Here is a 142,891-nt window from a genome sequence, read left to right as displayed (position 1 = left end):
ACGTACGGCCAAATACCTTGCTGTTTTGCACAGGTACTACAACAAGAATGTTAAAGAACGGTTCTTCATGATCGGGGACTTGGTCCTAAAGTGGAAGACGAACCAGGCTGGTGTACACAAACTCGCAACTCCATGGGAGGGACCCTTCATGATCAAGGAAGTCACACGACCAACGTCTTATAGGTTAGCTCACCTGGATGGTACGGACGTACCAAACTCGTGGCACATCGACAAGCTCAAACGTTTCTATGCTTAACTACTGAGATATGTACTCCTCTTGTACTTTCGATTTAATTCAATAAAGCAATTATGATTTCTCCGAGCACTCTAATGTGTCACTTCGAGTTTTATGGTTATTCTAACTTAGCCAGTAAAAGCCGACCACCACCCCTTCTACAGTTTTTGGAGAAGGCCCTGTCTCCGGTTCCTCCTAATACATGCATGGGATCCGCTCTCTACGTTACGGGTGATCGGCAGGTCCCCCTTGGTTTAACTTGTCTGCGTCTATGTGTGCACAGGTCACCAGACCTCACACTCCGACCACATGGAAAACTAGGGCCGCACAAACTTTTCGGGATGATGTGTCGAGAACGATGGTACAACTAAACAGAACGTTAATATGTTCTTACTTAGTTACACCAACATAAAGTATCAAGCTTAAATACGCTTTCTACAAAGCAAACAAGCTTATAATAATATACAATTACGTTATTACAAGCTTGCCTGAAGAGGCTCAAGTTCACAATAACACAACTATGTCCTCCTTCTACAGCTCTAAGCTTATTACATTGGCTGGTCGGGGCGTAGGGCACTTGCTGCTCGCCGCTTCCAATACCCTACTCGAGTCCCGGGGACTCTTGTGCTAGTCGAGCTAAAGGGGATGGCCCCGCCGGTGCCTGGCTAGTCGAGACCACAGGCTTTGTTGGTTGGCTTGCAGCTGATGGCATTTCCAGCTGACTCATTGATGGCGTACCCTGTACAGGTGCTGTCCCACCTCCACACAGGTTAATATCACCAATTATCTTTGACGACAAGTCTAGCTGGGCCATCCGAAGTTCCTCTGCTGTGTCTGGGTCTACCTCCTTCGGGTACCCAGCCTCCAGGCGCTTGAGGTCGATCAGGGGGTAGTGGGCACGCACCATGCTTAGTACATGGGCACCCGTGTACTCACCAGCCTCCTTCACGAACTCTTGGAACCATCCCCACGCTTGTCTGCATCTCTCAACCAGTCTGAGCTGGGGCGTCCTCGACTCTTCCTCTATGAGTGCCGGGTCGATAAGGTCGAGGACGGGCACAATGCTAGTTGCCACTTCTTGGCACCGGTTCTTCCATGTGTCCCGCTCCTCGGTGGCCTTGAGGCATCGTGCTTTCCAGTCATCACGCTCATTGATCATGGCCTCTAGGTGCTTCTTAGCATTGACTTTCAAAACTGAACATAATACAAAACATCAAATGTGATAACACGACAAGGCAAGGTGGGCAACAGAATGAGAAAGGTGATCTGGAATACTTACTTTTTAGTTCCTCCTTCATTTTGTTGGTGTGGTCTTGGAGTTGAGACTGGCTACGTGCTAGCTTCACGTTGTCCTCCTTTAGGCGACCACACTCTGCGGTCACACGGCTATTTTCCCCTTGGAGGCGGGCCACTTCAGCTTCTAAACCTGCATTACAGCTGTTACTACCAAGAATACAACAACACAAGTCATGCACTTGCTATGATAAGATGAAACTTTACTTGTTTTCTCCAGCTCTTTGTTATTGAGCTGGCCGACCAGGTTTTGGTTCTGTGTTTCTCGATCTGTCCTCTCCTGGTCGGTGGCTTCAAGTTGGCACCGCAAGCGTTCCACTTCGGCCGCCAGTTCTTTATTGGTCGCCGTGATTCCTTCAATCTGGTCGAAGCACCTCTTTCGGTATTTTGCGGTTTTCATCAAGTCCTGCATACAGACAAGCTAAGTCAGACAGTTCGACTACATAACAGGGTCAGGGATTCAAGCCAAACATACCTGGACTTCTGTCACCAGACGCTTGGTTGCCCGTTCGACTCTTAGGGTCTCTTCGACCTCTGGGATTTCTTCGTGCATAACCCACTCGTCGTTCCGATAGCGCGACACATATACATGTTGTCGCCTATCTTGGGGATGGCCCAGGACCTCTTCTACTTCTTCCTCTTCAGCCTCCTGTTCGGGAGGCGGCGCTGGTCTGGAGTCTGCAGACTCCACGACCACTAGGGCTTTTCCACGAGCCATCGTGTCGGCAAGAATGCTCTGGGCCACTTCTGGCTGCTGCTCCTCGGCTAGATCCGGCTCCCTTGGCGCCATGGTATTCGCCTCAGCAGGGTTCATGCTCGGAGCACTTGTACTCTGCTTGGCTGTCTTCTTGACCAGCCGCTTGGGGACTGGCGTCTGGTCGTCCGCCTGCTGAGGTCCTGGCGGAGTTCCTACTACAGGCTCCTCCACGGCTGGCTGCTGGGTAGTTTGTCCCGCCATTGCTGGTGAAGTTATGCCGCACCCGGCTAGCTGGTCGGGGTTCTCGGTGGACGCTGACCTAATATATCAGAGACAAGTTAAGAAGATAATAGTATCCAATGCAAATTACAAGCTTACATCAAAGATATAGATACTTACAGCTTCGATTTGTGGAATGATGTGGCGAAGGAGCGTCTCCTCGACCGCCCCTGCTCTGCGTGCTCGGCAGGTTCCACCAGGTCTTTTTCCACCTCCGGTACAGGCGTCGAGGTTTGATGCTCGATGTTTCCCTCGCTTGTCCTCTGTGTTGCAGTGGTCGGTGATGCGACCACTGCTGGCACGGAGGAGCCACCCTGCTCCGACGACCCTATTTGTCTTCTCCTCTTTCGAGGGACGAGTCGGAAGATGTCCGCATCCTCTGTTTCGTCGTCCGACAGGGGGAAGATGGCTTGGCGTCATTTGTTGGCCGCCGGACGCTTGCCAGCGGCTCTGATCGATGCATCCTCCATAGTCTCGAGTGCTGCCTAGTGGACGTCGTCGGTCCTGGCGCTGGTCTGGGCGGCTAGGCCGGCAGCTTGCGGCCAATCTACACCGGGGGGAGGCGACACAAACACTGCTGCCCGATCACGACCATTACACTGCGACACAAAGCGGGGACAACAGTCAATTTCTTGTTACAACATGACTCTACAGTTAAAAGGAGGCATCATTTACCTTTGGGGGAGGTCGAGCCAGCTTGAAGGCGTGCTCAATGTCGTTCAACCTGACGTAATTGGGATCGGCCAGGTTGAATAGCTCCCCAATCTTGGCCTTGATATCCATCTTGTCGAGCGGCTCCTTCCTGGTCCTTGTCGGATCGGCGCTCCCCTGGTACTCGAAGCCTGGATGAACCCTCTTCTGGCAGGGCTGGATCCTTCAGCTAATGAAGTTCCCGACCACACTTGGGCCATCTAGCTTTCCCCAAGGGATCATCCCGAGCAGTTCGGCGATCTGCTCTAGGTTCTCGGGCTTCTCTGTCCAGCTATTCTTCTTCTCTGGAATCAGTCCCACGTCGCATATGGTGATGGTGTTCGGCTCTTCACGGATGTAGAACCACTTCTTGTACCACTCATCCAGCGAGGTGTTCTAGGGGCAGTGCAAGTATTGTGCTTTTATGCCATCGCGCAGATTCAGGTAGACGCCTCCGGCTATCTTCGAGCCACCGCTCCCTTTCTTCCAAAGACAGAACAGGTGGCAAAAGAGGTCAAAATGGGGCTGGAAGCCACCATAAGACTCGTAGAGATGGATGAAGGTGGAGATAAGGAGAATCGAGTTGGGATGCAGATTGCAAATCCCAATCTCGTAGTACAAGTAGAGACCCTAAAGGAAAGGGTGCACTGGAATCCCGAAACCCCGTTTGAAGAAGTCTTTGAAAACCACAATCTCACCTGGTTGTGGATCGGGGAAGCTTTCTCCTTCCAGCGCATGCCATCCCGCGAGTGCCTTGTTGTGGAGCACTCCCATGGCGACGAGGTCCTCGATGGTCTGCTCATTGCTCCGCGACTTCCACCATTCCTTCGCCATGACCCCGCCTTTCTTCTGGGCGTCTCTCTTTGCCATTGGTCTGTCCTTACTAAGGGGGTGGATGCGGTGGCGAGGGGATTGGTGATGATTTTCGGAGGAATAGGGTTCGGCAGGAGGAAGAAGAAGGTTGCGGCGGCGGATGACAATGGGGAACGGTGTGAGTAACTTCCCAGATCTACATTATATAAAACAAAGAGCTCCGTTGTTTCATTCGCCCGAGATTATTGGGAGTCGTGCGCACACGCCGCAGACGGTTGTTCACATAACCTCGAAATCTACGCCAATAAACGCGCTCCTTCATTACCAGTGTACGCGCCTCTTTGTTGATAGTGTAAGAGGGCCCACACTGACGCACCTCCATACAGGTGCCAAGCGACTGTTTGCCAGAAAAGAGTAAGAAGACAGAATGACGTACTATACCCATTTGCTTTTTTGACCAGGCGTGTCAGACTGGACTTGGCAGAGAATAGAGATAAATAAATACACCGAACAAATACATTAATGGCGTTCGAGTTTTTGATGCCTGTTTCGCGCTCAAGGATGGATTAGACTCTTACAATGCTCTGGGACTGCCCGGACCATTGCCATGCTCAGGGACTGCCCAGACCACTGCTGTGCTCGGGGACTGCCCAGACCACTGCTGTGCTCGTGGACCGCCCAGACCACTGAAGTGCTCGGGGACCGCCCAGACCACTGCTGTGCTCGGGGACTGCCCAGACCACTGCCGTGCTCGTGGACCGCCCAAACCACTAAAGTGCTCGGGGACTACTCTGACCATTAACGTGCTCGGGGACTCCTCCGACCACTATTGTGCTCGGGGACTGCTCCGACAACTGATGTGCTCGAGGGCTATCCCGACCACTGATCGGAGAATCGTTCTCCTCGGCTACATGTGATTTGTACTCACATACAGTTGAGAGATATTTATTTAGACCTTGCTACAAGGCTCATACTTCGCCTTCCAGCAAGCTCGGGGACTACATCGGTACGATGCACCTGCCGGTGCATCTCATATCGCATGTACGACGATTAGGTACTCAACTTAACTGGGAATTCTTTTTAGACCCTGGCACCACGTGCCTACTTCACCTACTACCAGGCTCGGGGACTAAGTGGGCACACTTCACCTTGCGGTGAATGTGTTTGTTTTTCGACCACTACGCCTGTGATGATCAAAGATGCTACGCTCCAAGACGCACTTACATTTCTTTTCAGAAATACAAGTGGGCACACTTCCCGGGATGGAAATCTTTTTCTTTTTTCTTAAGAGCACCATACATTCTTCGGACAACCTATTTCTCCGGTGACGACGGTGGTCGAAAGATGTCAAGGACTCGGGCATAACTTGTCGGAGAAGGTCAAAATGGTGTGTCGCAGCATAATACATGGTGCTCGGGGACTAGCTGTGGGGGTATTAACCCCTATACCCTTACGGCTAAGCTTGGGCCAGCCCAGATCGATGGGTCCAGTCCATCCGAAAGACGACGTGCGGCCCAGCCATCCTGGTTGGAGTCCCACGCAAGGAGTCAAGGCGGATTTGGCAATCAAGCAGGATCCTGGTCGGTTAGAATAGGAATCCTTATCCGGTCACATATGGCAATTGTAACTGACTAGGATTAGTTTCCAGATCTGTAACCCTGCCCCCCGGACTATATAAGGTGGGTAGGGGATCCCTCTAAAAAACATCTCTCATTGACATACATCAATACCAATCAGACGCAGGACGTAGGTATTACGCCTTCTTGGCGGCCGAACCTGGATAAAACCTCATGTTTGTCTTGCATCACTATCTTGTTTGTGGCTTGCGCATCTGTCTGCCGACAATCTACTACCTTGGGCATACCCCTAGGTAGACTACCGACCATATTTCGTTGACATATGGTAAATACATTTTTTGCCCAAATGAAAGGATAGTCCATTCCTTTAATTACCTTACGTAACTTTGCTTTAAATATTTCGACCGATCGCACCCCGCCTCTACCTACAGTTATGAGCAGTTGAGCCTTATGGGCCACGCCCGGGCTATTAAGGTTGTAGCCTATGGGACGAATGGGCAGGTGCAAAAAAGAAAGAATAAAAAACAAAGTTATGCTAAGGTAAAAATAAGGAACGAACGTGACAAGCTTCCCCGAATGAAGTAGTTCCATCACAAAAACAAAGTTGCTCTATTCACAAATACACAAAAACACTTTACATAGGGGGCTCCCCCATGACATTATCTTTTACATCTGCTAAAGTATTTCTACTCTAAAACTTCTACTACGGCTCCCCGATGGCATCGACTACCGGCGAGGGTAGGGGTTGCTCATCCTTTGACTGGGCAACGTTCAGCTCGGTCGGAGGTGGGGCGACATATGCTTTCGACCCAGGCTCCACGCCATCCATAGGCTGGGCGTTGTCCTCCTGATGTGCACCTTCGGCCGTGTCCGCACAGCGAGCATCCATCAACTACTGCGTGGAGACTTGCTCGGCCACCAACTTTGCGTGTGGCAGCAAGCTCTCCCCGGGTGACTAGATGTCCTCCGCGCTCCAGCCATTGGCATACCCGCTGAAGATGGTGATGAAGTCTAGGTCCAGGTGGTACATCGCCACTGAAGTCAATACCACCAATGTCCCATAGAACAGCCCATCGGTGATGAGGGCTCGAACCTCATCTGAAACCTCCAAAAGCTGGATGGTGGGCGCGCTGGTACTTGGTGCTGACCCAAAGACCTCTGAGACGATGAGCTGGGCAACATTGCGTATCTGGTCAAGTTCCCCCTCGAGAGTACATCGCTCTTCAAGGGACTTGGCCAGCACCTTCGCATTCCGGCCAATCGTCGCCTTGGCCATCTCCAGGTCCTGCTCCAACGACTCCACCTTTCCATCCAGCTCTGGAAGAAGGACGGCAAGCTCAGAAGCAGGCTAAAGAAAAAAACCAAGACACCAAAAGCAGAAAGGGTATGTACCAAGGTGGGTGTTCTCAAGGATGGAGAGTCCCTCCTCCTATAGAGTCACCTGCTCACGCAACCGGGAGTTCACTCCTCAGTCCCAAGCACCCACCCTTGGAGCGCAAGTACTTCCTGGTCGGCCTCCAACCGGGCCTTCCGCTCCACCTCTAGGGTCTCCAGGGTACTCTAGAGCACCACCTCGGTCTCCGCTAGGGACTTCTATAGTGCCGCCTCGCCCCTCGATCTCCACCTAAAGGACCTTTGCCGCCTCAAGCCCCCACTTAGCGGTAGTTGCCCGCTCCGTCGCGAGCAGCTCCGGCGCCCGTGCCCCGGTCACCTCTGCCGCCCGGTCTTGGGATTCACGGTAGTGGACTCTAGCTCGCGCTCGAGCTTGGTGACCTAGGCGTGCTCCATCTAGAGGAAACGGGACTTGCGGCTTGACATCTCCTCTAGTCCCTGCAAAAATGAGAAGCAAGCATACTGAGGCAACCGACGAAAGACCAAGGGGTCAAGGATGAACATAGAAAACTCACCTCTGCAACTGCGATGTGGGGCAGGTCGACTGTGACCGCCCGTTGGATGGACTTAACCCGCTCCTTTTCCTCCTCAAGCTTCATCGATAGTTGGGCGAGATCGGACTCCATGGTGAATCCTCTCCCTCCAAGCATGTCCCAAAGTTGATCCTCCTGCTCATCCCAAAGGATGAACCAAACCATCCTTGGGTCCTCGGGGCAGGGCCACACCAGGTCAGTGGCCCCTAGCCCACTGGAAGGCCTAGCTAACGATCCGACCACCGCCAGCTCCTATGATGGTGGCTCCACCTCGTCACCTGCTTCATCGTCAGAAGGGATCTCCACCACCTTGATTTCATGGGCCACCGATACGCGTTCTGGCTTTGGCCCGGCCACATCTCCCCCCGACACCTCCAGCTCTGACCGGGAGGGTGAGCCGTGCGGCCCTCCGCTAGGCAAGGCAGGGAGCCCGGTCTCCCTCTCCTCTTTCACCGTAGATGGTGGAGGAGGGGCCATAAGGGTTACCTCTGATGCGGCCTCCGCCGTCACCACCAGGATCGCCACCAACACCATCGTCACCGCTGCTGCTGCCGTACTGGCGACCGACCCCAGGGACGCTGCCCCCAGAAGGGAAGGACCCACCGCCACCACCCTGCTCTCCCCACTGCTCGCCATGATGCACTGCAAGGTGGGCCTCCAATCCTCCCACATAGGAGTTGGGGTGATGCTCAGCCCCGTCAGCATCTGGCCACTGTTGAAAAAATACAGGTCAGTCACACTCTAGAAAAACTCAAACAGCAAGATCAAAAAGAAACAAAGAAAGACATACTGGGATGTAAGCGGTAGGGCTCTGAAGCCCTGACCCGACGTCAATGGGCCCGCTGGGCAAGCACCTCTCCCGGGCCATGACCCATGCCCCCTCACTTCAACCGGGAGGAGTCAACCCAACCGACTCCTGCTCAGCCCATGAATCACCACAACCTTCGGCTCGGGGCACGCCGACCAGAGTAGCTAGCAGGGCATCCTATCGTTGTGGGTCACGCGCTAGCGCCGGCCCTGACAACGTGCGGGTGCGAGCCAGCTCCTCCGACCACCTGACCTATCCTGCCACGCCCACAGCAGGCGGGGACGAGGTCGGCGATGCCTCCGAAGGGCGCGGTGACCATGTTCACTTTGCCTCCCGTTCACCAACAACGTCTGAGCTTGCGGCACGCTTCCTCGACACGAGAACGTCGCCGCGCCTCTCCACCTCCTGCTCACCGCCCGTGGACATGGCCATAGGATCTCGATGCTCCGCTGAGGTCGCAACGACCTCCTAGCCTTCTTTCTTCTCAGAGAAGATCATGTCATCGCCCACCTCTGTGGGGTCCTCCAACTCGAGCTCTGACTTGACGTCGCTCCTATTTTCCTCGAGGCCACACATGCTGGGCGATCTCCATCTCCTTCTCATGGTTCTGCTGAGCCTCCTTGGCTTTCTTCTTCTTCCTCTCAACCATCGCCTCCTTCAGGGTGGCCTACCGGGCCACGCCCTCCGACCCCTTCGAAAGGTGCTGCTGGGACTTGTAAACTCCAAGTCCCTACGGAACGAACGACTCAAAGTCAGGGTATGAGAGAGCAAAAGGGGAAAAGAACACAAAAATAAAGAGAGGGGAGCATACCAAATTGGACTGCTTCGCAGCGTTGAGAGCTCCAGGCTTTCCATCAAGGGTCTCTCTAGGCCTCAGTTGCAGCACCCGATCAAGACAACTCTAGACCTTGTCATTCGCTAGCTCCTCCGGCGACGCATGGTCGAGGTCCATTGGGTCGCTGTACATCCACATCGGTCATGTCCTCTCTGCTAGCAGAGCAACCTAGCGGTGGAAAAAGGTGTGGAACACCCGCACCCCATCAAGGCCGCGCCGCATGAGCTTCTAGAGCTCCACCTCGATAATCTCCACCTTCTTCTTCTGTCGGTTGGCGGGGCCCCATGACCAGCTCTCTTGCCTCTCCGGCCTCCTACCGATAAAAGGCGAGAACGACGCCTCCGCTAGGTTCTTGATGTAGAACCATTCCCCATGCCACCCCCGATTAGAGTCATAGGGGGTTTCTTCTGCAGCGTGAAGCCCCCCACCGGCGCGATCATGAGCGGCTTCCCCTTCGACAAAGCTCGCCTAGAGAACATCTACCGAAAGAAGTCCACGTGCGGCTCCATCCCAAGGAAGGACTCGCACACGGTGACAAAGCTTGCGATATGCAGCACTCTAGTCGGATTGAGGTGCTGCAGCTCTAGGGCCCACTCATTGAGGAGCCCGCACAGGAACCTGTGCGTGGGGTATCCTAACTTGCGCTCATGAAAGGTGAGGAAGGAAACAACCTCGGTAGCCTGAGGTTGCAGGAAATCCTCCCCCGTAGGAGCCCTCCAGTGCACCACCTCCTTCGGTGGCAGAAACCCCTTCTTAGTGAAGGCATCCAGCACCGACTCCCTCACGACGGATGACCTCCACCTCGACATTGCGCTCCTAGTTCACGAATGGATCTATGAGTTTTCTCCTCTCCCTCGCTCTCCCCTTTTCTCTCCTAAGAACCACCGTGGCACTCAAACGCTCTTAGTGAGATGGAAGAAGGAGAAGAGGCGGTAGATGAGGAATATGCGAAGGAATGGAACGGAAGCCCTCTCCCTTCCCCTACTTAAAGAAAGAGGCACATCAGTTGGGAAAGGCACAACGATTGGGGAAAGGTGAAACAACAGGAGCGAAAACCCCTCTCCCTTCCCTATTCAATGCAGATGGGATACGATGGAATGTGCCCTGACCGATGGGATGCACCCTGCCCGATGGAGCGATGCCTGGTCAGACAAGACGTTGCCTGGGTATGGCCCACCACTACCGCACGCTGGGTGTAAGAAACAAGACGCCACTATGCACAGGTGGCCCTCCGCCTTCCCAGGCGGGACTTGGAAAGGCCCAGCGATGGGATCTCCGCCAGGAGAGACCAATGGGCTTTCTAAGTCAATTGGATGGCTCAGGCGAACATCGAGAGACAGGTAAGGAGCAGAGGGACGCCCCATGTGGTCCATGCCGAGTCCATCATGAACGACGAGCGTGGATCCCGGTCGGACATATCCGATAGGAGCTCCTCAATCCCCATCACTCGGGTCATCAAGGTAACATTACCAACCCCCACTATTTCTTTATATGAACATTCATTCATCCACGCATGCAGTCATTCATTCCATACATCCAAAAGCATCACATATGCAGTTAAATGCATCACAACGCACCGTGTTGTGTCACGAAGCGGCAGTTGCCTCATTCAACATGAGCAACGACCGACCGGGGTTCGAAGACCAACCTACGAAGGGCTCGAGGCCGCCTCGCATCAAACAGAGCCATAGGAGAAAACGTAGATGAGCCCCGAGTGGCCCTCGCCCAGTCTACCCCAAAGTAGATAGGGTCATCTCAATCTTCTTGTTCGATCCTAACATCGAGCCAAACCCACAGAATCTCCATCGAGTGGAGTTCAGCGGGCCACCCGAGTCGGTCTCTAGAATGACCCAAGCATCTGCCGGGTTGCAGGTTGAGGAGCAGTGGAATGCCACATGAGGGCTATACCGACCCCGTCATGAACGACGGACTTGGATTTCACTCGAATGTGCCCATTAGCGAGCTCACCGAGCGCGTCACTCGAGCCATCGAGGCAAGCGACGTTAGCTCAGCCCATCCGGTTGCGAGAAACCGTGAACGGGGTAATGCACAAAACTCAACCGACCTCTACCAAAGCCCAACAGGGCTCAGGGGCTCAAGATGCCCAATGCCTCGACTGTGCCTAGGTCCGTGACTCCAACTCGCCCGATCCCTCGGCGCGCCCGATGCCTGGATCCATGACTCCGATTCGCCCGATCCCTCGACGCGCCCGACGCCTAGGTCCGTGACTCTAACTCGCCCGATCCCTTGGCACGCTCGATGCCTAGATCCATGACTCCGATTTGCCCAATCCATCGGTGCGCCAGACGCCTGGGTCCGTGAGTCCATCTCGCCCGATCCCTCGACTATACATCGACTATGCCCAACGCCTCGGCTACGCTTAGGCCCATGACTTTGACTCGCCCAATCCCACGGCACGCCCAATGCCTAGATCCACGACTCTGACTCACTTGATCCCATAGTGCGCCCGATGCCTGGATCTATGAGTCTATCTCGTCCGATCCCCCGGCGTGCCTGACGCCTTGATTAGCGACTCCGACTCGCCTGATCCCTAGATCCATGACTCTGATTTGCCCGTACCCTCGGCACGCCCGACGCCCCGGTTGATGCCTACCAAAGAGCACACACTCACGCCCGCTAACAAAACCCTCAGGCAATTCTGCCCGAATCACCCGGAGGCTTGGGGGCTACACCCGCGGGTGCGCTCGCGCGCACCCGCTGACGAAACAAAAAAATTCCCCCGCTAGCAACATGAAACCCGCCCCGGACAATTCTACCTGAATCACCCGAGGGCTCGAGGGCTACACCCGCGGGTGTGCTCACGCGCACCCGCCATCAAGGCAAAAATCCCCCAGACGATTCTACCCGAATCGTCTAGGGGCTCGGGGGCTCCTATCGGGTTCATAAACCCGGGGTCCCTCATGGACCGGCTTCCCAGCAAAGACTCCACCCAGTAGACGATGTTGTGAACGACACGTAACTCCTGGGCTGGCCCAAAAACCTAACAACAGGATGGAAGGGCGAACCAGCCTCCGATCGGTAGGCCTAGCCAAGGAGGAACAGACCCCACTTCCAACTCTGGTCTCCCTCTCCGACCGGAAGGCCTCGCTTCTGACTCTGGCCCGCCTCTCTGATCAGAAGGCCTCGCTTCTAACTCTGGCCCGCCTCTCCGACCGGAAGGCCTCGCTTCCGACTCTGGCCCGCCTCTCTGACTAGAAGGCCTGGCCGAGGAGGAACAACGCTCGCTTCTGATTTTGACCAGTGTCTTCGACCGGGGATGCACCGAACTTCTGCTTACAACTCTTCTCTGACTGGCGCAGTCGGAGACGACTGGGACCAACCGACCGGGGACGTCCGCTCGGTAAGGACCCAGGGAACGGGCAGAGCAAGTAAAACAGGACACACAAAAGTCAACCGCAATACCAAGAACCATACCCTGTACACCTGCAAGGCAATACCGATAGGACATGTCAGAAGGGTGCTCTGCAACCTTCCAGGCATGTCAGAACCCAAGTAGTGTTGTGGGCGTCGACATTTGCCCTACAGTGTTGTGGGCACCCTCAAACTCCCATACCAGGCGAACGCGGTAAAACCCCCTACGTGCCTCTGGGCATCAACAGTATGGCAGGCACCGACATCTGCCATATCGGAAGAAGACGATGCAACCTCCCACATGCGTCTGACAACAACAGTGTTGTGGGCGCCTACCATCATCTTGTACCCAACGATGTGGGCAACAAGACTTAGTAGCATACGTACTCTCTCTCTCTCTTGTAAGGCCGTCCCCTTCATCTATAAAAGGGGATGCGCTCTCTCCCAACAGGGGGCCATCGATCAACTCCTGCAGAATCAGTCCACAACAACTCGAACAACACACACGATCCGAACAACCAAGGATCCCAACAAACAACAAATGTTCGAACACTTAGCACATAGCGGAGCTCCCGTCACTCTCAGCCCTTCAGACCATAGTTCGACGGACCTCTTATACCCCCATCTTTCTCCCTTTCGTTTGTAACTCCACAACAAACTTCGAGCACCTGGGCTTAGGAATAAAGTCACCGACCGATTCAAACTGGACGTAGGGCACGTTACCTGAACCAGTATAAACCCTATGTCATTGAGTGCTAGGCCACATCCGATCACAACGTACGACAAAACTACAAGTATTTACGTGTTGGTCATTTTCTGCACCGACAGAATCTAAACTGGCTAAAGAAACCAAAGGTGACACTACATATATTAATTGTTCTACCTACAATACCCTTTCATGGTACCCTTTCATTTGCTTATATGTGCAACTTGTTTGGAGATGTTCATGATTGGTGAATTGAAGTTCTTCCTCGATTTTCAAGGAACTTTCAAATGCTAAACGAAGTACACCTATGATATGCTCAAGAAGTTTGACATGGTTAATGCAAAGCCTATCAAAATTCCCATGCCAACCAATGGACATCTTGATCTCAGTGAGGAAGGAAAAGCCATAGATCAAAAGGTATACCGCTCCATGATCAACTCTCTACTCTATTTGTGCGCATCTAGACCAGATATTATGCTTAGCGCGTGCATGCGTGCAAGATTTCGAGCTAACCCAAAAGAGTGTCACTTGGTGTCCGTTAAGAGAATCTTGAGATATCTAGTGCACACGCCAAACCGAGGCCGAATATGTTGCAGCTGGTGCATGTTGTGCTCAACTACTTTTGGACGAGGCAAAACATTCGTGTCGGTTGTCGCTTTACCAAAATGTCACTCTTGTGTGACAATGAAAATGCCATAAAACTTGTCTACTTGGCTATCTGAGAGAAATTTGTTAACAAAGTTGATTGAGCGAGAATTGTTAAGAGCTCAACGAAGAATGAAGCATCATGCCGATAAACATAGATTAGAGAGAGAGAGAGAATGTCAAGTGGGAGATCTGGTCTATTTGAATCTAAGGGTTGGTGCCGAAGGTACTAGTGTTGTGGGACTAACTTGCCCCGCTCAAGACCCTCAAGACATGCAGCGTCGGTATCCCACAGCTTGGGATAAGCTGTAAAGGGGGAGGCATGTCAGGTACCCAAGCAGGAAGAGCAAGTATGGCAAATTGGCAACCATGGGCCATGGCTCAAGGCGCGTGGTTTGAATAGTTAGGCACATGAGTTCTGAGCGTGCCCCATATGTGTGTGTGTGGCTCGGCCCATCTTAGAGGCCGAGAGGTGTGGCTTATAAAGCCTTGTACTGGATATGGAGGCGTTAAGCAATAAGTATCGTGTAACAGAATAAAGATTGCAAATGTGTTGTAGTTTCAAATAAACCAGATCTCCCACTTGACATTCTCTCCCCAATCTATGTTTATCGGCATGGTGCTTCATTCTTCGTTGAACTCTTAACAGTTGTTGCCTAATCAACTTTGTTAACAAAATTCTCTAAGATAGCCAAGCAGACAGGTGAATGCGTCGGGACAAGCGTGGCCAGGCCTATGTCATACGTGCCCTCCCCTCCAATCTCCAGTCGCTAGTTCCTGATCCGAACCCTAGCCGCCGCGCCCTCTCCCTCCCCTCCAATCTCCAGTCGCGCCGCCGCCGGAGCGGTCCGCCGGCAAGGCCGCGCGGCCGGCCGGGATGGCGGCGGCGTGGCCCTCTCAGCCGGTTGTGTGGCGGCGCTGGACGACGCGGCCAGGTGGGGCGACTCGCCCGAGCCGCGTGGGGCTCGGCGAGGTCACCGACCACGACCGCGGCGGGCGCAGGGCGGTGCGGCGGTGGCGGACTTCTCCGTCATCGGTGTGCAGTCGCCGTGGCGGCGGACGGGCGGATTTGGGCCCTGCGGGCCTGGATCTGGCGTCCTCGGTCTGGGCTGGTGCTGTCCCTCTGCCGGCAGTACCCTGCTCTGTGTGGTGGTGGATCGTCGGCGGCGGCCGGCGTGCCGTTCGTCTGGCGGCGGTGGCGGCGGGTCAGGATTGGGCCCCCTGGGTCTGGATCTGATCCACGGTCAGCGCCGGGGATGCCCGCCTTCTGAGCGTCTCTGATGGTGACCTTCCGGTGAAGGCGGTCTTCCACGTTGGCCGGGCGCAGTGTCGACGGTGGCGGCGGCGGCTTGGGCGAAATCCTTGCCTGGCGTGTTACGCCGGGCCGGCGGCGGTGGAACTTCTGTGCCACGCACCTTGTTGAAGGCGCCGCTGAAGCCGTTGATCAGTCCGTCCCTTGCTGCATCCGCGGGCGTTCAATAACTGGGTGAAACCTAGCCTGGTTTCTCCGGGCCGGCGGCGATGGCGCAGGCGCGTCGTCGAAGTTCTTGATCACCAAGGCCGGGCAGTTTTCCCGTGTGGTTACCCTGTTCGGTGTTCAGCTCAAGGCGGAGGCGGCATTCGTTGGCGTAACAGCTCGGCGTTTGGTGGTTTACACCAAGTGCTTCGTGCTGTTGCCAAGGAAGAAGCATCCAGTCTTCAATGGTGGTCGGTGTCCAACGTTTTCAGTACCTTTATTAGGTCTGACAAACGTGTTTGGCGGCTTCGTCTTGACGTTGGTGATCTTATTCTGTGGAATTGACATCACGGTGGAAGTCAGAGGTCACGTAGGACTACTCGAGCTCCTTGTTGGGGATGTATTTTCTTCGGTCAATTTCTTTCTTTAATTTTTGATGCTTTAATAATTTGGTCTGATTCTACCCACGGGTAGATGAAGCCGGATAGTTTCTATCCTTTATCTAAAAAAAAAAAGCCAAGCAGACAAGTTTATGGCACTTCACACGAGAGTGGTATTTTAGTAAAGCTACATCCAAAATCACCCAGGTTTGCCTCGTCCAAATTCTGTTAACTCTACTATTATTCTTCAATTCTATCCCAGATTCCCTCTTGTTCTAGGCCTGAATCTATCCATTTCTGCTCTTTGCTTTACAAGTCAGTGACAATGGCCCATGACTCCATGAGGCTCTGGCTTACTGCCGCCGGCTTCAGAGATTTGGGGCCAAAAATGACACGGGCCTTTTCTGACGAAGCACAAAATAGAATATCGGGGAGGGCATTCGTGGTGGCGAAGCGAGCATCTGCATCGTGTGGCCGCCGTTCGTCGGGACACCACAACCCAACCCGTTCGGATAGATAGCCGCCCGCCCGCCTCCCTCCCTTCTCCCCACCACACCTCCACTGACAAGCCGCCGCCGCTCTTCCACCCCCACCCCACCTCTCCCCGGCCTCGCACCCATGGCCACGGCTATGATGGCTGCAGCCACCACCTCCTGCTCCCCGCGCCGCGCCGCGCCGCTCCTGAAGCCGGTGGCGTCCTCCTCCTCTTCCAGCAGCAGCTCGGCGCGGCCGCGGCGGCCCTTGGCGCAGCAGCTCCCGCGGCTGCTGGCGACGGCGGCGGCGGCAGTGGCAGTGGCGGCCGCGCCGCTCCCGGCGCTGGCGGAGCAGATGGAGAAGGCCCAGCTGTTCGACTTCAACCTGACGCTCCCGGCGATCGCGACCGAGTTCCTGCTGCTCATGGTGGCGCTGGATAAGCTCTACTTCACGCCGCTGGGCATGTTCATGGACGAGCGGGACGCCAAGATCCGCGGCGAGCTCGGCGACGTCAAGGACGCCTCTGAGGAGGTGAAGCAGCTGGAGGAGCAGGCGGCCGCCATCATGAAGGCGGCGCGCGCCGAGATCGCGGCGGCGCTCAACAAGATGAAGAAGGAGACCACCGCGGAGCTGGAGGCCAAGCTGCAGGAGGGCCGCAGCCGCGTGGAGGCCGAGCTCGTCGAGGCGCTCGCCAACCTCGAGGCGCAGAAGGAGGAGGCCGTCAAGGCGCTCGACGCGCAGATCGCCTCGCTCAGCGATGAGATCGTCAAGAAGGTGCTCCCATCCGCGTGAGGGAACCAAACCAGCGAGCCGGCGGGCGTTCCGTTCTTAGCTTTCTGATCAGTCTGTATACGCTTGTCGGGCTGCCGTCCATGGGCGGCCGCGGCCCTGCCTTATCTTATGACTCTAATCGCATGAACATTATAAATGAATGATAATTTTGATGAAATCTCAGACTCTGTACTCAACTACTCATGAAAGATTGCTGGATGGTGCTGTGTTGGATTGTTGCAGACTCGCAACGAGGTTAACTTGATACGCTTGTGCAACTAGTGATTTCAACCATTAAAACCATAGGATACATTTCGTCCTAGTGATTTCAACTATTAAATCTTAAGTTATATCCAATCCAAATGATTGTACATTTGGCAGTATTCTGTAACTCGGCTTACTCACTATTCGTTCTAGGCCTTGAGCCAAGTTCAAAGCTCGATCATGTTCCGGGCACTCTCGAACCATCTCAGATCTTCAACTGCAACCATCATGCCTCAATGTGTTCTTACTCATCATCATCATCTTCCTCTGAGCGTGAGATCTCATCGCTGCTACTCTCGTAACCTCTTAACACCTGTTTCAGAAGAGGAGACCAACTATGAGTTCATTTAATTTATTACGACCATGGGCGAGGAATGCTGCCATTGTTAACATAAGGAGCCTGTTCGCTGGTTAGTTTCTGGGCTAACAAGCCCGGCTGGTGCTGGTGTGTTGTGAGAGGAAAATACTGTACCATGGCTGATAAGCCCTGGCTGAAACCAACAAGCGAACAGGCTAAAGAACCACCACTCATGTTTACACTTGTCGTCGACGTAATAATAAATAACTGTGACTCTGAAGCAGGGGAAAATTAAAGGGTGCATGGGCACTGAACGCTGATGGGCAGTTTTTAGGCCGCTAATGGAAAGGCACAAGAGAAACAGAGCACAACAAGATTTTGCAGCCAAAAGTCTCTCTGAAATTGCATATACATGCATCGATAAAAAGCTCATGCCTTTGAGGGATATTGCATATAATGCATCAAAAGCTCAAAACATTCGTAATTATTACCTCTTTGCTCTGGGTAATGGCGCTGCCAGCAAGCAGTATCTTCCTAAGCTCATCGATGTATGAATAGTTCTGTCGCAGACAGCATGTGTACATAATCATCAGATGCTTAGTAACCTGCTTGGGAGAAGAGAGAAGGTTAAGTGTCTCGGCAGCTTTAAACGGAAACAAATTAACTGGATGATGCAGTCACATGCATGCAAATGAAATTAAAGTCGACTCCACACAACAATGAACAATAACCAACATCATCTTTTGGCAATTGAGGGGAAGAATGCAATATAACTCATCCAATTTATTAGTAGTCATCTACTTATATTTTCAGATGTATATTCTTCTCTATTAATATATACTTTGAGATACCTACAGGCATACATACAGCTTCTGTTGAAAACATTGCTTCAAACAGAAGATCAATTGTAACCGGGGGGAGAGGCCCCATAAAATTTTTATTTGTCAGGAAAGCAAATTAAGTTGCAATAATAAGCAAAGTCGTGCAGGGGTAGGCAAGTACTATCCTCATAACTGTGTGATGGTAACAATTATTCTTTGTTTCTGCTTGGATGTAGGTCAGAATTATTATCTGAATTCTGAAGGCAATGCCCTGTGTGTTTTTTTAAACACGTAAAACACGTCTGCTACTATTTTTTGGTCCTGTTTCGCGATACATATGTATGTCTGCACTTCATCTAGTACTGTACTGTCTCGTTGTTAAATCATCATGTGGTTCTGGTGTCATCGGGTATGATATTAATGATACCTCAAGCATCTTGGCAACACTGTTCAAATTATCCCTGAGCATATACCTTTGACTTAATAATAAAATAACCAGGATCCAAATTAAGTTTGAAAGGCAACACTGCTGCAGCTATTCTGACAACAAATTAAATTCCCCAAGTTCATTTTATGAACAACATGCTAAATTTCTCTAGTTTCCAATCGTGTTAACTACATACAGATCGATTTGATTCATGGATGAGAGATTACATTATACGATAATTTAAAGCAGGAGAAGAATAAATACCTCCTCGACGCTCCCATCCTCAATGTCGGCGTTGAAGGACTCGTCCATGGCGTCGTACAGCAATCCCTCCAGCTCGTCCTGGTCGAGTGGGCCAGTGCCTTCAGTAATTCAATCCACCGATAGCGCACAAACGAAACAAACAAAGTCAATCGTAATTCATCAAAACAGATGGAATGATTTCGATTCCAGATTAATTAAGTTTGAAAGACAACAATAATGCAATGCGGCGGCGAGGGTGAACCAGGAGACGAGAGATCGGTCGAGACCTCTGGCGGCGGCGCGGGTGAACCAGGAGAGGACGGAGGAGGCGAGCCGGTCGGCCTTGGCCTGCGAGTCGAGGCTGCCCCACCGGTTCTGCACCGCCAGCTGCAGTGCCGTCCACCTCCCGAACAGCAGGCCGATGCATTCCGCCATTGCCGCCGCCCCCTCCTCGGACAGCACCACCCTGCCGCCGGCGCCGGCGGCCGTGCCGGAAGACGAGGAAGAGGCCATGGCCCTCTTGGTTTGGCTTTGGCCTGGCGATGGATCGATGGGACCTGTCGATCGGTGGATGCTATGGGCTAGGGTTTTTACCGGAAGACGACTCACAGTCACAGGTTTGCCTTCAAACTAAAACTAGGGGCGATTTGAATTTTGGAGAGAGCTAGAAATCAGGTTTGTTCAGAGTTCATGTACTCCTAATCGTCTCGTCTCGTCTGGCCTGGTTTAGTTGGCCAAATTTTTTAGGAAATGGTACCGTAGCACTTTCGTTGTTATTTATTCCCTCTATTTAAAAATTGGGGGCGTATTACCAAATTTTTTTTTTCAAAAATTGGGGGCGTATAATGTATGGACCTCTTCCCCATGCGCCGGCGCTCATCGTACGAGACTTGGCCTCCTCATAACTTTCGCGGCATTCCTGCAGCGCCGTCTCCCGTCGCTTCAAGTGCCTCGCTCCGTTCCCTCCCGTTAGCGATCCTGGCCGCGCTGGAGTATAAGAGCAAGGCTAATAATACAACCGGTTTGCTGGCTGTAAGGTTCTTTGTAGCCTTCTCTCAGCCCACTCATATAGTAGTTGGCTCTTTACAGTTAATACATGGCCCACTTGTCTCTCTCACAGACTTTCTTGGTTCTTGTGCCCAAGCCGGCTGTAAGCTTACAGCTCGCCCCTCCCCTCTCTCCTCCCCTCTCTCCTCCACCTCAGCATTTAGTCGGCTTACAGCCTGCTATTATACTTGCTCTAAGAGTCACGCCAAAGGAAGTCGCGAGTCACGCCGCCGCCGAGTCACGTACGCGCTGAGAGCCACGCCGCCGAGTCGCGAGTTGCTCCACGCCGCCACGCCGCCGAGTCGCGAGTTGCTCCACGCCGCCACGCCGCCGCGCTGCGAGTCGCTCCACGCTGGCGTGCTGCTGCAAGACGATGGATCGCCATGACGGCGACGGCAAGGTCTCGTACGTGCGTGTTAACGGCGTTTTGGGCGGGGTTAGCGGACTGTTTGCTCGGTAATCCAACAGACGCGGGCGGAGTAAATGGAAACAGCTATTTAAGGAGCAATCCTGCATGCGCCAGCTTTCCTTGGTCATCGCGGCACACCCAAATACGCCCCCAATTTTTGAATGGAGGGAGTAGCAATTAGTATCCCATTATAGTCTAACTAAGCTTAAAAGATTTGTCTCGTGAATTTCGTCTAAACTGTGTAATTAGTTTTATTTTTTATTTATATTTAATGCTTCATGCATGCGTCCAAAGATTTGATGTGACAGAGAATTTTGAAAAAATTTGCAAAATTTTGGGAACTAAACAGACACGCGTGTTTAGTTGGTTGGATTTTGGAATTTGGGTTACTGTAGTACTTTCGTTTTTATTTGGCAAATATTGTTCAATCATGGACTAATAAGGCTCAAAACGTTCGTCTCGTAATTTCCAACCAAACTGTGTAATTAGTTTTTTTTCATCTATATTTAATGCTCCATGTATGTATCGCAAGATTCGATGTGATGGCTACTGTAGCACTTTTTTGGAATTTGGGGTGGGAAAAACAGAAGGCAATACAGAAATGCGGAAACGGGGCTGAGCAGGCCAATAGGCGGGCCGACAAGCCCAAACAGGCAAGCAGGCAGGCTCTTCTGAGCCAGAGCCAGCGTCTAGCGGAACCTTCGCCGGCGACCCAAAAGCCGAAAGCCCGAAACCAGGAGCAAGAGCGCGGGTAGGGTTCTAGCTGCCGGCGGCGGCCATGGCCGGCTCCTCCGCCGCCCCGGCCCTGCTTCGCCGCATCTTCTGCCGCTCCACCCCAGCCTCCTCCTCCGTACTGCGCGCTACCTTTTGCTCCTCCGCCGGCTTCGGCCCGTCTCCTCTGTCATCCATATTCGGCGACGGCACCGAGGTCGCCAACGTGCCACCGCTCACCACACCCAAGCTCTTCGTCAGCGGTAACGTCTCTCTGCCTCGCCCCGCCCCGCCCCGCCCCGCCCAACTCATTGCACAATTATTTATATAAAAAACTTATAAAGAGAGCCTCAGGGAACACAATTTCACAGTAAACTTTTCCTTTAAAAAAATCAGACCTGCAGCCTGCTTATGTTTATGTGAATTTGCCCAAATTAGAGCTGCGGGCACTTAGATACCTTTATGCTATGTTTGTGAGCAATCCAATATCGATGAATCACTGCATTTAAACCTGTTACAGACTTCCAGTTTACATGCCATCCTGCAGCTCTTGTGCCGTCAAATCCCGTCAAATCCTACTGCACCTGTGCGGGTTTCCTTTTTATCATTGTATAAAAAATAGCCTTGTCCCATTTCATTTAGATTGTACTCCCTCTACTCCCAATTGTAAGTTGTTTTTGATTTTCTAGATACATTGTTTTTTTTGTTATATATATAGACATAGCATATATCAAAAGCTATATTAAAAAAGCCAGAATGACTTATAATTTGGAACAGAGATAGTAGTTTGCAGCTATGCTCAGTAACAAATACTTCTCAGCAAGCAGCTGGTCCGAGTTCATTTCACATATAGGTTTCCCTATAAAAATAAGTCGCTTTGAGGCTCCTGATTTTCATTCACCTGGGCGCAGGCCTTTCAAGGTTAACAACAGATGAGAAGCTCCAGGGTGCATTTGCTCCTTTCGGGAGGCTCCTTGAAGGTACAAAGAAAGCTTTCTTGGAGTAGTAGTAAGAGGGAAAATTAAGGCCCCTGTTCATCCTGTTCCTCACTCCTAATTGTAGTGTGCTTTTATTACTTTGTGCAGCAAAAGTGGTGACGGATAGAGTTTCTGGGAGGTCAAAGGGTTTCGGTTTCGTGAGATATGCCACCATAGAAGAGGCTGAGAAAGCGCGGCAGGAGATGAACGCCAAGTTTCTGGATGGATGGGTCATCTTCGTTGACCCTGCCAAGCCAAGGCAGCCAAAGCCCGCTCCTGAGCAGGACACCCGTTCCTCGCATGCTGGCTTCACGACGAACAAGACCGTAGGATGGTGTGGCTAGGCGCATTGAACTGTCGTGATCTTTCACGGCACAAAACTGGGATGATGATGCTATCAGGGACACCCGAGAGTAGCTTTGGTTTGATTGAGGATACTATCAGAGACACCGACCCGAGTGTAGGCCTGGTAGGACATGGCCGGACAATGCAGATAGCTGGGGGTACAGGTTCTCCTATGTTTGGTCTCGTCGTTGCTCTAGCGCACGATGTTGATTAGTGTAAAATTGACTCTGCTATTTCTACCCTCTCTTTACATGGTTGCTCGTCGGTCCTGTTACCTGTTTTTTGCAATTTATTAGACACTAACCCACATATTTGGCTGATATTCCAGACTAGAGTCTAGAACACAATCGTTCGAACATTCAGTTCAGTGTAGATAAACTTGGAGTGTGATGAGTAATGACACAACGTCGAGATGATCTACTCTTCTAAAGAGCTACTCCGTAGGCTGATATACATTGATGCATATAAATGTAGAAACGTTACTAACTGCAAACTCGTACCATCGTAAACGACCAGGCATAAAAATGGATCATTATGGTGGGAGCGTGCGTATAACATGGCCGCACGGCCGCACAGCTTAAAGATATTCAGGTGTAGGACCGCTTTACATGTCATAATAAGCACGTATGAGCACTCGATTATACAGGTGAGAACACCTGCTGCAGTCACACCAAGCTGGTACCTGGAAGCATGTGTGGCAAATGACGCCCTGCACACGCGCAACTAACAACACACCGAGTACACAATACATCTAGACTGTACATGGGAGTATCTAACTTAAGAAAAAGGTACATAGACAAACTCATGTCCGTACTGTCTAGTCTCTAGAAAGGTTGTGCCCTGAATCATCTCCTAGACTAAACTACAGTATGTACAAAGGTAAATTCTCTTCCATACATCACAAACCAGGTTGTCATTTCTGAAGTAGTATAGGCAAACTTAGATTAGATTTGCTCAAGCAAGTGATTTCTGCACTAAGACTAGGTTCTTGAACATCACCAAGGGGTGCGACTCCAGCACTGACTCCTTCTGTCAATAGAACAACAGGTGAGCAGTAATACTGTTAGTAATAGCAGAACAAAGGAAACAATTTGTAATATTCAGTTAGTCTTGGTTCAAAAAATTAATCAAATAACTTCACCGTTTCATGAACCAGAAGAATATGCGACAGAGAATGCAGTTACCTCTTCAGCTGATAAAACGGTGAACCCGAGCTTCTCTGACCAGATTTGCACCATTTCAGGGTCAACAGGCGCAGCAAGAAGGCTTATATTCCAGGCTCTCAAATTTGCCTCGATTGACTTTAGGAGAAGTATGAAGGTAACCCTGCACAAAGAAACGCCAAACAATAAGACTCGATGGTAAAAATAGCTGAAATGATTTCATTCGGAATTATCAAAACGAAACGACATTATCACATGTCAGTCCTCAAAATATTGGACTCCCATACGGGTAGCTGAAGGGACCCAGGGATCAGATATAAGGATTGAAGAATTAACATATATTCCAAAATATCTGCTGATACGATATTTCCAATCATTGTGTGGCCATACCTGACATTATGTAAACATGCAAATTTTCATATAAAGGAGCTCACCTGATCCTGTTAATCTATCGACAATAAATACTTATTATTAGTATCTTACCCACAGAAATAGCAACTCTCTGTTTCGACCACTCTTTCTTGTAAAATCCGTTTCAGGGGAACAATAGGTCCACTGGTAGTAGAAGGTTGTCTGCCGAAACCTGCAATAAAAGGAACCAATTGGCACAACACAGAGGCTCTAAATTAGTTGCAAACATAAAGCTCAATGATCACTCCCTCATTGCCTAAAGGTAATACAATTAAATCTAAAACATAGCCTTCAAATAAAAATCTATATGTGACCAAAGAAACAGAAAAAAGGCCTACTGACTACTGAGGCCAAGTCAGTTCTTGTTACAGGGCAGTGTGAAATCCAAGCATAATTACTCTGCTCACTTATAAAGACATTGGAAAAATACTGTATCTGCAGAAGGTACATAAACCAAGTGGACTATACACTTTGAACACACAAGAACAGAAAATTAAGAATCATTTATACACAGTAGATTACTAGTGCATTCATGCAAGTGCGAAAAAACAAAGATGGTAAGGAACAAATCAGGGCTCATAATACAACTTAATAGATTTAGTAACAAGACTGTATCAAACCAATTAAGTAAAAAACAAAAAAACGGTTTGTGAAGCCATGATAGGAGGCACAGATGATTGCAGAGGAAAAAAGAAACTTCATTTCAACCAAAAAAACTAAACTTTAAATCTTTATACAGATAAAACGCCCTCAAGAACAAACAATATACAGCAATATTGTATCCATCTGAAGACAGTAGATGACTTTGCAAGCTCTGGGTACAGCAAGAATGGTAGTAGTAAAGCAAAACAAATGAAGGATGGTAGTAGTAAAGCCACCAAGAATATGAGAGCCCTCGCTTGAAGACCACATCGCCATCCCAAAAAGTTTCACTATTCAACAACTCCTTCACTTCAACACTATGGCCAGGTAAGATGCCGCAGGAGCACTGCTTATTCAGTAGTCACTAGTCACTACCCATCATCCTTTTCTCCCTAGAAGTATTTTCCTTAGACAAAAACGCCCTGTGAGTAAGGATATACAACCTTTCCAATCCACAGGAGGGAATCTAACAGAAAGAGACTATTCTCCTCATAAAGTGTGATTGTTCTGTAGTGTGTACCATGCCCTGACCTTTGCAGAACTTTTTGCTCACAACTTACTGTCTTGCCTTGAAAAACTTCCATGAGGGGATTACCTTATTACCCTTCCATCCTTTAGAAATGGCAAGTGCTCAGTGCAAATAGTTCAACATGACAACACCAGCAGTGCCTCCATGCTTAAAGTTCCATCTATGTAAGGTATCAAGTATCAACCTCAGTCCTAAAATAGTCCAATTCCTCAAATTAACCCAACAATCCAGGGCCACAAAACCATCGACTGGAATGGTTAGAGACATAAATATCTATCTCTTACAAAAGTTGAACAAAAACCAACAAACCGAGCTTAATACTGCAGTAATCAGACATTTGAAAGCAATTCATTATGACAACAGGCAATTATTAATATTTCCAAATGTTTGGCTGGTTCAGGCTAGTTAACAGGATGGGGCAAAGCGAAATCTGGTATGGTCTTAGCATTCACAAAGACCGCAGACAATGCCCCCCTTTTTTTTTTACTTTGTCATTAGATAGAATGTAACTTTCAAATAATTTATTCCTTAAAAACAAGGAAGGAATCTCTTAGGCTCTTAGCAGGCAGGACCTATGGCCAAGAGAACTACAGAGTCATCATCTTCCAACAAGGTGAACTGATGGTACATTATTGCAGCAGGATACCCTCTTTTAAACAGACCAACACAAAGACATCAACCAATATGTGCCTGAGCATTCACAAAGGCCGCATGCATATCTACTAATTCGAAAGAGATCACGAGCCATAATCACTCAACACGCAGCAAACTGAATAATCTGCACTGAGTAATTTAATGAAATAGACATAAACCAAAATAAGCTATTGGTTGTTACAATGAACCTCCGCGTACGCATTACACAACACCCATTAAGTTACCTGATGAAGAAGTAAGGTTAGGGTAGTCACTGAAGCTGGAAACACTAGCATTGTCAAATCCATTTGAATTCAAACGATCTTGCAGTTGCAGAGCTAGCTTATGAAGTGATAATCCTTCTGATGTATAAATGTTGTGATACCTGAAAGATAAAGTTTTCACCGCTTAGATGAACATAAACACCCAAGAACTCTTTTTTTAGGTCTAGATTATTACAACAAGTTAATTGAATGCCATTATGAACTTCTAGCTCTTCTATGAATAATAAAGTTCGCATAGGCAAAACTTCTTCCCAAAAATGGTGGTGCTTACAGATGCCGTCTTCTCCCCATGCCAGCATGTTCTTCAAAGTGTGTAGCAGTAAACTGGAGTCAAAAGAGAACAGCAAAAACATCAATTGCTCCTCATGCAGAATAATTACACCCTAAGAAACAAAATTCGCTGATTGCTTAGTTTTGTACCTCTTGATTGCAACAGTTACAGATGATACCCGTTCCCCGCTTATACCCTTGCTTTAGAGCCTAAAAAACAGTGAAGCGTGAGTCCTCTTAAGAGTGCTACAGATTCAGGTGATCGCGGAAAAAGGGGCCAATATAGTTCACATAAATATCCAGAGCACCTCTCCAGTCTTCAACTTGTAAGTCAACAAAGTATTATCTGCAAGGCCACCCTCCTTGAAAATCAGTGGATGCAAAGTGGTATCCCTGAGGAAAAGGTAGGTTATGCATCATTTCAAAATGTCATGTAAAAGAACACCTTTCACCAGCTTTTGCAGAAAGACCCCTTAAATGTTACAAAAGATTTAATCTTTTACCTTGTTTGTGATTCTTTTGACTTTGAGCCTATGCTGCAGTTTGGGAGTGGTCCTTGCGCGATTTTTACAGGACTTGATAAAGAAAGCCCTAAATTTGTGGAATCATGTTTAGGGTAGTTAGGGGTTACTGCAGTAGGTACTGGAGAATCAGACTTAACATCATCGATGCTGAGAGGATCTCCTGTGTTCTCACTGCGAGTTTCTTCAGTGGCTTTCTTCTCTGAGGTGCCAGTAGAGAGGCAGAAACCCCTTTGCCTGGGCTTCCACTAAAGGCTGGAGTTGAAGTCTCAGTGCCTCCTTGTCTAAACTGTCCCCCAAACCGCCTTTTGGATGCACTCCAGTTAGGGTTTGAGATGGTATTGCTGGCAGATTCTTTCAAGGTGAAGTTAGCATGAGGAGCATGATGATGATTTAAATGTAATTGACTGCAAATTGGCAGTACACTTCATCGAAATGGTGAAAAAGGTTTTCTAAAACAGTTAAGAGATAGAACAATAAATTAGCAAGGATAGCGATGGTCATTTCCAAGTTAAGAATCAATTCTCACAGAAAATGCGTCCCACTAGCCCAAGCCATCCTTGCAAGGTTTATGGGCTTACCGAGCATATACAGAGGCTGAAGCCCCAAAACAATAGTAGGTAAAATTATGGATGCATATATAGAATATAGGAAGATAAATAGGTCTTGAAATAACACGGCACGGAATAAACGTATTTATAAATCTGAACTTAAGTCCTATTGAAATTTTGCAATGCAACCTACCTCTGAGTCGAACAACCATCTGAAGCCACAGCATCTAAATAATCTTTCCTCTTTTGAAACGAAGCTAAATGATCAACAAGAATGAAGATGGGACGGGGGGAAAATTAGCACATTCTGAGCAACACACAAAACCAATAAATTCTTATATTAGGTGCTAAGCTAAAATACCTTTCCACTTGTTATACTCATCAAAATTAGGAGGGAAACCAAACTTTTCTTCAATGAAATCCCCAAGCATGTTAAGCTTACAAGGTTTTAGTGCTTTCACCACCCTGAATAGAGAAATCCCGGTATCCAAGAAGATTTGATCATTCTGGTTGTTAGATGACTGACCAGAATGCGCCTCAAACTCGCATGCATTCATAATCTAAAATTTATCAGGCATCATGAGGTCAGGTATCAGACAATTTACAAAGAGGCGTAGAACTTATCATTGATGCAACACAAGCAGTACCAGAAAGCTTACATTACTACTGTAATTACACTGTGGGCAGCCACCAGAATAACCCTGTCCATTTATCCGTCCAACGTTCTCCACCTAAAGATAATCAAAATGAAGCATAAATGTTGTTCTTGAGATATAAAACCCTAGGTTTCAATCAGTTTATTGAATCAACAATCCTAATGCCAGCAGGAACAACACACACCTCATCCTTCCTGTAGGTCACCCTGAAACCTTCAAGAAGTCCAGTGGACAGCAATCCTTTAACATGTCTAAGATCACTGTCTAGCTGATACTTTGTTTCTGTCACTCCCACTTTAACATCATGCATCACATGGTCACCACCTGCTTCATCTTTGATCTGTTCTGCAGCAGGCCCTTCAACGCCGCACATAGTGTCCGACTCAGTTGTGGAACTGTTTTCCCTGCTTAAAAACAGAAGCAGAAGGGACTAAGACTGGAATAATTGCATAAATACTAGTCTGATTCTGAGGTCTAACCCTTCGCTACGAAATTACAAAGAGGGTGTTTGGATCCTAGAGCTAATAATTAGCTCATGTTTTTGGATACCAATTAGAACCTAAATGTGGGTATTTTGGGCTAACAAGAGCTAATGAGGGCTAATTTGTGATTAGAGTCCATTAGCCCCTATTAGCCCATAATTAGCTCATGTTTAATCCATTGTCACAAGATGGGCTAATTTTTAGCCTGGGATCCAAACAGGCCGTCGATCAGTGGAATGGCTCACTTCGAACCAGGCAGACACAAGCTGGCCTTCTCCTCCTCGGTCAGCATCACCACGTCTCCCCGTCCAGGCGCAGGGGCTGAAGGGGGCTCCACCGTCACGCCGTCAACCTGAACCCCGTTGGGTTCCCAGCTCGCGGGCGCGCCCGCTTGCTGCCCCTGCGGCGCAGACGAGGCTTCGGCGGCGGGCACAGTCATGGGTACCCCGGCGGCCGCCCGGAACTCCTCCGCGAACGCCTCGGCGGGCACATCCCTGAGTTCGTGGAACAGGTCGTAGAGCGACTTGCCGTTGAGGAGGAGAATGTGACCGTTCTGGTTCTTCGACTCCGCCCCCTCGTGCTTCTCGAACTGCCGCGCCGATAGCACCTGCGCGGCGCGAAGAAGAAAACCCTGATAGAAGTTCCGAACAAAACCACAGAACCGGCGAAGTGTTCGAAACAGATGGGCATGTGATCGAGCTGATTGACCTTGCCGCGGTAGCCGCAGCAGGCGGAGACTGGGCAGACGCAAGCGTAGCCGCCGTCGGTGACGAATCCCTCGAGCCTGGCCTGCGCGCGGAGCGGAGGAATTAAAAGAAGCGGCGATGTTCGGGTGGCCCGTACTGTTAGTGACTCGATGTACTCACATTTTGACTCAGCGCGTGTTTAGTTGGGTGGAAGTTGGAATTTGAGTTACGGTAGTATTTTCGTTTTTATTTAGTAAATAGTGTTTAATTATGGACTAATTAGGCTTAAAACGTTTGTTTCGTAATTTCTAACCAAACTGTGCAATTAGTTTTTTATTTCATCTACATTTAATGTTCCATACACATATCGCAAGATTCGATGTGATAGGTACTGTAGTATTTTTTGAGATTTTGGAGTGGGAACTAAACACGCGCTCACATTTTGTTTCTCGAGAACGTAAGTGACCCGAACGATCGAACCAGAATGGCAGTAGATCCTTAACGCAAGTGATATTCGCGGCCGACGTAGGGGGTGTTTGGTTCTTCGTTAGCTCCTCACATCGAATATTTGATAAGGAATATTAAATATAGATTAATTATAAAACTAATAATATAGACGGAGGCTAATTTTCGAGACTGTAGCATTACATTGTTAAATTATTGATTAATTAGGCTTAAAAGATTCGTCTCGTAAATTAGTCGTAAGTTGTATAATTAGTTTCATAATTAGTTTATATTTCATACTTCATACTTATGTCTAAATATTCGATGTGATAGAAATTTTAAGAGTGCTTCTGCATTGATTGATATAAAAGAGGAGGTTGGCGGCGGCGACAGAACGGAGAACAGAAAGGTGAGCTGCTCCTGTTGAGTAGAACGAGGACGATGAGGACGGAGGTTGGGGACGGCTGGAGACCTTCACCGATCACCGTAGCAAGAAAAAGGTAAACGCCTGATACATTTCGGCTGATTTAATAGTATTCTATGAAATAGGAGAATTGTTTTTTTTTCGCTAAAGCCGGCGAATTAAAGGGTTGCGATGATCGTGTGACTAACCCCTGACGGGCTATAGGAAGCCACCTTTCAGTAGGGCCGCGTTTAGTTCCGGCCGGATTTGGGCGCCGCCTGAATTCGGTATCACCGTAGTGTAATGTAGCGTTTTGGTTTTATTTGGTAATAATTGTTCAATTGTTGACTAATTAGGCTCAAAACGTTCGTCTCGCAAAGTACAACCAAACTGTACAATTAGTTTTTAATTTCGTCAACATTTAGTACTCCATGCATGTACCGCAAGTTTGATGTGACGGAGAATCTTCTTTTTTTTATAGTGTCAAAGTTTGGATTTGGCCTAGTTTGATTGGCCGTTTGGAGTCCGAAGCTAGGCTTGAGAAAGCCACCAACGACCCTCTAGCCTGGCTCCGGAAAACGCAATGGACAGCCGTTCTTCGGAACCAGGCTTGGCTAAGCTCATTGGTGTCCCTCATCGGTCGGCACTCGCCTATGCTCCTCCACGCTCCCGACGAGGCTGGCCGTCGGAGGTCCCCTGCTCCTCTTCCACGCGGAGATCCCCTGCTCCTCCTCCACGCGGGAGATCTCCTGCTCCTCCACGCGCCCGACGAGCTTGGTCGCCGGCGCTCGGCCGCCGCCTCGGCCCCTCCTCACAGCTCGTCTCCGCCTGCCGGAGCTCGGCCGAGCATACCCCCGCCCCGGCCCCTCCTCACTGCTCGTCCTCGCCCGCCGGAGCTCGAGCAGACATGTTGGCCGCGCCATGCCTGTGCCCGTCCTCCTCACGGGGCTACTCTTCTACTCTGTTCGCACTCCCATCTCTGTGACGCCATCTCCGTTCGCGCTCCCATCTCCGCGACGCCATCTCCGTCCACGGCGCCTCTTCTACTCTAAATCCAGCGAGGCCACCGCCCTCCCGCACGAGTGTTGCCCCGATAGCAGCCGCGGCCATGGCGTAGCCGCTTGTCGTGAAGAAGGGCGACGGCCTTGACGAAGTAGCGACTTGTAACACCCCAGCCTATTAATAGCCTGGGTGAAGTTGATCCACGTGACCCAAGTGGCTCGTTTGAGGTTGTGGTTGATGTTTGCTCCTCCGTCGACTTCGACCCGTCTGCTCCGTCCTCCATAATCGCCGACAGCACCAAGGTTGCTAACATGCTACCGCTCACCACACCCAAGCTATTCATCAGCGGTAACGTCTCTCCGCCTCGCCCCGCCCCGACCCGCCCAGCCTAACTCATTGCACAATAACTATAAATAAAAAGGGAACACAATTTCACAGTGAACCTTTTCTCTTTAAAAAAATCAGGTCTGTTTATGTGAATTTGAATAAATTATTGTTGTGAGCACTTGGATACCTTTATGCTATGTTTGTGAGCAATCCAATGGCGAACTGGGATAACCAGTGAGCTTTATCAATGAATCACTGCATTTAAACCTGTTACAGATTTCCAGTTTACATCCCATCCTGCAGCTCTTGTGGTGTCAAATCCTCCTTTTTATCATAGTAAAAATGCCCTTGTTCCATTTAGATTGTAGTTTGCTGTTACGCTCAGTACTTCTTCCTTTCAGAAAAGAATACAATTCTAGCACAGTATCATATTTTAGTCTATCAAGTTTAACCAATTATAAATAAAATACTATAAATATTTATAATACTAAATAAATATCATTAGATTAATTATAAAATATATTTTTATTAGAGTTATAAATATAAATATTATTTACTAGAAACTTGGTCTATAATATAAATATTATTTACTAGAAACTTAGTGAAACAGGAAGTGCTTTTTCAGGGACGCAACCCATGGTTGCACCTTTGAAGGAGTAATAAATGCCGAGTACTTCTCTCAGCAAGCACCAAGCAGTAGCTCCCAGTTCATTCACTTGTAGGTTTTCCATAAGAATAAATCGCTTTGAGGCTCCTGATTTACATTCACTTGGGCGCAGGCCTTTCAAGGTTAACGACAGATGAGAAGCTGCAGCTGGGTGCATTTGCTCCCTTCGGGAGGCTCCTTGAAGGTACAAAGCGTTCTTCCAGTACAGGACCGAGCAAGGCTCGGTTGGCTAGCTACGCCGATGTGCGAGCAGCTCAGCTGAGTTTGATCCCTGATCAACTCGCGTGTCTCACCGTTGCCTGGGATTTCTGCCTCGCGTGATGCCATAATGGTGATCTCAAGAAAAACGTGATCTTCTGATCTGGGTGTAGTTATAGGTTTGTTTGTACACGGGTGGTATGAGTAGTGAGCGTGCGTGTGTACGAACAGATGCTACAGCTATACCCAGACGAGAGACAGTAAAAAAGCTTTCTTCCAGTAGAAATGTTTAGGCCTATGTTCATCCTTTTTCTCACCCCTAATTGTGTTGTGGATTTTACATTACTTTGTGCAGCAAAAGTAGTGGGGTTATTTGGATCCACGCCATTATAATTCTTCAACTTTGAAGATCTACCATTATAACTCACCTATTCTGAAATTTGCCATTACAATTCTTCTTCTACCCGATACTTGCCATTTTCTACGTCTTACAGGTGTCTGGACCCACTTCAGGCTGTATATGTGTACACATCTTCCGTATGGACCAAAACACCCCCTGTTGCTTCTCTCCCTCTACTCACCGGATCCCGCCGCACTGGTCCGCCGCCGCAGTGGCGCAACCCTCGCTGGTGTGCTGTCGCGCCGGGGCCACCCTCGCCCCACGCCCATGGCCACAGCGGGGGCCTGCCCGCGCGGGGGCCGCCCTCACCTGGGCCGCCGCGCCGAGGTCGCCCGCAGCCAGGGCCACCCACACCTCTGCGCCACCATGCCAGTGCGCCGCCGCGCTGAGGGGTGCCCTCGCCTAGGCCGTTAGCGCAAGACTGACGGGCCTGCCTGTGCCGGTGCACCGTCGGGCCGGGGGGCGTCGGGGCAGCCACACGAGAGGTCTCACGCTGGGACCCACCCATACCGGGGAGCCCACAATTGAGGCCGCTGTGCCGGGGGCCTTCGGCGGTGGTCCACCGTCACGTCGTGCCGGGGCCGCCCGAGCAAGGGCAGCCGCACCGGGACGCGTGAGCGGAGGGCGCGAGGGATGGGCCGGATCTACACGGCGGGCGGCGGCGGCTACTGCTGCTCGCCCGCGTGCCTGCGGGAGCATGGCAAGCAGCCAGCGGCAGCGCACGCTCGGGTTAGTAGGGCATGCTCGTGCAAGCACGGCAAGCAGCGAGCGGCTACAGCGGGCGGCGGGTTAGCGAGCAGGAGCCGCGGCCCATGGCTGCCGGCGTCGGGGAGAGGCCTGCCCGGAGCTCGCGTGCGGCCATGACCTGGACGGAGCTCCCACGCGGGAGGTCGGGCTCGAAGTGTCCGCCCGCCCCTCCCATCTCGCCGGACGCCGTCCTTCCAGGATGGTTGGAGGTTGAAGGAGAATCTGACGTGTGGGGCCCACACGTCAGTGAGTGGAGGGAGAGAAGCAGCAGGAGGTGTTTTGGTCCATACGGAAGATATATACACGTATACGGTCTGACAGTGGGCCCAGACACCCAGAAGACGTAGAAAATGGCAAGTATCAGGTAGAAGAATAATTTTAATGACAAGTTTCAGAATGGGTGAATTGTAATGGTAGATCTCCAAAGTTTAAGAATTATAATGACGTGGATCCAAATAACCCAAAGTAGTGACGGATAGAGTTTCTGGGAGGTCAAAGGGTTTCGATTTCGTGAGATATGCCACCATAGAAGAGGCTGAGAAAGCGCGGCAGGAGATGAACGCCAAGTTTCTGGATGGATGGGTCATCTTCGTTGACCCTGCCAAGCCAAGGCAGCCAAAGCCCGCTCCTGAGCAGGACACCCGTTCCTCGCATGCTGGCTTCACGACGAACAAGACCGTAGGATGGTGCGGCTAGGCGATTGATCTTTCACGGCACAAAACTTGGATGATGGACACCCGAGAGTAGCTCTGGTTTGAGGATACTATCAGAGACACCCAAAGTGTAGGCTTGGCATGGCATGGCCGGGCAATGCAGATAGCTGGGGACAGTTCTCCTATGCTTGGCCTCGTTGTTTCTGTGTTCATTCAAAGATATCCTCGTCGTTGCTCTAGCGCATGATGATGAGTGATGCAAAGTTGATTATGCTGGACAGCGGCTGCTGATCACAGCAGCGCTGGGCAGCCATTCTACAGTGTTGTCTCGCAAGAATTCCTGCGGCAGCACTACCTTATGTTAAAAAGCACGTGTCGGACCGGCTTATATTGGCATAATAAGCACGTGTGATCACTCGATTATACAGGTGAGAACACCTGCTGCAGTCACACGCACCAAGCTGTATGGCAAATGACGCCCTGCACACGCGCAACTAACAACACACCTAGTACACATCTAGACTACATAGGAGTACTAATATAAGAAAAATAAACAAACTCATGTCCGTACTGTCTCGTCTCAAGAAAGGTTATGCCCTGAATCATCTCCTAGACTAAACTACATTATGTACAAAGGCAAATTCTCTTCCATACATTACAAACTAGGCTTCCATTTCTGAAGTAGTATAAGCAAACACAGATTTGATTTGCTCAAGCAAGTGATTTCTGCACCAAGACTAGGTTCTTGAACATCACCAGGGGTTGCGACTCCAGCATTGACTCCTTCTGTCAACAGAACAACAAGTGAGCGTAATACTGTTAGCATTAGCAGAACAAAGGAAAGAATTTGTAATATTCGGTTAGTCTTGGTTCAAAAAATTAATCAAATAACTTCACCATTTAATGAACCATAAGAATATGCGACAGATAATGTGGTTACCTCTTCAGCTAACAAAATGGTGAACCCGAGCTTCTCTGACCAGATTTGCGCCATTTCAGGGTCAACAGGCGCAGTAAGAAGGCTTACATTCCAGGCTCTCAAATTTGCCTCGATTGACTTTAGGAGAAGTATGAAGTAACCCTGCACAAAGAAATGCCAAACAATAAGACTCAATAGTAAAAGTAGCTGAAATGGTTTCATTCGAAATTATCAAAACAAAACGACATTATCGCATGCCAGTCCTTAAAAAAATTGGACTCACACAAGGGTAGGTGAAGGGACCCAGGGATCAGATATAAGGATGGAGAATTAACATAAAGTGGAACAGCACCCAAAATATCTGCTGATACAATTAATTCTTGATGACTAAATATATTCCAAATCATTTTATTTTTGAAAAAAAATGTAGTCAGTGACTCATCGACATTCTCTAGTTATGCATTGCTTTATTTTTTTTTAGGAGTGGGACATGTAGAATCATATTACATGAGGTATTCGACAATATCAGCTATGGAGTGTCTGGTTCAAGTTCAATTCCACCTTTTTTCTGCACTCTCTACGAGTGGCAATAAGGACCAGTTCTGCAATTTGTTCCATGCGCACTTTCAGAATCGCAGCAGACACAACATGCGTGCTGCAATGAAATCAAAATAGGAGAAAAAAAGTAAGAATACCAGCAACAAAAAAAATTGTAAAGTTTGCACGCAGAACCATAAAAATTCAAGTATCGAAGGCATAATAGAGGCGTCACTATGAAGACCAGAAGAACAAAATGGCATAATAATGAAAGGCATGGCACGGAAAAGAACCACCTTGCGGTTAACAGTGCACAATACATTCCTCGAAAATCCTTCTCTTGGTCTCCATTTTTGCTGCAACAATGAAGTTTAGATTGTTTACATACTTCAATCTATGAAAAAAAAAGACTACAGGTAAACGCAGATCAATGAACCCACTCATACATGACTTAAGAGTTGGCAAAATAAGCAAGAACATACCAATTAACCATATCTGAGAAGATGTCACTGTGCTCATCAGTAGATTCCACAAATGCATCCTATGAAGTACAGAGATCAAGGTGAGACTATAGCAGCCAAGAAGCTACTGACAGGCAGATGCAAAATTTATAAGCGAAAGAACAACTTACTTTGAAGATATCAATGACCTGAGGCATGTAGAGTTTGACATCCCTACTTGCGTCCATTCCACTTAAAAGCCGCCAACAAATATTGGATCTTATCCGTCTAAGGAAGGAAATCTCTTCACACTTGTCCAATCCTTCTTCTAGACGGTCACGAAGCGATTAACATTCTTGGCAGCACAAGAAGCGAAAACACATGTATTCTTTCAAAATTTCCAGAGGCACCTGAAATGTTCAGTTTAATCATTCAGATGTATCATTCACAATGGCAGGCCTTCCTTTTGCCCATATAAGTGAAAAGGTCACAAACCTTCTTTTTACAACTCTATTGTTGTAACATTTCACATGGCATGGTCTCTCGCACTGCAAATAGTAACAAGGCATAATTCACAAGCCAGCAATCTATCAAAGGCAATACTTTGGGCATAAGCATTAAGCAGAACAGACCTGGTTACAGAAGATAATCGTGTCTGGATCGATATTTCCAATGGTTGTGTGGCCATACCTGACATTATGTAAAGATGCAAATTTTCATATAAAGCTCAACTGATCCTATTAATCTATTGATAAAAAATATTTATTAGTAGTATCTTACCCACAGAAATAGCAATTCTCTGTTTCGACCACTCTTTCTTGTAAAGTCCGTTTCAGGGGAACAATAGGTCCACTGGTAGTAGAAGGTTCTCTGCCACAACCTGTAATAAAAGGAACCAATTGGCACAACGCAGAGGCTCTAAATTATTTGCAAACATAAAGCTCAACGATCACTCCCTCATTGCCTAAAGGTAATACAATCAGATCTAAATAACATAGCCTTCAAATAAAAATCTATATGTGACCAAAGAAACAAAAAAGGGCTACTGACTACTGAGGCCAAGTCAGTTCTTTTCACAGGGCAGTGTGAAGTCCAAGCATAATTACTCTGCTCACTTATAAAGATATTGGGAAAATACTGTATCTGCAGAAGGTACATAAACCAAGTCGACTATACACTTTGAACACACAAGAACAGAAAATTGAAGGAATCATTTATACACAGTAGATCACCAGTGCATTCATGCAAGTGTGAAAAAACAAAGATGGTAAGGAACAAATCAGGGGTCATAAGTAGTAGACTTAGTGACAAGACTGTATCAAACCAATTAAGTAAAAAACAAAAAACGTTTTGTGAAGCCAGGATAGGAGGTACCGATGATTGCGGAGGAAAAAGAAACTTCATTTCAACCAAAAAAAAACTTTAAATCTTTATACAGATAAAACGCCCTCTAGAACAAACAATATACAGCAATATCGTATCCATCTCAAGACAGTAGTAGATGACTTTGCAAGCTCTGGGTACAGCAAGAATGGTAGTAGTAAAGCAAAACAAATGAAGGATGGTAGTAGTAAATCCACCAAGAATATGAGAGCCCTCGCTTGAAGACCACATCGCCATCCCAAAAAGTTTCACTATTCAACAACTCCTTCACTTCAACACTATGGCCAGGTAAGATGCCGCAGGAACACTGCTTAGTCAGTAGTCACTACCCATCATCCTTTTCTCTCTAGAAGTATTTTCCTTAGACAAAAGGCCCTGTGAGTAAGGATATACAACCTTTCCAATCCGCAGGAGGGAATCTAGCAGAAAGATACTATTCTCCTCGTAAAGTGTGATTGTTGTGTAGTGTGTACCATGCCCTGACCTTTGCAGAACTTTTTGCTCACAAGTTAATGTCTTGCCTTGAAAAACTTCCATGAGGGGATTACCTTATTACCCCTACCATCCTTTAGGAATGGCAAGTGCTCAGTGCAAATAGTTCAACATGAGAACACCAGCAGTGCCCCCATGCTTAAAGTTCCATCTACGTAAGGCATCAAGTATCAACCTCATAGTCCTAAAACAGTCCAATTCCTCAAATCTATATCTCTTATAAAGCTAATCCCCACTACATGTCCCATCTCAACATGCAAGCCATCAACATCATCTTCCACTAACTATCCACATCATCTCCCACTAAAAGCCATGTCCCACTAACTTCCAACCTGTTAATGCAACCAATTTTGATAAGAATGGATGTAAGAACATGTAGATGATTTAACTCATATATACAACTATTTCATTTCTAAGAGAGTCAAGCAGTAACGCGTGGGGTATCCTTCTAGTTAACCCAACGATCCAGGCCACAAAACCATCGACTGGAATGGTTAGAGACATAAATATCTACGTATCTCTAACAAAAGTTGAACAAAACCCAACAAACCGAGCTTCATACTGCAGTAATCAGACATTTGAAAGCAATTCGTTATGACAACTGGCAATCATTAACATTTCCAAAAGTTTGGCTGGTTCGGGCTAGTTAACAGGATGGGGCAAAGATAAGTCTGGTATGGTCTTAGCATTACAAAGACTGCAGGCACTTAAATGCCTCCCCCCACCCCCCCCCCCCCCCCCCCCCCCCCCCCCCCCCCCCAACTCTTTTTTTTTACTTTGTCATTTTACATAGAATGTAACTTTCAAATAATTTATTCCTTAAAAACAAGGAAGGAATCTCTTAGGCTCTTAGCAGGCAGGTCCTATGGCCAAGGGAACTACAGAGTCATCTTCCAACAAGGTGAACTGATGGTACATCATTGCAGCAGGATACCCACTTTTAAACAGACCAACACAAAGACATCAACCAATATATGCCTGAGCATTCACAAAGGGTGCAGGCATAGCTGCTAATTCAAAAGAGATCATGAGCCATAACCGCTCAACATGCAGCAAACCGAATAATCTGCACTGGGTAATTTAATGAAATAGACACAAACCTAAATAAGCTATTGGTTATTACAATGAACCTTGGAGTACGCATTACAAAATACCCATTAAGTTACCTGATGAAGAAGTAAGGTTAGGGTAGTCACTGAAGCTGGAAACACTAGCACTGTCAAATCCATTTGAATTCAGATGATCTTGCAGTTGCAGAGCTAGCTTATGAAGTGTTAATCCTTCTGATGTATAAATGTTGTGATACCTGAAACATAAAGTTTTCACCACTTAGATGAACTTAAACACCCAAGAACTCTTTTTAGGTCTAGATTATTACAAAAAGTTAATTGAATGCCATTTTGAACTTATAGCTCTTCTATGAGTAATAAAGTTCACATAGGCACAATTTCTTCCCAAAAGTGGTGGTGCTTACGGTTGCCTTCTTCTCCCCATGCCAGCATGCTCTTCAAACTGCGAAGGAGTAAACTGGAGTCGAAAGAGAACAGCAAAAACATCAATTGGTCCTCATGCAGAATAATTAGACCCTAAGAAACAAAATTCGCTGATTGCTTAGTTTTGTACCTCTTGACTGCAACAGTTACAGATGATACCTGTTCCCCGCTTATACCCTTGCTTTAGAGCCTAAAAAACAGTGAAGCATGAGTCCTCTTAAGAGTGCTACAGATTCAGGTAATTGCGGAAAAAGGAGCCAATATAGTTCACATAAATATCCAGAGCACCTCTCCACTCTTCAACTTGTAAGTCAACAAAGTATTATCTGCAAGGCCACCCTCCTTGAAAATCAGTGGATGCAGAGTGGTATCCCTGAGGAAAAGGTAGGTTATGTATCATTTCAAAATGTCATGTAAAAGAACACCTTTCACGAGCTATTGCAGAAAGATCCCTTAAATGTTACAAAAGACTTAATCTTTTACCTTGTTTTTGATTCTTTTGACTTTGAGTCTATGCTGTAGTTTGGGAGTGGCCCTTGCGCGATTGTTACTGGACTTGATAAAGAAAGCCCTAAATTTGTGGAATCATGTTTACAGTAGTTACGGCTTACTGCAGTAGGTACTGGAGAATCAGACTTAACACCATCGATGCTGAGAGGGCCTCCTGTGTTCTCACTGCGAGTTTCTTCAGTGCCTTTCTTCTCTAAGGTGCCAATAGAGAGGCCAGAAACCCGTTTGCCTGGGCTTCCCCCAAAGGTTGGAGTTGAAGTCTCAGTGCCTCCTTGTCTAAATTGTCTCCTAGACCGCCTTTTAGATGCACTCCAGTTAATGTTTGAGATGGTATTGCTGGCAGATTCTTTCAAGTAGTTTCTCAAACTATAAATCATCTCCCCCGCAGCCGACCCCCGTGAACTAGAAGTGGGGTTTCACAGCAAGGTGATGTTAGCATGAGGAGCATTATGATCATTTAAATGTAATTGACTGCAAATTGGTAGTACACTTCATCGAAATGGTGAAAAGGTTTGCTAAAACAGTTAAGAGATAGAAAAATAAATTAGCAAGGATAGGGATGGTCAGTTCAAAGTTAAGAATCAATTCTCATTGAAAATGCATCCCACTAGCCCAAGCCATCCCTTGCAAGGTTTATGAGCTTACTGAGCATATACAGAAGCTGAAGCCCCAAAACAATAGTAGGTAAAACTATGGACGCATATATAGAATATAGGAACATAAATAGGTCTTGAAATAACACGGCACGGCATATAGGTATTTATAAATCTGAACTTAAGTCTTATTGAAATTTTGCAATGCAACCTACCTCTGAGTCGAACAACCATCTGAAGCCACAGCATCTAAATAATCTTTATCTTTCTTCTTTTGAAACGAAGCTAAATGGTCAACAAGATGGAAGATAGGACAAGGGGAAAATTAGCACATGCTGAGCAACACACAAAACCAATGAATACTTAGGTGCTAGCTAAAATACCTTTCCACTTGTTATACTCATCAAAATTAGGAGGAAAACCAATCTTTTCTTCAATGAAATCCCCAAGCATGTTAAGCTTATAAGGTTTTAGTTCTTTCAACACCCTGAATAGAGAAATCCCGGTATCCAAGAAGATGTGATCATTCTGGTTGTTAGATGACTGACCAGAATGCTTCTCAAACTCTCGTGCATTCATAATCTACAATTTATCAGGCATCATGAGATCAGGTATCAGACAATTTACAAGAGGAGTAGAAGTTACCATTGATGCAACACAAACAGTACCAGAAAGCTTACATTACTACTGTAATTACACTGTGGGCAGCCACAAGAATAACCCTGTCCATTTATCCGTCCAACGTTCTCCACCTAAAGATAATCAAAATGAAGCATAAATGTTGTTCTTGAGATATAAAACCATAGGTTTCGATCAGTTTACTGAATCAACAATCCTAATGCCAGCAGGAACAACACACACCTCATCCTTCTTGTAGGTCACCCTGAAACCTTCAAGAAGTCCAGTGGACAGCAATCCTCTAACATCTCTAAGGTCACTGTCTAGCTGACACTTCGTTTCTGTCACTCGCACTTTAACATCATGCATCACAGGGTCACCAGCTGTTTCATCTTTGATCTGTTCTGCCGCAGGCCCTTCATCGCCGCACATAGTGTCTGACTCAGTCGTGGAACTGCGTTCCCTGCTCAAAAACAGAAGGGACTAAGACTGGAATAAATCTGCAACGAGTACTAATAGGGATAATTGCATAAATACTTGTCTGATTCTGCCAGTTTATGATTGAACACATGTCCCCGAGTCCCAGTGAATCGCTACGAAATTACACCATCGCATAGATAGTTGCCATAACAAATCGATCAGTGGAATCGCTCACTTCAAACCAACCACCAGACACAAGCTGGCCTTCTCCTCCTCGGTCAGCATCTCCACGTCTCCCCGTCCAGGCGCAGGGGGCGAAGGGGGCTCCGCCGTCACGCCGTCAACCTGAACCCCGTTGGGTTCCCAGCTCGCGGGCGCGCCCGCTTGCTTCCCCTGCGACGCCGACGAGGCTTCGGCGGCGGGCACAGTCATGGGTACCCCGGCGGCCGCCCGGAACTCCTCCGCGAACGCCTCGGCGGGCACGTCCCTGAGCTCGTCGAACAGGTCGTAGTCGTAGAGCAACTTGCCGTTGGGGAGCAGAATGTGACCGTTCTGGTTCTTCGACTCGACCCCGGCGTGCTTCTCGAACTGCAGCGCCGACAGCACCTGCGCGGCGCGTAGAAGAAAAGCCTGAGAATTTCCGCGCAAAAACCACAGAACCGGCGAAGTGTTCCGAAACGGATGGACATGTGAATGTGATCGAGCAGACTGACCTTGCCGCGGTAGCCGCAGCAGGCGGAGGCGGGTCAGGCGCAGGCGTAGGCGCGTAGCCGCCGTCTGTGACGAATCCCTCGAGCCTGGCCTGCGCACGGAGCGGAGCAATTAAAACAAGGGTTAATTGCATGGATGGCATTACAGTTCTCGCGATTCTGAGTTCTGACGAATACCATTATTATTAATTTTATTGTAAGCGTACCGTTACGATTCCTTTGGTTCAAAAATAACATTATGTACGTTTACCACGACTTGTGGGCCACATACAGATGTATACAACTAGTACGTATATTCATATAGACCCTTTTACCTCAGCTTCTCCATTCATGCGTCCGTTTGACTAGACCGAGTCAATCCATCCATTCTCCACCGCCTCCTCTCTCTTGCTCAAACCCTAGTTCGTGGGCGGCGGCGACGACTACTATCGATGCTAATCGGTTGAAGATCATGGTAACCGTGCTGCGGTAATTGATGACAGCATATCGAGGTACGCATCTGAAGCCATTTCTGATGAGAACATCACTACTTCATCGCATACAAGTTAAGGAGAGGAGGAGGTCCAGCATGGGCGTCCAATTCATCTTTTTCATGGTGGAAGCCCAGTCCAACTCAAGTTCGAGTCCGGCTCAGGCTCCAGAACCAGTCTGCCTTAAACTGGTCACCCAGGACGCATCCGGACTCCGTTTCCGATAATCCACATATGGATGGAAAGCTAATTGGATAAGGAAGCCAACCCAATTGGTTTCACATCAAAAGCCCTTCGGAATCAACAGCAATCATCGAAATAAGTCAGCATCTAGAATCTGTCAGGGTGCTGCGACACCGTCTTTTGGTCCGTTGGACCGTGTATCGTGTTTGGGCCCATTAGGGGACGCGTCCATGGGGGTGACGCCCAAGACTCTATAAATACCAGCCGTCGCTCTCCTTAGGGTTTGGGTTTTGTTTAGTTCTTGATTTCCTCATGAAACAGACATCGTTTTGCTGCAACTGTGCCGCCAAGGCTGCTTGCTGTGAACCAGGGCCCCAGTTCTTGATCTTGTTCGCCTGTGGCGATTAGTCCTTTCGAATAAAGACTTAAACTCCTCCTTATTTTCATAAGCCTCATATTTATTTGCAATTTCAGATTGCGTTCATCCTGTTCTTGTTTGTGTTCTCGATTCGCTTGCAGGAAAGCCTTCTCGACGAGGTCAATCGCTTTCGCGTGGTTGATAACCAACGGAGCAGTGGTGTAACGGTTGTGGGGGTTCGAATCAGTCTTGGTTCGAAGCCTAGATCGTGAACGTCGAGTCTCCACCAATCGACGCTATCATACATTTCGGAAGATCGGGCCTAGTCTACATTAATTTTGATGTAACATGACTTTCCATCGACAAATGACTTGATCTGCTTACTTCCTGCTAGGACCGAACTCTTCTCGCTAGAGATTAAAGTTGAAGGTTTCAATACAACAGATGCGTTGGGTAGGAAAGTTTACACCAAAGATTTTGTGATTAAGTGGGATGTCGAGATAGGGTCGTTTTCTTTAGACTTATTGAGGGAAAGTTTGCGGAATGAAGTTAAATGGGCCTCTAACCAGTCTGCATCTATGTGGTTCTTTGACAAAAATGTGCAAAAAGATGTCAGATTAGACACTGAGATTCAGATGATAGATTTGTTTGACATGTATAAGTCTAAAATGTGTTGCCGGGTGTTGGTAGAAGTCTTTGATAATGTTGTTTTTGATGCAGTTGAGTATGAGTTGTTAGAGCCTTTATGTGTTATTCCACTTGATGATGGAGCAGTCAACCCTACTGATTTCAATCCTGATGCAAATGCTTCTTGTCGGTGTTTCGGAACACCGGTTAGTAAATTTCTAGTTTGCGCGTCTGGCCCGGATGGCGTGCTCGGAGGACACAAGGATTATACTGGTTTAGGCAGAACGTCCCTACGTCTAGTCTGCTGCTGCTCATGTTACCGGCACTGTCTATAGTAGGGGTTACAGATAGGCGAGAGAGGGAGCGGATCCCATGTCTCTGGTGGAAGGATTGAAAAGTGCTGAGAGTTTGTTCAGCTGCTCAGCCGTGTGCTCGTGCCTATCTCCTTCCTTCCCTTGTTGTGTTGCGTTGTGTTCCCCCTTTTATAGAAGAAAGGAAAGATGCAGGTTACATTAGAAAAAGAGAAGAGAGAGAGAGAGGGAGAAAATCAGGGAGAACAAGCCCTCTGGGACCGTCATCTCCTTCTCCTTCATGTTGGTCCCGCCGACGCTGTAGATGGTGACGGGGATGGCTCCACATCGGGCTCCTATTCACCACTGGTGCCATGCCTCGACATCATCAGCTGGTCGTGGCGTTTCATCCCGTCTCGGCGGACGGTGTGGTAAACAGACATGCCTGTCAGCGGCCGTACGGGGATTAGGCAGCACAATGCCCACGACCTATCACTATTGGTGATGCGAACCCCCGAGCATGGCTTGTCGTGGCCATGGGTCACGTCAAGGCGTGCCTGCTCCCCTTCTGGTGTCAGAGGCTTGACCCAGGCCCATACGCTTGGACCCGTAATAGTTGGGGGTGGTACAGACCTCATCGAACAAGACAGAGTCCATGCCCGAGGGGTTGGGTGAGACAGAGCCCGCGCATGAGGGGTCGGGCAAGACGGAGCCCATGCCCTCAGGGTCAGGCGAGACGGCTCCTGTACCCTCGAGGTTAGGCGACACGGGGCCCATGCCCAAGGGGTCTAGCAAGGCAAAAACCATCCCTTCGGGGTCAGTCGAGACTAAAATACGTCCTTGATTACCTAGGTGAGTTGTCGTCCGCAGTGCTCAGATCCCTTCTTCGGGTATCCCTAATACTAATACCCGACAGTAACCCCCAAGCACACGGAGGAGTAGGATACTCCTTCGTAGGCTTCTTCGGATGGGGGGACTTCGAGGGCTTCAATCTTCTACTGCCTGCGGGATGCCTTGGTGGGTTATGATCCCTTTCTATTGCAACCGAACTTCTTTTGAGGGCGTGTAGCTATGGGATTTCTTTGGGGATCGGAGAGGATTTCCTTAATTTTGGCCCCTCTTAGGACCCGATCGATCCGTTCTTATCACGTGATCACGTTTTTTTGTCTCTTCATGAGTCCAATTCCCCCCGAGCCCCCATGTGTTGCGGGGGTCCAATTGAGGGGTCGTTCGACCCCGCGTGCTTCTCGAACTGCAGCGCCGACAGCACCTGCGCGGCGCGTAGAAGAAAAGCCTGAGAATTTCCGCGCAAAAACCACAGAACCGGCGAAGTGTTCCGAAACGGATGGACATGTGAATGTGATCGAGCAGACTGACCTTGCCGCGGTAGCCGCAGCAGGCGGAGCGGGTCAGGCGCAGGCGTAGGCGCGTAGCCGCCGTCTGTGACGAATCCCTCGAGCCTGGCCTGCGCACGGAGCGGAGCAATTAAAACAAGGGTTAATTGCATGGATGGCATTACAGTTCTCGCGATTCTGAGTTCTGACGAATACCATTATTATTAATTTTATTGTAAGCGTACCGTTACGATTCCTTTGGTTCAAAAATAACATTATGTACGTTTACCACGACTTGTGGGCCACATACAGATGTATACAACTAGTACGTATATTCATATAGACCCTTTACCTCAGCTTCTCCATTCATGCGTCCGTTTGACTAGACCGAGTCATCCATCCATTCTCCACACCGCCTCCTCTCTCTTGCTCAAACCCTAGTTCGTGGGGCGGCGACGACTACTATCGATGCTAATCTGTTTGAAGATCATGTAACCGTGCTGCGGTAATTGATGACAGCATATCGAGGTACGCATCTGAAGCCATTTCTGATGAGAACATCACTACTTCATCGCATACAAGTTAAGGAGAGGAGGAGGTCAGCATGGGCGTCCAATTCATCTTTTCATGGTGGAAGCCCAGTCCAACTCAAGTTCGAGTCCGGCTCAGGCTCCAGAACCAGTCTGCCTTAAACTTGGTCACCCAGGACGCATCCGGACTCCGTTTCCGTAATCCACATATGGATGGAAAGCTAATTGGATAAGGAAGCCAACCCAATTGGTTTCACATCAAAAGCCCTTCGGAATCAACAGCAATCATCGAAATAAGTCAGCATCTAGAATCCTGTCAGGGTGCTGCGACACCGTCTTTTGGTCCGTTGGACCGTGTATCGTGTTTTGGGCCCATTAGGGGACGCGTCCATGGGGGTGACGCCCAAGATCTATAAATACCAGCCGTCGCTCTCCTTAGGGTTTGGGTTTTGTTTAGTTCTTGATTTCCTCATGAAACAGACATCGTTTGCTGCAACTGTGCCGCCAAGGCTGCTTGCTGTGAACCAGGGCCCCAGTTCTTGATCTTGTTCGCCTGTGGCGATTAGTCCTTTCGAATAAAGACTTAAACTCCTCCTTATTTTCATAAGCCTCATATTTATTTGCAATTTCAGATTGCGTTCATCCTGTTCTTGTTTGTGTTCTCGATTCGCTTGCAGGAAAGCCTTCTCGACGAGGTCAATCGCTTTCGCGTGGTTGATAACCAACGGAGCAGTGGTGTAACGGTTGTGGGGGTTCGAATCAGTCTTGGTTCGAAGCCTAGATCGTGAACGTCGAGTCTCCACCAATCGACGCTATCATACATTTCGGAAGATCGGGCCTAGTCTACATTAATTTTGATGTAACATGACTTTCCATCGACAAATGACTTGATCTGCTTACTTCCTGCTAGGACCGAACTCTTCTCGCTAGAGATTAAAGTTGAAGGTTTCAATACAACAGATGCGTTGGGTAGGAAAGTTTACACCAAAGATTTTGTGATTAAGTGGGATGTCGAGATAGGGTCGTTTTCTTTAGACTTATTGAGGGAAAGTTTGCGGAATGAAGTTAAATGGGCCTCTAACCAGTCTGCATCTATGTGGTTCTTTGACAAAAATGTGCAAAAAGATGTCAGATTAGACACTGAGATTCAGATGATAGATTTGTTTGACATGTATAAGTCTAAAATGTGTTGCCGGGTGTTGGTAGAAGTCTTTGATAATGTTGTTTTTGATGCAGTTGAGTATGAGTTGTTAGAGCCTTTATGTGTTATTCCACTTGATGATGGAGCAGTCAACCCTACTGATTTCAATCCTGATGCAAATGCTTCTTGTCGGTGTTTCGGAACACCGGTTAGTAAATTTTCTAGTTTGCGCGTCTGGCCCGGATGGCGTGCTCGGATGGACACAAGGATTATACTGGTTTAGGCAGAACGTCCCTACGTCTAGTCTGCTGCTGCTCATGTTAACCCCGGCACTGTCTATAGTAGGGGTTACAGATAGGCGAGAGAGGGAGCGGATCCCATGTCTCTGGTGGAAGGATTGAAAAGTGCTGAGAGTTTGTTCAGCTGCTCAGCCGTGTGCTCGTGCCTATCTCCTTCCTTCCCTTGTTGTGTTGCGTTGTGTTCCCCCTTTTATAGAAGAAAGGAAAGATGCAGGTTACATTAGAAAAAGAGAAGAGAGAGAGAGAGGGAGAAAAATCAGGGAGAACAAGCCCTCTGGGACCGTCATCTCCTTCTCCTTCATGTTGGTCCCGCCGACGCTGTAGATGGTGACGGGGATGGCTCCACATCGGGCTTCCTATTCACCACTGGTGCCATGCCTCGACATCATCAGCTGGTCGTGGCGTTTCATCCCGTCTCGGCGGACGGTGTGGTAAACAGACATGCCTGTCAGCGGCCGTACGGGGATTAGGCAGCACAATGCCCACGACCTATCACTATTGGTGATGCGACCCCCGAGCATGGCTTGTCGTGTGCCATGGGTCACGTCAAGGCGTGCCTGCTCCCCCTTCTGGTGTCAGAGGCTTGACCCAGGCCCATACGCTTGGACCCGTAATAGTTGGGGGTGGTACAGACCTCATCGAACAAGACAGAGTCCATGCCCGAGGGGTTGGGTGAGACAGAGCCCGCGCATGAGGGGTCGGGCAAGACGGAGCCCATTGCCCTCAGGGTCAGGCGAGACGGCTCCTGTACCCCTCGAGGTTAGGCGACACGGGGCCCATGCCCAAGGGGTCTAGCAAGGCAAAAACCATCCCTTCGGGGTCAGTCGAGACTAAAATACGTCCTTGATTACCTAGGTGAGTTGTTCGTCCGCAGTGCTCAGATCCCTTCTTCGGGTATCCCTAATACTAATACCCGACAGTAACCCCCAAGCACACGGAGGAGTAGGATACTCCTTCGTAGGCTTCTTCGGATGGGGGGACTTCGAGGGCTTCAATCTTCTACTGCCTGCGGGATGCCTTGGTGGGTTATGATCCCTTTCTATTGCAACCGAACTTCTTTTGAGGGCGTGTAGCTATGGATTTCTTTGGGGATCGGAGAGGATTTCCTTAATTTTGGCCCCTCTTAGGACCCGATCGATCCGTTCTTATCACGTGATCACGTTTTTTTGTCTCTTCATGGAGTCCAATTCCCCCCGAGCCCCCATGTGTTGCGGGGGTCCAATTGAGGGGTCGTCTCGTCTTGCAATTGTTCTCCTTGAAGCATTTTTTCGACAAAACAGAGGGGTTGAGCCATGCCATGTTTTCCTCAGTGGACGAACCATGGTGCTCGATTAGCTGTTAACGGGCTAGTTCGAGTGGGGCCCCGACATCCCATTCACGGGGGTCGGGCATGGGTCAGCTGGTGATCGACTCTAGATTCCTGGCGATCAGTCCATATAGTTCTTGGATCCATTCATCCAGTCCCAAGGGCTCGCTGCCTTTCTTCGAGGAAAAATCATGGACGGCGCGTTGACTAGGACTCGAACATGGGTCGGGATGCCCGTAGCACTCGTGTGCTTGTGTATTAGCCGCTAGCAGGCCCATCCTTTTCCACCCCTCGATCTAAAGGTGCCCTAGAGCGGTTGTGAACTCGTAGATGGGCCAACCTTTGAACTCGTGGGCTGTAATGGGCTGTGGGAGCATTTTTAGCCCTATATCCCTTCCTTACCTGCGATGGTTCTCGGCCCATCTATCGGGCAAACCGCCATCTGGCGTGTCCTTCGAGGGAGCAGCCAGAGGTAGCATGCGCACGATCTTCTAGGGGCGATGTGACGCGGCACAGCGGGCGCATAAATCTAGGAGGACGGTTTGCCTCTTGCCTCACCCCGCCTTATAAATAATGGCCTCCCCCTTCATGTTTCTGCATGCTAAACTATAGCCTTGCCTTCTTTGCCTTTCTATCGCCGTTGTTCAGATCTGCTGCCTTTGCTAATCCATCACCAGCGCGCTAGATCCATAGCCTTCGCTCCTCTATCGCCACCAAAAAGTCCTTGCTCCTCCGTCTTCACTTTCCATGGAGTCATGGTACCGCTCCGACGTCACCTATGCACACATGGAGGGCCTCGTCAAGCGTGGTCTTCTTCACGGGAGGACCGATGCGATGGAGTGGCTGGTTCCTGGCCGCGAGGATGTGCCGATGCCACCCGATGGTTACATCATCTCCTTCGTGCCCTTCCATGAGCATGGGCTCACGACCCCCCCTCATCTGTTCTTCCAAGGGCTACTGCACCACTACCAGATCAAGCTGCAGCACCTCAACCCCAATGAGATCTAGCACATCACGACCTTCATCATGATGTGCGAGGGGTACTTGGGGATCAAGCCGCACTTCAAGTTGTGGAGGTACTTCTTCGCCATCTCCCTGCATAGGAAGAAAGACAGAGGCAGGGAGATCTTGGTGCCGATGGGATGCACGGGCATCCACCTTTATGGCAATGGGCGGCCGAGTGTCCAGATCCAACAAGGGGTGGCACGCACAGTGGTTCTACTTGAAGAATGACCCCGTAGTCCCATTGCCGTACTTCACCAGGCGCTTGATCGAAGAGGCGCCACCGACGTGGACGTAGGGGCCACCCAATAAGGAAAAGAAGAGGATTGTGACATCCTCGAGACCGTCGCATCCTTGAGGAGCCATGGCCTTCATGGGGCTGGCGTCATTGGAGCATACCATGCAAGGAGGGTGGCGCTGCTGATGGCACATGCCCTCCCATTGTTCAGGATGATGCTGGTTGTGGAACTTAGTGGGACGGTTCTTGCCCAAGGGGTGCTTCACAACAGTGATATTGCGTAGCGCATCAAGGAGGCGACGGATGAGTCTGACTCCGTGTTCCCAATCTTGGGACATCCCGTGATGTGGCCGGAGCTAGGCTTTATCGAGCTACCGGTGGATTTGGGCTTTCGGGCCTCTGTCGCGCCACTATCGGAGCACGCGGCTGTGAGGGCGGTGAACCATGTCATAGATGAGCGGAGGAAGAAGGATAAGGATGATAAGGAGAAGAAACGGTGGGTGAAGGAGTGGGCAAAGCTGTAGCGAGGGAATCAGCACCAAGGCTCGTCAGAGGAGGAAGAGGAGGATGAAGAGGAGGTAGAGGAGGAGGAGGACGGCTCTAGGTTGCCCATCCCATGGGATGATCTGTCCGGTAGGGATGAGGACCCTCCTTTGTCATAGGTGGGGCCCTTCCTGTGGCATCTCTTGGAGCAAGAGGGGGAGGACACAACCCCAGAGATGGTGGGAGCAAGTCGCCCTGCTCCGTCCAGGCCTTCTACAGCGCCCCCGGAGCCGAGGGGAGCTAGCGGCTCTACCTTATTCGAGCCTCCCGAGCAAAGGGAGGGCTTGAAGTGGCAACATGATGAGGAGTCACAGTCGGGGTCGGGCGGGCTGGCCCCAAAACATCAGTGCCTAGTGGCATCAAGGTAGGCTGAGAATTTTTTGTCCTTTTGTTTCTAATGAATTTTTCACCATGATCTGACTATAGCGCCTTCCATAGCATTGGAGGATGCGGTGCCCTCCTGAAGCTGGCTCCAAAAAAGACTCTTGCCCTTTGGCGGGCACGCCAAGACCCGTCTGGTGCCGCACCAGAGGCTGGTGGGAGCGTCGCCGAGGTGACCGCGGGGTCCATCGAGGAGGCACAGTCGACGACCATGTCTACGGGAGGGTAGGCGATGGAGGGCATGTCCGAGGCACCCGTGGCGGGCACGGCGTGCCCAGGCACGGCCACGACATCACAGGTGGAGACAGTGTGGCTGGAGCTATCGTTCGCGTAGGTGGGCTCATCTGTGGTGGGGCAGATGGGGGAGGTCGCACATGAGGTGTCCTCGATGGATGTGGCATGGCCAGGTGCTGCCACAATGTCATTGGTGGAGATGGCGCAACCGGGGCCATCGTTCGTGCAGATGGCCGCACCCATGGCGGGGCAGACAGAGGAGGCTACGCCCGGTGCATCCTTGGTAGGGGCGACGGTGGGACAAGTTTCCTTGTCTGCGTCACCCATCCCCTCTACTGCTGGGGGGCCGACCTAGAGGAGTTGCTGCCACGAGAGGTATCGGTGTTGCCTAGGGTCAGCACTGAGGCGTCCTGGCCTCTAGTCTAGGTCGGTGGCGACCCGCATGCCTAGGAAGGACCCTAGATCCGGTGGGCCGACCGATAGAACCTAGGGCGACGCTCTTCGCCCTCGATGCCACCATAGAGGAGAGGGAGTGGGGGCATGTTCACTTAGGGTCGGGTCACGGTCAATGCCCTAACCACCATGCTAAACTCGCTGTAGGACGTCATCAAGCCGATCGACCAGGGCATCCGACGCCTCGACGTCAGGGGCGACTCTCAGCTGGTCGTCAACCAGGTCATGAAAGAGTCGGCTGCCACGATACCAAGATGGAGGCATACTGTCAAGAGGTCCGACGTCTGGAGGACAAATTCGACGGCCTCGAACTCAATCATATCCCCAGGCGCCTCAACGAAGCGGCCGACACACTCGCAAACAGCATCCAGCCGAGAGCCGTTCCAACAGGCGTCTTTGCCAGTGACAACACAAACCCTCGGTACGCTACGCGGGGTCGGAACAAGCCGACGGGCCCTTCTAGTCCGACCCCCAAGGCCGATCCGCCAACTGTTCCTCCCGACCCCGAGGTCATGGAGCTTGAAGAAGACCCAGCAATGGAGTCCGATCCTCCCAATGACTGGAGAACGCTTTACATCGACTATCTCCTCCACGACGTACTACCAACCACAAGACAGAAGCCCGACGGCTCGCGCGACGCGCCAAATCCTTCGTTCTTGTAGAGGGCGAACTCTACAAACGAAGTCACATCGGAATTCTGCAACTTTGCATCCCTGGCGAACAGGGAAAACTCCTACTGAGCGACATCCACGGTGGGCATGCGGTCACCATGCCGCACCAAGAACCTTGGTTGGGAAGGCATTCCGACAGGGTTTCTATTGGCCCACCGCAGTAGCCGATGCCGAGCAAATTGTACGCACCTGCGAAGGGTGCCAATACTACGCTCGGCAAACACACCTCCCGGCCCAGGCTCTCCAGATGATCCCCATCACGTGGCCCTTCGCGGTCTGGGGGCTTGACCTGGTCGGGCCACTTAAAAAAGCGCCCGGAGGCTTTACCCACCTGCTTGTCACCATAGACAAGTTCACAAAATGGATTGAAGCTCGGCCAATATCCACAATCAAATCCGAGCAAGCTGTGTGTTCTTTCTCGACATCATCCATCGCTTTGGAGTACCGAACTCCATCATCACAGACAACGGCACGCAGTTCACCGGTAGGAAATTCGTTCGTTTCTGTGATGAACAACACATCCGAATCGATTGGGCAGCCGTCGCGCACCCCCGGACGAACGGACAGGTCGAGCGCGCAAACGGCATGCTTCTTCAAGGCCTCAAACCCAGAATTTTCAACCGGTTGAACAAGTTCGGCGCGCGTTGGCTCGCTGAGCTCCCGGCTGTGCTCTGGAGCCTAAGGACGACTCCTAGCCGGGCCACCGGCTACACACCCTTCTTCATGATCTACGGTTCCGAGGCCGTTCTCCCGACGGACCTCGACTATGGAGCACCAAGAATCAGAGCATATGACGAACAGGGAGCCGAGGCATCTCACCAAGACGCCATGGACCAGCTGGATGAGGCCCGCGACATCGCCCTCCTCCGTTCCAAGTACCAGCAAGCGTTACGGCGGTACCACAGCCGACGGGTGCGGGGTCGAGCCTTCAACGTCGGAGACCTCGTCCTCCGCTTGTGCAGAGCAACAAGGATCGCCACAAACTCTCCCCGCCCTGGGAAGGGCCCTACATCGTCGCGGAAATACTTCGCCCAGGCGCCTACCGGTTGAAAACCATCAAAGGCGAGGTCTTCACCAACGCCTGGAACATTGAGCAGCTACGTCGTTTCTATCCTTAAAATAAGCTTACACTTTTCCTTATCAGTTTTTGTCTTAACAGAACCCCGATCCTTAGTGACTTCCGACCCCTGCAAATCGCGAGGGGTCAGACCTCACTCGGGGGCTGGCATGTGATCGTAACATATGTCATGTGTAATACAAGTATTACGCTTGCAAAAAATCCCTGTGTTATACTTACAAACATTCTCTAAGTTTTCCATTCGCCTCGTAAACGAGTCTCGAGGGCTAAGATCTTGGGAACCAATTCTGAATACAACTGGTAGGACTGCGAGACACCCACGCCCCAGCGGCTGCAACCTCTTTGCTCACCAGTTCAATCAGAATTAGTTCGTGTTCCTAGCTTCCTATGACTTAGACCATGAGAAGAGTTGGAAAGCGTTAAAATGACTTGCCATAAGCAAAGGATGTAATTTTGTTCATTTTTTGCACAAATTCACCACTTACAAAGCGATGTCATTACAAAAAAGGAACAATATACTCTGAGGACTGTTTACTCGGGGGCTTCCCCACAACGTTATTTCATTACAGTCTCGGTTCAGCTCTACCACAAGTACTACTGCGGCCCGCCGTGCCACGCTCTCCATCGGCGACATCTTCGCTGGATCCTCGAAGGCGCCACCATCTACGACGCCTCCGCCGGAGCGTCCGGGGACTACGCCATCGTCGTCAGCCGCAACCCCGGCAGCAATGCCACGCCGGCGTCTGGGGACTACGCATCATCCCCAGCCATAACCCTGACAACGGCGTATGGGCAGGAAACACCTCCCGCCAAGGGAGGAGCGCGGCAAACGACGGCGCAGTCAACGACGTACGACGCCCACCGACGCCTTTTTTCCTTCAGCGCAGCGACTCCTCAGCAAGGGCCGCGCGCACCATCTCATCTACGTTGGATAACCTCCGGCTCGACATCACCACCAGACTCACGAGCAAGTTTGTAAGTTCTCTATCTCTCTCCGGCATTACTTCTTCCCTCACTCAGGAACCACCGCGACGCACGGACACGTTTGGCGGAAAGGAAGAAGGAGAGATAGCGGCTCGGAGGCAGAGGGGGAGGTGGGATGAGAACTCCTCTCCCCCTCCCTATTTAAAGAGGAAGCGCTGTAACTAAGGAAAGGCGAAAGGTCGGACGAAAAACCCTCTCCCTTCCCCTTTTTTTTTAATACGCAATCAATGCTGATTGATATCTGAGGGGACGCGCCAGAGGTGACGGGACGAACCCCGGTCTACGAGGCATCCCACTTTGGTCAACTGAACACTGCTTGGGTATGGCCCGCCACTGACCCGCTCCGGACGCGGCGATTAAGGTACCCACATAGGCAGACAACTTTTTCGCCTCCCATGCTAGGACCACGGACGACGCCGGCGACGGGACCTTTCAGATCTCCTGGGTCGGCCGTTCGGCCCAGAAGACGCGACGAACGAACGACCAAAGAAAGATAAGCCTCTCAGCTTTCTCACTTCATGCGTTAAAATTTGTTCGCAAGATTCCGGCCCCGTCAAATAGCAGGGACGCGAGCATCACTCGGGGGCTGTCGAGGATGACTACCAATCTAGACCTCCTCTCCACCCGACCCCTCCGTACGCTTGAAACTAAGGGCGCGACATACAGGCACAAAGCTTGAGTAAAACTGGACGAACTAGCAAACCCTACGCCCCGATTGCTACGGCGTTTCTATTAACCAGAAAAATCATGCGCAAACGTCTCTCGCGTCTCTAGTTTCGACGTCTGCCTTCCCAAAGAGGGGATCGGAGGGGTCCGCCTACAGAATCTCCCCCAAAGGAGAAGCTGTCAGGTTGCCCAAGTTAATCGAACAGCTCGGATCATCACCGGGACACGAAAGCAAAGAATAGCGATTCTTATGCAGGTTACTCCAACCTCGCCACAAACGTCAGGGCCCGAACCCATCTAATAGGAGCTTTTCCGCCACTTATACCACCAAGGTAACGTCACCGCCTTTACTTCAATTAAATCTTGCATTCAAAATATTTCATATGCAAAAAATTGCATCCCAACGATTCGTGTCGCACCCACGAACGGCTGTCGCCTCATTTCGATATAGGCAACCAAAGGCTGAGGTTCGAAGGTCGGCCCACAAAGGGCTCGAGGCCGCCTCACGCCGAACAGAGCCAGGGAGAGATAACCGAGACGAGCCCCAGCGGCCCTGCCCGATCCCGCTCGGAAGCGAACCGGGACGTCCCGACCTTCTCTCGTTCGATTCTAACCTCAAGCCAAACCCACAGAATCTCCATCGAGGAGAGGCCATCGGGCCCCCTGAGCTTATCGAACGACTCAGGCATCTGCCGGGAGGCGGGTTAAGAAGTTGTGGAGTGCCCCCAGAGGGCTCTGCCGACCCCATCAGCAAATGATGGGCCCGGATTCCACACGAACGTACCCGTTAGCGAGCTCGTTGAGCGCGGTACTCAAGCCGTCGAGGCAAGTGTCGTTCACTCAGCCCCTCCGATTGCGAAAACCGAGGACGGGGTAACACGCAAATAACGGCCGACCCCTATCAGACCCTAATAAGGCTCGGGGGCTCGGGCCAAACAATGCAGGGACAAAGGCCCCACCTTGCCGAGCCCATAGAGTCCCCAGTTGGGATTTCTGTTGGAAGACAGGGCGGGGATTATCGCGATGACATCCATTACCACCAAAACCACGATTCCGGTCTCCAGTAACACCCGACCCCAGGCAGGTGCGGGGGTCGGACCTTACTCGGGGGCTGTTAAGGTACGGCTACCTCCTCAATCCCCTTACATTATAATCAGTGGCATAATTCAGGGGAACATGTTGGTAAGACCGTAAAAAATCAAATCGCAAAAAATCAAACGAAACGAAATTAAGACGCAAAAACACGAAAGGCGTCCAGACTCGAAAAAATACCGACACTTGTCCACATATTACATATAAGCTGTTCTCAAAATTGTTCGATTAATTACTCCCGCGAAGGGAGAACCATTTTTTTCAGACTGTCTGCCAGGTTCTTCGCAAGGGGAGCGACCATCTGCTCCATTTCCTCCAGCTCTTCATCCTCGTAGGTGGACGGAAAGCCTTCGCTCATCACTTTCAGGTTTATTTCCTTCTCATAGTGGGCGTGGGCGACGGTGAAGGCCTGGGTAATCCCGGCGTGAAAGGCACTCTCCTCAAGCTGGCCCAACCCGAGCCGTGATACCTCCGACACGAGCCGCGAGAGGGCTGGTCTCCACCGGCTCCGTCACATTCAGGGCGTTAAGGACCACCCCGACCGCAGCTTGTAGAAGGTCGTGTTCATCACTCTCAGCCTGAAGGGCTCTGCGCGTATAGGCAGCCTCTTTCTCCAGCTTGGTGGCGGCGTTCTCAGCACTCGACTTTCCTTTCACCGCGTCATCAAGCTCCGCCCGGAGAGAGCGGACCACCTCGACGTCTCGTCCATCTTCTGCTGGAGGGTTGTGGCCCTACTCTCGACCTTCCGCCGGAGGTCCCGCTCCATCTCCAGCTCCTTCAGGACTTCGCCGACCTTCTCATTGGCCGCGGCATTCCTCTGCAGCAGCTCATCTCGCTCTTTTTGAGTCTGGCAATCTCCTCTCCATCCAGCTTAGACCTCGCCGACAGGTCCTCGAACATCCCATGCGCCTCCTCCGCATCCTGACGCGCCTGGGCCTCCCGCTCCTGGACAGTAGCAAGCTGGGCGGCCAAGTCTGCTCGCAGCCGGGCCTCCTCGGAAAGGCGATCCCTCTCCGCCTTCTGTTCATGGAGGAATTGGGATTTATCCCGGCTACGAGCAACAAGAATCTGAGGAGGAAGAAGACTGATATCAGGAATACGAGAACACAAAAACACATGAGAAAGAAGAAAGTCCAGAAAATACCTGAGTGGTAGGGATAACGATCTCACGGAGGGCTCCTCTGGCCTGGTCCAGGGCGTTCAGCATGGTCGAGATCCCGATGTCAAGACCCTCTCGCTCCATGCTCTCGGAATGATCATCGAGCGAGAAAAGAGCCGACGTCGGTCCTGGGCATCCATCCACTGGAGCGGCGGCTCCCCCGCGCAGGGGAGCGGCTTCCTCCCGACAAAGGGGCTGGTGGCGGCTCCCTCCTGACCCTGTGCGGCACCACCGCCGCACTCGAGGACCCTCCGGCTGGACCCTCCTCCGTCTGGGCCGCTTCGAGCACCACGGGTGGATCCACATGGGCGCCTGGCGACGCGGATTGCACCACGCCCTCGGGTGCCACCACGACCGCGTCCGGCTGATCCTGGCTTGGCGCAGTCACGACCACCGTCACCAGCGGTATGCGGTCCTCGGCCGGCTGTTCCACACCCGCCACGGAAGAGACCGCTCTTTCAGTAACCTCCGCGGGTGTGGGAGCCACCATGGACGCCGTCGGTTCGGCCAACGCGGCCTCGACATCGGCACCACTCCTGCCCGAAACAGGGGTGGCTCCAGGCGACGCCGTCTGTCCCACTTGAAGGGCGAGACTCTTCTTGGGCGCCAGCCCCAGGGGGTGACCCGTCCGCAAGAACCTGCGCAAAGGTAATAACCATTAAATCAAAATAAAAATGGAAAAAGGATGAAAACAGAGGAATCAACAGCTTACGTTGACGTCCTCGGCCGACGGAAGCGTTTTGGGGATGGATCCCCAGACCCCTGCCCTGACTCATCTGGGCAGGGACCGTTTCATGCCTGCCCCCTGCTCCGGGGCAGGGGGGTTCATCTCGTCGGGCGTGGCCCCGGAGTCGCTCCTCTCCACTGTCTCGTCAGGCGCGGCACCGGAGCCGTCCCCCTCTATCGTCTCACGGGGTGCAGCACCGGAGCTGCTCCCCACCATCGTCGCCTCGGGGATGGCGGCAATGGGTTCGCCCTCCCCCATCCACCGGTCCTCGGCCGGCACGCCATACGAAGCAGCGGACTCGTCGGCCTCCACTGACCTCATCGATCCACTTCCCTCCGCGTGGAAAGGGAAGGGCCCCTGCACGGGTGGGTGGCCACTTGTCAGCGTCTCCTCATCCTCCAGGACGCCCCAATCCACGTCGACGGCTACCTCGTCGTCGCCGTCATCATCATCATCGTCATCGTCATCCTCACTGCTCACGTCCTCTCCCCGATCCCGTGCCTCCTGCTTCAGTCGTTTCGCCTTCTTCATCTCCTCCTTTGCCTTCTTGTCCCGCTCGGCCGCGAGCCGATTCGCCGCCGCCACAGCCCTGTCCTTCGGCAGTGGAGCCGGGCTATCCTTGAAGACTAGCACCCTCGGCTAGCCCCAACATCACAAAAGCCAATATTTAAAAAGGGAGATTCAGGAGAAAGAAAAGAGTGCAGGGGAAGAGGGCTTACGAATTCGAAGAACCCAGGCTCCGGCCGCATTGGAGGATGCCCGGGCACCGGATACACGATGTCGAGGACCCTGCCGGCAGAATCCTTCGTCGGCTCCGTCGCCTCCTTGACACGCTGCGCCACTTCCGAATAAGGGAGCGCCTCGTCAACGAGCACCGTCCCCTCGAACGATATCCCTGGCATCATCCGATGCAGGGGAAGCACGCGCGCCATCAGTGGCGCCACCCTCCTCGCGTGGTAAGCACCGATAATCCCCGACCCCTTTACACCCCGACCCTTCAGGGCATGAAGGGCGGAGAGAAGGTCGGAGATGTGCTTCTTGTCTTTAGTCTGGACGCCCCAGCCCCATGACGCCGGAGCATCCACAATAAGACGTCCGGTGTATTTCGGTAGGGGGGCACTCGCATCATCCCTAACATAAAACCATTGCGAATGCCATCCCTTGTTGGATGTGGCCAGACGCATGTACGGGTAGCCCTTCGATCGGGTATGGCGCAGGTGAATGCTGGCACACCCCATCGGTGCGTCTACTTCTTTCCCCCCAATCTTCCTCCTCGACAGACTAACGCTAAAGAAATGCCGCCACAGATCAAAATGGGGATCGATCCCCAGAAAACCCTCACACAGGGCAACAAACGCTGCCATATGCTGTATCCCATTGGGAGTTAGATGCTGCAGCTCTACCTCATAGTAATCTAATAGCCCCCGAAGGAATCTATGCGCGGGTACCCCGAATCCCCGCTCATGGAAGAGGGCAAAAGAGACGACATACCCTTCAGGCGGCACTGGCTCACCCTCGTCGCCAGGAAGCAACCACTCCTGGACGGCGGATTGGGGGCGGAGAAGGCCACGGCGAACAAGGCCCTCCAGACGCCGGGAAGAGATGCTTGATCTGCCCCACAACTCCATTGAGGTAGCAGGGGGGAAGGGCAGGCACGAGCTTAACGGCGGCTGGAACACGAACGCAAGCCAGTCGACGGTGGCGATGCGGGCGTGAGGAGCTGGGAAGATTGGCGGCGGATGTCTCAGAACGCAAAGGAAGGGGAGCGAAATACGGAACCCTGGGGGCGAACCCCGCAGTTTTATAGGGGGCGACGGACACGAGAAGGGCAACCGTCCGCCTCGATCTCCGGGCCTGCCACGCGCGCCACCGCGTCACGTCGCGGGACACGCGCCCGCAATCCCTATCCTCTCACCCCGAAAATCTCGGCGGACGGTTCGCCTTCCCCAAACGAATCCGGGCTCGCTGCCCACCGGGGAAGCACAAGCCACAAAGGCCCGTTTTCTTTTCTCTTTGGCCCACCTAGGGCCCAGCAAACAGGACGCCACAACCCACTCGAAAAAACACCCAGTTGATGAAAAACTAAATCCTTTAGCCTTACCCGCGAAGGGACCGATACAACCCCCCGGGCGACTCTACTCGAGTCACCCGGGGGCTCGGGGGCTACACCCATCGGGTGCGCTCGCGCGCACCCTCCGGCAATTTAGCTTCGGCGAAATCAAAAAAAAAAAAAAAAAAAAAAAACACCCTCCAGGCGGTTCTGCCCAAATCACCTAGAGTCTCGGGGGCTACTGTCGGGGACCTAATACCGGGGTACCCCAGAAGGTGGAACCGATAACCACCAAACGTAAAAAACTTCTGGACACATGAGGGCGCCATGTCATCCTTTGTTCGAATGACAGGAGTTCGGTTCCGCCTCGCCCGACATCCTTGGGACGGGCTCGGTCTCGCCCGAGGACCGAGGGATAAACTCCGTCTCGCCCGACGCCTTGAGGACGGGCTCGGTCTCGCCCGAGGGCTGAGGGATGAGTTCCGTCTCGCCCGATCCCAGAGGGGTGGGGTCATCCTCACCCGACGCCTTTGTGGGATAACCCTGCCTCGCCTCAAAGGCTCAAGGCTAAACTCCGTCTCGCCCGACGCCTTGAGGACGGGCTCGGTCTCGCCCGAGGGCTAAGGGATAGATTCCACCTCGCCCGATCCCGGAGGGATAGGGTTAATCTCGCCCAAGAGATAGGGACTGGCCTCCGTCTCATCCGACGGCCCAGAACAAGCCTCGCCCTGATCGATATCTATCCCTCATAATGATGGGTACAGGACGAGACAAGACGTTCGGGTCAACCATGGCTCCAACGACCATACCCTGCACCCTGACAGGAAAAGAACTGCCAGGGAACGACAGGACTGACGCTTTAGACCCTTCCGGGCGCCGCAGAACCCAAAAGGTATTACAGGCGCGTGCACCTCACTCTGTAGAGTTGTAGGCGCCGCCTTCAGCTCTGGGACACGGAACCCAACGAAGATATACGACAACCGCTACACTCCAAGAACGGATTTGCTATCTCCATGAACGACGGATACTCCGTCACCGCGCTGTGGACCCGAGGAAGCAGAGGGGGCCCTCTTCCCGACCCCTCAGGTCCTCCAAGTCAGAGAGCCTTGGCCACGGCGCTACACCGGACCCCGACCCCGAATCCTCCCAACAGGAATCATGGGAACCAGAAGGCGTGTGGAGCAAGGCTGGGAGGAGGCCCCTAAGTCAAAACCACTGTACTACAGCCCATACCCTGGGGGCAGCATGCTGTGACTGATCTGACATCCTACAGAGATATTGACGACATCTTAAGCACTTATCTTCCTTCGCACTCATGAGAAGGGAGGACCTGACCAGGTAGACATGAGCCACAAGGTAAGTAGAGTACGCATCCTGGAGCTCTCACCCTTGTAAAGCCAGCCCCTTCATCTATAAAAGGGGATGCGCTACCTCCATCGAGGAAGGACGGAAAAAAGAGGACCGAACAATAGAACACATTCACACACATTCAAGCAGCCACGAAGCTCTTGACCACCTTTCAATCCTTCGATCAGAGACTTGGGACCAGTCCCTCTCTCGGCAGTTTGTATCCCTTACTACAGATCGTTATGGTGCTAATAACACAAGCAGCAACAAACTGGACGTAGGGACGTTCAGCCCGAACCAGTATAAATCCTGTGTCCTTTAGCGCACCATCCGAGCCTAACGCGCATTACTATAAATTTACTTGCCGGTGCTTGTACGAAACACCGACATTTAGGTATTGGATGCAAACACTTGCTGCATTGGTTATCCAATCCTTGTCCAGATATTGATACCCTGAATCCTGTGTAGCTTAGGCTCGTGTAGTGCTTAGCCCTGCTTAAACGCGGTAGAAGTCAGGTGATTTCCTATCACCTGTGAGATATAGGAATATACATATGGCACGGTTGGCTATATTTGCTATCGTGGAAAAGAACCTATCTTAATTTGAAATGAAGACCGGGCGGAGGCTTGCCGGTTTGTAGTGACTCCGTCTGTGTCGCTTAAGGACTGAATCTTGGAGCCTTTCCTGTTCATGTTGAACGCATGCCTCTCTCTTAGTTGGCCGTGTCTGAAGACCGACCGCGAAGCCGAGTAGCTCACCTCAGGCCGGGAGTCGATAAGTATAAAGTGCGCCTCGGAAGGGAGCCGTAGGCGTGAGTCCAAGGGTAGGTGATTTAAAAGTCCTGATCGTCCTGGCAGAAGGGTAATCCCTAAGAGTGCTGGCGCTGATCGAACCCACGAATTTGGTTCCTAAGTTGTCCCAAAGGTGACCCACGGCTACCCTTGCAAAGTATGCCAGGGTGAGAGTTAGGAATACCCCCTCAGCTGAGTTGTAATTCGATTCGAGTCACCGTCTCTCCCGGTTAGTGAGAACTTGACGGGCTTATCTCCAAAGTAGATACACTAAATAACATAATGGTTCAGAAAAGATGATATGATGATGACAGCCTTATTATACCTGCTATGGTTAATATTGATTTCTCCTAATAAGTGAGTGCTCTAGTACAGGTGCTAACCTAGTGGACAGGTAAATGATGATAAACTTGATGCTAAGTTTAAATTGGTCACTATATTCATAAGCTCTTTTTATGCAACTGTGTCAAGCTAGCCCACCTCATAAGCCTTGCATGACCCTTGGTGTCCTTTATTTCTGGTTTTGACGGGTAAGTCTAGCTGAGTACCTTCTCGTACTCAGGGTTTATCCCACCATGTTCCAGGTGAAGTTCTCAGCCTGTGAAGATGGTGGCTAACTGCCGGTGGCTCGGTGATTCTATAGTTACTTCTCATCTATATGCTTTTGTCGGATGATGTCACTTATGCTAGCAATGTATTTGGAACATATATTAATGTAATCTTTTGAGAGCTATGTTGTTTTCACTAATCGATTTTGAAACCCAAACTGGTACTTTTAATTGTGAACCCAGTTGTAATATTATTTCCGCTGCAACCCAGTGTATGTGATGTGTATTTGCTTAATCATGCGATCTTGGTTGTGATGTTGATTTACCGAGGTCTTTCGGGATACTCGGCGGACTACCGGGTTTATATGAGTGAAGGTATGTGTGTGTCAACGTGTTGGCGGGGACAGCCGTACTTGATCTTGTATAAATTGGGCGGTTCTATTACAACCATTGAGATCGAAAGAATGCCGTTGAACGTGAGTGACACGTGGCTGTCATCGGGCGACCGGACGCTGAGGTCCAGCGTCCGGTCAACACGACCGGAGCATCCGGTCAGCCTAAATTTTGCCCAGTGAAGGGATAACGGCTAGTTTAGCCCTTGGGGCTATAAATAGAAGTGGCCTTCGGCCATGGCTGGAGCTGAGCACCTCGAGGGACTTAGTGTCCATGCTTGTGAGTGCTTGGGAGCCCTCCATCTCACATATACTTGATAGTGATCATTCGATTGTGTGAGAGAGCGATTCTAGTGCGATTGCATCGTGAGGTTGCATCGAGTGGCACTAGGTGATCGAGTTGCAAGCCGGTGGTGCTTGTTACTCTTGGAGGTTGCCACCTTCTAGATGGCTTGGTGGTGGTCTCCGTCGAAGCCCGCAAGAAGCTTGTGCGGCGCTCCAAAGAAGTGCTTTGTGAGGGGCATTGTGCTCGCCCCGCGGGAGCCACGAAGAGCAACTCTAGTTGAGCGTGTCATTGAGCTACCCTCACTTTCGGGGTAGGTTCTTGCGGTACCCGACGTGTGGGCTTGGTGGGTGATGCCAATTAGCCGCCGAACCACCAAGTGAGCGGTCGACACAACGGGGACTAGTGTGTTGGCAAACACGTGAACCTCGGGAGAAAAATCATCGTGTCAACCTTGTTTTTCCTGTTGGTTTGCATCCCCGTTACATAAGCTTGCAATTACTTTCATATACATTGAGGTTGTGTTGTTGCTTTTGTAATTAGTTAGCTTGTGTAGCTTGCTAGTTACCTTCTTGCTTGTGTAGCATAGAAGTAGCTCCCTTGCGTGGCTAATTTGGTTTGTGTAACCTTGTTAGTCACATTGCTTAGTTTGTGTAGCTAAGTAATTGCGCTCTCTAATTTGGCATTGGTTGCCCTATTATTGAGCATTGCTAGTGAGCTTAGTTGGCTTTGTGCTTTTGCTTACTAGCATGTGTAGGAGCTCCCTTGTTGCTTAAAGTACTAGTGGCATAGGTTTGTGTGACCTTGCTTCTAGAATTGGTTAGGAGAGCTCTAGCTAGCCCAACACCTTTGTTGCTTAATTAGTATCTTTGCAAGGTGCTAGTGAACATAGATAGAGGGGTGTAGTCTTGGCTAGTCCGATAGTTTTAATTCCGCGCTTGTTTCGGTTAGTCAACGTGATTAAGTTTCAAAAAGGACTATTCACCCCCCTCTAGTCGCCATCTCGACCCTTTCAGTAGGTCATGTCCGTGTCTCCGACCTTCATCTCTCTCCTTTATGCCTCTTAACCCGTGTCCTCTTCGTAGTCTCTCATGGACCACAGCTAGGAGATGTCCTTGTTCCTTCATCGTGAGAAGGATGTTTGGGACCGCCTTGCCAAAGAGAAGCGGCGGTGTGAGGAACTGGAAGCATAGCTCGCCATCGTCCATCAGGAGGTGGCTGAGCTCGCCCCCATCCACCTAGAGTTGGCTGATCTCTAGATCAAAAAAGTAGAGGCTCACGTTGATGCCTAAGAGGCTAGGGAGAAGCTCATGGCCCTTCTTGAGAGGACGCGCGTGGATAAGGCGGAGGCCAAGCGGCTACGGAAGGAACGAGATGACCTGCTCTAAACTATAGAGGGGTTCCGCATGGAGCATGACCTGCCTCATTAGGAGCGTGCCGATGCCCAGCAGCGGATCTGCCTCCTGGAGGGCGAGCTCCGGGGAGAAAAGGACCTAAAGGTTGTAGCAGAAGCGGTGACTACCAAACTCGCCACAAAGGTCACTCAGCGCTAGGAGCAGATTTAGAACCTGGAGGTTGAGGTGACCTAGCAGCGTGGCAAGATGCGTAAGCTGCAGGTAGACGTGGACAGTAATCCTCTGGTTTGCCTTATTGTCCTTTTTCCTAAAACCCATGGTTAGTCCTTTGACATGGTTGTTGTGTGACTTTGGACAGGACGTGATGGCAGGCTCGCGGTGAAGGTGACAAAGAGCCGTAGCCTAGAGAAGGAGCTCGACAAGGTGAAGGCCGCCCTCCTAAAGGACATCGAAGAGCACGATGCCCTGCGTGTCGCCGTCTAGCTGGTCTGTAGCGACCTTGAGCTAGCCCTGATGTAGGAGATGAGCTCGCTCGAGTTTGTGCCATCCAAATCATGGATTGGGAGCACGACATTATGAGGGGCGCGCTCTGCTTTGGCGTCAATCGGTCGTTTGCGATGCTCGCTCTCACTATGAGAACATCGATCTAGCGACGATGAGCCAAGGCTTCACGCCCGGCTACTCCGACGCTGAGCTAGAGGACATCAAAAAGGAGGTGGCTCCTCTAGCATAGGGCTTATCTACCAAGATAGAGGATGAGATCATCCCCCAAAAAATAGTTAGTTAAATAAACGAAGTGGTGGTCTTATAATAAATGAACAAATTTTAATTCTTTTGTGTTATAAAAAGGTTACTACATTCTGACCCTTTTCTGTTGTTAAGGCTACAAAGCTTAAGTCATGGGCAAAAGAACCCTGATCACGCTAGTGAGCAAGAACATCGTAGCCGCTGGGGCATAGGTTCCTTGCAGGTCGACCAACTTTACTCAGTGTTCGTTTCCACAGCTCTCGCTTTAGATCTTAATGTGAGAAGGGGTTGGGCACAGTGATTGTTTCTGAATAGGTATGCTCTTATTAGCCCCTGAGTGAGGCCCAGCCCCATGTCATTGCTGGGGTCGGGTATCACTAAGAATCAAGGATGAGATAGCGAAAAAGAAGCATTTCTGTATTTCAGAAACACCGTTCTTAGTTTTCATGGGTACATGCATATGCTAAGGGTAAAAACAACATAGTTGCTCGATGTTCCATGCGTTGATGAAGACCTTGCCGTCGATGGTCTTGAGCTTGTAGGTGCCAGGTCAGAGCACTTCTATGATGACGTATGGTCCCTCTCATGGCGGAGAGAGCTTGTGATGGTTTTTGTTGCCCTAGACGAGGTAGAGTACCAATTCCCCGATGTTGAAGGCCTGACCCCGCACCTGACGGCTATGGTACCAGTGCAACGCCTGCTGGTACTTAGCCAAGTAGAGGAGGGCAACATCATGTGCCTTGTTGAGCTGATCCATGGCATCCTCGAGGGATGCCTCGGCTCCCTGCTCGTTGTACGTGCTGACCCTCGACGCTAGATAGTCGAGGTCGATCGGTCGGGAGGATAGCCTCAGAACCATAGACCATGAAGAAGGGTGTGTAGATGGTGGACCGGCTAGGGGCCATCCTCAGGCTCTAGAGCACCATGGGGAGCTCTGTGACCCATCGTCCACCAAACTTATTCAACTGGTTGAAGATCCTAGGCTTGAGGCCTTGTAAGACCATGTCGTTCGCACGTTCGACCTACCTGTTCGTGCGAGGGTGCGCCACGGTGGCCTAATCGACGCAGATGTGGTATTCATCGTAGAATTGGAGGAACTTTTTCCCTGTGAACTACATGTCATTGTCCGTGATAATGGAGTTCAGGACTCCAAAACAATGGACGATGCCAAGGAAGAACAGCGCGGCTTGTTCAGACTTGATCACAAAGATCGGCCAAGCCTCTATCCACTTTGTAAACTTGTTTGTGGCGACAAGCAAGTGTGTATAGCCCCCGGGCGCTCTATTGAGTGGTCCACCATATTGATCCCCCTAGACCACAAATGGCCATGTGATGGGGATCATTTGGAGTGCTTGGGTTGGTAGGTGAGTCTATCGAGTGTAGTATTGACACCCTTCATAGGTGCGCACAATCTGTTTAGCGTCGACTATAGCGGTTGGCCAGTAGAAGCCCTGTCGAAACGCATTTCTGACTAGGGTCCTAGATGCGGCATGGTGCCCACAAACCCCACCATGGATATCTCTCAGTAACTGCTTCCCTTGTTCGATGGGGATGCAGCGCTATAGGATCTCGGTGTGGCTTCGCTTGTAGAGCTCCCCCTCAATAATGGCGAAGGACTTGGCATGATGTGTGAGCCACCGAGCCTTTGTTTTATCCATCAGTAGCACCACATAGAGGAGGTAATCGAGGCAAGGCATCCTCTAGTCAGCAAGAGGGTCAGTCTCTGTCATTAGGTCTACGTCAAGCTCCATGACCTCGAGGTCAGGGGGAGCTGAGGGTTGGTCTGTCCCTAAGCCTGGGGTCAGTGGCCTATCACTAGTTTGTTCTGGCTCCTCATAGCGAACCGAGGGCTTGTACTGGTCTCTAGCAAAAATGCCCATTAGCATCGGCTCTTGGCCGGACGCCATCTTTGCCAGCGCATCGGCTGCTTTGTTGAGCCACCTCAAGATGTGATTGAGCTCGAGACCATCAAACTTGTCCTCCAGCTAGAGGACCTCTCGACAATACGCAGCCATCTTGGTGTTGTGGCAGCTTGACTCCTTCATGACCTGGTCAATGACCAGTTGGGAGTAGCCCCGAACATCGAGCCGTCGGATGCCCAGCTCAACAACGATGCATAGGCCCTTAATGAGTGCCTCATATTCAGCCACATTGTTGGAGGTAGGGAAGTGGATGTAGACCATGTACTTCATGCGCACTTCAAGGGGTGAAATAAAGACCAGCCCTACACCGTCCCCCTTCTTCATCAACGACCCATCGAAGTACATCATCCAGTATCCTAGTCGACGGCCGCCTGTGGCATTTGGGTCTCGGTCCATTCTACCATGAAGTTAGCCAGGACTTGGGACTTGATGGCCGTTCGAGGGGCGTACAAAATACCCTAACCCATCAACTCGAGTGCCCACTTCGCAATCCTTCCTGTGGCATCTCGGTTTTGGACAACCTCACCGAGGAGGAAGGACGTCACGACCGTCATCGGATGTGACTCGAAGTAATGACATAACTTCCTGTTGGTGATAAGGACGGCGTACTAGAGTTGTAGGATTTGGGGGTAGCGAGTCTTGGAATCTGATAAGACCTCGCTAATAAAGTACATGAGATGCTGTACTTTGAGGTCATGTCCCTCCTCTTCCCGCTCTACCACTAGGATGGCGCTGACCACTTGTGTGGTGGCCGCAATGTAGAGTAGGAGCAGTTCCCCATTGGTCGGAGGGACCAGGATCGGGGCCTTTGTCAGGAGCTGCTTGACCTTGTCAAGTGCCTCCTAGGCCTCGGGTGTCCATTCAAAATAGTTGGCTTTCTTCAGAAGCCGATAGAGGAGAGACCTCATTTGTTGAGGCATGAGATAAAATGGTTGAGCACAGTGAGGCACCCTGTAACTCGTTGTACCCCCATTATGTTTTGAATCGGGTCTACCCTTGTGATGGCCAAGATCTTCTTCGAGATGGCTTTGATGCCACGCTCGGAGACGATAAAACCCAACAGCATACCCCTTGGGACCCCAATGCATTTCTTGGGGTTGAGTTTGATGTCGTTTGCTCGGAGTTTCACGAAGGTCTGCTCTAGGTCGGCTACGAGCTGGTCAGCCTATTTGGACTTGACTATGATGTTGTCTACATAGGCCTCAACGGTTCGCTCGATGAGGTCCCCGAAACACTTGAGCATACAACCCTAATACATAGCCTCCACATTTTTTAGACCGAATAGCATTGTGACATAGCTAAATGATCCGAACGGGGTGATGAAAGATGTCGCGAGCTGATTGGGACTCTTTTATCGCGATTTGATGGTATCCGGAGTACGAATCAAGGAAGCAAAGGGTTTCGCACCCTGAGGTCGAGTCGATTACTTGATCTATGTGCGGCAAAGGAAACAGATCCTTTGGACACGCTTTGTTGAGACCCATGTAATCAACACACATTCTCCATTTTCAATCTTTTTTTCTTACAAGAATGGGATTGGCTAAACACTCAGGGTGATACACTTCCTTGATGAATTCGGCCGCCAAAAGCTTCACAATCTCCTTGCCGATGGCCCTGTGCTTCTCCTCATCGAAGTGACGCAGGTGCTGCTTTATTGGCTTGGAGCCTAGCCTGATCTTTATGGTGTGCTCAGTGACTTCTCTCGAAATACCTAGCATGTCTGAGGGTCTCCACACAAAGATGTCTCTGTTGGCACTGAGAAAGTCGACGAGCGTGATTTTCTATTTGGAGGAAAGCATGGTGTCGATGCGCACCACTTTGCCCTCAGAGTTGCTGGGTCTATGAGGACCTCCTTGGCACCCTCCATGGGCTCAAAAGACCTGGCTAACCGCTTAGGGTCAGGTGCTTCTTCGACGATCTCCTACCTGATGGTTGCGAGCTATTTGGAGGCGACAATCACCACGATGTGTTCGCAACACTCGACCTCGCACTCATAGACACACTAGAAGGAGGTGCCGACGGTGCCGACCCCGTGCAGACCTGGCATCTTCAACTTCAGATAGGTGTAGTTGGGGACAACCATGAACTTTGCGTAGCATGGATGTCCTAGGATGGTGTGGTAGGTCCCATGGAACTTGACCACCTCGAAGGTAAGGGTCTCCATCCTATAATTGGTCGGATTCCTAAAGGTGATGGGCAGATCGATCTGCCCGATCGGCACGGCCTCCTTTCCAGGCATGATGCCATGGAAAGATGCCCCGATTAGTTGGATGCGTGATCGATCGATGCCCATGGCATCGAGCATCTCAGTGTACATGATGTTGAGGCTGCTGCATCCATCCATCAGCACCTTGGTGAGCCACTTCATGCCGATGATCGGATCGACCACGAGCGGGTATCTTCCTGGCTACGGGATGCTTTTTAGGTGGTCGGACCGATCAAAGTTGATGGTGGACTCCGACCATCGGAGGAAGGAAGGCGTGGCTGGCTTGGCCGCATAGACCTCGCAGCGTGCAAGCTTCTAGCGGTGCTTGGAGTAGTAGGCCACCAACCCCTCAAAGATCATGATGTAGCCACCCAGCATCGGAAAGCCACCGTCCTCCCCCTTATTGGAGCCACCGGATAGGAACCGCTTCATGAGGGCGCAGTCTTTGTATAGGTGCTTGATGAGGAAGGCATGGTTCAGGCATGGCCCTTTGAGTAGCTTCTTGAAGTGGTCTAGGGTACCCTCGGTGGGCTTCCAACCCCCCTTGTGGTCGATAGCGGCCATGAGCGAGCCCTCATGCCGCTGCTTGTTCATCTTCTTATTGGGGCGGTTGGAGGCGACTTCGCCGAAGCCCTCGTCCCACTTCACCTTGCCCTTGGGATAGTCAAAAATTGCTCTGACCACCTCCTCACCTGAGCGTGGCTAGTGGCGATGTCGAGGAGCTCCTTGGTGGTTTGTGGGCCCTTATGTCCTAGCTTATGAACTAGAGGCTCGCAGGTGGTCCTAGACAGGAAGGCTCCTATAACGTCGGCGTCGGCGATGTCTAGCAGCTCGTTGCATTGCCAGGAGAAGCACCAGAAGTACTCATGAAGTGTTTCCCTTGACTTCTATCAATAGTTTTTGAGATTCCATGGGTTCCCAGGATGCGTGTAGGTGCCCTAGAAGTTTCCCACAAAAATCTCATTTAGGTCTGCCCAACTTTGAATCTGGTTGGGCGGAAGGTGCTCCAACCATGTTCGCGCCGAATCGGCCAAGAAAAATAGGAGGTTGCGGATAATGAAACTATCACTATCTACTCCACCGGCTTGGCAAGCAAGCTGATAATCCTCAAGCCATAGTCCGGGGTTTGTTTCTCTGGAGTATTTTGGGATGTTGGTCACTGGTCGGTACCACGGTGGGAAGGTGGCATTGAGGATGTGTTGGCTGAAGGCCTGAGGTCCCGATAGGTCGAGGCTCAGGCTCTGATCCTCACCACTGTACGTAGCGTCCGCTGCGATGAGGGTGGTAGGCACATGGCCAACTTCCTCTCTCTCGTCGCTTTGGCCATGCCTACGGGCATCTAGGGTGTTACATGTGTCATGGTGGAGGCTGAGACGCTCATGCACCAGGGCCATGCGACGCACCCCCGCCACCACATGGTGCCTGGTGGACATACATGTCCCTGACATGTTGTCCAAGGGTATGCACTAACTGGCGTCGAGCTCATGTTGCTGAGACAATGCAAGCTCTCCGCCTGCTGCACCACTGACGCGCTCGAGTAGCGTGTGGATCTCAGTGATGGGCCCTAATGATCCTCGGGTAGTCATAGGCTCCTAGGAGCAGTCAGAGCAAGGCCACCACGACTAGCGACATGTTCTGGCTTGCCCGGGCAAAGTGTGGGAGGGCTCCATCATCTTTGATGATCCTCTGGTTCACAGTCGTCGGCCATGGCGCGCGCACGCCCACCGTCTCTGGGGTGCTCGATCTCTCGCTCGAGCTCTATGCGCTCCTGCTCAAGTTGGAGTCATGCATCCTCGAGCTCCTAGTGCCATGCCCTTAGCTGTTCCACTCGCATGCGAGGAAGGGCCCCTGCATCTTCCTCAACCTCATCGTTGAGGTCGTTTGGTGGGGTAGCCCCTCCCTCGTGGACGCTTTTGACACATCCTTTTCGGATACCTACCATAAAACATTCTCATGAGGGGTGATGGCTCCCCCTACTGGAGTTAGAGTTGGAGAGCGACTCTGAATCTCCCACGAGAAGGTCATGGAAAGATTCAACGACATATTCGGTCATCCCCACGAACTCATCGTTCGCAGGGGATGGGTGCATGCGCTGCGCCATGAGGTGGCCAACGATCCCCGTAGCATTGCCTAGACCGAATGGGAACGCTTGCTGGGGCACCCAGGGTGAGGTGTTTCAAGGAGAGCTGTTCCCCTCTGATGAGTTGCATCATGGCATTAGGCAAAGGAGAAAGTAAGGCATCGCATCTCCTCTCGGGACGGTCGGGGTCCCAGGAAGGCATTGAGTTGGCGCTCTAGCCTCCCGTGGTCGAAGCCGAGGAGCTAGTCGCTCCTGGGGACACAGGCCTCCGGCGTGTGCAGATGCAGCTCCTCAAGCGCCTCGATGATCATGTCGAGGCCAGTGGAGTGGAGAGGCTAGATGGCGGCGGGAGCCTGCGCCACCTCTCCCTTGGTTGTGACGATGAAGTCCAGGCTCCCGAAGTGCACATGCGCACCCAAGACCCAGCTAATGCCATGACTAGCCATCTAAGGCCTGATGTGGATGTCGAGACGCGCAAAACCCCCTACCTGATGCGTAAATTGTCCGTGTTTCGGATCACCGGCTAGTAAATTTTGAGTTTGCACGTCTGACCCGGATGTTGTGCTCGGAGGACACAAGAATTATAATGGTTCGGGCAGAACGTCCCTACATCCAGTATGCTGGTGCTCGTGTTACCAGCACAGTCTATAGTAGGGGTTACAGATGGGCGAGAGAGGGAGCGGATCCTAGGTCTCTAGTGGAAGGATTGAAAAGTACTGAGAGTTTGTTCAGTTGCTCAACTGTGTGCTCATGCCTATCTCCTTCCTTCCCTCATTGTGTTGCATTGTGTTCCCCCTTTTATAGAAGAAAGGGAAGATGCAGGTTACATCAGAAAAAAGAGAAGAGAGAGAAAGAAAGAGGGAGAAAATCAGGGAGAAGAAGCCCTCTGGGACCGCCGCATCCTTCTTCTCCTTCATACGGGTCCCACCGATGTTGTAGATGGTGACAGGGATGGCTCCACATTGGGCTCCTATTCACCACTGGTGCCATGCCTTGACGTCATCAGCTAGGTCATGGCATTCCATCCTGTCCTGGTGGACAGGTGTGGTGAACCGATGTGCCTATGAGCGGTCGTACGAGGATTAGGCAGCACAACGCCCACACACACATCACTGTTGGTGATGCGAACCCTCGGGACTTGGCTTGTCATGGCCATAGGGTCATGTCAAGGCATGCTCGGGCCCCTTTTGGTGTTAGAGGCTTGACCTAGACCCATATGCTTGGACCTATAGTGGCTGGGGGTGGTATGGACCCCGTCGAACGAGACAGAGCACATGCCCAAGGGGTCGAGTGAGATGGAGTCCACGCTTGAGGGGTTAGGCGAGATGAAGCCTATGCCCTCAGGGTCGGGCAAGACGGCTCCCGTACCCCCAGGGTCGGGCGACACGAGGCCCATGCCCAAGGGGTCTAGCAAGACAAAAACCGTCCCTTCGGGTCGGTTAAGACTGAAATATGTCCTTGATTATCTAGGCAAGTTGTCATTCGTGGTCCTCAGATCCCTTCTTTAGGTATCCCTAATATTGATACCCGACACTTCTACTGCTGCCATTCCAAATGCAAATGCTTCTACTGCTGCCATTCCAAATGGAAATGCTTCTACTGCTATCATTCTAAATGCAAATGCTTTAACTGCTACCATTCCAAATACAAATGCTTTAGGTATTGCCAGTCCAAATGCAAATGCTTCTTTTGCTGTCAGTTCCAAATGCCCAAGCTTCTACTGATGCCAATCCTTGTACTGCTGAATGAGTCGAACGTAGAGTCTGATAGGGAGCTAGACATCTTTGACAATGAAGAGGAGTATGTTGGGGTTGATGATGAGCACATCTACATTTCAGTACCACCTACACACCCAGCCAACACTAACAGTGCCCAAGCATCTAGTTGATAATGTTGATCCTGTTGTTGCTGATGGAGGTGCTCCTCTTGAGGTAGAAATTGATGATGCAGATCCCTAGGAAATAACTGTCCTCCTATGATCCTAAAAATCCAAAGATTGTCAAGGGAGAATTATTTCCTGACATAGTAACATTCAGGAAAGCTATTAGACATTACGCTGTCAAGAAAGGTTTCAAGTTAGCTAAGTTACAAACTGACAAGACAAGCTTCATTGCACATTGTGTTGTCCGAAGGGTGCCCATGGAGAATTCATGCATCTAGGATTTTTTATAAGAAAACAATACAGGTTGGTGTGGTCCTTTTCTTACTGTTTGTAACTTATTCAGTTATACATATGATATTCATCTTAATTTCTTATGTAGATTAAAACATTGCCTGCTGAACATAATTGTCTCACTACAAAGCTGAGGGAGGGAAAGATGGCCTAGTCAAGGTTGGTGTGCAGATAGGTTGGCGGATTGGGTCAAGAAGAACCCTAAATAAAGGAGCCAAGGATGCAAAGGAAAAGCTAGAAGGAGACTATGGCATTAAACTGAAATACTCCAAGGCATGGTTAGGTTTGACTGGTTGCCCTACAATAGGTTCATGGGAAGTACTCAGAAAGTTTTTAACTATTGTTCAATTGGAAAGCACAGATAGAAATAAGTTATCCTAAAAGCATTGTAGAGATAGAGTTAGAAGGGAAGAATAAGAAACACTTCAAGAGGATTTTTGTAGCCCTGAAGCCATGTATTGATGGCTTCTTAGCTAGTTGTAGGCCATTTATAGGTGTAGATGTGTCTGCATTGCAGTGGCAGATATACAAGGCAGTTGGCATTAGCAATTGCTGTGGATGGGCACAACTGGTTATACCATGTGGCATATGGTGTTTTTTTATTCTGAAATAGAAGACAATTGGAAGTGGTTCATGCAGCAGTTCCATAGAGCAGTGGGATCACCTACAGGTTTAGTCATATGTATTGATGCTTATAAAGGACTTGAGAAGGTTGTGGGTGTAGTGCTTCCCTGAAGTGGAGTACAGAGGGTGTATGAGGCATATGTACAACAACTTTATGAAGCATTATCAAGGAGATGTGTTTACTGACCACCTGTACCCTACTACAAGGAGTTACACAGAAGGGTTGTTCAGGTGGCACATGCAGAAGATAAGCATATTTTGCCCCTAGATGCCATTGACTTCCTTCAGCAACATCACAAGTTGATATGGTACAGGTGTGGATTTTTAGAGCTAAGTAAATATGACTATTTGACCAATAATATTTCTAAGAGTTTCAATGCTCAAATAAAGAAGTTGAAAGGACTTTTGCTTGTATGAACTGGTAGATGGGATTAGAGAACTCATAATGGAAAAGAGGTACTTAAGAAGGCAGATTGGTAAGGATATGTAGGATGGTATACTACCCTAATGTCATCAAAGACCTGAACACTATAAGCAAAAACCTCAAAGTTGTGTAGGTTGCAAGAAGTGATGAAGGCATAGCTGAAAGTAACACTTATAGATGACTAGAACAACCACAAGAGGCACATAGTTGACCTGCAAGGTCATTCCTGTTCATGTAGGGAGTGGCAAATCATAGGAAAACCATGCAAACATGCCCTGGCATGGATTCTTTCTAATAGAGGAATTAAAATAGCAGATTTTGTGCATCGGTACTACTCTATTCAGAGATTCAGGGCTGCATATGCTTCTAGAGTTGAGCCATTGCCTAGACAAGGTCATAGTGGCCATAGGTTGACCTAGGCTTCAAAGTTTTCCCTCCTATACTAGGTAGAGCTATAGGTAGGCCGAGAGTGGTGGGAATTAGAGGTTGCCTTGAGAAAAATGCTACCAAGAAGAAGGTTAGGTGTAAAAGTTATGGAGATTTTGGGCACTTCTCTAAGACTTGCAAACAACCAGAGCTAGGAGAAGATGGTGAAGTTGGACTGAATTCAAAGGAAAAAAGGTAAAATGATTTGTATGTCTCTTTCCTATTCTTGTGACATTCCCTAATTTTTGCTGATCATACTGTGCATCTGTAGGAAAAGGCAACAGCTGGAAGATGACGACAGTGTTGAACCTTCACAAATGAAGAAGAAGAAGACAACACCTAAGAAGAAGGGTGCACCCAAGAAGAAGAAAACACCTAAGAAGAAGAAGACACCTAAGAAAAAGAAGCAGCAAAAGAAAGTTGCTTGCTCTAGCAACTAGTGTTGTGAGAAGCCTGAAGGACTTTTTAAACACCATGTGATATGTTGTGATCACAAGCATGAAATTAGTTTCTTTTGTGGCCTGAACATTATGTATTGTAGGCCTTGAACTGGATGTATAGGTACTGCCTGAACTTGATGTATGCTAGGGCCTGAACTAGATGTTTGTTATGGTCAGCACTTGAATATTTGTTATGGCCACCCCCTATTTCTATTTAGTAATGGCCTAAACTTGATGTATGCTAGGATCTAAACCTATTTGTGTGTTCTGGTTATGATTGGATGTTTTATAATGAATTTGAACCACCTTGTGTGATATAAGCATGTAAATTATGGCCTCATTTATTCATGGCATGCATGGACAAGTTGCTTGCTCCAAACAGAAATATCTATTTATTCATCATAAATTCACAGATAGATCACAATTATAAGAAAAAGAAGTTGTGTTGCACACATTGACAGATTCATCACAAATTCACAGATTCACAAAACCTACAGAAATATGCATTCCTTGATCACAGATACACAGCTGCACAGACAGAAATAAACATAAATTAGTAGTAACACTAGACAACCTACAGGCTAAGATCACTGAACTCCAAACTATTGGAACCAAGGTGCATACTACTTCATTTCCAAACTGCTGCAACTAAGAGGCTTACAAACAGATTTAGCATCACCACAATAACTAATGCATTGCCTAAGCTAAAAGCCTTGTTCAATCCTCCATTCTTCAATTCTTTCATCTCCTGCTTCAACTTTAAAATGTCAACCTTCAAGTCACTGATCTGAACCTTCAAGTCCATCATCCCAATCTTTGTGTCACTCTTCTGTTCTATGCCTTGAACCAGCAGGAGCAACAAAAGGGCCCCAGTACACCTTCCACTTCCACATCCCCGAGCTTGTCTGGATGATTGGCGCGTAGATAGGCTAGGTATTGATCCTCAAACCAGTAGTTCCCACAAGTGTCATCATTCTGCAATTGACAATCAAAACCCCAACCCACTTAACACCATTTGCAGCTAGACGAACATGGAACCCAACATCAAAGGAAAAGCAAGACAAATTATCAGGAAATTATTGGGGCAAGTGTAATACATATTGCCAGCCTTGCTATTGCGCCTAATGACCCGGATCTTGTATTTGGGGCAATCGATCCGTGGGAGACAACCACCTGGCTAGCACTTTAACTGGCAACTGTGGATGCCATCTCCGCTCAGCAGATGGGGCGGAGAAGGAGCAGCAGTAGTCGCGGTCGATGCCAGCGCCAGCGATAGTTGCGGTCGCCGCCGCCGCCGGTCGCAATCGCCTCCACGGCCGATGAGCTAGGGTTCGAGCGAGCGAGAGAGAGAGAGGAGGCGGTGGGGAATGGATGGATTGACTCGATCTAGTCAAACGGGCGCATGTATGGAGAAGCTAGGGGCTAAAGGGTCCATACGAATGTACGTACTAGCTGTATACACCTGCATGTGGGCCATAGGTCACGACAAGTGTACATAATGACATTTTTCAGACTCCAGTGGAACTGTAATGGCACGCTTACAATAAGACTAATAGTAATGATATTTCTCATAATCGCGAGAATTGTAATGGCACCGATCCAATTAACCCCTAAAAGAAGCGGCGATATTCAGGTAGCCATAACTCGGGTCTACCGTTTTTGTGGTCGATGCACTCACATTTTTTTCGTTGAAATGTAAGTGACTCGTACGTGGAACAAGAATGGCAGTAGATCCCTAACGCAAGTGATATCCACACATGATGTAGTAGAACGATCACCCTGGTGCTTCTGCATTGGTACAAAAGAGGACCGAGGTTGGCGGTGGCGACAGAATGGAGAACGGCGGCGGCTGGAGACGTTCAGCGTACGAACAGAAAGGTGAGCTCTCCTGTTGAGTAGAAAAGAGGACGACGACGGAGGTTGGGGACGGCGACCATAGCAAGAAAAAAGTTAGTTCCTTTTTCCAAAGCGGATGGATTAAAAGTACATCGAAATCGTAGGGGAAAAAGAAAATAGGTTATTGTATTTCTTAACCCTATTTTAAAGTATAATTTTATTTTATCTATATTTAATTAACTTCATGATTTTACCTCTACTTTTACAGAACGTCGGAAGAGTTTACTTCTTCTGTAAAGAGAACTTAGCTTAAAAAAGACTATTTTTTCTATGTGAATTTGATTCTACATTTTTTAGTACTATGAGATTTTGGCATCAAATATTTGTTGACCGATGACTTGTTAATTAATTATGACACTTTAAAAGCACTTTCCGCACAGTCGCCTTCTTCTTCGGCGCCAGTGTCTCCCTCTCCACCGCCCTCTTCTACGGCGATCCTCCTCCTCTTAGGCGGCCCTCACCCCCGTCGTGGCCGTCTTCCCCCTCCCCCACCCCCTCTCGCCGGAGCCTCGCCATGGCCATGGAGCTCCCCCGCCCCGACATGGCCCGGCCGCTTCCGCCGCTGCCAAGGTCTCTAAACTGCCCTCCAGCCATCCCCACCGCCTGTTAGCCTTCCTCCTCCAAAACCTTCCCTTTTGAGCCTGTCGGAATTGGGGTAGATAAGAGGGAGAGCTCACCAGAACCCTAACTCATAGATCTAGGAGGAGGAGGAGGAGGAAGCCTACCTCGCTAGCGTCGGCGCCCCACCGCCGAAACACGCCGCTACCGCCACCGCCAAAGGGGAGTGATGGAGGAGCTGCGTGGGAAGGAAGAAGACACCGCGTCGGGGGCGAGATGGAAGAAGGAGCCGCGCGTGGGGAGAGTCTGAGAGACACGTGCGCGCGTGGGGAGGCCGTGTGCGTGCTTTGCGTAAAAAAACTCACTGGCTATGTTTAAGTCATTACCAATTAATTATCATTAGATAATTTTTGTTCAGATTGCCAAAAAACGGTTATATATTCACACCAAAAACTGACTGGCCGCGCAGAGGGCCTATTTGGCTTGCTCTCCGCGGGAGCTGCTTGGCCCAGGCAGCACTCCCAGGCATCCAATTTTGCATGCCTAGGGCCAGGATTATCCTAGCAGGGTGCGAACCAAACATGCCCAAAATGCAAAGCATCATATTGTCCAGTGTGTGCATGTCAAACGGCGCCAGACTATCCAATGTGTGTTCAAAAGAAGTTCGAGAAAGACAAACTTTTCATGTTTATTTTGGGTCGGTTTCTCGTGATGTATTGAAACTCTACTCTCGAGATAGATCCTTTAACCCTATAAATATAAAAGGTCACCACCAATTGAGGTATCTAATTGATCAATGAATACAACTTTATCTTTTTTGTCTTTACTTTTTACTCTCATTTTTGCCTAATCTTCTTCAAACCCTAATTTGTTGTTCTACGAGCTTTTCAACAGAGTTTGTGGGCGTTTTAGGTGGCCTTGCTGATCCTGGAACAACCCTAGGTGTTTCTCCCCTGATGGGTGCTTCCCAAGAGGTGTTCCTAGGTAACCGCAACGGAAATCATATCAGACAGTTCGCCATTCAGCTACAATGCCGATTGTCCGACACTCGCAATTCCAGCACTGTCGGTTCGTCCGGTGCTTACGTCTTTGCGATCTACTGTCAACGCGACCTGGTGCTGCGGTGTGTGGTCATCTTTTGCGCTAACACCATGATTCCATGTGAGATCTTAGCGAAGCAGCGAAATACTATCATCAAATGCGAGACTCTTGGTGGTGCAACTGAATATTGTTGGTTGTTTCGTGACAAACTTAGCGGTCCTAAGACCTATTTGGCTCTTCGTAGCCTAGTGCCCAAGCTCATCGAGGCCAGTCGCCAAGAATGACAAGTTAGACTCTTGGAGACATTTTTGTGTATGAAAAGGAGTCCTAAGCCCCTTTTTATACGGAGGAGCTATAATTTATGGCTTCTCGCCCTAAATCTGACTCCTTCGGAGGAGGATCTAGAGAAGCCGTGCCAAATAGACACTAATTAGCAGCTAATTAACTCATCATGTTTGCTTCACCGGCACCTCCGTGCACACCGTAACAACAAATCAGAGCCGTGTTAAATGGATAGCTCTGCTACTTAACCGAGCAAGAACCGTACCAATCGGTTGTTCACCTTTTGGGACGGAATGGATCGGAAAGTTGATTGTTATACAGTCGTCGAACATGAATTGTAGTATAAATCAAATAACTCACCGACGAAGCAGCTATGCAAATGGTTGTCTTGTGCTAAGCAATAAAAATACCTCTGTTGAGAATCCATTAGCGAGACGACATGTCAGACCTAAAATATTTGCAATGCTGCTATGAAACTCGGACACTCAGTAACTTCAAACAAAAAGCACGTCAGCGTCGCTTAAACCAGACATACTAGAAAGAAGCTCATCATGTCCATGCATGCAATCGACAAGAAACAAAATATAGGAAACCAGTTAAGTTGCTAGGAGATAATCAGTTCCATTATAGAACGAAAGTGATAGCTACAGTGACGATTCATCGTTAACATGTGCATATACGACGACAGAAAGATCAGAGAGGGATATGGCCTGATGCCATTAGTCAAGCTTCCATTGCATTCACATAAGCAGGCTGTTCAAAAGTTCAACACCAGCACACTTGCATGTCATCAGCTTGGAGACATCGAGCTAGGAGACTCTGACTACTGAGCAACACAACGCAGACGGACAGGCTGAAACTTCGGTGGCAGGTGCTAAGCTAAACAGAGTCAGTAGCCAGTATCCGATCTCGGACACTCAATTAGCACGGCCCCTGATGACATCAATGCCATCTCAGTGGGATCCGTTGCCTGCAACTCCACCTGGATGCCATCAAGCTCCCTCTTGAACCTCTCCTTGGAGCTTGCATACAGCATCTTGCTCCTGATCTTTGCCGTGTCCGGAGACCTTCGCATCACATCACATATAGATAAATATGACATTCTTTAAATCCAGGGGCTAAAGTTTAAGGATGTTACATCGGGTGTGGCCCCTGTTCGTTTCGCTCAAAAAACAAGGGTGTGGCTCCGTTCGCTTCGCTGAAAAAACAAGACGAAACACTGTTCCGGCTGATTTGTCGTGAGAGAAAAACAAGCTTAAAAAAGACTGGATTATTAGAGAAAGCGAACAGGACCTGTGTCACGTAGGAGTATTCGGATAATAATAATAAAACTAAATTACATAAGTCCTCAGTAATCCGCGAGACGAACTTATTAAACCTAATTAATTAGCATCACCTTGTCAAATCGTGGACTAATTAGGCTTAAAAATTTGCTTCATAAATTAGTCGCAATATATGCAATTAGTTATTTTTTAATCTCTTTTTAATACTCTACGTATGTGTCAAAACATTCGATATGACAGGAACTAAAGTTTAGGAGGGGAAAACAATACAGGCCTAAAACAACATCAAACACCACCACCACATGGTTTACTTTGCTGAGCCAAATTCAGAATGACGGAGAAAAAAGAATGTGGTGCCGGTGCAGAAACCTGGATTATTATTCATAACAGTGCAACACCGATGACTTACCATGCGATGAAGAAGATCTTGCTCTTCTGGCACCCCTCCTCGGTGACGAAGTCGAAGTCGTAGACGCAGTACCTGCACTCGTCGGCGGGGAGGGTGGCGGCGAAGTCGTCGTAGGTGAGGTTGGGCTCGCCGAGCTTGTCCACGACGACCTGCTTCTGCTTCTCCTCGATCTTGAAGACGACGAAGCGGTATAGGTGCGCTTGGCCTTGAGCTCCAGGAACTTGCTCTTGCAGTCGTCGTCCACGGCCATCCCGGACGCCGCGTTGTCCTACACCGAGACACGCCGGAAAATAAATATCGACGCGACGCACACAGTTTCATTCCGTCGAACACCCTATGTGCAAGGAGGAATCAGACGTTTGCCGAAGAAATCGGCAGCACCGATTTCCCCAAAAGTAGTGCATCCTACACGTACAGCAAATCGCTACCGTAACTTTCCGGTGAACACAAGTTAGTTCGACCAGGAAATCCTACACGTACAGGCCTATGAACGTTTCAACACCGTGTAGTTTAGATAGCTGAACAAATCGTGGGAGGGAATGTGCAACTCGTACTGCTTTGGACCTTTGAGGTGCTGGTAATTCCCATACAGAAAAAGGTTGTATCCAAACGGAGTGCTGTCTCGCCAGCTCGGATACAGGTGCCGGACAGGCCACCATGCGATTCTTTCTGCTCGCTGAAAGTGCGGGAACAGACGCTAAAAAAACAAAAATCCTTTTTCCGTCGATTCCGTGACACCATGATGGTCCGTCGGTGCATCCCTTTCTCAGCAGAAGCTACCAATTTCGATGGACGGCGACGCTCCGGCAAGAAACGATGCCTCAGCTCCACTGATTTTTGATGAGCAAAAACCAAAATGCTGGTGACTTTAGAAGACTATATAGAGACGAGTAACATTACATGGCAGGAAGAGGAAGAGCAGCAGGCCACGAGCAAGTCCTCGAAAATGTCTCTATCCTTTAGGTCCGTTCAGAACATGCCCCTCGTGTTTGGACCATGCCAACATGGTCAAAAAAAAATTCATATCATGTCGTACTTTGAGCCATGCTAAAATATCAATAACGACCCTTCCTCAGACGGTACGGTGCGTCCAAGTCACAGTTCTGCTCTCACTAAACAAATGCGTCCTTGCGAAGATTCGTGTGCACAACTCTTAAACCGTCGTGTTTCAACCTCTGATTTTATCTCGAACATGTCTTCTTCTCACAACCAGTCACACAATAGCACCAAGCTCAGCTTTAGCGGCTCAATACCACCTCCCTCATCGTCGACACTAACTTGTTGATAGCGATTGCTCTGCCCTTGGCCCAACCAGCCTTCTCCATCTCTTGACTAGCGTCATCAATGCACCTCCATATGCTCGCCACCAGCAATGAGGCCGGCTTTTCACCCTCTGGTTTTCATAGCCTCTTCTAAGCTCGCTACTAGACTCCAATAAGCATCTAAAATCCTGAACCTCCAGCAAGGAGGAAAAGCTACGTGTTCGTTGAATAGTGGAAAAAATCTCGAGTCACATGCTAAAACAACTAAGTGTTGTTTACCTTTGCTGTATTTATATTAGAAAGAGTTATTGGACTCACTCAGATAGTATTAGATTTGTAAAAATATACTCCCTGCGTCATAAAGAACATTCTAGCTTCTTCCAAGTTATCTATCTCAAGTTGACAACATCTACGAAAAGTACGATGTTTATGGTACCATATAATTATCATTAGATTCATCGTGGAATATATTCTATTCAAACAAGTTTGATTCCATTGAAACATAAAATTGTATTCTTTTGATGACAGAGATGGTGGACATATAAGCATGTGCAACCACTCATCAATGAGTAAATTAAAGGTGACTAGTCATTTTGGTATGAGGCTCAATGTGCGCAGAGCGCTTTAGCATTTGTCTATTGACCTCAACACCGATTCTAGGATTGGGGCAGGGCCAATGCACGTTGGCTTTACATCAGTTAAAGTCATTGTAGAGTCATTGTAGAAGAGAATCTTTACAACCCATGCAAGAGAACAACAACAAAAGTGTCCTTGTGCTTTTTGCGAGTGAAGCTCATGCTACTTATGTATGCCTCTCTACGTTTCTGCAAGCCACAACTAGCGCTAAGATAGGAGCTAAGCTTTGACTTGGAATTGTGAATCCCTCGTTTGTGGTGAGTTAGGGATGGCCTAAGGTAACTTTCAAGTTTGTTTCATGCTTTAGTGCAAAGATGTGGTCATGTAGTTGATGCATCGTACGACAACTTAAGCCACAAAACACTTCAGCACACAACTTTTGCCATTGATCTTGATGTTATATAAGAAAGAGAGATGTGGGAGAGAGAATGTCTCGTACAGTACTCTTCTATTACCTTGCGTTGACTATTCAAGGATGGCAACACGTTCTACTCTAGTGTATTGCGCCCAATAGATTCTTGTCTCTCATGCTAGCACCGCATTAAAAACATAGGACAAAGCATCCCTGAGAAGTACCATTTTGCAACCTGCAGGTATTATCTATGGGATCACATGTGCTTGTTGTAGGTTAGCAAGCTTTACAGAGGGAAGCAACATCCATCTTCTATTGTTGTTTAAGACCAAACTTACAAATTATGTGCCCAACATGCTAGCAATTCTCACTACGTACCAAATATCAATGGTAGCAACTTTAAGAATAGGTAGCATGCCATCCTACTAGGAACCTTCAGAACCTAGCTGCCTTATATTGACATGAAAAGCTTACCACAAAAATATGTCACCTACCTTCCAAATATCTATGAACATATATAACTCAAGAAATCAATGAATAATGATTTCACAACAAGACGAAAGCTATAGGACATGGACAAATATTCCTATAATATTGATAAGGGTTCTAACTGTAACATGTCTAGATAAAAGACCAAATGAAGGTAGGACATGGGCAACTATTCCTAATGTTGGATAAAGACAATGGTTCTAACTGAATTATATTCATATAACATGTTCATATAAAAGTTTCTAGCCTGAATATAGTTCTTATTACTATTAAGTTGTGTAGCAAACAATAACTCAGTTAATTAATCCAACCGGCAAAACTTCACAAACTAGAACCAGAAACGCAACAACTAGCGCCTAGCTAGTTACCATCCCTAAACACAAAAACAACCAGAAGCTTGCTCAGGAGTGAAACACTCATCAGCTGGCATTTACACTAGGAGACTCCAGCATGAATCCCGGGTGTAGTGCCTCATGGTCCTCCGTCTTAGGCTTGGTTGCCTGCAATAGCTGGACACACTCGTCGACCTTGACCGACAGCATCTCCGACGAGCAAAGCAACGTTACCACCTCAGAGTTATCAAGCTCCAACAACATCCCAGTGATTTTGCTTGCGAGTTCAGGCTGCAACAAATAAGTGGCACATTTGTCAAGCACCAAAGCCCAGTCCCTTTGTATGGATGGAAAATATGTGTTAAGAAAAAACATATGAGATATTGATCCTAGAAAGAGGATTACCTTATGCCTCTCAACAAGTGGATAGAGCCTGTTCCCAATCAACTTTTTTTGTTCTGCGGGTGGAGCAGAAGCCAAATAGCTGCTGAAAGAATCATTCATTGTTGAAATAGGGTCACTTTGATGGATGGCCAAACCGTTGGCCATAACATCACTCGAGAAGTACTTCGTATGGTTGAATCGCTGCAAAAGCTCCATCATATAATAAGTTAATATATAATTAAGTTGCCTAGTTAAAAAGAAATAAAGAAACAAACAAATATGCCTGACAATAATAAATCATGAATGTAGGCATCATAAAAATATTATCACATTGAGGAGATATTTTAGGGAAATGCTTCATGTCCAAGCATAGATGACAAAGTAGCCATGCAACAAATCGAGCTTCTTTGCAATGTGCCATATAATATGTATAAAAATCCAATGCGTATGTCATTAATTGAAGATGAGGAGGTACAAAACAAATACCTGTCGAGGCATGGACATGAATTCTTTAGTTGGTTGTGCATGTGTCACATAGTTCATTGCATGAACCGCATGAGGAAGAGGCATCATGTTCCCACCCATCCTTCCCCGGTTGCTTCTATAGTGCCTTGGTGAATTTGGCATCTATGATAATACGATGAATAAGAGTTTACATACAGACTAATAAATTTTTTTGTTTAATCATGCAAGGAAGGTACCATTGGTGAATGTATTTGTTGGAGATTTGGTGCTGAGGGGAACATATTTGGTCTCCATTCATGACTAAGCCCCATGGGTGGATACGCAAATCCATGTCTTGGAGGACCTTGAGGGATATGAGTATTTGGATGGGCAAAATAAACTTGTGGATATCCAGTGGGGATCATAGAGTTCGCAGGTCCAACCATTCGCGCAAGCTGAGCAAAATGTTGCTGCAACTTGGCTCTTCTCTCCTCTTTTCTTTGGAAAATAGCCACATACAATGGTTTTCCACAAAACATAACACCTGCTTAACCAAATTAAAGTAAGCATGTTACTGGTTTTTGATTGAAACAATTGAGTATACTTTTTCCATTTGGGTCTAGAAAAAACATGTGATTACCTCGCATGCTGTTTACAGCGCTCTTTGCCTCCTCAGGGGTACTATAACATACAAATCCAAAGCCTCTACTGATGCCCTTATCATCACGCATGACCTTTACTGATGTGATGTTACCAAATTCAACGAAGCGAGCATGAAGAGCACCATCATCAACTTCATCATGGATGTTTTTGATATAGACATTTGATTCCTGTCAACAGTACATATATACCTAGTCAATGGAAACATGAATACCAAGCATGTGAATTTGTGAGATAGCATTAGATCAAAACTTATGAGTGCATCTTACATTGCTCGTAGTTATTATTTCATTTCTCTTTTCCTCGTGTAAGCGCTGCAAATATTGTTTCCTTTCCTCCTTCTTTTGAGCCCTCGCCACGTATAAGGCTTTTGATCCTTAAAAAATTAGGACAAGATAAACACATATATATCTATAAGATTTTATTTAATAGACTTTAATGTTATTTAATATAAAGTATATTATTTTGGGAATAAACATACCAAGTAGCATCCCATGCATGGTCTCTTGTGCTTTAATGGCACTTTCAGGGTTTTGGAAACTGACAAATCCAAACCCCAAAGATGACCCATCAGGTCTCCTCATAATCTTCACACTAACTATTGAACCAAACTGAGAGAACTTCAATTTAACAAGTTCCTCCGTTATGTCATCATCTAGATGCTTCATATATAAGTTAGTAAACTTGTCATCAATATTTGCAGATCGTTCACTTTTCTTAATGAAAGTAGCTACATGCCTGCACAAATTGTCGAGAAAATTATATATGTAAAACATACTATAAATAATGATAATAATTAATGCAAATGACATGAACATACAAATTTCTGTCATTGAAAAGGGAGCCATTGAAGGTTCTCAATTGCTTCATCTGCTGACTCTTGTGATGCAAATTGAACAAACCCATATCCTCTACTGGTCCCATCCTCATTTTTGGCGACTTTACAAGATAAAACATCTCCAAACTTGGAGAACAATTCTTGAAGGCTCGCATTGTCAACAGAATTACTAAGGTTCTATGAATTTCATACAACACAACCGATTAGTACTTATGTACAATATATTATATAGTTATAATACACATGGAGGAGATATGCTTATGTATGGTGAAGATATTGCAACTATACCTTAACAAAAATGTTACCAACGCCACTTCTCCTGGCATCTGGATCACGGTTGGACCACATCACCCTTATTGGCTTATCCAAAACCAAGCTATGATTCAACTTATCAAGAGCCATCACAGCTGACAAATGTTAGCAAGCTAGTCAGAATCTTACTATATCCCCTCGATGAAAAATTAATTAGTTATCAAATACCTTATGATATTATCCATAAGAACAATTACAAAATAGATAACAAATTACATAATAAAAGTAAATAACATGGTAAGTTGCACTTGGCTATGACGAAGAAAAAAATTAAATTAATATAAAGCAAACATCTAAACTTTAGCACAAACTATATATGGAAGATTGCGTGCAACAACCCAAGCTCTATGCGCGAGTTTGAAAATATTAAAAAGCATATCAATCTAGTTTTATCTAGAAAACAAAATGCATGAAAAAATGTTGCACAAAACAATAATGGCAGGACACAGGTGGATGGCTAAGCAAAATGCAACACACAAGAGTAATAATATTCAAGAAGCTTCAAATTTTCACTTGGTATAAAATCATATAGATAATTTTATCCAAATAAAATACCACTTCTCTACAAATCAACAATAGGAAACTAGTGGTGATTGGATGACAAGATTAAAAAGACGTCCACATATCTTTAGATAGTCTCCCTGTTGCACAAATCCTCGTACTAGAATGATACAAATAAACTTGTAGCATTGCACCACTGACATCAACAAAGTTAAAATAAAATAAAATGCGTTGTCCAAGACGATGCAACACATAACATAAGTAGAATGTTGCTCATAACTTCTAATAGCGCACCAATGCAAGTCTAAGAGTCACTTGGAAAAGATAAAGATCACTTTCTAATCATTCTATAAGAAGAAAACAAAGAAACTATTCATATTATGAAAATAATCAACCACCAGTTTATTATTAATTTAAGCAAAACAAAATAATGTGCACTGTTCAAATACCATGCAACGAGAGATATGGCCACTTCATCCTAAAAATTACGCAGGATCACTTTCTCATCAATCCAGAATCTAGTCTAGAAAAGAAAAGAAAAGAAAAGTGCCCAAAATTACGCAAACAATCAACAATCAGTTTACTATTAAATTTCTCCCTGGTTCAACTGTTCAAGTATCGTATCCGTGAATCTACAATGCTTATATTGTGGTAAGTTCCATACATCACGCAAGGCAAACAGCGTGGCTGCGTGGGAAAGCAATAATGCCAAAGTACGTAGACTGAGCTGAAAGCTTTGCATGGATGCATGCAGGAAGCATGAGGCCTTCCTACCCGCCTCCATGTTTTGCTAGATCTGATTTTACCCTATTCCTCACTAATCAAAATCCAACCCCCCAGCAAAAGCATTCGAAATCTCGCAATCAACCTGGTCTAATAGCTGGACGGCACGAAAAAACGGGATTTGCTGCGCTGCGCCCGGATCAAGCGCGATCGAGAGCACGTACCGTCGGCCTGAGAGAAGTAGTTGACGTATCCATAGCGGAGAGATCTGCTTGTGGCGTTGTCGCGGCAGACACGCACGGACGTGACAGTGCCGATCTTGCTGAAGGCGTCGAACAGGTGCTCCTCCGCCACGTCCTCGTGCAGATCGCCGACGTACAGCGCGGGCACAGCAGCTGCGGCTGGCTGCGCCTCCTCGTTTGCCGCCGCCGCCGCCGCGGGCGCGGAGGCCGATTCCTCCTGGCTATCAGCGGCCGCCGCCGAGGCGTGCGCGGACGCAGGCGCTTCCATCTCCGACGCCGGCATAATCAGAGCTCCAAGCACAGACCTGGAGCCGGCCAGGGGCGCGCTACGGCAAGATGGGGAAGCGAAACCGGCGAGAGTCTGTCAGGGTTTCGGCGACGCGACGGTTTCTGCGAGGACGAGGGCCAAGAGACGCCACAGGTGGGCCGCCGCCTCCTTTTAATCTGCGGAGAGCGCGTCGGATACGGGAAACCGTCCGCGCCTGGCTGGCCGCCCGCTCATCTCGGTGTCCCGAACGCCTCACGGCTCACGCTCTTCTCCTTTCCTGCGCGCTGGGCCCATATTGTCGGTGTCAGGAGTGGGCCCCTGTTCGATTCGGCCTCGCCCCACCAGCCAGGGTCCCGGCGCTGCCCTCTAGCGATGAGGGATATTACCGCTCTGCCCTGAGCACCGCCCACGCGCAGCCAGGGGTAGAAGCGTCCGCGTCACCGTATTTGACCCCTCCTCCCCCGTCCCGTGTCGGCGACTCCTCTTCTCTGCCCCCGTCTTTCCCCTCCGCGTCCAGCCCGCGCGCCACCCACCCAGCCGCGGATCCGGAGGCGCAGATCCGATCCGGCGATGGCGTCCACGGCGGCGAGGCGGCTGCGGGAGCTGCAGGCGCGGACGGGGAACAAGACCTGCGTGGACTGTGCGCAGCGGAACCCGCAGTGGGCGAGCGTCTCCTACGGGGTGTTCATGTGCCTCGAGTGCTCGGGCAAGCACCGGGGCCTCGGCGTGCACATCAGCTTCGTGCGCTCGGTCACCATGGACTCCTGGACCGAGGCGCAGCTCCGCAAGATGGAGGCCGGCGGCAACGACCGCCTCAACGCCTTCCTCACAGCGCGTGGCGTCCCCAAGGAGACGCCCCACGTCGCCAAGTACAACTCCAACGCCGCGGCCGCCTACCGCGACCGCATCGCCGCGCTCGCTGAGGGCAAGCCGTGGACCGACCCGCCCGTAGTCAAGGAGACGCCCGGATCTGGAGCGCCCGCCCCTGCTAGAAAGCCACCCGTGCACACCTCCGCCGCCTCCGGAGGCGGCGGCGGCGGCGGGTGGGACGACTGGGACGACGATTTTCGGCCGGACATGAGGCGGAATCAGTCTGTTGGATCATTCGCCGCCGCGGGGGCGCAGTCAGGGAGGCAGCCGCCGAGGTCCAAATCAACGCAGGACATGTACACTAGGCAGCAGCTGGAGGCGTCGGCGGCTAATAAGGAGGATTTCTTCGCCTGGAGGATGGCGGAGAACGAGTCCAAGCCTGAGGGGATCCCGCCATCCCAGGGCGGCAAGTACGTTGGGTTCGGATCCAGCCCAGCGCCGTCGGCTAATAGGAACGGCGGTGCTGCCCAGGGCGATGTCTTGCAGGTCGTCTCTCAGGTAAAAAGATCATCTTTGTGCTATCGCTACTTGTAATGAACAAATCCATTTCACATGCTATTGATCACAAAGATAAAGAGCATAGCATATTTTCCATTGATTGGATAACAATATTATCATCAATTTGTAGAAAAAAATTACTATGGAGTGTATATGTTTGCCTACAAATAGTAGGGCTCTGAATTTTATTCCTTGCTACTATTTGGCAGTAAAATGGAAGATTTACAACTTGTAACTGTTGTTACATTACATACATAATAATAAATCAATTGCTCTATCTGGGGTTGCTGACCATAAGGAATTTGTTAGTATTGTGTGATAATCAAGTTTTAGAAGCCTATTGAACACCTCAACATAGTGATGACTGATGATGCTTTGTTCATTCCATTTACTGGGTAGTACAGGAACATACTGAGCTCTCCTGCAACATATTTATAGAAGGCCAGCACCACTTGTTTGAATTGTTTAAGCAAAATAGGTTTCGATATGCATGTTGGCATGTGTTCGAGCTCAGCCAGTATGTTGTAGTTGAATAGCAGTTGATGCATTATTGCCCTCAGGCCTCAGCTTACTTTGGTCATGTGAATATTGAGTTAGCTGTGGTGACTTCGGCATTATACCTTGTTTTGTAATTGTTTGTTGGTCTGATATAGTTGCTTACCATAACACCTTTTTCAGGGATTTGGACGCCTTTCATTAGTTGCAGCATCTGCTGCCCAGTCTGCTGCCAGTGTTGTCCAAGTCGGCACAAAAGAAATCCAATCAAAGGTGACTAATATGTGCTTACCTATTCTGCTGTGCAACAATTGATTCCTGGGTCTAGTTATGCGTTGGCTGTGGAGTTTGAACCCCTCTTTGGGGTTCACCGAGCTCATATAGCTTCTTTTTTTCTAAACACTTCTTGCTTGAATCTTATTGCAACAACACTACACTTTGAGACGAAGTCATGCTTAGGATGTTTTTATGTTACATTTTAGGGATGCTGCGTTTTATTTGTATGCAATATTCTGCTATCTATCAACACTAAATATCCATTCTTTGTTTTGTAGCATGAACTTCATTGAACAAACCTTATCACACGTCATTGCTCCTTGATCAACAATCTTAGTTGGTGTTAGACTACATCAAAGCATATTTTTGTTGAACTTTTTTTGTAATCCACCTGTTTTACATCACTGTTTTTTCTGTCTGATGATTGTGCTTGTCTGGGATGCAGATGAGGGATGGGGGCTATGACCAGAAGGTGAATGAAACTGTCAGTGTTGTTGCCAATAAAACCGCGGAGATTGGAAGCAGGACCTGGGGGATCATGAGAGGAGTTATGGCGTTGGCCTCACAAAAGGTTGAGGAATATGCCAAGGAGGGAGGAATGAGCGGCTGGGGAGAGGATTGGCAACGCAGCGAGCAGAACAGTGAGCCTTACCAAAGGTTTGAGCACGAGACCAACGGCAACAGTTGGAATTCCTCTCAAAATTCTTCATCGAAGAACAACAATTCCAGTTCTTGGGACGATTGGGACGACCAAGGCAAGAAGGATGAGCCTGCGAAACCGCACCAGAGCAGCGACTCCTGGGCTGGCTGGGATGATGGGAAGGATGATGGTTTTGATAGTCCTAGTTACAACAATCACAGCACCTCCAACAAGGGGAGCAACCAGAACGGGACATCCGGTGGCACCTTTTGGACGGAAGGCGGCTTCCGCTGAAACCGGTCTCTTTTCCATAGAGCTATACTTTTCAGAGTTGTTACATGCCAGGAAACTTGAGGGTCCATTGGTTGGTATTATTCGGGATACTGAAACCGTCGGGTGAAAGGGTTTGTGTTTTTGTACCATATCTACAACTGTTATTATATCTAGAGAGATATATTTCTGTGGTCAATGCCCATTCAAAACTGCCCAAATGACTAAGAAATGTCGATTTGAAACTGTAATTTACACAACTTGTAGCATATTCCTTATTGGTTTTCGTTGGTTTTGTACCCGGCATGAGGCTTGCCGAAGTTTGTAGTGATGGGTATTGTGGGGACTGGTGGCAAGCTTGTACCACAGTAGTAGTATATGCCCAGTGAACTGGATATACAATTCTCTGATCGTGTCTTTACTTGGAGGCAGTATGGTGTCCACTCACCAACTGATAAGGCACTGAATTAGGGTGCTTTCTCTCGTATTGGCTACTTTCCTAGCCTTTGACGAGACACGACGCTTGATTGTTGCTTTTTTGGTGGTTGATTCCAGGTAGGAGCTGACAGTGTGCCTCCACTTTTGGAATCCACTGGCGACTGGTGCTGTTGCGGAACTGAGGTCGTTGGGAGGAAGAAGCCTGGTTGGTACCAACCTCAAGCTTGACGTTCCTAACAGAATCGTTGACAGCTGCATTAAAAAAAAAGAATCGTTGACAGCTGTATCTTGCAGCAGATTGCCTATTACATTAGGGAAATACTTCCTTTGAACTTGGTGGATCATGCACGGAAGTCACTATAATGCGCACAGATAACTCATAATGCTTGAAATTTCTGTATTTTTGTGGCATAAAATTAAACTAAACCTCTTTTTCTGTGAGGCATCAAGCTAAGCTATGCCTATACATAGTTATATTAGTTTATATATCGTCACATCACCTCTTAAGATGGAAATGCTTCATGAATCTGGTTCGTGTACATCCTCATTCCTACCCTTCTAGTTCTATGGTAACCCTCTGTTCAGCGTAAAACAACACTGAAGAGTAAAGCGACAAGAGAGGCCTCATCTGCACCTGAATGCGAAGGCATTGTTACAGGTATAACAATCATTCTGAGGCTTGCTTAGTTGTACCTCATGTCCACATGCATGCCAACTTGTATTCCAGACCTGTCCATGTGAAGCCGCACTAGCCTGGAATTCTTTTCCTCTCGTCAGATGCACAAGATGCTTGGTGGGTCAGTGCATGCTATGAGGATCACGGTTGGTTCAACCCCCCCACCCCACCCTCATTTCCCCACGATGAGAAGGCAGGGGATCTTATGCAGTTAGATTCATGGATGAAACTATACGTGGTGATGCACGCATTTATATCCATATGTCATGATGTTTATAGCATCTTTAGCGGTCGCCTGATATTTCACCCTTAATAGACCTCTGTTGGCACTTGGCAGTGGCAAAAAACAGGATCTCGAGCCGGTGGTGACCCTTAAATACGAATTAGGCCAATTAACAGTAGTTTTTAGCCTATGTATTACACTGGGTAAGAGGAGATTCTCAGGCTTAGACGGGTGCTGTAGCATTGCCAATACATGTTGCCAGGTATCAGTATTAGGGATACCCGAAGAAGGGATCTGAGGACCGCGAACGACAAACTCGTCTAGATAATCAATGGCGTATTTCAGTCTCGACCGATCCCGAAGGGATGGTTTCTGCCTCGCCAGACCCCTCGGACACGGGGCCCGTGTCGCCCGATCCCACATGGGTACGAGAGCCGTCCCGCCTGACCCTGAGGGCACGGGCTCCATCTCGCCTGACCCTGAGGGTACGGGCCCCATGTCGCCCGACCCCGAGGGTACGGGAGCCGTCTCGCCCAACCCTGAGGGCACAGGCTCCATTTTGCCCGACCTCGAGGGCGCGGGCTCCATCTCGCCCGATGGGGATCCATACCGCCTCCAACCACTATGGGCTTAAGGGTACGACCCCGGGGTCAAACTTCTGACACCGGGAGGGAAGCAGGCACGTCTCGACATGACCCGTGTCCACGTCAGGCCACGCCCTGGGGGTTCACATCGCCAACAGTGACAGGTGCGTGGTCGTTGTGCTGCCTAATCCCCATACGGCCGTTGACAGGCACGTAGGTTCACCACACCGTCCACCGGGATGGGATGGGATGCCACGATTAGCTGATGACGTCAAGGCATGGCACCAGTGTGAACAGGAACCCGATGTCATCATCTACAGCGTCGGCGGGACCTGCATGAAGGAGATGGAGGATGCGGCGGCCCAGGAGGCCTTCTTCTCCCTCGCTTTTTCCCTTTTCTCTCTCTGTAACATGCGCCTTCCCCTTTGTAAGAAAAATGGACCCTTGGCCCATTTACTTTGGATTTTGGTGTTTGATGTCCAACACAACCAAATTGGACTAATGAATTTGCAAGTGTTTGTTTTGTAGTTCAATAGGGTGCAAGACGTAACTTGGACGAAGGCAACGTGATGATCCGATGATCAACACCTCAAGCAAGACCTTAGAAGCAAAAGAGAAGACCCAAGAGATCAAGCAAAGTCCAAGCATGAAGATTGAAACCAACCCGTATGCAAGATTGCGGAGAAATGAGCTCACTATGGTGACCGGATGCAGGACCGGACGCTGGACAAGCAACCGGACGCTGCGACCGGACGCTGGGCGAGTGGCTCGGCAGACAGGCGACCGAACACTGGATCGGACGCTGGCGGCAACCGACCGGACGCAGGACAGCAGCGTCCGATCGATTATAGTAAGGTTCTAGAGCGGCAAATCAGCGACCGGACCCGTCCGGTGGCAGGCGACCGGACGCTGGCCAGCGTTCGATCAGTATATTGCCGGCTCAACGGTCGAGACGACCGAACGCGTCCGGTCAGGACGTTTCAGCGTCCGGTCAGTAGCAGTTTCGTAGGAGTTTGACCCCAACGGCTACTTTCTCAATGGGGCTTATAAATACAACCCTCAACCGGCCATTTGAGATGTGTGGAGCTGAGGAAACATACCAAAAGTGTTGATACACCATTCTAGTGATCTCCACATGCAAAGTGCTTAGTGTTTTGTTAGGTGATTAGCATAAGTGCTTTGCGAAGTGCTTAGGTTGATTAGACCACCGCTTATGCGCTTGCTCTAGGTGTTTGCCTAGTGTTTAGTGAGGTTTGCATACCTCTTGCTACCCCATGCTTGCGAGCATAAGTGTTGTACATCGGAGGGGCTTGAAGTCTTGCGAGATCACACCAACCGCGGTTGTGGTGTGGCCGCCACCGTGTACCGGAGGGAACAAGGCTCACGGCGTTTTGGCCGAAAGCTTGATAGTGAAGACGGTGGGGAGCATCCGGGAGAGGCTTGTCGAGAGGCACATCAGAGACCCACTTGCGCGTGGGGAAGGCCCAAGGCTATCCACGGAGTTACCCGACCGGGAGCTTGGCCCTTGCGAGGGATTCCTTACGAGGGGCTCCAACGAGGACTAGGGGGAAGCTTGCGCGCTTCTCAATACCTTGGTAAAAATACCGGAGTCGTCGACGGGAGTTTGTATATCTCTACCTTGCTCTTTAGCTTCCGCATTTACATTGATTACTTTACTACATTTGCGGTAGAGATAGCAACACACTAGCAAAATCATAGTTATACATCTAGATAGTTTATCTATTGCATAGATTTTGCTAGGGTTAGAAAAAGAGGCAAAAGTTTGGAGTTAGAATTATAAGTTGCCTAATTCACCCCCCCTCTTAGATGTCACGGTCCCTTCAATTGGTATCAGAGCCGATTGGCTCATTTTTTGACCTTTGGCTTAACCGCCGTTGAGCCGACGCTATTGTAGAGTGGTTGGGATGGATACCGCTAGGCCTCCACAATTTGATGGCACTAACTTCCTTTACTATAAAGCAAGAATGGCTTGCCACCTTGAGACGGTTGATTTAGGTGTATGGAGAGTCACTCGTGACGGGATGAAACACATTAAGAATCCAAAAAAAACCACAAAGAGTGACGAAAAAGAAATGCACTTTAATGCTAAAGCTAAAAATTGCTTGTTTGAATCTTTTAGCATGGATGTGTTTAACCAAGTGTTCACCTTAAATACGGCACATGAAATTTGGTTAAAACTCCAAGAGCTCCATGACGGCACAAGTAATGTCCGTGAGCAAAAACTTGTCTAGCTAAGCAAAATTATGATTCCTTTGCTATGAATGATGATGAGCTTGTTCATGATATGTATTCTCGATTGAATCTTATTATCAATGAGCTTCATTCAATCGGATTATTAAAGCTAGATGATGCGGACATCGTGAGGAAGATCATCTCCGTGCTACCACAAAAGAAATATGCAAGCATCATCACCATCCTTCACAACATAAAGGACTTGAGCAACATGACCCCGGGCATAGTCATTGGCAAGCTAGTGACATTTGAAATATCACGTAAGATGGGTCAAGGAGAAGCATCTTCATCAAGCAAAGGCCAAGCTCTCGCTTGTAGTGAGAAAAAAAAGATGAAGGACAAGAAAGTTGAGTCAAGCTCAAGCTCAAGCTCCTCAAGTGAAGAAGAAGATGAGGATGATGACGAAGAAGATTCAAGTGATGATCAATCTTCCTCCTCCACCTCTGACCTTGATGAAGAATCAATCAAATTAATCAATAAGGTGGAGAAGATGATCCAAAGGCTCAATGTCAAGGATGTGCCCATCCAAATTTAAGATCTCATTTTCACAAATCAAAGAAAAGAGCAAACAAAGAGAGGATGCTATGGATGCGGCGAGTTGGGGCACTTTGTGGAAGTTTGTCCAAATAAGCCCACACTCAAGACAAAGAACAAGGCATGCAAGAACCAAGCCCTCACTTCAATAAGATCATGGGATAATTCTTCAAGTGAAGAAGAACCCCATCACAAGAGGCGAGGTCGTAAGCACTCATTATCAAGCTCCTCTCGTGTGTGCCTTATGGCACGAGGTAACGAAAGCTCTTCCTCTAGTGAGAGTGATAGTGATGATGATATGCCTTCTTATTATGATCTTGTGCAAGAAAATCTTAAATTTGCTAAAGCTTGCACTAGTCAACAAAAGAAGCTCAAAAGCTTAAAAGAAAAGCTAGATAGTTCACAAAAAACATACAAAACCTTGCTCGAACAATATGAGAATTTTGCTAATCTCAATGTTGAACTATCTACTAAAATTGAGAAATTTGAGGCTAGTGCAACAACAAATGCATGCACAATCAATGATGAGCAACTTGAAAAGAAAAATGAAAAATTAAAAGAAAAGTTAGCTAGCTCACAAGAAGCATATAATAGTTTGCTTGCTAAAATGGAAACCATGTGCAAACATTGTGATGAGCTAACTAATAAAGTTACTAATCTTGAAGCCGTTAGCACAACCCCCACCAAGGCATCTAAAAAGAAAAGTTCTATCTTTAACATGTCTAAAAAGGATGCCTCTACTTCTTGTAAAGATTTATGTTTAGACTCATCTTTGTGCAACCAAGTTTGTGTTGAGAAAGTTGTTGTAGATACATGCACACAAGAGGTTGCAAAGGAAAATGAGCAACTCAAGCAAGAAGTAGCTCGCCTCACTAAGGACTTGACTCAAGTGAAAGGCAAGGCGAAGCAAACCCAACTTCATCAAGATAACACCGTCAAGGGAGTGGAGAAGCTTAATGAAGAACAAACCGTGGTTTGTTACGTGTGCCACAAGGAAGGTCACAAGTCCTATGAGTGCAAGGTGAAGAATGGGGGAGGAACAAAGAAGAAGGAGAAAAAGCAAACAAGCAAGCTCTCCAACACCTACACCAACAAGGTGGACAAGAAGGCCTCCACACCTTATCTCTTGAAGAAGAAGAAAAATGACAAAGTGGTGGCCATCAAGGTGAACAAGCAAGCCAACAATGGGGTCAAACGCTTTTGGGTGCCAAAGGAAATCATTTCAAACATGAAAAGCACCAAGAAGGTTTGTATCCCGAAAGAAAAGCACCAAGAATTTGGAGACTTGGCAAAGTATGGGTGCATTTCATGGGGTGCATCATGATGGATAAAATCATTGCCAAGTGGGTTAGTGAATACTATGGACCCAAATTCCCCCTCCCATGTTAGGTAACTAGATGACATTACTCTCAATTGATATTTCCTTCAAGCGGCATATCTTTCAATTGGTAACTTAAGCATCTAGTTATCTTTCATGCCTATGTTTGCATTTACATACTTAAATCTTTTGTCACGCATTTAATAGGTATATCATATGGTAGGCTTGCTCGGTTTCATTAACAACCCTTAGAGCAAACTTACATGGTTTAAAATTGTTTAGAAGCACGGCACATAGCTTGTTTTATAATTATTTATCTAATATGTGCCAAAGTCCAAATTGTAGATAATATCTCCCAAATACCATCTTCCAAGTGGTATTTTGATACTTAAATTAATGTGCACAAATTTTACAAGTATTCAACACTTGTGCGCACAAATTTAGGGGGAACTTAATCTACAAGTTGGATGCCTTGAGACTAACACTTTTTCAAATAGTATTTTTTCTTCAAACCTATTACATGTGTAGTAGTCTCATTGTAAGGAAATTGGAGTCCCCGGAGTTAAGCATTATTCTTCAATTGGCATCATCATGTTAATTTCTTTTCATATTAATATGCTTTCTTCATGCATTATATAGATTAAACTCTCTTGTACAATAAAATGCTAAGTATGCATATACTTTGCTTTCTATCATATGTATGCTTTTTTTAGAGGGAGCTTAGTCTATATATTGTAAGAGTCAAATCTTGTGATCCATTTCACTCTACACATAAAGGATCATGAAATTTGACCCTCCCTTGTGCTACTAATGTCTTCCTTTTTGGTGTTTGAAGCCAAAGGGGGAGAATTTGAAGGACCAAAGATAAGCATTTAGTTACAAGTAGTTATGGTCTGAGAAAGGGAGGAAAGTGAGTTATGGATTAGTCTAAGTAATGGGAGATTTTTTTAGAAAGCTAGGCTTTAATCCATAATATCACATGATGACATTTGCAAGGGCAAGACAAGCTTTTAAGTAAAAGTTTTTGGTATCTTACAATTGACTTCAATTGGTTTCCCAGACAAGCTTTTAAGTAAAAGTTTTTGGTATCTTACAATTGACTTCAATTGGTTTCCCTTAATATCTTATTTGATTTCAATTGGTATCTTTAAGTATCCAATAAACTTGTTCTTTGCATTGCATCCTAGCAAGTAGGTAGTTTTTAAAAACTTCAACATTCTTATTATTTGCTTGCTTTGGTCGTGTTGGCATCAATCACCAAAAAGGGGGAGATTATAAGAAAAATGGATCCTTGGTCCATTTACTTTGGATTTTGGTGTTTGATGTCCAACACAACCAAATTGGATTAATGAATTTGTAAGTGTTTGTTTTGTAGTTTAATAGGGTGCAAGACGTAACTTGGATGAAGGCAACGTAATGATCCGATGATCAACACCTCAAGCAAGACCTTAGGAGTAAAAGAGAAGACCCAAAAGATCAAGCAAAGTCCAAGCATGAAGATTGGAACCAATCCGTATGCAAGATTGTGGAGAAATGAGCTCACTATGGTGACCGGATGTAGGACCAGACGCTGGACAAGCAACCGGATGCTGCGACCAGACACTGGGCGAGTGGCTCGACAGACAGGCGACCGGACACTAGACCGGACACTGGCGGCAACCAACCGGATGCAGGACAGCAGCGGCCGATCGATTACAGTAAGGTTCCAGAGCGGCAAATCAGCGACCGGTCGCGTCCGGTGGCAGGCGACCAGACACTGGCCAGCGTCTGATCAGTATATTGCTGGCTCAACGGTTGGGACGACCGGACGTGTCCGGTTAGGACGTTTCAGCGTCCAGTCAGTAGCAATTTCATGGAAGTTCGACCCCAACGGCTACTTTCTCAGTGGGGCTTATAAATACAACCCTCAACCGGCCATTTGAGATGTGTGGAGCTGAGGAAACATACCAAGAGTGTTGATACACCATTCTAGTGATCTCCACATGCAAAGTGCTTAGTGTTTTATTAGGTTATTAGCATAAGTGCTTTGCGAAGTGCTTAGGTTAATTAGACCACCGCTTATGCGCTTGCTCTAGGTGTTTGCCTAGTGTTTAGTGAGGTTTGCATACCTCTTGCTACCCCATGCTTGCGAGCACAAGTGTTGTACATCGGAAGGGCTTAAAGTCTTGCGAGATCACACCAACCGCGGTTGTGGTGTGGCCGCCACCGTGTACCGGAGGGAATAAGGCCCGCGGCGTTTCGGCCGGAAGCTTGATAGTGAAGACGGCGGGGAGCATCCAGGAGAGGCTTGCCGAGAGGCACATCGGAGACCCACTTGCACGTGGGGAAGACCCGAGGCTATCCACGGAGTTACCCGATCAGGAGCTTGGCCCTTACGAGGGATTCCTTGCGAGGGGCTCCAACGAGGACTATGGGGAAGCTTGTGCGCTTCTCGATACCTCGATAAAAATACCAGAGTCGTCGACGGGAGTTTGCATATCTCTACCTTGCTCTTTAGCTTCTGCATTTACATTGGTTACTTTACTACGTCTGCGGTAGAGATAGCAACACACTAGCAAAACCGTAGTTGCACATCTAGATAGTTTATCTATTGCATAGGCTTTGCTAGGGTTAGAAAAGGAGGCAAAAGTTTAGAGTTAGAATTATAAGTTGCCTAATTCACCCCCTCTTAGGCGTCACGGTCCCTTCACCCTTCACCTATAAAAGGGGAAGCAGGACGCCCCCTGAGGGAGAAGAGCACACAGCTGACGAGCTCAATAAGACTCAACTCCAATTGATCTTTTCACCAGAGACTTGGAAACTTCTCTCCCGTTTGTAACCCCTACTACAAACTAGTGCCGATAACACGAGCAACGACAGACTTGACGTAGGGACATTCCGCCCGAACCAGTCTAAATTCTTGTGTCCTCCGAGCACACCATCCAAGCCAGACACGCAGATATAAATTTACTAGCCGATGGTTCGAAACACCGACACCTATCCTAGCTCCTCCACTAGTTTTTTAATTACACAGTACAACGCAGACGCTTACAACGCAACACACTCACCTTATGAACTCTGCCACTAGGTATTGGGTAGCCTTATTACTAGTATTTTGTAACTATTGGAAGAGTTATTGCAGTTAGTATTCTAATATAGCTCCCTCAATACTCATCGGATAAGTGAAGCACACATTTTAGTAGCGTTCCTTCCCCTCTTGAGTTTTTTGGAGCGACTCTATTCCTGCTGGCCGCCACCATCCCTCCACCAAATCTTTTTGGGAAAATTGGTTTCATAGCATCCAAAGATGATGGGATTCAGAAAAATACCACTCAAATATCACGGTCACGTGAAATACCACCGAAAAAACAATCTGTTACCTGAAACTACAATTCTGTCACGGTTTGAGCTAACGACATGAATCCACCGTTGCTCCTCCCTTCTTCCCATGTGAGCACCAGTGGAAATCCCATCCCTTTCGTTTTCCCCAGCTCCGGCGTAGGTCACACTAAAAAAACACTTGCACGAGCGGCCACCGAGCCAATCCACACCACAAATTCCATGGTGGGTACCCCACTGGGTCAACAGGGCAGCAGGACATCTGCCCAAGGCTGTTTCTTTGCCTCATTTCCATAGCATCTTCTTCGAGTCGATGCTGCGCAGATTCAGGAGGCCTAATCTTCGCCGGTGATTTTGCTCGCGCTCGCCCGCCGCTGCTCGCGCCCAACCTGCTCGAGCTGCCGCGCGCCTATGAGCGAGCAGCCTGTGGGGCCACCCTGCTCGAGCCGCCACGCGCCGGAGCACGAGTAGCAGCCAGACCGCCCAGCTGGAGTTGCCGCGCGTCTGTGCACGAACCTCCACCGGGCCATGCTACTCGAGCCACTGCGCGTTCGTAAGTGAGATGCCGCCGGCCGGCCACGCGCATGAAGCTCTGCCGCAATGCACTGCTCGAGCTGCCGAGATGCCCTCCTCGATGCGGACACCGCCGCCCCACGCGCGCCAGCTGCTGCCGGTGCCGCCCTACATCTTCCATGTCCGCCTCGAGTAGCTGGGAGTTGGATTTTTTTGCCTTTATTAGATGGACGGGAATCGACGGTGTTGATGTTGTTACCTTCAAACCGAACGGAATGCTACTTTCGAATAACTGTTCTATCTTTCAGTGGTATTTTACGCAACTGAGTTCTTTTAGTGGTATTTTCCGAATCTCGTGATCTTTCAATGCTATGAAACCAATTTTCCCAATCTTTTTAAGCTCCTGCTACACCTCCTAGCATCGCCTCTGCTGTGCTGCATGTGAGTTGCTCCACACTTGCTTTTGTGTGTGCCTTGGAGTCTTGGAGAGGTGGTGGTGATGGGCAAAGACGAACGCGCAAAGAAAGAACATGAGGTTGGTGGAGACAACAAAGGAACGGAGGAAATGCAACTCTCCTTTATTTGAGGTGGAAATGAAAGATATGAGTTGGAAAAAAGAACGCTATTAGGAGACCACACAAGCAAGCAAATAGCTGTATCTTCCTAATATGATACTCCTTTCGTTCCAAATTATACATGCTTTGGCTTTCCTACACTAGCTTTTACTATATACTTAAATATATGATATGTCTAAATACATATTAAAAACAACATATTTAGAAAGCCAAAACGTTTTATAATTTATAACGAAGGGAGTAATTTTTATGTGGACAAGAAGGGCAATCAAGGGATGCTTAAAGATGCTCTTACAGTGGTCAAGAAAAACAACTCAGTGATGATTTTCTTATTAGCTGATATTTTACTTACAAATGCATTTCGTTATTTTATATCATGAAGACATGAACCCTATGAACGCGCATGTGTATGACCTAACTCGGACGTGTACACCATCATCTTTGATGTGGCTTCAACCCCAACAAAAAATGCCGCGGTTGTATACAATATTTTGATCAACATGTAAAAATAATGTCTACCCTAAAATAGATAATACTAGAAAACAGCGCGGCTTTGCCGCGCCTTATATAGAATTTGGACCAGTGTTTGGCGACCTTCTGATGGAACATGCAAGCGGACTGTGCATTGGTTATTTAGGTTGAACCTTGTGATGAATATGCAGTTCGTATATGACTGTCAGATATAGATATATTTGTTAACATATTATGTATATAAAATAGTTTTACTCTGCTATAAATTGTACATTTGAAGTGATGTTGCTTCGTGGTCATCATGAGAATCTTCTGAAGAAATCAATGCAGGCTGCCAGCCCTTTCAAAGTTTCAGAATCCACCGAGTAGTACTTTCAAGTAACGATGGCATTACGCATATTGTAAATTAACCTATTTAATAAGGTACCAAAACTTGATCGGGCTAAGCATAGAATATCAGGAATGTTATGGAAACCAATAGCCTGAAGAAAAAAAAGTGATTTGTAGTCAGTCTAATTAATCTTTTTAGGAAAACTTTGTGCATTTTTTTTGGGGGGGGGGGGGGGGGGGGGGGGGCGGATTTGTATTAAGTTACCTAATACTCCAATGGTCAAATAAATGCACGGTGCTATATACAGTGTAATTGTAGGAAACATTGTTTATGTAATGTAGTCTGGCAGTGTTGGAAGTTCCAAACTACTATGCTAAGTATATAACAAGATGTCTAGTCGATAGGTAGGATTTATTTTTTTTCTCTGAAGAGGTTAATAACAGATTCTATTGAAAGGAATGTGCATCACTTGCCGGAACCCCGCGCGGGCTAGCAAGGTCTGAATCATAGGGAGCATGGAAAATATAGTACTAACAAAGGAGCAGTTTTGAATCATAGGAAAGCAGAAAACGTCTGTTACTGAAGGCCACTTTTATATACATCAAGGATAGTGAGTTTTATGTTTTTCATGACATTGAGACCTTGGTCGTAGCACACGAAATGCATTGAAACTGAAAATCTGCACAACAAAAATGCATGAAGAGGGCTTTCAGCTTGATTTTTGTAGCATACCACTTGCCCAACATACAGTAATGTTAGATGTGACACATATAAGTTTACTAATAAAAACAGTTAAATACATTACACATGTTAGTATGCCTAAATAAGTAAATAGTGGCACCTTCGAGAATTGGTCATATTGTACAATGTTCTCATCATAAAATACAATGTGGTTGTTCCAAAACTAAAAATACTTCTTGAATTGTTCCTCATGCTTAGCAAATCTGGGATACATTGTATGTAAGACATCGGGCAAATTAAAGGCACTGTAGGATAAGAGGGTAAGGCATGAGATAAATGTCAATTAGCAAACAATAAGCACATAAATACTTGAACATGTATTGCAGTGAGTTCATGGGTAATTATATCAAATAAAATGGTACATACAGAAAATGAGGTACAAAATGGTACATACAGATAAAATGGTACTCACTAGCTGATATTTTGAGAAGGAAATGTCACCGGCTGATATTTGAGATGCAACTGATCTTGGTAGTAATCTAATTTGGACTCACCAGGAGTCACCAGTTCTGTTCATGTCGACGAATATGACAGCATTAACCAAAAATCAGGCTATCATAATAATAAGGCAAGATAGCATCCGAAGCATCTTGAACAGAGGTGGCTGCACTATATGCGAAGCAAATACGATGGAAATGGAACCATAACAATCTAGGGGAACCATAACAGAGGTGCTGAGTAGGAGCCAGAAAGGGGAATCATAAGTTACGTTTGTATTTCGGGGCTGTAAAAATGAGCACACATTGGACTAAGATATGGAACCATTTTTAGCAATCTAGGAGAACATGCAGGCGGTAACATAAGAATTGCTGCTATAAGAACTTATCAAACTGACGTGGTGCAACCATCTTATTAACCCCAAGGAAGCACCATCAGCAATCAATCAGTGAAACAAAGATTGGCAACAACCTTATCTTACCAAGTCGATTCATAATAGAAGGTAGACTCATTGAAAAGGAGACTTTCAGCAATTTAACAGAGGGAAACTATGACTATATTATTTGTAGGAATTCAGGATGGTAGACTAATTATGTCAAAGATATGATTTTACAGGGAGCAACCAGAAAACCTTGATAGTATAATCACACAATGGTCAGTTACGTTTGTATTTCGGGGGTGTAGAAATGAGCACACATAGGACTAAGTTATGTAACCATTTTTTAGCAATCTAGGAGAACATGCAGGCGGTAACATAAGAATTGCTGCTATAAGCACTTATCAAATTGACGTGGTGCAACCATCTTATTAACCCAAAGGAAGCACCATCAGCAATCAATCAGTGAAACAAAGATTGGCAGCCAACTTATCTTAGCAAGTTGATTGACAATAGAAGGTAGACTCATTGAAAAGGTGAGTTTCAGCAATGAAACGGATGGAAACTATGACTATATTATTTGTAGGAATTCAGGATGGCAGACTAATTATGTCAAAGATATGATTTTGCAGGGAGCAACCAGAGAACCTTGATAATATAATCACACAATGGTCATGTAGAAGAATGTATACGTTATGTAGTTGATAAGACCTTTTTCTTTTAGATACATGCATATACCCATAAAGTACATAAGGTCGAATCATCATGGCATGCAAATAAGAAAAAACTCACCAATATGATTAATGCTAAATTCTGATAGCTAAGATAAGGCAGTTTAGGATACCTCGGATTGGCAGTTTAGGATACCTCGGATTAGTTAAGGACAACATTTTGTCGTACCCAAATACCCAACAGAAACATACGAACCATTTTTTTTGGCCCTGCAAAAAACATATAAGATATTAATGAGGAAAGGATGGTAACTGGTGTGTCGATGCACCCATTTGCAGAGGAGATCTTTAAGCAATTATCCATGCAACTCAAACACAACAAAGTATATATATTAGAAATTTATTTTATCAATGTGTGTGATACGAAACCAAATGATTAGATGTAGCAGCAAACTGACAGTAAGTTACCTGACCATCATTACTAAGAATCATGTCTTCCCTACACTTGCCAACTTCTGCAGAAATACCAAATGGTTCAGGTGCTGGAAACTGTACCAAAAAAAAAAAAAGATGAGAAGACACGGCATGGACAAATATTTGACAGGGCAAAAAATATGAAAGTGCAGGGGTCGAGCAAGTATGTGCCTGAAAAAACAGTCAAGTTTCAATGGTTGACTTCGGCAGCCGGAATGTGTAGAACGAAATCGAAGGCTGTGGGAAAGCCATCACCAAAGTCCAGTAGCTCTACACCCAGCAAACTGTCATGCGCAGGGGCAAGCTGTGGAAATAATCCCATGAAATGGAAGCAAACAAAATGTTGGAGGTACAATGCTTTTGACTAGCAAATACTAAGGAGCGATTGCAAGGGCATTTAATAGGCCTCTGGAAACAATCCTATAGAATGGAAAAAAAAGTCAAGGTTCAATGTCTGTCTGAGAAATAAACATGGCTTACCTGCAGTAGTTCACACTAACATAGTTTGTAAGTTTGAGGAAGCCACCAGTCATGGTCTCATGGACGTTCCAGAAGATCGGAAACTCTACAGTAGGAGGGGGCAAAACAGCAGCCAAACGTGAATCTGGGATACGTAGCTTTTAGAAATAAGAAACTGAAGGAAATTGAAAGAGAATAAAAATTAATATCTGGAGCCATGAGGAAAGGGAATGAATGACAGGTTCTTGCCTGTGTTGCAAGGTAGATGGCGACCTCTCCTAATCCTTAAGCGGCGGGTTTAGAATGGGCAGAAAAGTGAGGAGGTACGTGAGGTGGGTGAGAGGAGCGGCAAAACATAGGTGAGCCGTGGAGGAGGATGAACACATCGAGCGGCGAATCGGACGGAGCGGCGAATTAGCGGCGACGGCAGCGGGGGCCAGGCACCGTGAGGGGGAGGAGCGGTGCGGGGAGCAGAGGAGGGAGCGTCCTAAGCAGCCGGCCGCGACGGGGGCCGCGGGCGTCAGCAGCCGGCGGCATCCGCGATGGAGGCGGAGGTCGCGGTGTAGTAATCCTGTAGGGGACGGGAGGTAGGGAAGGGGAGGGAGCCGGCGATGGGGATGGCCGACGCGGCGGCGACGGACGGAGCGACGGCGGCGCTAGCAGGGTCGGGGAGCAGCGCAGACGGCGGCGTGGCTGCGAGGCCGCGGCACAGAGGGCGGCGCTGGGAGGGGTAGGGAGCGGCAGAGTTCACGAGGGAGCGGGCGTCGCAATGCCGAAGAAGGTTCGCGAGGAGCGGAGCGCGCGTTGATTTCCGAAAAATATAAGGGTTTTTTTGCAAAATGACCGCGGCTTGCCCGATCTGAGCCGTCCGCGCGCCCGATCGAACGGTCGGGAAAAGCAGGCAACGTGGCACGCTCGCCGGCCAGCTTTTGGACCAGGATTCATATGTAAAGATTGTAATTTGACTCAGCTCTACGACACCATCACCATATATGTGTTATATATATTGATGTATAATAATGTACACTAGATATATCGCCCTTGTGTTTCATTAGAGGTTATGATTTTTTGAATTATAAACCTCAGTAATCAAATTGCCTAGTAATCGGACAAAACGCATGAGCTTCAAGAACTTCGTAAAGACGCCGTGAGCTCTAAATCTTTTTTTTTTGGAAAAGTGATCTCTAAATCGTGATAAAGCAGCTTTGCGCAGTTCACGTCGAAAATGGATTTCCCGAACTGAAAGGAATATAGAAATAGAAAAGAACATGTACACTATTCACGTGACTGGAGCTGACTGGCTAGGCGCTCTCTCTCTATCTATCTATATATATATATATCTATACTATAGTATAAAGAGCGTACAACCTCAGATCTCCGATCTCTCTGAGTATAAAGAGCGTGCAACCTCAGATCTCCCATCTCTCTCACAAAACACGGTTACCGGCACAGTCAACTGCCGGATTAACAGTACAGGGTCCGCCGGATGAACAGTACAGGGTCCGCAGATAAACAGTAACGGGGTTTTAATAAACACTAACGGGTTTACGAAAACTGCTTTACTGGATTTTATGAACAGTAACGGGTTACTATGAACAGTGGTTAACCCATTAAGGAACACCAACAACCTATTTTCTTTTTTTTTTACGCCTCAATACAAATCTTTTTTCTCCACTATTGCCTGCGCATATATATTCTCCGGCTCTCGGACCAAGCCGCAAGGTAACCCAACCGATCAGTGGCAGTGCCCATCCGCGTCACGCTCCGTGCGCCCCCACCGCCTCAGCGCGCGTTCTCCCTACGCGTCTCCCCGCCTATATTTTATCTGGCGCCCGCCTTTCCCCACCCAAAAAAAATCTCCAATTCCCCACCCCAACGCGCTACCCTAACCAGATATCGCCGCTTGCTCCCCGTCGACCTCCCCCATCTCCCTCCCGCTAACCCTAGTCCAGCCCCCCGAGATCTGCTCCGCGCGAGCAGCCATGGCGGAGACGCTCGACATGACCCTCGACGACATCATCAAGAACAACAAGAAGAGTAAATCCTCCTCTGGTGGGGGCCGCCGCAGCCGCGGCGGATCCGCCCCTGGCGGCGGCGGCGGCAGCGGCAGCGGTGGGGTCGGGCCGACGAGGCGCCCCTTCAAGAGAGCCGGGAACAGGCAGGCGCCCTACCAGCCGCCGAAGGTACGAACGAATCGAACGGGCTGTTGCGCTCCGCGTCGCCCGGCGGAGGATGCGGGGGCTTCGGACTTCGCTGACTCGGGCGGGAGGAGATGGTTGGGTGGTTTTCTCACTGTGGTGTGACGCGATCGATCCAGGCCCCCGACGCTGCGTGGCAGCACGACATGTACCCTGCGGTCGCCGCAGGAGGAGGCGGCGGCGGCGGGAGGGTCTCGGCTCTCGAGACCGGCACCAAGCTCTACATCTCCAACCTGGACTTTGGGGTTTCGAACGAGGATATCAAGGTATACGCTTCGCCGGGTCGAAGAGTGTTCTGTTGTTGCTTCTGAATTTAACTTTTAGAAGCCCGTAAATAGCTGGCCAGATGTGCGATTGGCTAGATTCGCGCTCCTGAAGATCGAGCCCGGCACATATTTTTCCTTTTGGGGCTATGTACTACCGCAGATCTATTGTGGTTACACTGGGCATCAGTAGTTGGTAGCTGTCGCATGTATGGCTTATAATTGGGGCGTTTTGCTGTGACTTTGGTTAACATGTTTAGATATTGTTCTTGTGTTTCCTAATGGAGGTGTTTAGATCCAGTGGAGATCTATATCTGCGTATTGATTGTTATTTGTTTTCTCTAATAACTTAGTGGCTCTGCATAACGCTATAGGATTTAAAGCTTTCATCATAGTATGCTCTCTGCTTCAAACATGTAAAAATATGCTCATGTTTTATCCACAAATTTGTACCAGTTTGGTTTGATTACTTTGGAAGGGTGGGCCTGGTGCAAGCGGTAGTCTTACCGCCTGTGATCGGAAGGTCCCGGGTTCGAGTCGCGGTCTCCTCGCATTGCACAGGCGAGGGTAAGGCTTGCCACTAACACCCTTCTCCAGACCCCGCACAGAGTGGGATCTCTCTGCACTGGGTATGCCCTTTTTTTTGGTTTGATTACTTTGCTTCTCTTGTCATGCTTATGCTTATTTGGGGAGACATCGGTTAATTTTATTGTCTACAATAGGTACTAGTTCTGTTTAACCGTGATTTAACTTATGCCTGATATTTAAATTTTAGTTATGTTCTAAGATCTCAAACTACAGTGAAGTTTATGTGGATCAATTAGTCTATCACATGCCACAGACATCAGATGGATTCTCTTTGTATAGTCGGATGCCTTGTTAAACATTATCTGACTAGTTTCGTATGCATTATGATGATGCAGGAGCTTTTCTCTGAGCTAGGTGATATGAAGCGCTACTCCATAAATTATGATCGAAGTGGGAGGTCTAAGGTGCAGATGCTATCTTACAGTCTTTTACCTGTCTCTTACATACACCTAATTTCTGGGTCTCTTTACATTTGTTGTACCTTGTACCTCACAGGGTACAGCGGAAGTTTTATTTGCAAGGCGTTCTGATGCTGTAGCGGCAGTTAAAAAATATAACAATGTCCAACTTGATGGTAAGCCCATGAAGATAGAGTTAGTTGGGACCAATACTCCAACTGCAGCTGCTGCTCTTCCAGTCTCTAATGGTGGCCATGCTAGGAATGCTGTGAGGAGGTATATTTCTCATCTGCTTATTTAGCCTGAATCAATATCATCTGTAGGGGCATGTTTGGCGGTATTCGAAATGACTAGCGGTTATCATGTTTTAGTTATTCATTGTTATATCAATTGTGTCAAAGAACAGCTCTAGGAGTCCAGTTCCAACTCATCTCTGTCAATCTAACATGGCAAATAAAATGATATGATTTTGTTATATAACAGCTATTGTTTATAAGTTCTTAATTCTTAATGATAATTCTCATTGTACAGTAGGCTATTTTGAAATGGGCTAAACGTAAGGCATGAAAATGTATGTGTTTGTATCATTGTTATAGTTCATCTAATAAAATTTTGATGTCAGTGGATATTTTCGTAGTTGATTAACCTTGGTATTGTGCATTTGATCACCCAGAATGCTGTTAGTGTGGACTTATGTATAATTTACCTTCACCTATATAGATGCCATGTTTCTTATTTCTTTTTAATCTAGCCTATTCTCATTATATAAAATTTACTAATTTACATTTAAATATCACAGTGCACCGAGGGGTGCCGCCCCAGCAGGTATGCCGCAGCGTAGACCCCATCAGAGGGGTGGGAGGCGTGGTGGTGGATCTGGTGGTGGTCGTCGTGGCAAAGAGCACAGCAAGCCAAAGTCGGCTGAAGAACTCGATGCTGACTTGGAGAAGTATCATGCTGATGCGATGCAGACCAACTAAATACGTTCACAAATTTGATATTCGACATCAAATATGAAGCGCATTAGTCCTTTCATTCCAGCTGTTTGTGCTACTATGTTCAGGGGACAACAAACCTTATGTTTGTGGGGGGTATTGCTTTACTGAATTTGTGGGTTTTATGTGTTCACAATAGAACTAGAGTTGGGTGATGCTGAACACTTCTATGGAAATTACTTGGTTGCCTTTAGTTTCTGTACCTAATGCCGAGGAGACAAGAATCATCCAAGTTGCTCAACATGTGAAAGTTGGTGATGTATGAAGGTGCCCACATTTCTTTGACTCCCCACTGTATAATATATCTTGGAGGTAAAAGAGACTGGGCTTCAGATGTTCCCTGGTGATCTAGTTGTGCGCTTTCGTTCTGGTATTGCTCAGACGTTTCTCTGCTGTAGGCCGGTTCAAGCTCCAGCCATCTAAGTAGGAGGTATGCATTTTTTTTTCAGCTGTGCAAGTCTTTCCTAGGTTCATATTTGTGCTTTGTGGCAATGAGGTTAATGGCCCACCCTTTTTCATATTGCAGGTGGCTGTTGCATATTGTGAAACGTCGTGATATTTATTTTTGGCATCTTAAGCTATCCTCTGGCACATAATGATTTCATGAGCTTCAAGGTGCCTTTCTTTTAAAAGTTGATCCCTTACTTGCATAATCTCCTCTGGTGTCCACAAACTCTGAGTTAACTGTGGACTTGGCTGTCACTAGTCTGATTGAAGCATATCATGGTGCAAATCCTGCTTCAAGATCTGCTATTGATAGCTTAGAGATAGCTGTACTGTCAACGCCTCTACATCATTTTGGACTTCTAGGCCCTCTTTGCGTATTTATGCTGTATATATGAGCATATGGGGCATCCTCTATAATGGTTGATCTCATATACTGTGCTTTGGAGTTCCTTTCAACTTCGCTTGGAGCCTTTGATGACACAAATGGAGTCATGTGCCTCTGCCCAGAAAAGCAGCTTCTAACTGAAACTCTTCCCTTTTGCCTGCTTTCATACTTTGTCAATGGCGATGCCAGATGTGGAACTTATTCTAACATCAAACTTGGCTGTGTGATCCCCAGTGGCGGTGGTTTGAATCATCCTGGTTTCCCAATCTTGGGATTCTTGGCCACCATGATGGCATTGATATAGTATATCATAGTAGGAACTCATAAGCTGTTGTTTTGTTCCTTCCCATAACATCTGAACTGGTGGTAATAGCTGTCTTGGATGAGGTCGTAGAAGTCTTTCTTTCTTTTTTCCTATTATTATTTGTTCAATTCTATTGCAAAATATGTCAATCTGTTGCGCTTTTTACTGCTTAATGATACAATGGTCCTATCTGGTGAAGTCAGCTTGTTGTGTGAAATGCTATATGGTTCTATCTGGTAAAATCGGATTGCTTTGTATTCTAGGATGCGATAGAATAGTGCAAAGTCATTACAATCTGAAGTCTAATCAAACCTATATAAAAAGATAGGATTTTTGCATACTTAATGTATACCAATTTGGAGCCATACATGTTATACTATTTTCTATAAGCTTGGTCAAACTTATAAGAATTGCATCTTTTTTTGGGGATGGATGGAAAGGAGGTAGAAACATCCTTTTATACATGGAAAGGGCGGAGGTCTTATGTAGATGATAAATGGTGATTGAATAGTATCCTTTTTGGTACAGAAAGAAGGGAGGTATAGTGATTGAATTGTATTTAGATGATAAATGGTGATTGAATTGTATCCTTTGGGACGGAAATAAGGGAGGTAGAATTCATCTTCTTTGAGATGGAGGACGGAGGTCTTAGATGATAATTGTTGTGAAACACCTCTTTGAATTTTTGAATAAATATCTCGTCAAGATTCAAGATGCAATTGTTGTGAAACATGTGTCTTTGAATAAACACCTCTTCAAGATGCCTTTTAAAGTATATAGATATAGATATAAACACCTATTCAATGTCTTCTCCATATGGACAAACGAAATGCTAATGGATTGCATATGTATTGCTGCATGCTTGCATAAGATTTGGTGCAAACTAAAGCTAATACAAGTAACCAATCATACTCATAGTGCACGAACACTTTTAGGACCTATTTGGATTTGGATTCTGACAATTAGTTCATGACTAGTGTTACTAACAATTAGTCTGCCTGTTTGGATTTTTAGGGATGAAAAAATAGTCAACTAGTTAGGTCTACGCATTCAAATAGTACCTTATTTTTATGGGATGATAGATGTGTGCATGATGCTGCTAGGCCATGCAAGAACCCGATTTCCCAGACTGCGGAATGGAGAACTCGAGCAGCCCATGGTGAGTGAACTCACAATCCGACTTCGCCGATTTGCTGCTCCCGCTTCGCAGCATGTCGGCCAAGGTAGATCTCACGAAGCACGTACTGCTGCAAGGCCACCACTCAACAATATACGTTGTTCTATGGAGTATTCGCCAGAACCCAGAAGTATACGAGTCTCATTATGTTATGATGGTTGGATACTCAGGTACCAAGTGACGAGTTGCTAGGTTTATGGAAATGGCGAACAGGCGCTGAATTAACGAAATGACGTTATACCCTTGACCGTACCAGCTGCTAAGATACTGTTTGTTTCGGCTTTTGGGTTGGTTTTTGTTGTTTAAACTTCTAACGTCTGCCAGGTAAAAGTTAGAAGCTGAGACAACCAGTCCGCTAAAAGCATGTTTTTGAGAAGCTGGAAAGCTAGTTTTTGAGTAAATGAACTAAGAGCTAAAAGCATGTTCTGGGGAGCATCCAGAACCCAGCTTTTGAGACTAAAGGCCAGAAGTTGCGACTCAAACAAACAAGCCTTAAACAAACGATTCAACAATCGAGAACCATATAAACGTCGGGTATGATGGTTGGACTCCAAATCCCGCATCTGAATCCTGCACGGTCGCCGCATCCGAATCCTGCGCAGACGCCGTGGTGCCACCGCCGCCACCATGACCAGCAACCTGGCGTCGTTGGGCTCGGCCACCACCAGTCCGCCGTGTGAGGGGCCGTCGCTGTTCGCCGCCACGCTGCAGACGAGCAGACCTCCGTGGTCAGTGGTCACCGAGTGCGGCCGGAGCTGCAGTGGGTGGATGGGAATGTGCAGCCTCTACGGCGCCTTGTGCAGGCAGTCAGGCAAGTCTGCGGTGGCATCGTAGTGAACCGTTGAATGGAATGGTCAAACCGTGAGTTGAAACCAAAATAGGTGGCTTGGTTTGGTTTCTTAATCGTGCTGGTAATCAAATGGGGTGTTTCTTAATCGTGCTGGTAATCAAATGGAGTGCTTCTTAACCGTGCGAGGCACGTTCTCGAGAGAAAAAAATCATGCTAGTAATCAAATGGAGTGGTGTGGGTTTGGCACGGATTTCAACCCATTAGCAGGGCTACACGGGCTCTGGATGTAAAATATCCCCAAGAACAATCCAGCAACACTGCTGCATAAAATCCGGAAGATTGATCGGTAACACAGAACAGGTCGACACGAAGATGATTTGATTTAAGTATACAAACACCATAAACAAACTTCTGAAAAAAAAGGAAAGAAAAAAAAGCACAGTACAACAAAGCAATAGAATGCACAATAGAATGACTTATCGTGTTCATTGATAACCACATCTCAGCATATCATCCACTATATAGAACATTAATGATCTAAGTGCTCTGTTAAAACTCGATGCATAACAAAATTGACAAACAAGAGGTATGCCTGTCAAAAATTGACAAACAAGAGGTATGCCAGTCAATGTTCCAGAAGTATCGACCACAACTACGTACCACCCCCAACATTTATATAGCTAATTTAATGTCTAATACTAAGTAACCAATACCTCAATGTCCCTAGTATCCTAAATCCTCAAATAGCCGGAACCTTCCTGTTAGGCTCAAAGACATACTTGATCAAAGAATCCTTGATGGAAAGCAGCTGAGGGAATTCAGCCTTCAGTTTCGACGCGTCCATCTCGTTGTTGCTTCTAGGTGCGACTATGACCTTGGCCTGCTCTTCGAGTGTGAAGTTGGTCCACTTGAAATCAGGATTGATGTATTTCTTGTACATCTCCAGAATCTCATTGTGGCTGACACCGCCAGGGTTGGTGAAGTTCCATATGCCCCTGCAGTCCCGTTTCGCCATCTCAATGGAGATAGGCAGAAGCTCATCCAAAATTGTCATGCTGTTGGGAATGTTCACCACCTTGTCATAACGAGCTATCTTTGTGATGAAGTTACGAGGGTTGCTTAGATCTGATGATATAGGCATCCTGACCCTAAGAGTACAGACATTATCATACTCCTTCAACAGCTCTTCCACCTGCACCATGTCAATATCACAGAAACTAGTTTCAGGCATTATGAAGAAGTAAAATCATTGATAAAAAGGAACAACAAAGCTGAACTTACCATTGCTTTCGTTTTAGAATAAAAGGAACCTGTAAAGTTGGGCGTGTCTTCCTCTTTAAAGCCAATACCAGACCCTTCAGGGTGCTTAGCATCATACTCAAATATACAGCCTGTAGCATAATTAATCATGAGCAGACCCTGCTCACGACAGACATCAGCAAGATTCAATGTGCCTACAACATTGGTGCGGATAGTGTCCTGTTTATGGGTCTCGCACCAGTCAACATTTGGTCTCCCAGTGACTCCGGCAGCATTGAAGACATGAGTTGGCTTCACATTTCTAATGTCCTCCAACAGCTGAGAGCGCTCCTCCAAGCGTCCTTTCCCATACTCATATGGAATCCCTTGCTTGTCACAAATCTTCCCAAGGAGGCCACCAATCCATCCAGTCCTGCCATAGATTAAGAACTTGTAAAAAGGCTTTTGAGGGGCATCAGTGGTCCTTTTGGTACTGGTTGTAGGAGCTATTGTGCTAGCTTCAGCTGGTGAAGAAGTCAGAGATTTGATTTCCTCAGTCCAGTTATGCCTTTCAGCTCCAGGAGTCATCAACATCCTTGGGTGAGGGAGCAAAGCACCAGTAACATCTCCCCAGTAATCAGGATTGGTGGTGTACCACTCAATTGTCTTCTTCAAGCCCTCTTCCCATGGTGTGCGCTCTACCCATCCCAGTCTCTTCAGCTTCTGATCATCCAGGAAGTACCTCTGGTCATTGAAGGGCCTGTTCTCAACAAACCTGATTACTTTCTCAGTATCCAAGCCAAAGAGCCTGCAAATGTCTTTGGCCACATCAATCACCCTCCTCTCCTTCACAGTACCAATATTATACACATGCCCAACCTCCCCTTTGTGAAGAACAACCTCAAAAGCTTCAGCCACATCCTCACAGTACAGGTAGCTCCTGACATTGGAACCATCTCCATGAATTGGAAGAGGCAGACCTCTCATGGCCAAAAGAATGAATTTGGGGATGAGTTTCTCAGGGAACTGATTTGGCCCATACACATTGTTGCCCCGAGTGGTAATCACAGGAAGACCATAAGACCTTCCGTATGCCATCACAAGCATTTCAGCCCCAGCTTTTGTAGCTGAATACGGATTTGTTGGAAGTAACTGTGAGGCCTCATGATTACCAACCACAGCATCTTCATCAGTTTCTCCATAGACCTCGTCAGTACTGACATGAATAAACCTCCTGATCTGTCCAGTAACCTTGCAAGCCTCAAGAAGGACGTGGGTACCATATATATTGTTTTTTGTGAACTCAAATGAATTGCCAAATGAATTATCTACATGAGTCTGAGCAGCAAAGTGCATGATGGTGTCAATCGACTCTGTGACCAGAAGGTGGTTCACCAGATCAGCACTTGCAATGTCACCCTTGACAAACTTCAAATTTGGTGAAGCCCGCGAGGGGTTGAGGTTCTTTAGGCTGGAGCAGTAGTCAAGCTTGTCGAGGACAACAATCTTGTAGTGCGGGTAGTTCCTCACCAGGCGGTTGGCGACATGCGATGCAATAAAACCAGCAGCACCGGTGATGAGAATGTTCTTGGGCTCATAAGTCGCCATACTTGTCTGATAGTTCTCTGACCTATTATAATCTGTTCACAAACACAATGAGATCAGTTCTACTCTCACAAGGACTGCTCATCTGGTAAAGTACAGAAATTACAGATAAAAAGAAGAGATTTGGTTGCCATCACAGGCGAATTGTTTTAAACATGGACACAATTAAGTAATAGTAAAATGTAGTATTCGGATCTAATCTAAAACTAACAATGCCCCCCAGAACAGACAAACTCTATGTTCATTTCAGATACGTGGGGTATCACGCTCTTGCCTAAGACTAAGAGTTTTGCATGCTACACAATTAACAATACCAGTAAGGACCATTAATACTACAAGTAAGCATAATTAGCTCGGTGAGGCAGAGAAAAAAAAAACAGACCACCCTCACGATACTATCCTCAAAACTAGTCACCTAGAGAACCAACTCCACAACGCGCGAGGCAACCAATTCCATCGGCCACCCTTTGGCTACGAACCTACGAATGGATCACATTGCCGCCGACCGACTGAAGCAAACGAGGAAGCAGGAAGTGCCGGTCTGTCGGATCACTCTGCCCACCCGCACGCGGCGAGCCACGAGGAACAGATCTACCGCGCTCGCCAGTCGCCACCACTGCGCGAGATAATAATTCGAGAATCCGCGAAGGGACCAGATTCAAGAGCAGGGACTCACGAGGAGCGGTGGCCGAGATCCAGGAAGGCCGCAGTGGAGGCAGACCAAGCCTGTCGCGGAGGCGAAGGACGTCCGCGGGAGGGCACGCGCGTCCCGTGCGGGCGGTGTCGGAGGGTGGAGCGAGGGCGGGAACCACGGCCCGACGATCACGATGCCTGCCGCGACGGGGAGGAGATCGAGAGGGAGGGGCCGTGGCCGTGCTGGCGACTATAAACACGGGGCGCGGAATTCCTGACTCCTGGCCGCTTCGCCGCGTGCTTTCTACTCTTGCTGGCGGAGACGCGGAGTCGGTGCCCGGCTGCCCGTTGCCAAGCCAGGCCCAGCTCAGCTTCTGACGGGCGGACCACGGACGGGACGTGACGGTGGTAGGTGGGAGGCGTTTCTATCGCCTCTCGCGCCACGAGGATGGCGGGATGGGGACGCGGATGCGGATCTCAGCGGCGCTTCTGGAGAAAATTTCCCCTTTGTTTTTTGTTTCCTTTTATATTTTTCTTTTGAAATCTGCTACTCTACAGATATTCGCTCTCTAACGCCAAGATAAAACCGTCTGCATGTGCCTAGGCCGCCGCCGCCGTGCTGTGCACCTGTGGAGAAGAACAGAGGACAAGGATACAAGAAGGAAAGGGAAATGGTTAGATGTAAAAATGCCTGCCACGTGCCATATGAGCAAAATATTACCAGCGTAACAGTACCGAGTATGGATCCGTGGTGAACAAAAAATAATATAAATAAATCTAAAGATATTTTTTAAAGTTTATAGGTCTAAATAGCACGTCCTTCCAAGTTCAAAAATTGCTTCTGTATTTAACTTTTCTTTCCTCCTTGCTAAATTCTTAAGTATTATTTATTTATCTTTGAAAATTGTTATTTCTTATCTGGTTGTCTCTTTTTGCTTACTCTATGTTGATGTAGGGACTGTTCCGGCTGTGGCTGCAGCCGCTGCTAAGTAAATTCTGAGATTAGAAAAGGCCACGTTGGTAGCCTCCACTGATAGTTTACTATAGCAGTAGCGGTTGCAGCCGCAACCGAATAGCCCAGTAGCTATTTGTCCTTGTTATCCTATTCCATGTTTTCCAATCAATGTTTTCCTCTCAAAAAAGTTTCTTTGCTATATTTTTGTTCAGAAATCTAGATGACCCCACACCAAGAACATTGGATACAAATAGCATAGAAGCTCTTCTAATGATGTTCACCCCTCAACGAGGCTACAAATTGCATAGAAGCTCCTCTGATGATATTCACCTCTCAACCCAGGACATCAAGCTAGCTAGAAGAGCAAGTTGCGTCTATCACTACCTAGCTCACTTTACGTTGGAGTGGGTGGCTGTGGCAGAACCGCTTAATTTAATATCTCACAGAAGTGCTTGTCTTCCATTAGACACTAAGCACTCGAGCGAGAACACTAAATTACTCGATTCCGTCGGGCACACCCTAGGGGAGAACCCAAAAATCCACATTTTTGTCATCAGGATCACAAATGAGAGAATAAAGCTTATATCATTCGTAACCATTTTTTACATCACTTTTAATACAACATCAGAGTATAATATTTATTAATATAACAGCGGAATGAAATCATGTTATCAGAGTTATAAATAATTTAATATACAGCGGAATATAGACATGTGATCAGAATTACAGCGAAAATAAATATCTAATCATGGCATGATGAATTATTGATACGTAAATTATGACACAGTTATAGTACTTTCATTCATAAAAATATTTGGTGAGAGTTATGAATAACAACTACGATCGCAGCGCAAAGAAAATCCTCTCTGAGCCCACCAGGAGAAATCCACATACAAAGGTCAGCTCAAGCGTCCACCTATCACCTGCAACAGGGGGAATGAAACCCTGAGTACTCAATTGTACTCAGCAAGACTTATTCGACATGAGAAAAGAAAATACTCCAAGGATATGCAAGGCTATCTGGCTGGTGGGTTTATTACATTTGCAGGAAGCATTACTAAGCGTGCGTCCTTATGTTCGATTTTTATTAATAGCCGTATTGGTTCATTAACTAACCATTCTATGTAAGCACATGTGATACTTTCAAGCAGGTGGTAAGCAATCAGATTTTCTTTTTCATCTTTCATCTTTAGTTCTTACTACGATACTAAACCGCAGACAAGCCGTACCGAATAGCCCGGCGATTCGCGAATCAATGCCCCCAGCTGGGTACCCCGAAAACACACGCCCCGCTTGTACCCCAGGCACAAGTAGGACCAACCCATCACTCTCCTGTCCTGGGTGTCCAGGTCCCCGTCCAAACTGGGACTCCAAGCCCCCGCCCCTAAGTCCCGGACTCAGTGCGGTGCAAGGACCTCATCTACCAAAATAAACCCTAACAGTCGGTCCGGAAAGAGCCGGATCCGCGACAAGAGAGCAACAAGTCTTCCAAGCGCCCATACACAAGTATGTGCTCGGGATAATAAGTCTGTGACCTGCCTAGAGTCATATGCAACGATCGGTCCTTAACCGACCAGACAGGGAAAAATAGTGTAACCAAGCTATGCCCCGTGTCCACGGCGACACAACTCCTTACACTCACCAATACCCAAATCATATCCCTGCCCGATCACAATTTTCCTTTCCACCATTTTATATATTCCAAGTGATAATCATATAGTAACATATTTCCTATATCTCGTGAGTGACAGGCAATCACTCGACTTCTACCGGAGTCCTGTAGCATAGCAGTCTACACGATCCTGTCATACTAGTAAGACTCGTAGGATAAAGATATATATATATGCAAGTGGGTTTCATTCAACTCCTTAAAACTTAATGCACAACTATAATTTAAACTGCAGGAAAGTAGGGGTTATGCACTGGGGCTTGCCTGGGTAAGATATATTAAAAAGTTAGAATCTGCATCTTTAGATCATCCACCAGCAGCTGGATAGAAAGCCCATTACATCATCTCCTGGAGAGAATACCAGTACACTATCTTCGGATTCCCAATCATCCTTCGTTCGATCCGTTGATCCATCATCGTACCTATACGATATGCATGCGATGCAATGCAAAGATGTGAATAATCGACGACAGCCAAAACGCTTCAAAATCCGATCCCGCCTCACAAGCTAACGAGGTAATTCTAATGCTGGTCTACGCATCCACGTCGCCGAATAAGGCATTATTTCTCAATAATTGTTTTAGCTATATAATTCGAAGTGATTTCGTTATTTCATTTTATCGATTTATTCGTTATTCGAACTAGAGTATCATTATCTACCTAGCAAACTAATTATTATTGCTATAAAAATTACAGTGAGTAGATAATAATATTAGTAGTTTACTGTCAAATTTTTAGAGTCAACCCTATTACCGATTTATCACGGAAATTCCTACAAGTTTATATTTTTATAATATTAAGTATCTTAGAATAATTATATAGCTCTCAAGAATATTATCCAACTATATGAACAAATTATACTAGCAGGTAGATCATGATTTTAGAAACGCAACAAAACTAGTTTTACAATTTTTGGATTCCCATACCATTTTATATTGATTTTACAAGTTTACTTTATCAGCTAAATTGCAAATCGCTCTATAAATCAAAAAGGGCCGGTGCAACTAAATTGGCCCAGTAGCTAGGCAGCCTAGTCGGCACCAGCCCGGCCCAGGCGGACGGCGCCAGCGCTGATGGCCCACGTGGAATGCACGGCCCAGGCGAGGTGGCACGCGACTGGCCCAGCGGGGCGAGTAGCCAGCGGCCCAAACAACTGGCCCGACGTGATGGCAGCGAAACGGCCCAGTGCGGCCTGCCCGGGGGCGGCGCGAGTAAAGGCGCGAACAGCCCACGGGCGCAAGGCAGGCCAGCGGCAGGTGGCGTGGTGCAAATGCGAAACAGCCCCTGTACTTTTCTTAAATCACCCCGCTGGACAACGTACTATTTACCTGAGTCATGTATTTACGTAAAGAACCTTGTATAAATTTACGTCTTGGATTCACACCCTTCTCACCTTGTCTTCAATCTCAGAACAGAGCACTAGGGGAGACATGGCGGCCGGCGGACGCTGCAGCTATGGCCCAGCTCGGACCCACGGGCGGGGTTCCTGTCACAGCGGCTGCGGCAGCAGCGCAAGACCATGGGGCACGGCAGCGCGGCCCAGTTGCGCGCTGCGGCAGCGGACCGGCGCGGGCCAAGGCAGGCACGACGATGGTGGCTGGCCATGGCGGTTGCACGGCGTGTGCGACACAGCGGATGGAACGGCGAGGACAGGGGGCGTAGGCGCATGGACGGGGCACGTCAGCCCGACGCTCAGCTGCGGCAGCCGCGGGAGCTCGAGGCGGCAATGGTGCACACGGAGGTGGAGCAGCAACGTTGGCTTCGAGCGCGGACGGCGCTCCAGGCACAGCGTGGACCTCGCGTGGAGGTGGGGGTGGCGCGGACGCCGGCGAGTAGACCAGGAGCCGGGCGCAGCAACACGGCACAGCCTTGCCTTCGCGCGCGGTGTCCGGCACCCGAGCAGCGGCGAGTGGAGCGGGGAAAAGGGCGGCAGCGCTGCTGCTGTTGGGAGCGAGGAGATGCGCGGCCACGACGAAGCCGCCAGGCCACGGCGGAGTCGCGTGCATGAGGGGATTCGGGTGGCGGTGATGCTGCGTGGCCACGACGACGCTGCGGAGGAGGCGCAAGAGCAGGCGCTGCGCGCGGGGAGGCGTTGGCGCCTGGGAGAGTGAGAAACCGGTCCGGCTGGACCTGGCCTTAACATGATGTGCCATGAGTGCGATGAGGCGATGCACGGCCTGGCCTAACTGGGCATACTCGTCATAGTGGCCGGCATAGGAAACACACATGGCCAAATGACGACGGTGCAGCAGACATGACGTGCTGGTGCTGTGAAAACGCACTGGCTGCTGGTACTCCCACTAATAAAATACACTGGCTGATGGTGCAGACAAGACCACAAGCTGTCACAGAGAGCGTAGAGCAGCTAGACAGCAACAGTAGAAGTTCGGCAGATAGTGTGTGTAAGTGCGTGTGTGTGTGTAGTTAAACTCGACATTGTTATATGAGTGGAAAAGTGCTGACCACAGGACACTGGACAGGGTCACTTGCCGCAAGTGCCCTCCTCCTGATGAGGCCACCTAGGCCAGACGAGCTGACAGCTCTGCAACTGCTGACACTCGCTGGTATTGCCACTGTACGCCCGGTGGACCGGAGCAGAAACGCCTCCTCACGGCAGTAGAAAAAGGAGAAGGAGAAAACAGCGTGAAGACAGGTCTGACATGACTAAGACTCCGGCCCAGTAAAACACGCAGGGACAGACACGACTTGTGCTGCATGAAAACTTGTACACGTATTACTGCTGCTGCATTTAAGCTTGCAGTGGTTCTTGCTTCCTCAATAAACTAGTGCTTCAGAACGTGCCAGCGGCCGAGCAGGGGAAGAGCGGGGAAGGAAAAAGAGGACGCCGGTACACACGGTCGTGATGGTGCTGTGACTATGTCTGGGAAGGAGGCAGAGAGGGGAAACGGCCGGATGAATGAAGACAACGCAGTGAAACAGGGACTTCGGCAAGCAACGGGGACAAGAAGGTCGGCGCTGCAGCAAGTTCGGCCAACCTTCGTTAAAACAAGAACAGCGCGACGAGATTAACACGAGTCGACTCAGAAATAGGACCACGTGCCTCTGGCTCAGGCACTCTTATATATATATATATATATATATATATATATATATATATATATATATCGCCGTAACAGCACTTTGCTTCGGAGTACGTTCATCCGTCGTAACTTTTACAATGGTTTACTAATTTACACAAGCTTCGCTTATCGCTTCCTGTATATTTTTAAATCAAAAAATCGAGAAACTCGTTTCGAAAGTTTTACTTAGACCTAAATCACGGCGCTAAAAAGGATCGTAACACCGGGGTGTTACAGTGGCCCAAGCAGTAAACCTGTTGTTTCACGTGGGCTTATGCCCCGTACATTACTCGAGCATTACCATCTATTGCTGATGTGTGTTTTCCAGCAAGGGACTAACCTAGGGTCTCACAGTCACAAGTAACAAGGCAAACCCAGCGACGATGTGAGGGTCTCACATATTTGTTCTGTGTCCATGTTTGAGCCCGGTTTGAAAAGCAATAAATTTTTCTTGTTATTATGCTTTTTTCTATAAAATTAATTATTAATTAATTTCTAAAATCTACTCTTATCAAAGCACTTTGCTTTGGCCGCCAGAAACACCATCCACGTCACCCCGAAATCTCCCGACCGTCCGATCTTCTGTCGAGCGGCCCAGATTCCTTGGATCGGATCTCGCCGGAAACGGCTTCTCTTGCTTTTGCTCGCCTTCTCCGACCTCTCCTCAGCTTCTCAGCGGCTTCTCGTCTGAATCCAGGTAAACAGATATATACTCTGGCTCCTACTTCACACATTCTAGATTCTTCTCCTCTTCCTTTCCTCTCTCCTCTTCGCTCTTTCAATCTCCCTCTCTCCCCCGACGTAGGCACGGCGACGGCGGCGGCGCCCGCCCTCGCCCTCCTCCCCCCTCGCATCGCGGCGTGACGGCCTGGCCAGCGTAGCCGGCTCATCGCACGAGGTGCTGGCGGGGCGCGACGGCGCCCCCGGGCCACCGCAGCACGTGCCCCGTCTGCGGCCGTCACCGGCGACGGCGCTGCACGCATGGCCACAGTCGATGGCCGCCTGCATGCCTGCACCCCCGACGCTGCCTCCTCCCGCCGGTCCGCGTCTGCTACTGCTTCCCACGAAACCCTAGCTGGTTGTTCTCCCCCCACGACCTTTACTGAGCCCAGCGGCTTCTCCAGAGGCAGGCACTCCCTCAGCCTCGCAGGTACTCGAACCTCCTCTAATTTCAGTTTTGATTTATCTGATTTACCCTCCAATTTAATTGGTTCATCCCTCCCCCTGACCTTTATTGAGCCCAGCGACTTCTCTAGAGGCAAGCGCTCCCTCAGCCTAGGAGGTACTCGAACCTCCTCTAATTTCAGTTTTGTTTTTTCTGATTTCCCCTCCAATTTAATTGGTTCATACTCTAGGGTTTCTATGTCCATGCCAGTTTGGTGTGTGTGAGATTCAGACTGGCACGGGTCCACATCAGATCAGTTTGGTGGCTTTGAGCGCACTGACCCCTCTACTTGAATGAATAGCATGCACAGTTAGTTTGCAGGTACTTGCGTTCTTCTCTTCTTGACGTTCATAAACAGATCACTTAGGCATGTTATTCTTAGTCATTACATTACACAAAAGAATTGGAATTGAGATTTCCTTGTGCAGGTTAAATTTGATGGTCCTACCGGCAACAAATGAAATAGATAGAGCTAAAAGGCATCAAGGTATTTTTGTGTTATCTTTCTAATTCTAATTTTAGTTTTGGATTGAAACTTGATTGTTTTTCCCTATGACAATAACAGAACATCAAACTCTGCAAGGTCAGATATGTCTGCTATTTATTGATTCCAAAATACAAAGTAGAAAACCTTGGAAAACTATGCATGTTGGGCAAAATATGTGGAGGCCAAAACTAAAGATTTTAGATTGGTTATTACATCACCGAAATACAATACTGTCGTTTTACTAATCCAAGCATAGATCACTCTTCATATTTTTGTGGGGTAATTATTTAAAAAAAAGTTCAATATGACTGTTGGTGGCTCAAAAAAGCCTATGTAGTCAAAACAAGGAGAATCTTAGGAGGAACCTTGCTTTTGACACATTTGGTGAACTGATTTCCGTATTGATTAGCTTTGTGTAAAGGAAACAAAGAAATTCATATGAGAATCCATCAATGATTTTGTAAAAGTTTTCCCTGACACATTTGATGAGCTGATCTCATGTTCACTACCTAGGAGGCCATATACAGAACTTAAGTAACATTGTTTGTTGTTTGTGTCACGCCATCTATGCCTCTCAAAAGTTTGTTTCCTCCAAAAATAGTATTGTGCAGGTTAAACTGGATGCTCCTACCGGCGAGAAATGAAATAGATAGAGCTAAAAGGCATCAGGATATTTTCGTGTTTTCTTTCTAATTCTAATTTTAGTTTCAGATTGAAACTTGATTGCTTTTCCCTATGACAGTAATAGAACATCAAACTCTGCAAGGTTAGATATATCTGCTATTTATTGATTCCAAAATACAAAGTAGAAAACCTTAGAAACTATGCATGTTGGGCAAAATATGTGGAGGCCAGGACTAAAGATTATAGATTGGTTATTATATCACCGAACTATAGTACTGTCGTGTTTACTGATCCAAGCATAGATCACTCTTCACATTTTTGTGGGGTAATTATTTCAAAAAAGTTCAATATGACTGTTGGTGGCTCGAAAAAGCCTATGTAGTCAAAACAAGGAGAATCTTAGGAGGAACCTTGCTTTTGACACATTTGGTGAACTGATTTCCATATTGATTAGCTTTGTGTAAAGGAAACAAAGAAATTCATATGAGAATCCATCACTGATTTTGTAAAAGTTTTCCCTGACACATTTGATGAGCTGATCTCATGTTCACTACCTAGGAGGCCACATACAAAACTTAAGTAACATTGTTTGTTGTTTGTGTCACGCCATCTGTGCCTCTCAAAAGTTTGTTTCCTCCAAAAATAGTGTGACGCCGCAACAAATCAGTTGAAATTGCCATAGAAGATCGTTCAGGCTATATGTAGTTGAGAAGGCAAGATATGAAATGCCTCTTATGTTGTAAGTTATCAATAATGGAGGTTTTGAGCATTTTCTCTATTTGACAGGCACACTGAATTATATACATGAGAATGTTGGTATAAGTGTAGATAGAGTTCAAGGACTGCGCAAGATTGTGAACCACGCTAAAAAAAGCTCACCTTCATCTCCACGGCATGTAGTTTGTACATTGACACCTAATCTGCAAGACTCTGCTTCACCTTGAACCCACTTTCTAGTGTCCTTTCTGGTATGATTATTCCTCTCCCCTCAAAGCAGCAGCAGCAGCAACAACAACAAAGCCTTTAAGTCCCAAACAAGTTGGGGTAGACTAGAGTTGAAACCCAGCATAAGCAATCAAGGTTCAGGCACGTGGATAGCTGTCTTCCAAGCACTCCTATCTAAGGCTAAGTCTTTGGGTATATTCCATCCTTTCAAGTCTCCTTTTATTGCCTCTACCCAAGTCAACTTTGGTCTTCCTCTGCCTCTCTTCACGTTACTATCCTGGCTTAGAATTCTACTATGCACCGGTACCTCTGGAGGTCTCTGTTGGACATGTCCAAACCATCTCAACCGGCGTTGGACAAGCTTTTCTTCAATTGGTGCTACCCCTAATCTATTATGTATATCATAATTCTGAACTCGATCCCTTCTTGTATGACCACAAATCCAACGCAACATACGCATTTTCGCGATACTTATCTGTTGAACATGTCGTCCTTTTGTAGGCCAACATTATGCACCATACAACATAGCAGGTCTAATCGTCGTCCTATAAAACTTGTATTTTAGCTTCTGTGGTACCCTTTTGTCACATAGGACACCAGATGCTTGCCACCACTTCATCCACCCCACTTTGATTCTATGGCTAACATCTTCATCAATATCCCTGTCTCTCTGTAGCATTGATCCTAAATATCAAAAGGTATCCTTTCTAGGCACTACTTGACCTTCCAAATTAATATCTTTCTCCTCCCGAGTAGTAGTGCTGAAGTCACATCTCATATACTCAGTTTTAGTTCTACTGAGTCTAAAACCTTTGGACTCCAAAGTGTCCCGCCATAACTTTATTTTCTGATTCACTCCTGTCTGGCTTTCATCAACTAGCACTACATCGTTTGTGAAAAGCATACACCAAGGGATGTCCCCTTATATGTCCCTTGTGACCTCATCCATCACTAAGGCAAACAAATAAGGGCTCAAAACTGACCCTTGATGTAGTCCTATCCTAATCGGGAAGTCATCCGTGTCTCCATCACTTGTTCGAACTCTAGTCACAACATTGTTGTACATGTCCTTAATGAGCCCGACGTACTTCGCTGAGACTTTATGTTTGTCCAAAGCCCACCACATAATATCCCTTGGTATTTTATCATAAGCCTTCTCCAAGTCAATAAAAACCATGTGTAGGTCCTTCTTCTCCCCATACCGCTCCATAACTTGTCTTATTAAGAAAATGGCTTCCATGGTTGACCTTTTGAGCATGAAACCAAATTGGTTTATAGAGACCCATGTTATTGCTCTCAAGCGATGCTCGATAACTCTCTCCCATAGCTTCATAGTATGGCTCATCAACTTAATTCCCCGGTAATTAGTACAACTTTGAATATCCCCTTTATTCTTGTAAATCGATACCAATATACTTCTCCTCCACTTATCAAGCATCTTGTTCAATCGAAAAATATGGTTGAACAACTTGGTTAGCCATACTATAGCTATGTCCCCGAGGCATCTCCACACCTCGATTGGGATACCATCCGATCCCATCGCCTTACCTCCTTTCATCCTTTTCAACGCCTCTCTGACCTCATATTCTTAGATTCTCCGCACAAAGTGCTTATTGGTGTCATCAAAAGAATCATCCAACTGAAAGGTTGTGTCTGTATTCTCACCATTGAACAATTTGTCAAAATACTCTTGCCATCAATGTCGGATCTCATCCTTCTTCACCAAGAGATGCTCCCTTTCATCCTTAATGCACTTAACTTGGTTGAAGTCCCTTGTCTTTCTCTCACAAACCCTAGCCATCCTATAAATGTCCTTCTCTCCTTCCTTCGTACTCAAACATTGGTAAAGATCCTCGTACGCTCTACCCTTTGCCACACTTATAGGTCGCTTTGTAGTCTTCTTTGCCACCTTGTACTTCTCTATATTGTCCACACTCCTATCATGGTACAAGCGTCTATAGCACTCTTTCTTCTCCTAATAGCCCTTTGGACTTTCTTGTTCCACCACCAAGTATCTTTAGCCTTGCCTCCACTTCCTTTGGTTACTCCACACACCTCTGAGGCCACCTTCCGAATGTTGGTTGCCATCTTCTCCCACATGTTGTTTATGTCCTCTTCTTCCTTCCAAGAGCCCTCTTTGATAACCCTTTTCCTAAATACCTCTGACGTCTCCCCTTTCAATTTCCACCACTTTGTTCTTTCAATCTTAGCTTGTTTATCCCTACGGGCACACACCTAAAAACGAAAGTCTACCACCAAAAGCTTATATTGAGAAATAACACACTCCCCTGGTATCACCTTGCAACCCAAGCATGCTTGTTTGTCCTTTCTTCTTGTGAGGAAAAAGTCAATTTGGCTAGAGTATTGTCTGCTACTGAAGGTCACTAGATAAGATTCTCTCTTTCTAAAGAAAGTGTTGGCTATCATCAGGTCAAAAGCTATCGTGAAGTCCAGAACTTCCTCCCCCTCCTGATTCCTACTACCATACCCAAAACCTCCATGAACTGCCTCAAAACCTATGCTTGTAGTACCTACATGCCCATTAAGATCTCCTCCTATAAAAAGCTTCTCACTACTAGGTACAACTTTAATCAGGCCATCTAAGTCTTCCTAGAACTATCTCTTAGCACTCTCATCAAGGCCTACTTGAGGGGCATACACACTAATTATGTTCAAGACTATATCACCATTGACAAGCTTGACTAAGATAATCCTATCTCCTTGCCTTCTCACTCCAAAGCGAGCTGTGTTTTGCTTTTTTTCAACAGCTTTTTTTTGCCACTTTTCCAATTCCATGTTTCTAGCTGCTGTGTTTTGCTTCTTCTAAATGGATCATAGGACAGATGCAAGTATATGTTTAGTATGCAGTTGGTCTGAATTCAGTATTGCTCTTCCATCATGTGGGTCCAAAACTTAAGGTTCGTAGTCTTTCGCTGTGCCTTGCCTTTCAGACCACTTTGGTATATTGCTAATCTTCAAAAAAAGTTTTCAAGTTAAAAATTAAGAAAAATATTTATGCCATTTCCCCCCCCCCATTCCATACTGTCTATAATTGGCTCCAAGTAGAGACAACATGTACAACCATGTCTGTGTGATGCATGTTCATTTACTTGCATATTTCATTTGGCTGTCTGCTTACCTAATAACAACAGTTACATAGTTTGAATGACTACTCTTTTTAGCCATGATTTAAGAACATTATAAGGCTTTACTGTTATACATAATTTCCTCTGTATTCACTTCTCATCGTGCAATTAGTTAACATTGTATATTGATTCCTCTTTCTGAATTGTCACATTTATCTCAAAAATATTCTTCGCTTCACTGCTTTGTGTAGGCTAATCACACAATCCATGAGCCCAAGACATGGGTTCTATTCGGTACAAGTACGATGTCATCTAAATAGGCCATTCGTACTCACTCAAGTCGCCAATAGCTCAAATCATTCGAGCTCCAACATATTCTGAATGATCAGGTATACATCCTGCTCTCTACCATTTAACGCTTGACCCAAGTCAATTCTCCTACTCCCTGTAAACCTTTTGCTTCAATATTTATTTTGGTTCTATGTAAGTATAGTGTACAGTATTTCCCAAACTCAAGTTCTAATTTTTAGATTTTTATGCCCTTTCCTTTCGTACCAGAGTGTCTGTAATTGGCTCCAAGTACAGAGTGTTTACCACTCTGAAAATTCTTCTATGTAGATCAGTTCACTTTTGTTCATTGTAATACTTTGTCCTGCCTATATACTCAGGAATGAGTAAAGGATCCAATACCTTTTTTTGAAGTCTTGAATTCCTGATATACTAAATCCATGCATTAGTTCAGTTTCATGCTTGTATTGCACATTGGAACATTTACACTTCAGTCATATTTTGCCTATGCGCGCGATGGCGCGCACCCTCCACTAGTTTATATAACATGAAAGTGAAATTTCTTCATTCCAAGCCGTCCGTTACGAATGCATTTGCCCAACTCTTTATATCGACTCTAGTAAGCTACATCTTTGTCACTTGGAAGTGTGTTCGCAAATAGTTGTGCAGGTCTTTTTTGTTTAAAGAAATAGGGTGTCACCAGGCACCGAATGGTACAGCTGCAAGACATGCCTCCTTTTCACTTTGGCTTATAAGCCGTACATTTTTAGCCAACGAGCATTATTTTTCTCTTATAACAAATCAACCAACATTATTTTCAGCCATGGCTTTTCAGCCAAGCGAACAGGGCAATAACCCGGCGCTAGACAAAACACAACATTTTCGTAGCAAGGGCTGACAGTGATAGTTGAACACGCACAACCTTCTGGGCTTAGGATGTACAATATATATCAACAAGAATCCTTTGCATCATCTACACTGCATCATACACTACCGAGGATTGATAGGGAACACAACAACAATTGAAAATATGGTACTACATTTGGCATAGAAACACCAAGAACAAAAAAGAGAGAGCAAACTGCAACAAAGGAATAGAATTTACAAGACCATGTACAACTGCTCTTGGTAGTTAATATATAAGGGCACTCCCAATGCGTGAAACTATTATGTTTCTATAGCATAGGACATCGTACCAAGAACATATCCTTCCCAGTACAGAACATAAGTGCAAGATTTTTCACAGTACATGACATAAGTAGTGATAGAAACCATATTCGCTCTCCCAATAGGCTATGAGTAGTTTCTTGTCCAATGATAACCGTGAAGACTCATTTTCTTAGTTAGACCTGGTTTCTTGGATTTTTCCTCTCTCTCCTTATTAAATCACTTGCCACATCAGCAAATTGCCTACATGGCAGTGCAGTTAATATCTATAGAAACTATCATAGTTTCTGTATTGTGAGTGTCCTAATGTATTAAGTACATTCATAGTTTTCATGAATAACAGTGCCTCGGCATATCAGCCACTATATAGGACATCTAAATATGTACCTGTTTGTACAAACAGGTTGCCTATAACATAACATAACATAACATAACATAACATAACATTAATAATAATAATCAACACTCAAACGTGAATAAATTGCTGCTCTCCCGTTCATTTGGCTCCTGTTGGCCTATCTCCATGCAACACGTGCTGCAGTAGCGTTGCCAATAAATACGAGGCCAAAACGCGTGCGAATGTGATCTCTCCAAGAATACGTTGCCAATAAATACGAGGCCAAAACGCTCCTGTTGGCCTATGATGAGGATGTCATATTTGAGGAGGACGAGGAAGAGGATGAGGCGTACTTTTTCACCAGACAAGGTACATCGTGTAATAGTCAAAACATTCTTTCATAAACTTTTTTTCAACGCGTAACACATCAACATTTGTCAGAAGACAACAAGGAGGGAACCAACGTCAAGCACATTCTCGACATGGATGAGGAAGAGAATAGTGAGCCTAATGTCCTGGATCCCTACGATAGGGTTTACATTAATGTCCTGTCAGAGTCACACATGCTACCATCGGTGCCGAACTGCCAGCACTACAACGCAAAGAAATTCGAGTGTGAACTGCCCGGATTCTGTTGTCGGGATAGAAAGATTCATCTTTCAACTCCTAAGACACCACCAGAGCTCATGAGGTTGTGGTCAAGCTCGGATGTTGATGCTTGGCACTTTCATGCAAACATCAGATATTTCAATGGCCACTTCTCTTTCACTTCTCTGTACTGCCACCTAGATTGTGTGACCACTAACATGTGAATCTGTGGTGTCTACACATTCCGTGCCCATGGCCAGATTTACCATAACATACAATCATTTGGTAAAGAGGATGGTGTCAAAAAGAGACACCTCGAGCTTTATTTTTATGACAATGATCCATCCCTTGAGCATCAGATGAGCAAGTGCCGTGAGCAATGCACCCAAAAAGACAGAGAAGTTATAGAGCAATTGGTTAGTATCTTTAATGGGAATCCCTACTCTTAGCAACTAAGGAGTATGGGACATGTTGAAAACCTTGAGGATTACCAGGTCGAGTTGAACCTTGACCAGCGGCTTGACCAGAGAACATATAACGTGCCATTGACATCAGAGGTGGCCGCCATCTGGGTTGAGGGGAGTGAGCGTCACGGCCAATTCGAGCATAGTGTTCTCTTGCAAGGGAAGGATCGGTCTATACATGGCATCCGCTCATATAATGCATGCTACGACCCACTATCATACCCGGTGTTCTTTCCACTAGGTGAGCTTGGGTGGCACAACTACATTCCAAAAGTGGGTGTGACTATGGCTCAAATTGATTGAGCTCAAGCAATCTGCAAAAAGCGTGCTGAGAATGGTGACGATGATGATGGAGGTAACTTGAACTCTTTTCAATAATACAATATAAACTCTTTTATGTTAACGCATGATACTAATTCAAAAAATGTCTCCCTGTAGAACCTGTTTTGAATACATGTGTCTCCGTGCGTGACTACTACTGCTACAAGTTCCAAATGTGGTCAGGGATATTTAATCCAATACTCTATGGCCGGCGTCTTTTCTAGCAGTTCGTCGTCGACACCTACATCAAGATTGAGAGCTCATGTTTAGACTACATGAGGAACAATCAGGATACTTTGAGGGCTGACCTATACCAAGGCCTGGTGGATAGCATGCATTCGGGTGAAGGATCTACTGAGAATGTCGGAAGGCGTACTATTCTGTCTTCGTCATTCATCGGAGGACCCCATGATATGAGGCGCCGATACATGGATGCAATGGCTCTAGTGTGAAAGTATGGTAAACCTGATATCTTCCTCACAATGATGTGCAACCCTAACTAGGATGAGATCAAGAATGAACTTTATCTAGGCCAGACACCATAGGACTACCTAGATCTCATCACACGGGTCTTTAGAGCAAAGTTAGAGGCGATGAGGAAAATGTTGATGGAGAAAGACATACTTGGAAAGGTGAAGGCCTATGTATATGTAGTAGAGTTCCAGAAGACGGGCCTGCCACATGCATACTTCTTGCTAATAATGGAACGAAAGTACAAGCTCACATGTCCCGAGCAATATGACATGATTATCAGTGCAGAGCTACCAAATAAGAAGAAGTACCATGAGCTCTACAAGATGGTGATGAAGCATATGATGCATGGTCCCTGTGGGATGCTAAATCCATACTGTCCATGCACGGTGGGCCATGGGTCATGCAAGAACCGTTAACCACACCCATTCTGTGAGGCAACATCACAGGGAAAGGATTCATACCCCATCTATCGGCGACGCAATGATGGCCACACGCTAAAAGTTTGAGGCCATTACCTGGACAATCAATGGGTCGTGCCTTATAACCCTTGCCTGCTACGTACCTTCAACTACCATATCAATGTTGAGGCCTGTGGGAGCATTAAATCAGTAAAGTATCTATTCAAATACATATACAAGGGACATGATAGGGCATCGGTGGTGATGAGGGAGACCGACAAAGCAGACGAGAAAGGGAACATTGATGAGATCAAGTAGTATAGAGATGCTCGGTGGGTGACGCCTCTAGAAGCACTATGGAGGATATATGGCTTTGACTTGAGCAAGAACCATCCACCAGTACAGCAGCTACAACTTCATCTACCCGACATGCACATGGTGGCATTTCATAATTGGGATAAGGTCAAACGGATCGTTAATAGGCCAGGTGTAGAAGAGTCAATGCTGACAGCATACTTCGATGCAAATAGGCATCATGAGGAAGCCCGTAGAATCTTGTATCAGGACTTCCCAGAATATTTTACCTAGCAGTCTGATGGTAAATTCTGGCAGAAAAGGAAAAACTCCGTTTTTTTAAGTTGGAAGAGTCATCTCGGCTCATCCTACTAAGGGAGAACGTTACTTTCTTTGTGTTCTCTTGAACAATGTTGCTGGTGCTACTATCGATGGGGAACCCTACGGGCCCCCCATGGACCATACTGTAGGGAGGTAGACCTTGGTAACAAGGCCTACAGCCCAATCGCTAAGAAGAACGCGGAGCAAAGCAACATGCAAAACCGAAACTCCAACTCAAACTATACAAGGAAAGGTGCCCAAAGCATAGCTTAGGACTCTGACCTTGTATCCAAATAGGACACAAACAACGCCTCTCAGCGCCTGGACTATAAAGGGCTGGTGAGGGTACCCATTGTAAGAAGAGAACGCATACCCGATACTCAAAGCAATACAACGCAAACAGGCTAACACCAAAACTAGACATAAGGTTATTACTTGACCAAGTCGAGGGTAATGGAGACAGGGATCCTGATCTTCTGTCAGGTGATGGTAACTATCGTTGTGGTGGAGAATGACACACCGATCCGGCTTCAGATCGAAAGATCGAACCCTGCAATCTTAGCACCACAGCTCCTCTAGTTATCAACCAAGTCTCGGACCAGGTTGACCTCGCTAAGAAGGCTAATCCCTACCTGCGCAATGAAGAACACAAGCAAGAACAAGAAAGATCGCAACCAAATTGCAGATGTATGATTAATCTCACAAGTTGGGGTCTCACAAACCGAAGAACGGTGAAACTATTTCTTGACAGAATAATCTAACCAAAACCCAAAACCTAATGTAGGTGGTGGCTACTAATTATATAGCCTAAGGGATGTCCAAGGATCCCTCTTCATGTCCTAAAGGTGCCCCAACACGTTACAAGGCCCAACGGCCCAAAAGACGATGATGCAGCGCCATAATAGATTCTGGATGTCAACTTATTTTGATGATTTCCATTGATTCCGAAAAGGTTTTGACGTGAAACTACTTGGATTGGCTTCCTTATCAAATTAGCTTTCCATCCATATGTGGATCATTGAAAACGGAGTTCGGATGTGTCCTGGGTGTCCGTTTTATTACAGACTGGTCCTTACTGCCGAGGCCGACTTGAACTCGGATTGGACTGGGCCTCTGGCTTGGCTTGGACGTCCTTGCTGGCCTCCTAAGGTGGTGGCCAAGGAGGAGGACGTCCAAGTCCATCTCTTAGATGTTCTCCATCTTCTTGGGGTGTGCTCCAACTTGGGCCTAGGTCTCAAGGATGTCTAACAAGCCCATGACGACAGTGTAGCTCCCACCAGAAATAGTGACAGAATATATTGGTGATTTGGAGGCCTTGCCAATGTGATATTGAGATGGGACTAGATCTATTTGAAAGCTTATCAAATAAGCTTTCCATCAAGTACTCATTGACCTCGATCGCACTCCGGATGGATGAGTTATGGCCTTCTCAATGAGGCACTATCGGGCTGCCGACGAACCAAAAGTTCAACTTTGATGAACTTCCATTATGAAACATATTTGAACCTATAATCAAATAGTGACATGTACATGTGGAACCAAGTGAATTATAACCAAAGCCACTATGCAAATGTAGGAACAAGCGCACCTTATAATCATTGTTCGTATCCGAAGGTGCCATGTCCTCATCATCCTCCCCTTTTTGACAACAAACTGTCCTCGGTTTGAGCTTAGCTGGTGGACAAGTTGTCGGTAGTAGCCAACATTGCTCCCCTTCTTGAAATTTAACCTGTTGCCTCATTACAAAACTTGGGGATTTCGACATGACAACATTATCGCTATTGGTGCCCTCTAGTTGATCATATTTTTGCACAATGAAAGGCGATTTTAGAGTTGAACAAATATAGACACGATGCACCATATACTCTCGTTTACAATTATATTTGCCAATAAAGTGATATGTACAAGTAGACAACCATGACAATTCAACATATTTAAGTTTCTCTTCTAAACTACTAAGAGCATATAAAGTATCAAACTCAATATAACCCAAAGTATTTGAAGAATACAATAATTCCTTTTCATCTTTTTCGGTAGCAATGGGAAGCAAATTTTTATGTTCAGCATAAGTAATTGGTTCCAAAACATGTAAAACTAAAGCATCTTCAACCAATTCATCTTTGTCACAAGGAACATCAAGCAAATTATCATGGGACAAAGATAAATCAAGAGAGGGTTCCACTAACATTTGCTCTATGATAGCATGGTTTGTGGAAAAATTTAGTACATTAAGACAATTTTCACCTTCCGTGAGTGTAGCACCATGGGCATTACCTGTGGCCTGAACCAGTATAAATCGTGAGTCTCTTTGCATAACCACCAAATTCCGCTATTCGCCGAAGCCCGAACAACTGTCCTGGGTACCCCCATGGTAGGCTATCGGTGGTAAAACATCGACAGCTGGCGCACCAGGTAGGGGCTTTCGACGAATTTTTTCTCGAGAGTTCAGCGGACCTCAACCTCAAGATGACCTTTTCGGTGGGAACAACCTTTGTCTTCGGATCCTAGATCTGCAAGGCTGACGGCGATGGTAAGCTTTGTACCCGTCTCCAAGAAGAAAAAGAATTCGATGACGAAGTTCAATACAAACTCGCCGAGAAGATGACGAAACTCTCAACTTCAGATACAACTCAGAATAAGGAAGAAAGCGGATACGAAACTGACTCTAAAAAAGAGATACAACTCGATTCCAAGACAATCTTCACGGCACAAGAGCCAAGCCTAATTGGACTCAGAGACACAACAACGATCACGAAGGGATACGACCCGTACAACTCAAAGAAGAACTTGGAAACTTACGGACTACGCAACGCGGCATCAGTCTATCAACACTTTACCCAAAACAAGATGAACTCAGCAAGAAGAATACTCCTGGAGGGAGCACAAGAAGGGATGATTATGACAGTGACCCCGCAAGATTGTGTGGTGCATTGGCCAGGTTCTTTCACCTCAAGCAAAGTCCAGACTGGCACACGTGTTGAAGAACTACCTTATCAAGAGGGAAAAGAACTCAGATCTAGTTCAGAAGCTACGGATAGCTCAACCAAATGAAGGATGGAATACTGTACAAGAAGCGCTTAGAAGAGGTATACTGTATACATGGCGGAGCAGTTAGAACAACCTTTGGAACCACCACAGATACCAGATATAAAATCTTTAGACGAATTAGAAGGCAACATCTCACCAGATGAGAAAAGCGACGGCAACGAAAATGATGAGCAAAGACTAGCAATGCTAAAGAAGAACAAATTGAAAGCTGGAAGGAGGAACTAGGCTAAACAAAGGAAGCAAGTCTGGAATAAATACAAAGCGGAGCTAACAGAATACAATAGAAAGAAGGCAGAAAAAGAAGCCACAAAAAATACAAAAAGGGAAAGAATTGAAGAATTAACAAAGGAGTTGTACACCCTCGTGAATAACGGGAAAGCAAAGGAAGACCAGAAGAAAGAAGTCAGGGGATCAGAAAAACAACTCAGCGAAGAAATTCCACAGGAGCCACAAAGGGAGCAGCCACCCAAAAAATCAAATTTTTAAAGGATAGGACCAGTAGAAAGTGCTGATATCAATGGAAGGAAGGAGCACTACTCAAAGCAACAAGAAAGAGACAAACCAGAATTGAGCCAACGTTACCAAGAAATATCAAGAAGATTTGACAAAGAAGATGACTACGGAGAGTCTGAGTTAAAAGAAGACAGGTCTTATTATAGAAGGGCAAGATCGCTAGATTACAGAAAAATGGTACCATATGATAGATTCCCTTGTTTCGCAGGAAGACTACAAACTTTAAAGCTACCGCACAAGTTTAAACCAGCAAATCGTTCCAAGTATGATGGCAAAGTCGAACCAAGACAATGGCTAAGGGTTTACTCCCAATCTATTGAATTAGCTGGAGGAGACGACAACATCAAGGCTCTATTCTTCCCAATGGCCCTCGAAGCAATGCCACTACAATGGTTTGACAAATTGAGGCCAATATCAATTAGGTATTGGGAAGACTTGCAAGAAGCTTTCTACAACAACTTCGTAGGCATTATTACCCATCCAATGACTGCAGCCGAATTGAAAGGAGTAAAGCAAAGGAGAGGAGAAAGTCTAAGGGAATACTATAGAAGATTTGGAGAATTTAGGGCTCAAGTCCACGACATTACTGATAGGGAGGTGATAGAGGCCTTTGCAGAAGGAATCTGGGCAAACTGGCAATACAAGGACTATTTCAATGAGAACCCAAGAACAAATGAAGACTTCAAGAGGGTTGTTGAGAAGCTAATTTCGTTAGAAGAAAGAACTCGGCACAGATTTGCTAGGGATAACCCAGAGAAAAGAAGACCCGATTATAGACAGCAAGACAAAAGACCAAGGTAGGACAATATGGTGCAACCACAGACAATAAAAGAAGATACAATGGCAACGGCAATGATAGCAATGGTAGCAATCACAATGGCAACTACAACAATAGCAACAACCATAACAACAACGGTTACAATAGTAATAGCAACTATCAGAGTAACAACTACCAAGGAAGAGTGCTGGAAAACATAGAAAACATGCTGTGTCACATACACTCAGGGGCCAGACACAAGTTAGTTGAATGCAACACTTTTCAGCGGCAATTCATGAAGAGAGAAAACAGAAATCAAAACAACTCAGAGCCAAAGCAAGAAGAATCCAAGAAGGGGGAAAAGAGAGCTGAAGGAGATTATCAAGAACCCCAATGCCAATTAGCGGTGATATTTTCAGGTGTTCCTAACACACGAAGCAAAAGACAAGAGAAACTAGCTCACAGAGCCATCATGGCAGCTGAACCAGCCATCCCAAGATATCTAGATTGGTCAGAGTACCCCATCCACTTCACAAGAGAAGACTAATGGACCAGTGCAGCAAACATAGGATGCTACCCGCTGGTACTGGGTCCGACTATCGCAGGAGTAGCAGTAACTAAAGTACTCATCGATGGAGGAGCCGGACTTAACATAATTTTTGCAGATACTCTCAAAAGGATGAATCTGGATTGTGAAGGTCTAATGACACCCACAAGCACACCATTCTACGGAATAGTACCCGGCAGAGCAGCTATGCCCCTTGGACAGATAACCCTACCCGTCACCTTTGGCACACCAGATAAATACCAAACAGAATTCATCAAATTCAAAGTTGTAGACTTTGAATCATGCTACCACGCAATACTTGGGAGACCAGCTTTAACAAAATACATGGCAGTACCACATTATCCATACCTACTGCTCAAGATGCCAACAACAAAGGGCGTATTATCATTGAAAGGAGATCTAAAGAAAGCACATGATTGCGACGTACAAGTAGTATAAATATCTGAAAGATTACAAGATATAAAGGAAGGAAAGGAGATTGCAATGCTGGCCAACGAAATGAACCCAGATGAGATTAAGATACCGGCTAAGAAGCCAAGCAACTTCGCACCACCAAAAGAAGCCGCTACCAAGACTATTGACCTACTGACTGGTGATCCGGAGAAGATGACAATCATCGGTGCAAATCTTGACCCTAAATAGGAACTCGCACTCACCAACTTTCTTTAGGACAACAAAGATATTTTCACTTGGAAGCCAGCAGACATGCCAAGGGTCCCAAGGGAGTTGGCTGAGCACATAATTGATGTGAACAAAGGGTCCAAACCCGTTAAGCAGAAGCTACAAAGATTCACTCCAGATAGAAAAGCAGCAATCAAAAAAGAGATCACCAAGCTTATGGCAGCAGGATTCATCAGAGAAATAATCAACCCAGATTGGCTTGCCAACTCGGTCCTAGTAGAGAAGAAGAATTCAAAAGAATGGCACATGTGCATCGACTACATAGACCTCAACAAAACTTTGCTCAAAAGATCCATATGTCCCACCAAGGATTGATCAAATCATCGACTCGACAGCAGGACCAGCTCTGTTATCCTTTCTAGATTGCTATTTAGGCTATCATCAAATATCCTTAAGAGAAGAAGACCAACGCAAGACTTCATTCATTACACCCTTTGGGGCATATTGCTATAAATCAATGCCTTTTGGGCTAAAAATGCAGGGGCAACATATCAAAGAGCAATTCAAACTTGCTTGGGGAGTCAAGTTGGAAGAAATGCAGAAGCATACATTGATGATGTAGTAATCAAGACAAAAGAACCCGGATCATTGATAGAAGACCTCAAGGAAACTTTCAAGAATCTAAAAGCATGGCAGTGGAAGCTAAACCCCACAAAGTGTGTTTTTGGGTACCATCAGGACAACTACTCGGGTTTCTAGTCAGTAACCGAGGAATTGAAGCAAGTACAAAGCAGGTTAAAGCCATCATGGATATGAAACCTCCAAAGAAAGTTAAAGACATATAGAAGCTTACAGGATGCATGACAGCACTCAATAGATTCATCTCCCGACTAGAAGAAAAAGGGCTACCTTTCTTCAAATTATTGAAAAAGGTAGGAAATTTTGAATGGACAGAAGAGGTAGAAGAAGCATTCCAAAAGTTAAAAGAATACTTGGCATCATCACCAGTAATGACACCACCAAAAGACAAAGAGGACATGATGCTATATATTATAGCAACCAAGAACGTTGTCAGCACAGCAATTGTGGTTGAGAGAGAAGAACCCGGACACGCATACAAAATGCAAAGACTAGTCTATTACATAAGCAAAGTACTAACATAATCAAAAGTGAGATACCCACACGTGCAAAAACTACTTTATGCAGTGTTGATATCATCAAGAAAGCTGAGACATTATTTCCATGAACACAAGATTACAGTGGTAACCAATTTTCCACTTCAAGATATTCTACGCAACAAAGATGCAACAGGTCGGATATCAAAATGGGCAGTAGAACTCGGTGCTCTCAACCTAAACTTCAAACCAAGAATAGCAATCAAATCTCAAGCATTATCCGACTTCATTGCTGAATGGACAGAAATTAGTCAAAAAGAACCCGAACCAATACTTGATCATTAGAAAATGTATTTTGACGGTTCCCCAAAGTTAGGAGGAGCTGGAGCAGGAGTACTATTCATATCACCAGAAGGGAGACAGTTAAAATATGTGCTACAAATACTTTGGTAGGTAACTAACAATGAGGCAGAATACGAAGCATTAATACACAGTCTAAGAGTTGCAAGCTCGCTTGGGATCAAAAGACTACTTGTCTACGGTGATTCAGCTATAGTAATCAATCAAGTCAACAAGGATTGGGATTGTACAAAAGATAATATGGATGCATACTGTGCAGAAGTTAGAAAATTGGAGAAAATTTCCAAGGGCTCGAAATCCATCATGTACTAAGAGATTCCAACGTTGCAGCAGATGTGCTAGCCAAATTAGGATTAGATAGAGCAAAAGTACCACCCGATATATTTGTGGAAGAACTCATAGCCCCATCCATCAAACAACTCAGAAACATAGAGAAAAAGGAGACAATAGATCCAATGGAAATAGATCAAGTAGAAGAACTAGACCCGTCAAGACAAATCATGGTCATACAAAGTGATTGGTGACAAACATACATTGATTTTATCAAAGAGAAGAAACTACCCGAAGACAAAGCAGAAGCAACTCGGGTTGTACGAAGAAGCAAAAACTACATTCTGGTGGGGGATAAACTATACAAAAGAGCAGCATCATCAGGAGTACTGCTTAAATGTGTTCCGACAGATAAAGGAAAGGAAATCTTGGACAAAATCCACTCAGGATGCTATGGAAATCATGCAGCCTCTAGGACACTAGTCGGCAAAGCATTCAGAACCAGTTTCTATTGGCCAACAGCACTCAAAGATGCAGAAGAGCTCATTAGAACATGCAAGAATTGCCAAATGTTTGCTAGGCAATCACATGTGCAGGCTCACAACTTAATATGCATACCGCCGGCTTGGCCGTTCTCATACTAGGGGCTGGATCAAGTCGGACCACTCAAAAAAGCAAAAGGAGGCTTCAAATACATATTTGTGGTAATCGACAAATTTACAAAGTGGATTGAATACAAACCTTTGGTCAAATACAGTGCAGAAAAGGCAGTGGAATTCATACAAGACATCATGCATAGGTTCAGCATGCCCAACACAATAATCACAGATCTTGGTTCACCATTTACAGCAAGAGAATTTCAATACTGGGCAAGAGATTGTGGGATAGAAATCAACTTTGCATCAGTAGCACACCCGTAGGCCAATGGACAAGTCAAAAGAGCAAATGGACTCATATTACAAGGTTTAAAACCAAGATTATATGAAGATTTGAAAGATTATGGTGGAAAATGGATTGACGAATTACCGAAAGTAGTATGGGGTCTAAGAACCTAGATCAGCAGAGCAACTGGATACTCACCATTCTTTCTGGTCTACAGATCAGAGGCAGTACTACCAGCCGACTTAATATGGCTATCTCCATAAATAGAACAATATGAAGAAGGCGAAGCAAAAGAAACAAGGCGGTTAGAAATTGATTCAATAGAAGAAATAAGAGACAGTGCAATCATACAAAATGCAAGATATCAGCAAGGGTTACGAAGATATTATGACAAAATTACTCAACCCCGATCACTAAAGCCAGGGAACTCAGTACTACGACTAATCCAGAAGAAAGATGGACGACACAAATTACTCAGTCTATGGGAAGGACCCTTCATCGTGAAGACAGCAATAGGATCTGGCACATATGAGTTGATGACTGCAGATGAAATACCTGTAAAGAACACTTGGCATATCAGCTAGCTCAAAAGATTTTACAATTAAGTACAACAGATTGTACTCAAGTTTTAAGAGAAATAAAACAGAGATTCTTCAAGAAGAATAGCTTCAAATATGAGCCCTGTCCAACGGACAGAACCAACCCGTAATCAGGTTGGGGAAAAGGGGGCTTCCCTGTTAATAGCTAACCCAGAAATGGTTGCGCTACATGGGCAATCTTGTCACTCAACCATATGGAGATGGTCTAACTGACGGCCAACGGCCAAATAGCTTCTTGGGTAAGGAGACCCAAGCTAGCATT

General features: G+C 47.4%; 7 protein-coding genes, 2 long non-coding RNA genes and 4 pseudogenes across 11 annotated transcripts; 6 read left to right on the top strand and 7 right to left on the bottom strand.

Annotated features, from left to right (window-relative positions):
* Positions 1–16,245: 16,245 nt before the first annotated feature.
* On the top strand, positions 16,246–17,134 carry LOC136501350 (ATP synthase subunit b', chloroplastic-like). The gene has a single exon (XM_066496865.1). The coding sequence runs from the start codon at positions 16,330–16,332 to the stop codon at positions 16,975–16,977; it is 648 nt and encodes a 215-aa protein (XP_066352962.1). The 5' UTR covers positions 16,246–16,329; the 3' UTR covers positions 16,978–17,134.
* A 116-nt stretch (positions 17,135–17,250) lies between these two features.
* LOC136501359 (uncharacterized) lies at positions 17,251–19,619 on the bottom strand. Its single transcript, XM_066496874.1, has 4 exons — positions 19,297–19,619; positions 19,031–19,128; positions 18,010–18,123; positions 17,251–17,533 (listed from the first exon to the last, which is right to left on the bottom strand). The coding sequence occupies exons 1-4, from the start codon at positions 19,520–19,522 to the stop codon at positions 17,465–17,467; spliced, it is 507 nt and encodes a 168-aa protein (XP_066352971.1). The 5' UTR covers positions 19,523–19,619; the 3' UTR covers positions 17,251–17,464.
* Positions 19,620–21,088: 1,469 nt separating this feature from the next.
* On the top strand, positions 21,089–22,772 carry LOC136501342 (organelle RRM domain-containing protein 2, mitochondrial-like). The gene is made up of 3 exons (XM_066496855.1): positions 21,089–21,439; positions 22,088–22,156; positions 22,262–22,772. Exons 1-3 carry the CDS (start codon positions 21,244–21,246, stop codon positions 22,495–22,497), a joined length of 501 nt encoding a protein of 166 aa, XP_066352952.1. The 5' UTR covers positions 21,089–21,243; the 3' UTR covers positions 22,498–22,772.
* A 134-nt stretch (positions 22,773–22,906) lies between these two features.
* On the bottom strand, positions 22,907–29,466 carry LOC136547481 (uncharacterized; annotated as a pseudogene).
* A 5,184-nt stretch (positions 29,467–34,650) lies between these two features.
* Positions 34,651–42,178, bottom strand: LOC136547470 (uncharacterized; annotated as a pseudogene).
* Positions 42,179–80,551: 38,373 nt separating this feature from the next.
* LOC136547459 (actin-depolymerizing factor 7-like) lies at positions 80,552–81,600 on the bottom strand (annotated as a pseudogene).
* Positions 81,601–84,312: 2,712 nt separating this feature from the next.
* Positions 84,313–88,912, bottom strand: LOC136547450 (polyadenylate-binding protein 7-like). Its single transcript, XM_066539403.1, is given in 11 exon segments — positions 84,313–84,688; positions 84,803–84,982; positions 85,268–85,408; positions 85,483–85,769; positions 85,866–86,055; positions 86,155–86,261; positions 86,367–86,623; positions 86,706–86,734; positions 86,736–86,900; positions 87,012–87,130; positions 88,484–88,912. Coding segments are annotated over 11 exon segments (1,980 nt in total). The 5' UTR covers positions 88,785–88,912; the 3' UTR covers positions 84,313–84,484.
* Positions 88,913–89,238: 326 nt separating this feature from the next.
* LOC136501334 (probable ADP-ribosylation factor GTPase-activating protein AGD6) lies at positions 89,239–92,104 on the top strand. The gene is made up of 3 exons (XM_066496843.1): positions 89,239–90,137; positions 90,816–90,905; positions 91,354–92,104. The coding sequence occupies exons 1-3, from the start codon at positions 89,340–89,342 to the stop codon at positions 91,840–91,842; spliced, it is 1,377 nt and encodes a 458-aa protein (XP_066352940.1). The 5' UTR covers positions 89,239–89,339; the 3' UTR covers positions 91,843–92,104.
* An 11,667-nt stretch (positions 92,105–103,771) lies between these two features.
* Positions 103,772–106,983, bottom strand: LOC136501324 (uncharacterized). Of its 2 annotated transcripts, none has more exons than XR_010770222.1 (7): positions 106,461–106,983; positions 106,233–106,356; positions 105,924–106,056; positions 105,747–105,827; positions 105,452–105,548; positions 104,206–104,302; positions 103,772–104,038 (listed from the first exon to the last, which is right to left on the bottom strand). It is a non-coding gene; the product is annotated as an uncharacterized lncRNA (long non-coding RNA). The 2 variants fall into 2 exon arrangements; XR_010770221.1 differs by having other exon boundaries at positions 106,233–106,317; positions 106,461–106,982.
* A 1,045-nt stretch (positions 106,984–108,028) lies between these two features.
* Positions 108,029–111,517, top strand: LOC136547442 (THO complex subunit 4A-like). The gene is made up of 6 exons (XM_066539393.1): positions 108,029–108,394; positions 108,529–108,675; positions 109,596–109,664; positions 109,756–109,934; positions 110,458–111,083; positions 111,180–111,517. Exons 1-5 carry the CDS (start codon positions 108,194–108,196, stop codon positions 110,636–110,638), a joined length of 777 nt encoding a protein of 258 aa, XP_066395490.1. The 5' UTR covers positions 108,029–108,193; the 3' UTR covers positions 110,639–111,083; positions 111,180–111,517.
* Positions 111,518–114,213: 2,696 nt separating this feature from the next.
* On the bottom strand, positions 114,214–117,644 carry LOC136547426 (trifunctional UDP-glucose 4,6-dehydratase/UDP-4-keto-6-deoxy-D-glucose 3,5-epimerase/UDP-4-keto-L-rhamnose-reductase RHM1-like). Of its 2 annotated transcripts, none has more exons than XM_066539383.1 (3): positions 117,277–117,644; positions 115,038–116,635; positions 114,214–114,948 (listed from the first exon to the last, which is right to left on the bottom strand). In XM_066539383.1, exons 2-3 carry the CDS (start codon positions 116,601–116,603, stop codon positions 114,496–114,498), a joined length of 2,019 nt encoding a protein of 672 aa, XP_066395480.1. In that variant the 5' UTR covers positions 116,604–116,635; positions 117,277–117,644; the 3' UTR covers positions 114,214–114,495. The 2 variants fall into 2 exon arrangements, with proteins under 2 accessions (XP_066395480.1, XP_066395475.1); XM_066539378.1 differs by lacking the exon at positions 117,277–117,644 and adding an exon at positions 117,080–117,269.
* A 5,535-nt stretch (positions 117,645–123,179) lies between these two features.
* On the top strand, positions 123,180–124,087 carry LOC136501318 (uncharacterized). Its single transcript, XR_010770219.1, has 2 exons — positions 123,180–123,322; positions 123,455–124,087. It is a non-coding gene; the product is annotated as an uncharacterized lncRNA (long non-coding RNA).
* A 6,859-nt stretch (positions 124,088–130,946) lies between these two features.
* Positions 130,947–132,073, top strand: LOC136466905 (uncharacterized; annotated as a pseudogene).
* Positions 132,074–142,891: the final 10,818 nt, after the last annotated feature.

Source organism: Miscanthus floridulus, chromosome 1 (assembly GCF_019320115.1).
Source record: "Miscanthus floridulus cultivar M001 chromosome 1, ASM1932011v1, whole genome shotgun sequence".
NCBI lineage: Eukaryota > Viridiplantae > Streptophyta > Magnoliopsida > Poales > Poaceae > Miscanthus > Miscanthus floridulus.
Note: the sequence above shows the minus strand (reverse complement) of the source record. Positions and strands in the feature narration are given on the sequence as shown.

Bases quoted from the DNA above. Each gene is read 5' to 3' on its own strand.
- LOC136501350 (XM_066496865.1), top strand. From the start codon at position 16,330: ATGGCCACGGCTATGATGGCTGCAGCCACCACCTCCTGCTCCCCGCGC.
- LOC136547426 (XM_066539383.1), bottom strand. From the start codon at position 116,603: ATGGCGACTTATGAGCCCAAGAACATTCTCATCACCGGTGCTGCTGGT. The intron at 114,949-115,037 runs GTAAGTTCAGCT...GACATGGTGCAG, and splicing joins ATTCTAAAACGAAAGCAATG to GTGGAAGAGCTGTTGAAGGA.
- LOC136501334 (XM_066496843.1), top strand. From the start codon at position 89,340: ATGGCGTCCACGGCGGCGAGGCGGCTGCGGGAGCTGCAGGCGCGGACG. The intron at 90,138-90,815 runs GTAAAAAGATCA...CACCTTTTTCAG, and splicing joins TCTTGCAGGTCGTCTCTCAG to GGATTTGGACGCCTTTCATT. The intron at 90,906-91,353 runs GTGACTAATATG...TCTGGGATGCAG, and splicing joins CAAAAGAAATCCAATCAAAG to ATGAGGGATGGGGGCTATGA.
- LOC136501342 (XM_066496855.1), top strand. From the start codon at position 21,244: ATGGCCGGCTCCTCCGCCGCCCCGGCCCTGCTTCGCCGCATCTTCTGC. The intron at 21,440-22,087 runs GTAACGTCTCTC...ACCTGGGCGCAG, and splicing joins ACCCAAGCTCTTCGTCAGCG to GCCTTTCAAGGTTAACAACA. The intron at 22,157-22,261 runs GTACAAAGAAAG...TACTTTGTGCAG, and splicing joins TTTCGGGAGGCTCCTTGAAG to CAAAAGTGGTGACGGATAGA.
- LOC136547442 (XM_066539393.1), top strand. From the start codon at position 108,194: ATGGCGGAGACGCTCGACATGACCCTCGACGACATCATCAAGAACAAC. The intron at 108,395-108,528 runs GTACGAACGAAT...CGATCGATCCAG, and splicing joins CGCCCTACCAGCCGCCGAAG to GCCCCCGACGCTGCGTGGCA. The intron at 108,676-109,595 runs GTATACGCTTCG...ATGATGATGCAG, and splicing joins TTTCGAACGAGGATATCAAG to GAGCTTTTCTCTGAGCTAGG.
- LOC136501359 (XM_066496874.1), bottom strand. From the start codon at position 19,522: ATGGCCTCTTCCTCGTCTTCCGGCACGGCCGCCGGCGCCGGCGGCAGG. The intron at 19,129-19,296 runs GTCTCGACCGAT...GAATTACTGAAG, and splicing joins CACCCGCGCCGCCGCCAGAG to GCACTGGCCCACTCGACCAG. The intron at 17,534-18,009 runs GTAATAATTACG...CTTCTGAAACAG, and splicing joins CCATTACCCAGAGCAAAGAG to GTGTTAAGAGGTTACGAGAG.